Below are 123,901 nucleotides of genomic sequence, written 5' to 3'. Positions count from 1 at the left end.
AGGTGACTATAGGGGTGTTATTTCATCTCTAGAGGGCTCTAATTTTATTAGAAACTGTATTTAGAAGGTGGTAAACAGGGTTTGCTATTTGTTATGTCCTATTTTCTCTTGTTATGTCTACTATATTGGGTAATATGAGTGTAAAGGTGACTATAGGGGTGTTATTCCATCTCTAGAGGGCTCTAATTTTATTAGAAACTGTATTTAGAAGGTAGTAAACAGGGTTTGCTATTTGTTATGTCCTATTTTCTCTTGTTACGTCTACTACTATTGGGTAATATGAGTGTAAAGGTGACTATAGGGGTGTTATTCCATCTCTAGAGGGCTCAAATTTTATTAGAAACTGTATTTAGAAGGTGGTAAACAGGGTTTGCTATTTGTTATGTCCTATTTTCTCTTGTTATGTCTACTATATTGGGTAATATGAGTGTAAAGGTGACTATAGGGGTGTTATTTCATCTCTAGAGGGCTCTAATTTTGTTAGGAACTGCATTTAGAAGGTAGTAAACAGGGTTTGCTATTAGTTATGTCCTATTTTCTCTTATTACGTCTACTACTATTGGGTAATATGAGTGTAAATGTGACTATAGGGGTGTTATTTCATCTCTAGAGTGCTCTAATTTTATTAGAAACTGTATTTAGAAGGTGGTAAACAGGGTTTGCTATTTGTTATGTCCTATTTTCTCTTGTTGTGTCTACTATATTGAGTAATGTGAGTGTAAAGGTGACTATAGGGGTGTTATTCCATCTCTAGAAGGCTCTAATATTGTTAGAAACTGTGTTTAGAAAGTGGTAGACAGGTTTTGCTATGTGTTATGTCCTATTTCCTCTTGTTATGTCTACTATATTGGGTAATAAGAGTGTAAAGGTGACTATAGGGGTGTTATTCCAACTCTAGAGGGCTCAAATTTTATTAGAAACTGCATTTAGAAGGTAGTAAACAGGGTTTGCTATTTGTTATGTCCTATTTTCTCTTATTACGTCTACTACTATTGAGTAATATGAGTGTAAAGGTGACTATAGGGGTGTTATTCCATCTCTAGAGGGCTCAAATTTTATTAGAAACTGTATTTAGAAGGTGGTAAACAGGGTTTGCTATTTGTTATGTCCTATTTTCTCTTATGTCTACTATATTGGGTAATATGAGTGTAAAGGTGACTATAGGGGTGTTATTTCATCTCTAGAGGGCTCTAATTTTGTTAGGAACTGCATTTAGAAGGTAGTAAACAGGGTTTGCTATTAGTTATGTCCTATTTTCTCTTATTACGTCTACTACTATTGGGTAATATGAGTGTAAATGTGACTATAGGGGTGTTATTTCATCTCTAGAGTGCTCTAATTTTATTAGAAACTGTATTTAGAAGGTGGTAAACAGGGTTTGCTATTTGTTATGTCCTATTTTCTCTTATTATGTTTACTATATTAGGTAATATGAGTGTAAAGGTGACTATAGGGGTGTTATTTCATCTCTAGAGGGCTCTAATTTAGTTAGAAACTGCATTTAGAAGGTGGTAAACAGGGTTTGCTATTTGTTATGTCCCATTTTGTCTTATTATGTCTACTATATTGGGTAATATGAAAGTAAAGGTGACTATAGGGGTGTTACTCCATCTCTAGAGGGCTCTAATATTGTTAGAAACTGTATTTAGAAAGTGGTAAACAGGTTTTGTTATTTGTTATGTCCTATTTTGTCTTATTATGGCGACTTTGTTTGATAACAGGAGTGTCAATGTGACTATAGGGGTGTTATTTCATGTCTTGAGGGCTCTAATACAGTTAAAAATGTATTTAGAAGATTGAAAACAGCTTTTCCATGCCATAACTATGATATATTTCATTTATTGAATATAATATTGAATCCTACTTTCCGGAAATTCACTTGTTGTGTTTGCGTCTGGATTAATGAATAAAAAACAATAAATGAGCGAGGACTGTATATATATTTAGCAGTTCTGTGGTTCAGTTGTCGTGTCCATGAAACCCCTGATATGCCCGTTAGTACGCAGGTATTGTAATTAAGCACTGTGCTTTATCATTACATGTCTATCTAAAAAATAAAACAAGTGCAAAACATCACAATATTTACAACAAACAGCAGACAGTATTTTCCAAAGAAGTACTTTCCTTCATGCCTTTGCAGAAGGAGGATGCAAACGTGCAAGCATCTTTGTCTTCAACCTCACGAGGCTGTGTGTGTGACTGTAAACACACACACACACACACACACACTCAAGCAGCCAAGCTAAGTCAAACACACACTCTTCAGCCAGCACAAATACTCAGTGTCTCATGTACATAAACATTGTCACGTAGTTTACTTTTACTCCAGTAGACGGGCGCTCACCATCAATAAAGCAAAAAGTCTACACCCCCCCACCCTCCCGTCCATCCCCAATGTCCTCGTAAAAAGTTGCTCCAAGAAATAACAACCCGATGGAGCTTGAGGGAAACTGGCCAATTAACGTGTTCTTAGGGATGACCCCATCACATCTTCAGAATCGGAATCGGCTTCTGAGCTGCTACATTTTAAACATGGGGTATTATCTCACCCTGGTTGCCCAATAACGTCCGTAACTCTGGGCCAAATGTGGCCCGCAGGACGCTAGTTTAGGCCCCCTAATTTGCGAGTTAGCATGTGTCTCAAGACCCTGCAGTTGCAGGTTAACCCTGCAGTTAAAGGTTAAATAACTGTTAATAGTTATCCTCCCTATTTGTGTGGAAGTGGTAAGTTTTTGGCTATTTAAGTTTAAAGGAAATAACTTGAAGGCTACCGTTTAGGTCGCTAGCTGTCTAGTTTGCGAGTTAGCATGTGTCTCAAGACCCTGCAGTTGCGCAATATGTTGTAAATAAAAAGAGTATAAATGTGACTATAGTCGTGTTTTGTCATGTCTACAGGGCTCTAATAATGCTTTGTTCATTTTAATATGAAAAAAAATCATTTGTCTACCCACCAACTATATGTGCTTTCTTAAGTTTTTATTATTATTATTATATTTATTTATTACTGATTGATTGATTTTCTTTATTCTTGATTTGTTTATTTATTTTTCATCTTATTTTGTGCAGAAAAAAATGAAGATATTTGAGAACAGTGGAATGTTTTATCAGAGCTTTTATTGTAGAAAATTGGAACCAAAGCACTGAAAAAGTTTTTAATAAATGCGTTTTTTTTGGGTTTTTTTTTAAAACCTGATTCGGCCCAGCCTCGCCCAGACCCTAGCTCCAGTGGCCCCCAGGTAAATTGAGTTTGAGACCCCTGGTCTTACACCCGTCCATCCATCCCCGATGTCCTCATAAAAAGTCACTACATTGACACTTGGTACTATGGTACCCATTATGTATTATAACTGTATTATAGAAAGCAGGAAGTGAACAAATGTAACAGTTAGTGATTGTAAAAGTACCAGATGGAGGGGTAGGATTTAATAAGCTTTGCTTCTTCCTACTTCTTTTGGACATGTGGAACTGGGAACTGATTATGGGATGCATTCAATTGGAATCTGATGCATGTTCAAATGAAATAAAACCATTACCATTACCATTACCATTACCATTACCATTACCATTACATGGCCGCAGCGTACGCTGTTGAACTCTATGTTTCTATTTAGGGGCTAACTGTCGGATCTGTCAAAAGTCCAAATCCCGTCTTTAATTTGCCCGTTTATCCTGATCTGCATCACAATCCAATAACCCCTAAAATCTGTGTAAGGTTTTGAGTAATCTTAGTAGGACTAAAGCGTCCAGTAATATTTTTCCTTGGGAGACATGGAAGCTTTCCAGCATCAGCACCTAACTGGAAGGTTCTTCCCTTGACTCAGATCACACCCATAAACTTCCACGGAACGTCTTTTTGTTAGTTATGTGAAGTGATGAGGTTGATGCTGTTTGATAAGGGTCGGCCATTGCAACTATGGAGTTATTTGTCTGAAAGGAAGACTGTTGCATAACAAGCTGATGATGTAAGATGTAAGAAACTGATTACATGTGACGATGAGGGGAACGGGAAGCAACAAAGCATCTGGTGTGGATGAGCTGATGGATGGATGGGGGGCGGGGGTCGGATGCACACGTGAGTGACAAAGCAGGCATTTTAGGATGTGAAGGCATCTTGGTGGAACATAAACTCTCACACAGTCGCTCATTCTGTCAGGCAGGAAACTGAGGTCAGAGGAGCGACCTTGATAAGCCCACTTCCTGTGGAGCCGCTCAGCATGATGCCCCCCCCCCCCTCCTCCGCTTGCCACGCCGCTCCACACGTACAATGGAGTCCTTCTCCTCCTGGAAGATGCACAGAGGATGCAGACTTTGTGTGCCTCAAAGATGTCTCAGTCTCCTGCTTCATTCTCACTTCCTGCTCACACGCCCCCCCGTTTCTACTACGATGAACTATTTGCATCTCAAATGTTGGGAATGCCACCCCCCCACAGATGTATTTGACAGTACGGACGAGCATCATATTGTTTTTTTTGTCTCGCAGGCCACAAGCTGCTTTATGATTATGATTTTGTTCTCACGCTGGCTCATTTGTTAGCATGTTTGACCAGCGCTGGTCCCGATGTAGACCAGCTCCGTGTAAATTATCCAAATTATTGAATGTAATGTATTAATGCAAACAAATTACTATCAGAAAGTCAGTATGAATACAAAGCTAACATTTCTACCTCCATGCCACTGGAGGAAATCACTAACGCTATAGATCACAGGAAGTGTCCAGACGCAGTATTGATACAATCAATCACAACATCCTAATAACTACATTAGAAAGGTACGGAATAAGAGGTCAAAAGTTCTGAACTGGGTCAAAAACTACTTAGCTGACAGGAAGCAACATGTACAGCTAGGCGAATAAGTTCCTATATTACATGCGGAGTTCCCCAGGGGTCAATACTGGGACCAAAACTGTTCAACTTGTACATCAATGATATCTCCAAAGTCACAAAAGAGAGTACAGACCAAATCATTAGAAAGGTCAGAGAAGAAATGGTCACACAAAAAAGATGCTTTGATGATAATAGATTGTCCTTGAACCTAAATAAAACTAAAATCATGCTGTTTGCTCACAGCAGAAAGGACACGCATCAACAAATACAAATAGATGTTGTAGACATTGAAAGGGTGAACGAAAATACATTTCTAGGGATCACAATAGATGAAAATATGAGCTGGAAACCTCATATTACAAATATACAACATAAGGTGGCCAGAAATATTTCAGTATAAAACAAAGGAAAATTTGTTCTCAATCAGAAATCACTCCACACTCTTTATTGCTCTCTGGTTCTACCATATCTTACTTATTGTGTGGAAATATGGGCTAATAACTATAAAAGCAATCTTCACTCATAAATGTACTGCAAAAAAGGCCAGTAAGGATAATTCATAATGGCGCCTACAGAGAACATACTTATTTCTAAAATCACAAATACTTCAACTTGCTGATATAGTTCATCTAAAAACTTGGAAACAACGAGTCTTGAACCAGTCATGATGTGCTATATATATCACTATATTGACACTTACTATGGTACCCATTATGGCATTGGATGCTCATATCACCCAGTACTTTGGTACAAGACAAAAAATTTAAAAAAATTAAAAAAAAATTTTTAAAACTAAAAAAAAATAATAAAAATTAATAAAATAAATTAAAAAATAAAATAAATTTGCTAAATACAAGGATGAAGAGTCTTGAACCAGTCATGATGTGCTATATATATCACTATATTGACACTTACTATGGTACCCATTATGGCATTGGATGCTAATATCACCCAGTACTTTGGTACGGGACAAAAATAAAAAATTGAAAATTAAAAAAAAAACAAAAAAAAACTTAAACTGTATTATGGAAAGCAGGAAGTGAACAAATGTAACAGTTACTGATTGTAAAAGTACCAGATGGAGGGGTAGGATTTAATAAGCTTTGCTTCTTCCTACTCCTTTTGGACATGTGGAACTGGGAACTGATTATGGGATGCACTCAATTGGAATCTGATGCATGTTCAAATGAAATAAAACCATTACCATTACCATTCCCATTCCCTTTTCCATGAAATAGGAACATATTGTGATGCCATAGACGCCCCACAGATTGTTTGTGTTGTCTCTCAAAAAGACAGAAAGTGTTGTGTGATTGTTAAAGATGAACCCCCCACCCCCCGTTTTTTGGATGTGTTTGCGTGGCCCTCAGATATTCAAAGCAGATGTTGACGAGTCTAGATTAGGCTTCTTCTGAAATGGTTCCACTATTGTGTGGCGGCACAATAATCATTTCAAAGCATCGGCTGGTTCTCGGAGGAGGACTCGACATCCGTTGATCCGACACCCGAACCAACAGCAGTGACCAAGCCTCCCACTGCAGCATGGCGGTGAGGTGTGTCCCCCCCCCACCCACACGGCGCCTGTGTCAACATGGCCCGGTGGAGGTGGGCTAGCAGGGACCAGATGGTCGAGTCTGCAGCACCTGGACTACTGTTGACTTTAAACAAAACAAACCTAAATGATGCGTGCACGGCCGAGTGACCCCCGCTGATTGGGTCAAATATTAAACATTCAGTGCCCCCCGCCTGCCCCCACACCACAAACTGACACACATGATGCACGTTTGATGTCGTCATGACCAAAAGAGAATAGCACAAATATTCATTTTCACATCGTCTGCTGCCTCAGTTTTTATGATTTATGCATTTATTCCAGAATGTTATGATGGCAGATAAGATGAAAATGAACTTAATTCCCCCAACACATTTTGTTGCACGATAACTGTCCCACAAATGATTGCCCATCAAGGATATTATTGAAAACATTATTTGTAATGATAATATATGGCATCATAATGTGAGGACACCTTATCGAAGCAATAAAAATACGTTTGGTGCGGAATCATGTATGATCATTTTGATCATTTTAATTTATTTCATTGTGTCCCAAACATTTTAATATTGCAAAAATGGCCGTCTGATGGTGTTTTATACACAACAAGGGGTGACACATGACACACACAGCTAGCAATGCTGCTGTGTTGGGTTTCTGACAAAGAGGCTCAATGACTGACAGGAGGGTTCACTCCCTCCATTCAGAGAGAGTGTAATTCATTCATTTATGAATTATTGTCATAGGCCAAACTGGAAGCTTGACATCTCTGTTTTTCCTCTGTCAACCATGCAGGGAAACATGCTGTCACGTTCCGGCTTAGGAGCTTTACGGTTCGACCCCAGGATGCAGACATGACGACTCAAATGCAGGTAAAAATCTATTTAATTATGCTATGCAGCAGAACAATGCACTAGCATGACCAACAAAAGGAAGACGCAGCGGCTGAACTAAATAAAATCAACAAATTGCTAACAGTTGCATGAAGGATAGAAAGCGACGGAACACAGGAAACAATACAAAATAAGAGCACAAGAACAGGAACTAATACTGACAAGGTGAAAACAAGAACTGTCACACAAGCAACGGTGCGGATTCTAGATCCAGATGTCGTCATTGCTTCAAAAAAAAAAAAAAAAAAAAAAAACGCATTTATTAAAAACTGGAAAAAAATCAATAAAAAAAACTATCTTCAATGCTTTTGCTTTTGCTATACCCTACACTTTTTCAGTACTTTGGTTCTGGTTTTCCACACCAAAATATCTGATAAAACATTCCACGTTTCTCAAATATCTTAATTTTTATTTTTCTATACACAAAATAAGATAAAAAAAACTAAACAAATTAAGAATAAAGACAATAAATCAATCAATCAGGAATAAATAAGTAAAATAATAATAAAACAGCAAATAAGAAAAAGGTAAGAAACTACATACAGTTGGTAGAGATTTTTTTTTTTCAGATTCAAATGTCCAGTATTAACAGTTATTTAACCTTTAACATGAACATTAATTAAATAATTTGACCCAATTAGCTAGTTAGCATGGTAGCATGGTTCCATCTGGTTAGCAGCGTGGTAACTTTAACAACATGTTTGATGAGATGCTTTATCTTGACGTGTATTTTCCCTTTTATTCCAAATCATTTCCTGCATTTATTTATACCCAGCGTCATAAGCCTTTAGCTTCATTGCTAATCCAAAGCATAACTGGGTAGGGTAACAGTATGGGCGGGGCAAAATCATGTTCATTGTGTCTGGTGTGCACACAGCTTTAAGCTGTCATTTCAACATTAAACTTTGGTATCAAGGTGGGGGCCTCAAAGTATTGTCTCGCGGAACGCATTTGGCCCGCGGGCCGCAAGTTTGAGACCCCTGATCTAGACTGTCTCTGAAAGTTGATTTAGCTGTTAGACAGGGGGTACCACCAGTGCGGCGTTTGCCCAGAAAGGAATCAGAGGTATTCTGCAAAAATATACAAGTATTGGACTCAAGACTGGGATAAAAACCCATGTGTGGTTTTTGGGGCATCCACAAAGAAGAAAAGATGAACTCTCCCATCGGTTGTGTCTCGTGCCAACAACAAAGCAGCCTGTCATCATGTGTGGGGTTGCTTCTCAGCCACCATTTAGCCTAAGAACACACCCACGAATGAAGAAATGTTACGGAAACAACGTCCCAAAGAAGCTTCTCCCAAACATCTACCATCCCAGAACACTTTAGTGAAAAACAATGTTGCTTCTAAAGATAACCAAGTGGGAACAAGAGGGAACAACATACCAACATCTGGCCCTCATATGCACAAACACTGAAGCAGCAAACTTTGACACAACCAAAACTTGTGTCATTCCCAAAACATTTAGCCACGACTGAGCGACTCGCAAACAGAGGTCATGCTTTTTATGGGTCACATGCGTGGCTCGCAGGCGCGGCGTTACGAGAAAGAAGCATAAAGCATCTTTTGTGTGCTGATTGGCCTCATATGACTAACAGATTTGATCAGCATGAAAGGCAAGCGTAAACCTTGCCTGACACGACGCGGTATTAGCAAAGGAAATGTTTGGCATAGTATCCACTAGGGGTGTCACAGGATATCACAAGATCTGTTCTTGGTTTTAATACTTTGGTTTATTTGTTCCATAGAACAAGGGTATGAACGGAGTGAGCCCTCTTCTCAGTCTTTGTCTTTGTAATGGTAATGTTAATGGTAACGGTAATAGTAAATGGACAAATCAGATATGTTTTTTGATGATGAACTCAATAAGCAAGTTGGCCCCTTGTGACTTGTCAGTGACCACTTGACGCCCCCCTTAAACACCATGCCAGAGTCGGACCATGGGGGATGACACTGCAGTGCACAAAAGACCCCTTGTAGGCTTAATGACTCCATTTCTTGAGATAATGCTAAATAAGTCACAGGTTCTCATTTGCATAATTCATCTAACCTACTGGGCTTTCATATCTTAGCAATGATCTTCTGTTGTTCCTTCGTGGGGACACTGTACCTAATGTTGTGACTGCTGTCACACATTGACTTCTTATCTATGTGACATACGTACGTGATCTTCTACTGGTACCTGGTACCTGTGCAATACTTTGTTTTTATATTGAGTATAGTTACTTCAGTCTCCATTAATATCTGATCAACCTCCACGTGCAATATTAAGGCTCTAAATGCAATATATTGTGTCTTTTGTACTGCTTAACTAATTCTGTACTCTTGCTGCTGTGCAATGCAAATTTCCCCACTGAGGGACCTGGTACCTGGTACCTGGTACCTGGTACCTGGTACCACCCATGCTGAGGCCGCCGCTGCTGGACTCTTTGTATGGAATGGAATCAGCTTGTTGAATTCACAACTTGTGCAATATGATGACATCATGCATGATTCCCAAACTTTGCGCAACTTTAGGAGTGTTTTTTTTTTTCCTGAAAGTTGTGTTCAAAGTCTAGTATTTCCAGGATGAGTACTTCACGAAGTTCCACGGTATTTCTAATCTGGTGGAGTTGCCAGGTCGGGCTGCATCATCTGGCTGGGATGCGTAATAGTAGTAATAGTAGTAATAGTAGTAATAGTAGTTTTCCATCATTCCCATGTCATGGAACAGCATGGATCTGCAGAGTTCTTATCTTGGAACCAGGAAGGAGTTGCTGAGTCAGTACATGAAACACTGATGTCATCATTCCAATCACACCTCCTCCCTTGATGCCTCACCCAAATCTCTCAAGTCAAATCCAAAATCCAAATCTCTGCAGAAGCAAGAAGCAATGAAGTCTGTAAAATTAAATAATTATTTAAAAAATTCTAAAAATTGTTACATTGCTATAATGATGAAAATGGTAATATTAATGATGATTATAATAATGGTGATAATAATAATAATAATGGTAATAATGATAATGATAATAACAATAATAATATTACAATGATAATATAATATAATATAATAACAGGGGAAAACAAGACTGTGTCATGAACATGATTATATCTTGCAAAAAGGGGTAGGCATTTATTAGCTTTTGCTTCAGCCTACTCCTTTTGGGCTTGTGATCAGATAGTTGAATACAAATGTAAATAACGGAAAGTTATATTTTGATTGATTTAACAAATGCACTGTAATGTTTCATATATTTGCCCAAATAATTAAATTAAAATAATAATAATAATATATAATTAAATATTTAATTATATGTATATTTAAAATTTAATATTTAATTAATTTATAACTAAATATATAATTAAATTAAAATAATAATAATAATATATAATTAAATGTTTAATTATATGTATATTTAAAATTTAATATTTAATTAATTTATAACTAAATATATAATTAAATTTAAATAATAATAATAATATATAATTGAATATTTAATTATATGTATATTTAAAATTTTATATTTAATTAATTTATAACTAAATATATAATTAAATTAAAATAATAATAATATGTAATTAAATGTTTAATTATATGTATATTTAAAATTTAATATTTAATTAATTTATAACAAAATATATAATTAAATTAAAATAATAATAATAATATATAATTAAATATTTAATTATATGTATATTTAAAATGTTATATTTAATTAATTTATAACTAAATATATAATTAAATTAAAATAATAATAATAATATATAATTAAATGTTTAATTATATGTATATTTAAAATTTAATATTGAATTAATTTATAACTAAATATATAATTAAATTTAAATAATAATAATAATAATAATATATAATTAAATATTTAATTATGTGTATATTTGAAATTTTATATTTAATTAATTTATAACTAAATAGATAATTAAATTAAAATAATACTAATAATATATATTTAAATGTTTAATTATATGTATATTTAAAATTTAATATTGAATTAATTTATAACTAAATATATAATTAAATTTAAATAATAATAATAATATATAATTAAATATTTAATTATGTGTATATTTAAAATTTTATATTTAATTAATTTATAATTAAATATATAATTACAAAAAATCTCATTTGGAGCTAAATTCTAGGTGTTCTTCTGTTGTTTCTATGCTTACATTTTGAACTAAAAAGGTCATCTTCATCATGCCTCAACCCCCCCAAAACCTTCAAGCAGGTCCTGATGGAGGAACCGTCTTCTCGGCTCCATCTGGCCACTCTCCCTGCCTTCCCTCTGGGGACCATCCCACCCACAGCAAGCACAAAGCTGCCTGAAAGTAAGAATATCTCCAAATGATCCGTCCCTTCTGAGCGCTGACAGCTAGATTACGTATGAAAAATAGATACTTCATGCTCTCCATTGTCCTTAGATGCCTGCTGGGGGGGGGGGGGATATATTTAGGTCTGAAAAGGATTCTTCATTACTGTTGGTGGACATGAAGACTCTGTGAAGGACGCACACTCTCACGAAAGGACAGTTCCTGGTTCGGTACTCAACATCTCCTTTTTCCTGTGGCGCCATCTTGGAAAAGCCACAATCATCAAAAACACATTTGAAGATCATCTCTGAGGGCATTTGGGATGTTCACCTTGTTCCTTACCCCAGAAGGCTTCATCACTTCAGGCTCAAGATGAGATAGAAGCTCTGGTAGGCTTGTGAGCTGTCCTATCTAGTCCTGTGAGCTGTCCTATCTAGTCCTGAGCATGAACTGATGAAGCTTGGGGCAGCCTGTGAGCTGTCCTATGTAGTCCTGTGAGCTGTCCTATGTAGTCCTGTGAGCTGTCCTATCTAGTCCTGAGCATGAACTGATGAAGCTCTCATAGGCTTGTGAGCTGTCCTATCTAGTCCTGAGCATGAACTGATGAAGCTCTGGTAGGCTTGTGAGCAGTCCTATCTAGTCCTGAGCATGAACTGATGAAGCTCAGGTAGGCTTGTGAGCTGTCCTATCTAGTCCTGAGCATGAGCTGATGATGTTCTGGTCAGCCTGTGAGCTGTCCTATCTAGTCCTGAGCATGAACTGATGAAGCTCGGGTCAGCCTGTGAGCTGTCCTATGTAGTCCTGTGAGCTGTCCTATCTAGTCCTGAGCATTAACTGATGATGTTCTGGTCAGCCTGTGAGCTGTCCTATCTAGTCCTGAGCATGAACTGATGAAGCTCGGGTAGGCTTGTGAGCTGTCCTATCTAGTCCTGAGCATGAACTGATGAAGCTTGGGTAGGCTTGTGAGCTGTCCTATCTAGTCCTGAGCATGAACTGATGAAGCTTGGGTAGGCTTGTGAGCTGTCCTATCTAGTCCTGAGCATGAACTGATGATGTTCTGGTCAGCTTGTGAGCTGTCCTATCTAGTCCTGAGCACGAACTGATGAAGCTCTGGTAGGCTTGTGAGCTGTCCTATCTAGTCCTGAGCATGAACTGATGATGTTCTCGTCAGCCTGTGAGCTGTCCTATCTAGTCCTGAGCATGAACTGATGAAGCTTGGGTAGACTTGTGAGCTGTCCTATCTAGTCCTGAGCTCCCCAAGCATGAACTGATGATGTTCTGGTCAGCCTGTGAGTAATCCTATCTAGTCCTGAGCATGAACTGATGAAGCTCTGGTCGGCTTGTGAGCAGTCCTATCTAGTCCTGAGCATGAACTGATGATTTTCTGGTCAGCCTATGAGCTGTTCTATCGAGTCCTGAGCATGAACTGATGAAGCTGTGGTAGGCTTGTGAGCTGTCCTATCTAGTCCTGAGCATGAATGGATGATGTTCTAGTCAGCCTGTCAGCTGTCCTATCTAGTCCGGAGCGAGAGCCGATGAAGCTTGGGTCAGCCTGGTAGGCTTGTGAGCTGTCCTATCTAGTCCTGAGTAGTAGATAATACCTGAAGATATACTTTGTTTGTGGGCCAACGCATCCAATGTGGATGAAAGATTAGACCTGAGTTTGACACATATGGTCCAAGCCTTGGAGGGACTTTAACCATGCGAAAAGCAGAATGGGGATAGTTTGACATCATAAAGTACAGTATCCTGTCCACATCAAAACAGGAGACGACTATCGGTGCCTTGCTTTATGGCGGAGGGGACCGTCTGGAGCGCAGCAGATCATCAGTCTGTCAAGCACTTTGTTAGGTGAAACATCTGGCTGAGGGTGATGCTCTTTGGTCTTTAATGGTCTCTGCGAGAGGCCACATCACTGGCAGGGATGATAAATGTCAACAACCAGTAAAACAGTCGGCGGGCTTCCGCGGGCTTGGGGACAGGAAGTGTGACTCCTCTTGACCCCTTGGACCCTTAGGCGATGTGTGCCTTCCGATTTGATGTGCGACAGACAACCGGATGCGTGGTACTTGAATGCAACCTCGGGTTAGGACACGTACAGTAGTATCAAGTAAATATGAAGTTAAAGGTTATAAAAATGGGAAGTTGTAAACAAAGAATAATTGGGGTATAAATGTGACTATAGGGGTGTTATTTCACGTCGACAGGGCTCTAATCATGTTAAAAATTGTATTTAGAAAGTCATAAACAGGTTTTCTATGCTCTAACGGTGAATATTCAATATGTTAATATTTCTGCTTTTTTTGCATTATTTATTTTTTTTTGCTTTTAATATTTTTGTTAATTTTTTTACTTTGCAGAAATTCACTTATCACAATGCTTTTTCTCCCATTTGTGCTGTTTTTCTAAAATAATTTTTGTCAAATTTCTTTTCATAATATTGTGACTTTATTCTCATAATATTTCGCTTTATTCCCATCATACGTGCACTTTCCAAAAATGAATTTGTCCAAAATTAATTAATTAATTAATTAATAGGGGTGTTATTTCACGTCGACAGGGCTCTAATCATGTTACAAATTGTATTTAGAAAGTCATAAACAGGTTTTCTATGCTCTAACGGTGAATATTCAATATGTTAATATTTCTGCTTTTTTGCATTATTGATTTTTTTTTGCTTTTAATATTTTTGTTAATTTTTTTACTTTGCAGAAATTCACTTATCACAATGCTTTTTCTCCCATTTGTGCTGTTTTTCTAAAATAATTTTTGTCAAATTTCTTTTCATAATATTGTGACTTTATTCTCATAATATTTCGCTTTATTCCCATCATACGTGCACTTTCCAAAAATGAATTTGTCCAAAATTAATTAATTAATTAATTAATAGGGGTGTTATTTCACGTCGACAGGGCTCTAATCATGTTACAAATTGTATTTAGAAAGTCATAAACAGGTTTTCTATGCTCTAACGGTGAATATTCAATATGTTAATATTTCTGCTTTTTTTGCATTATTGATTTTTTTTTGCTTTTAATATTTTTGTTAATTTTTTTACTTTGCAGAAATTCACTTATCACAATGCTTTTTCTCCCGTTTGTGCTGTTTTTCTAAAATAATTTTTGTCAAATTTCTTTTCATCATATTGTGACTTTATTCTCATAATATTTCGCTTTATTCCCATCATACGTGTACTTTCCAAAAATGAATTTGTCCAAAATTAATTAATTAATTAATTAATAGGGGTGTTATTTCACGTCGACAGGGCTCTAATTATGTTACAAATTGTATTTAGAAAGTCATAAACAGGTTTTCTATGCTCTAACGGTGAATATTCAATATGTTAATATTTCTGCTTTTTTTGCATTATTTTTTTTTTGCTTTTAATATTTTTGTTAATTTTTTTACTTTGCAGAAATTCACTTATCACAATGCTTTTTCTCCCATTTGTGCTGTTTTTCTAAAATAATTTTTGTCAAATTTCTTTTCATAATATTGTGACTTTATTCTCATAATATTTCGCTTTATTCCCATCATACGTGCACTTTCCAAAAATGAATGTGTCCAAAATTAATTAATTAATTAATTAATTAATAGGGGTGTTATTTCACGTCGACAGGGCTCTAATCATGTTAGAAATTGTATTTAGAAAGTCATAAACAGGTTTTCTATGCTCTAACGGTGAATATTCAATATGTTAATATTTCTGATTTTTTTGCATTATTTATTTTTTTTTGCTTTTAATATTTTTGTTAATTTTTTTACTTTGCAGAAATTCACTTATCACAATGCTTTTTCTCCCGTTTGTGCTGTTTTTCTCAAATAATTTTTGTCAAATTTCTTTTCATCATATTGTGACTTTATTCTCATAATATTTTCACTCTATTCACATCATACGTGCACTTTCCACAAATGAATTTGTCCAAAATTAATTAATTAATAATTGTTTGTTTCTTATATTACAACATTAAAAAGTCTCCATTGTTTCATATTTCAACTTCAACTACAAAAATGATGCAATTTTTCCTAACTATTTGGAATTACAGCGCCACTTGTTTCTCTTAATATTATAATAATATTAATTATTAATAACAATTATTATTATTAATTATTAATATGGTTATTAATATATGACTTGTCCATTTTTTTTCTTTTTTCTTGTACTTTTCTTGCTAAATTGTATTTCTGTGCTGCATGGCAGTAAAAAAGGATCCGTGGCTGGCAAATGGCCCCGGGCTGCACTTAAGCATTGAACGTATTTAGATAGCCTTAACGGGCTTTTCTATGCTAACGACCAAAGTATTCCATCTGTACCAATGAATCCCATACCACTGAACCTCACGTATCACTGTCTTTGGGTGAGAGGCGAGGGACACCCTGGACCGCTTGTGTCTAAAACCAGTTAACCGCTACAAAAGGACGACTATGCTGAAAGTCGGTTTTGTTGTGTGTGTATGAAACAGTCAGGTCCTTCACCTCGGTCTATTTAGCGGCGTTATTAGATAAGAGTATTCCAGCTCCTGATCTTATTAGAGGCGGTGCTGGCGTAGCTGACGGACTCGTACATCCGATGTCTGGTTTATGGTAACCAGTTCCAGTAAACAAAGCAGCGTTGTTAACACCAACCAGAGAAGAAGCTGACAACATTAGCGACCAGCAGATGTCACGGTAGCTGTGAGAAGATCAATAAGGGTCATCTGCGACAGGCCGGGCTTTACAACGCCGCCATTAGAGGATTTAGCTGCTAATCACGTCAGAGCCGAGTGTGACAATATTCAATGTACAAGAACAGAGGGCCTCTCATAAAGACAAAGGACTCCATTACCGCTAAAAGGCGCCTGCAGCCACTGACCTCCCTCGCCTGCAGAGAGGTCGTCCACTCTGGGGGGGTTCACTCACTGTCCACCCCTCCGCAGGACACGAGATGCTGCGGCCAAGCAAACGCTGTCAGATTTGAGTCTATATAAGGAGAAAGGCCCAGACTTGAAACAGCGCAGTTAATTTCTACTCGTCCTCCCCGCGGGCAGACGTTTACAGGAACTTGTCCAAACAACAAAAGAAAGGCTCGACTTTCTGAAGCGGAGCCATATATGGAGCACGGTGACTCAGCAACTGATAATGATATTTATGATTAGTGATTAGTGATTAGTGGCCTCCATGTATTGCAGCAGTGGGGCCAATTCCTTTTATTTTTGGTACGAACTGAAAACATTTCAATTTGACATCAAAAGAGTAACATCGCATGTTTTATTTCCACGTATTTACATCAGCGTCGGATGCACAACTTAGAAACTTACTGGGCCTTGGTTCTATTTTTCTTGGCATGCAGCACATTCTAAAAATACAATTAAATCACAAAAAAAAAAAAAAATCAGCTTTATTTTTGCAAGAGTAAAGTCACAATATTAACAGAAAAAAGTTAACAACCAAAACTTGTCATTTTCTTACAATGTTTTACCATTATTAGAGCGCTGAAGACATGAAATAACACCCCTATAGTCACGTTTAAACTCTCATTATTCTTTCTTTACAACATTTTACGCATCACCGTAATGCACAGGCGACGGGATCGCTGCAGGGATGCAAGAGACGGCGGCTGCTAGCATAGCAAGCTAACAAATTAGCATCTCCAATTTTGTCATTCTAAACTTGTGTGTTTCACTCGTGTGAAAGTGTTGAAAGTGGAGTCGGGAGGAAAGACAGCAAAGCCAAAAACGTACCACTTCCACACACACTGAGAGGACCTTTTTGGGCTGGGATCTGCTGGCTCAGTAGTCTCCATCCAGTGTGAGATGTACGGTCTAGGCCTTGCCCTGTGATTGGCTGACAACCAGTCCGGGGTGTACGCCGCCTCTCGCCCAAATCAGCTGGGGTAGGCTCCAGCATATAACCCCGCGACCCTCACAAAGATAAGCGGCATGGAAAATGGATGGATAATATAGGCCATAGTTACCCACAAAACAGCCATCATTTCCGTATTTGGGAATTCTTTTTGGAAAACCCAGATATAGTGAAGGTCACTAAATAGCACTGAATGTCTACGCTCAGTTTCAGATTGCCTGGGGTAGGTTTTGTCCACGTTTGACTGCATTTAGAGATGAAAACAACATGAAAACCAGAGAATGTGAGCATGGAACCAGGGTGGCTTCAAACAAAAGATGGGATCTTCCAAGTCTTACATTAGATCCGGGTGATAAAACCTGGAAATAAAAGCTGAAATGGAGCTCTCCGGGCACTGGACACGGAAACATCCACAAGGAAAAGTAGTTGCTTTCTGGAACACAACCTCTGCTCAGACTTCAGTTCAATCTGGTTTGAACTAAATGACCTTGTCGCCTCCTCTCGACTGATTAGCCTCCCAAGGAACTAAGACAGTCAGCTTATTTGTTTTTTCAGCTCGCTTCCGTCTTAAACCCATTTGGAACGAAACCAGAGTTGTTCTCCAAATGTCACTCCGTCTGGTGGTGAAAGAACCTACATTCTAATTTTGCTGAGTGAATCCCAGCTGGACCGCCAAGCTGTCCCCGCCCCTCCCTTTCTTCCCCGGCGGTGTCCCGTTTCAGCATCATTCCCATGTGTTCTCACACCTGACGGTGCTGGGAGGTAATCACTCTCACACCGCGGGTCCTGTCCAATCCGGATAATTGGCTGCTTCCTGTCACACGGCTTCATTAGAGGAGAGTCCAGGCCGAGACCGTAATGGCATTTAGTAAATCACCGCAAATTACAACCCTCAAGCTTTCATCTCAACAAGAACACTCAGATTTCTGCCAAGACTGGATCGTTTGTCATCAGGTCCTAGCAGCTAAAAAGGGGTCACGTTTCATCCAAGGCAACCAAATGTACTGACATCCGACGTGAACACATACAGAAGACGTTTTTTTGGGGTTGTCCGTGTTGCATTTAGACACATACGATCTGTAGGAAATTCCATTTAACACGAAAGCATCACACTCGTCATCGCATCAGAACTCACCCATAACTCATCAACACAAATGCACCACGACCAAGACTACGATGGAATGACCTGAAGGTTGCATCAACGAATACACAGGATGGTTACTGACGGTATCATCCATAGACCACGCCAACCCACTTTGGTTCTTTGCTTTGGATCTTTGCTTTGGTTCTTTGCTTTGGATCTTTCTTTGGTTCTTTGCTTTGGTTCTTTGCTTTGGTTCTTTGCTTTGGTTCTTTGCTTTGGATCTTTGCTTTGGATCTTTGCTTTGGTTCTTTGCTTTGGTTCTTTGCTTTGGTTCTTTGCTTTGGTTCTTTGCTTTGGATCTTTGCTTTGGATCTTTGCTTTGGTTCTTTGCTTTGGATCTTTGCTTTGTTTTTTTGCTTTGGTTCTTTGCTTTGGTTCTTTGCTTTGGTTCTTTGCTTTGGTTTTTTGCTTTGGTTCTTTGCTTTGGTTTTTTGCTTTGGATCTTTGCTTTGGTTCTTTGCTTTGGATCTTTGCTTTGGTTCTTTGCTTTGGTTCTTTGCTTTGGATCTTTGCTTTGGTTCTTTGCTTTGGATCTTTGCTTTGGATCTTTGCTTTGGATCTTTGCTTTGGATCTTTGCTGTGGTTCTTTGCTGTGGTTTTTTGCTTTGGATCTTTGCTTTGGATCTTTGCTTTGTTTTTTTGCTTTGGTTCTTTGCTTTGGTTCTTTGCTTTGGTTCTTTGCTTTGGTTTTTTGCTTTGGTTTTTTGCTTTGGTTTTTTGCTTTGGATCTTTGCTTTGGTTCTTTGCTTTGGTTCTTTGCTTTGGATCTTTGCTTTGGTTCTTTGCTTTGGTTCTTTGCTTTGGATCTTTGCTTTAGTTCTTTGCTTTGGATCTTTGCTTTGGTTCTTTGCTTTGGATCTTTGCTTTGGTTCTTTGCTTTGGATCTTTGCTTTAGTTCTTTGCTTTGGATCTTTGCTTTGGATCTTTGCTTTGTTCTTTGCTTTGGATCTTTTCCTTGGATCTTTGCTTTGGTTCTTTGCTTTGGATCTTTGCTTTGGTTCTTTGCTTTGGTTCTTTGCTTTGGTTCTTTGCTTTGGTTCTTTGCTTTGGCTCTTTCTTTGGTTCTTTGCTTTGGTTCTTTGCTTTGGATCTTTGCTTTGGATCTTTGCTTTGGTTCTTTGCTTTGGTTCTTTGCTTTGTTTTTTTGCTTTGGTTTTTTGCTTTGGTTCTTTGCTTTGGTTCTTTGCCTTCCTTCATTTTTTATTGGACAAATTTGTCATAGAAAACCAAATTGAATGAACAATAGAACAATAGGGCATATGAAAACCCATACAGCGAGCAAAGACTGGGATGAAACTTTGAAGTTGAAGTAGTTGTTGGAAAACCCAGATGGTGAGTGAAAACTGGGACCAACCTTCATTTCAAATGTCATTGAAAACCAAACAGTATGAATAGTAGGCCGTATGAGAACCACAGTGATTGGCTGTACAGAAACCCAGACGGTGAATGAAAACCCGGACAAAATTGTCTTGAAAATTGTCATCGGAAACCAAATCGTACGAACAGTAGGGCAGTGAACAAAAGCTGGGATGACAATTTTGGTTCAAATTTTGTCATTGAAAACCAAATTGTACAAAGAATAGGGCGCACCAAACAAAAACCCGGATGGTAAAAAAAAAAATATATAACGAAATGTTGACAAATGTTGACTTCTGCATCTGCCTACAGGTATCATGAGCACTCTGCTCCATCTCTCCATCTCCCAGGTTTTGATGGGTGCCGTCTTCAGATTGCAGGTTTCAGCTCTTTCCTCAGATGTTCAATTGGATTGAAATCCGGGCTCATCTGTCTTTAGTCATTCTGGATGTTTTGGCTCATTGTCTGTTTGGAGGACCCAGGACCTGCGACTGAGACCAAGATTTCCGACACATTTGGTTCCAGAATGAAGATTTCGTTGTATCCTGGACCTTTGGAAGACATTGTGTCGGATGCAGCAAATCAGCCTTAGAACAGAACTGAGACTCCTCCATGTTTAACGGTCGGTATGCTGGTCTTTATTCTGTCTTTTCTGTCTGCAAACATTGAGCTGATTTTCATTTTTGCAAATTCTGGTATTTTAATGATTACTTCAGTCAACTTTGAGGAATTTAAGTGACAATTGCGGGTCACAGAATGGCACCAACAATTCGATCCCCATCTGTAAAGTATACGTAGACTTTGCTGGAAAACCAGGCACGGTTTATCGTCTAAAAAATATTGTCTAAATGGCCCCCACACACAAGAAAGTCCAGATATATGATTGGTTTCACCTTTTCCCCTGCTTCCATATACTCACGATGGATGGAATCTGCTAACTGAAGCTTCTTGTCACGGGCAGAAATCCAAGCCCTAATGCGCATCCATAAATCAGCAGAGGCAATAGCTATAACATAACTTCCAGACGTGATCCAGATGCCTGCTGGTGAACAACTCATTACAGGTGTTATAACGCACTGCGCAGCGATCTCACCTCTCCTGGGAGTCCAGGTGCCAAAAGCGTTTCTATGTTTTGAGGGCTGCTTTTACCAGAACCAGCCCCATCGTCATATGGAGCAGATGCAAACATCGGCTCGGATCAGGGGTGATTTGCATGATGGAAAGATGGCTTGGGGAGATAACGATGAGGAACGAAAACAGGAAGTAGAGCTCATTTGTCGTTATGTAGTCTGAATTCAGCAGTTAGAATAACAATTTACCTTAGAAGTATAAGTTACAATCATAAAAAAAACTACTTAGAATTGAAGCAAATATCCATTGACCCTTGGGCGAACAAACACTGGGGCGAAATTAGATTGAAAACCAAGATTGTACAACCAGGAGGGGGTATGAAAACCCAGACGGTGAATGAAATATTGGGATAAATATTCTTGAAAATGTCATGGGAAAGCAAATTGTATCAACAGTAGGGTGGCTGTAAGAAACAAACAAAGTGACTAGTTTGAAAAGCTGTGCTATGTAAAGCTAATTAGCACAAATGCCCGTTGACTGAAGATTGATACCGACTTCCTGTACGTACAACAACACACAAACAGCATTTTGAGGAAATTCTAATCTTGTTACCTCTCCTTCACTTCAGAACTACTACTACTAAATTATTGAAAGAACACTTTACTAAGAACATTAAACTCATCACACAGCAACTTAACATGCAAACGGTACACTTGACAATTTTACAAACATGTACCAATACAAAATGGAAAACCAACTTTCATAATGCATTGCATATAAGCAACACATTCATTGGGGCGCTGCAATGACGTCAGCCTCCCTCTGGAGGAGGTTCAGTGACACTTGACAAAGTTAGTACACACCACATGAACATGATATCCACTTCCCACTGGAAATAGATGAGCTCTGAACTCACCGCATTGCTCACCACAAGCTAGGCGGATAACTCGAGCTAGCTAGCTAGCTAGCTAGCTAGCTTCCGCCAGTAACAGCCGGTGTAAAGACCAACAAGCTGGCATTGATTGGCGTGTGTCAAGCTGTCAAACTGAAGCCATCAAGGTTTTACATGATTCTGGCGGAAGTACCGTACAAAGTGCGTCCCTTGCCGGTTCAGTACGGGGGTCGGCAACCCTACATGACATTTGTCATCGACTTTGAAAGGCATTATCAGGACACATGGAAATCAGTGACCGATTGATCGGAGCATGCCCAGTAAAACCGCCGATGGACTGTTTTGTCTTTGCTGCACCGTGGATGAGAATTGACTCAATTTGGGAATCCAGCGTTTCTCTTTTTAATTGCCGAGCCTCTGCCAAGACAAACCTCACAGTCTGAACCCAGACTCCAGCATCTCAAGCCCGGGGGAGGAGGCTGCGATGCTCATATATAGACTTGGTGGGGAGCATAGTCTCAGCACACACCCTGAAGCTGTCTACAATCTTCTTTCTGCTCTTCCCATGCGAGAGCCCCCTTAACCACACCAGTGGAACTTCCCGTCATGGCCTCGGCACGTTTATTCCGTCCCCTGTGGTTGACTTCCGTGCTTCGGTGGCTTCCAGCACATGTTGTGACATGGCGTATAGTCAGGGTGGTGTTTCATTAAAACATGGCACACACGGCGGGGAGAACAGAGCGTGTTGTTTGGGGTGATTTAAAAGCTAATGAGGGCGGATGTAGCGTGCGCTAGCATAACACCTAACGGTCGCAGGTTGCTAGGATACCTCCGCCTGTGTGGAACACCTGGAAGGTAAGCCGAGGCTTGGCCACCAGCACAGGAGGACAAAAGCAAAGGTAGAGGATTAGGGAGGGTATACTCCTCATGGAAGTTCAAGTTCAAGTTTTTTTTTGGGGGGGGGGGGGGGGCTAAGGTCTGAAGTAGCCAATATTCACAGCAAATAGTCGGGGTGTCACAAGAACAAAGGTACTTAAATGAAAGATAACATGCACATTGCCTATCATCCACAATCCTTATGATCACTTGTACATTCTAAGCATATAAAAACAGCTAAAAAGAGGCAACTAAGAATGCACATAATGGGACCCACCAATTCTGCCTATAAAACCTTCTGGTAAAAACCTCCAAAAACGCCAACAAAGCTCCATTTTATCTCCTCTAGCTACCTTTTTTTAGCTGTTTTTATATCTTTAGAATTCACACAAAAAAGCATGATTTGAAGATTTGATGATGGTGAAAAGAGGGTGGCATGGCGGTCGAGTGGCTAGGGTTCAATTCCACCCTCGGCCATCTCTGTGTGGAGTTTACATGTTCTCCATGTGTGCATGCGTGGGTTTTCTCCGGGTACTCCGGTTTCCTCCCACATTCCAAAAAAAAAAACATGCTAGGTTAATTAGCGACTCCAAATTGTCCATAGGTATGAATGTGAGTGTGAATGGTTGTTTGTCTATATGTGCCCTGTGATTGGCTGGCCACCAGTCCAGGGTGGGAAGACAGCTGGGATAGGCTCCAGCACCCCCGCAACCCTCGTGAGGATAAGCGGTAGAAAATGAATGATGAATCCCAAAAGACAACCCCTTCAGTAGGTCGGTAAGTTTCAGGAAAATATCAGTTCCTGACTAAAAAAGGGAGAAAATGAGCGTTTTGGGAAAAGATAAATTTTAATCATATTGCAGATGCACAAACCACACAAATATTGCTCAACATAACCAACACGGTAATCCCTCGTTTATCACAATCAATTGGTTCCAGACCTGAGCGTGATAAGTGAGTTTCTGCAAAGTAGGAGTTTTTGTAGTTGGAGCATAGACCATCTTTTTAATAGTTTTTTACTGCACATGAAATAACACTCTTATAGTCACATTTACAGTCACGTTATGCAATATATAGCCATAAAAACATCAAATAATACATTTAAATCCCAATACATATCACCTCTGCAAATGTTCCGATGTACCGGTGATAGCCTGATTTCTGTCTCTTCTCTTGCAGACGTTGCTTTGCAGTGTGGGGGGTCTCGGTGCTGGCACACTTCCTTTGACCTGAGGGTTATCGCCATGGTAATCCCTGTTATACAGCCCCCATGAGGGAAGATGGAGGCTACCGGCTGATACCTGCACACTTTTAAGCAGCTGCTCTGCCGTGCAATGGTGGTCGCTGGGACCGAATTGACCTGATTGGCTGTTTTTCCATGGAAAAGTGATCAGAAATGCAAGGAAAAGAGCTTCTTGTTGTGGTAAGTGAAGCCCTCAGGTCTGTGAAGAATGCATCTTTATTCCCGGGCCTGCCCCACATGTCTCGATCTGCACGCCGCGTTGGGCTTCGAGTGTGTTTGGGTTGAGTCCAGGGTCAGCGGGCTTTCTCCTGACATTTTTATACATTCAACAGATGAGCGTCTGCTCGCGTTGTGACACCCAGACCATAACTTCCTCCCTCTTGAGCGTTTAAAAGCCAGCGTGTCGCACGCTGTATTTATGTTTGGGCCCCGGAGAGTCGCTCTCTCCGGGATCTGCTCGGGCCTGCACTGTACAGCTCCTCCACCAAACCAAACAGTGAAACATGAACCCCGAGTGAGCGAGGAAGGGGGTGGGGGCACAGAGAAATGTCACTTGTAAAACTGTAATAATTACAGAAAGGTTTTTTTTTGCACAGAAAAGCATTTTGTGATGCGGTTTTTGAAGGCCTTCCTCTATTTTTATATGAGCAGGCTGCTCTCACCGGTCGGCTTCAATCATGCGATGGAGGAAATCTGTTTCCAATACGTGTCTTTCCTGTCAATGCAGGAAACCACCCCTACGCTCAAAGCTACTGCACCTCCTCTTTTCTCCTACTCTTCTGTGGAAACACCCACAACTGTCATTCCTACGTTGAACCACCAAAGGTGGGCAGATGCTACAACCTCCATCTTTGTTTGTCCAACAACATTGTCATTTGCAGCAATTTCTGCAATTGGCAGCGTGTGCTCTGACATGAAGAAGGCAGCAGAGTTGTCTTTTTTTGTGGAGTCCTCTGTTTGGTGGATTTATTAAGGCTTTATGCTGTGGTACTGTAACAACATACGTACAATACAAATACACAAATAAATGATAAGTAAAGTAACATAACTCATATATCACATTAATATAATGATGAGCCAAAGGTACATTACATACAGAAATGGTAATGGTTTTATTTCATTTGAACATGCATCAGATTCCAATTGAATGCATCCCATAATCAGTTCCCAGTTCCACATGTCCAAAAGGAGTAGGAAGAAGCAAAGCTTATTAAATCCTACCCCTCCATCTGGTACTTTTACAATCACTAACTGTTACATTTGTTCACTTCCTGCTTTCCTAATATAATTTGTTTTTTTGTTTTTGTTTTTTAATTGTTTTTTTAATTATTATAAAAAATATTATTATAAATTATTATAAAATTATTAATTAAAAAAAAAAATATATATATATATTTTTTTTTTGTCCCGTAGCGAAGTAGGAGGTGATATGAGCATCCAATGCCATAATGGCATAAGATGAATGAAGACATTTAAAAACGCTTGCAATGTTGTTTCATGGATTCCCAGTCAAAATGATGCAAAATGTGAATTAAAAATCCGGGCAGCAAATCGAGCAAGGCATCGTTATCCAAATGTGATCCAAACCAACGTCGCACAAACGCATCCTGAACCCCGTGTCTGATCTAAAAGGCAGCAGCGTAACCCAATATTTCCCAGGGGATCGCACCCGCCGCATACCGCCATGTACTCAGCCAAGAGTATGTGAGAGCTGCACTTTAAATCAGCTGCTCCGATACTTTTGGTTTTGGGAGTCTTTAATTTGCTTCACTGGCCAGGAGTTCCTTTTTTACCAAGACTTGTTGCATTCTTTTTACATCATGTGACATTTTTATAGCTTTTATAACCGGAGATGCGTGCTATGCCCGTGGACTCACCACAGGAGGCCCCGTAGGAGAGTAGTACGTAGAAGTACATCCCATCAGGCCTGTCCTGGGGGGGTGTGGTCTCCTTCTGGGCCGGCCATGGTCATAGTTTGAAACAATAGTCGGGTTTTAAATAGATTTTATGGCTTCCAGCACTTTGCATGGCTGTTAACCCCGGAGTCAGGCCCCCAGGGACCCGCATGACTTGGCTTCATCTGGCCCCGCGTTCTCATGCATTCACATACATTCTCCATCATCGCTTGAGTCGTCGCTGTTCTTGTACGTTCGCCATCTGCGAATGGCTTTGCGTTCCTCACTGTTGCTAAAGAATCAACAAAACTGGTCTAAGACCAGTCAGCTGGTCTCAGACCAGTCAGCAGGTCTAAGACCAGTCAGCAGGTCTAATACCATGTTGTGGTAAAAAATGGATTAAAATGCATTATATTGTTTTTCAGCATTTTTTTTTTACACTACACGGTGCTTTAGTGGTTAGCATGCCGACCTCACAGCTAGGATACCAGGGTTCAATTCCACCCTCGGCCATCTCTGTGTGGAGTTTGCATGTTTCCTCCCCCATTCCAAAAACATGCTAGGTTAATTAGCCACTCCAAATTGTCCATAGGTATGAATGTGAGTGTGAATGGTTGTTTGTCTATATGTGCCCTGTGATTGGCTGGCCACCAGTCCAGGGTGTACCCCGCCTCTCGCCCCAAGCCAAGACAGCTAGGATAGGCTCCAGCCTCTCTGCAACCGAATAAAGGACCCAAGGACCACTCAAGTGTCCATTAATCTCCAATTCATGGGAAGAAATAAGAAGGTTTGCAAATTATGATGAAAATACGTCAGAATAGAATCACAATTTTCAGAATTTTCCGGGTTTTCCACCTTTTATTGTTGTCTCCTCAGACCATTGCCGCCAAGATGTCCCATCCTTTGCTGGATAACAGGATAACATCCCATCGTTGGCCTCATCACTCCATTCTGTTGCCCATTCCAGACTGCTGGTTATCTCTATGTCTTTTAAGGTATTCTGGCTTCCAAAGAACCAGTACCAAGTACCTGGAAGTATCTGGAAGTACCTGGAAGTATCTGGAAGTATTCAAATCTCTGGAGGTAAGTGAGCACTAAATGGAGAAGCGGTTCCACAAACACTGATATTGTTTTTTTTGCTTTTATTTTCCCAGTAGCCGGGAGGACGGGAGTTTCAAGGCCGCTCTGTGTCCATCTGTGGTGTTTATACGCTGCGCCGCAAGGTTCAATTTCCCTTTTTTTACTTGTTTGAAACGGGGAGATCAAGGTTCCACTGGTTGATTTTTAAGACATGTTATATTGCCAGGGTGTAAACGTACGCTCTTGTTGGCGTTTAATGGCCCCGCTCGCCTCCTTGGCTCATTAGGTTACATGGAGCCCAGCCAGCCTCGCCTGCCGCGGGGTGCTGTGTGGAATAGCTTGTACACACGGTGGATGTGTGTGGGGGGGGGCTGTGGACATGCTCCATAAGTCACCATATGGGGCCTGATTTACATTGAGCTACTGTTATTGTCATAAAACGTGCTGCCGCTGGTTGGAGACTTCAGGGACGTATGGAAAAACGAGCACCATGATGTAGATATGTGTGTGTGTGTAACAAGAATCCTGATGATTCCTATTCATGCATGTCATGGTTCCATCTGGATGCACGTAAGCTCTGTCAGTGCAGGTCAGTAACAGAATACAGCAACAGATGAGGAGCCATGGCTTTTAATGCCAGGTAGGAGGACAGACGATGCAAAAAAAAAAAAACAGGATATCACATGTATCATGTGACGTCAAGCATTCGGTGAAGAAGCAAGGTCTCGCCTTCCCATGACAACTGCCAGGGTGAGGAACGTGTTGATTGACAGGTAATGAAAACCAGGTGAGTATCAATCAGTCCGGCCCGGTCCCGACGCAAGGTCACCAAGGGTTGGCCAAAGAGGTCACCCCCCCCCGGCCCCCTCCCAGGCTGGAGTTGAAACTCCAAGAGTCGGTTTTCAATTAAGTCCCAGCTCCGAGTGTCGTCAGGATATATGAACGATCCTCACATGGAACTCCTCATCCATCTTCTTCCTTATGAAGGAATCAAAGAAGACTTTTGTCTCTATCAAACACGAGCCGCTGACTCTCTGCACGTCACGTTTGCACATCTATCACACTTTTATCAGGCCGGGACTCACTCCTTTTATCTCTGAAATCACACCCACAATTCTTTGACTTTGATCATGCTAGCGCCGGAAATTGTGCCTCGTAGTGTTACCGATATTTATTTACTTAATTTAGCAACAGAAGCAAAATACTGTATTAGCAATAATTGTCATTATATATGCTAACATAAATATGCTAACATAACGTATTGGCATGTTAAAAATTAAAGTATATATGAGCATCACGTATTGACTTGTTAAAGGTCGTTAAAGGCTTGTTATTATGCTCATTTTTCGACCCCACTCCACTGTGAATGGTCACATGCTCAAAGTGCTTCCCGACTATGAACCATATAAGGAAGTGCGCCCTCTGTGACATCACAAAGGAACAGTTTTACCACGCCTTTTAAAACCGAGCGTTTTGAGACATCCTAAACTTCTTTCAGGGCTCACTTCCACATGTGCAAAGCTCATTATCTGAAACTTTGGTATGGTTAAACATCAGAATACAACATTATAACTACATTTATATTATTTATATTTATTTAAAAGCATCATAAATTTTTAGTTGTTTATAGTGTGAAGCCATACACATACACAAAAATAAACACAGCATTAACATAGTTTTGATACATGCTAAAAGTAGGGATGTCTGATATTGGCTTTTTGCTGAAAACCGATTCCAATTCTCAATTTCTGATACCGATATCAGCCGATACTGATACCGACATGTGCAACATGACATATCTCCCGTAGTGGAATGAACACATATGTGTTGTATACAGAATTTTTTAATATCAGATTTCATCATCTGGAAAAAAAATCTGATACTGATATCAACCGATATCACATACTGCTAATTATTGTTGTTAATATATGTTAACAATTTTCATACAAAATATTTTTTAAAAATCTGCTATCATAATTTTATTCAACAATTTACACGCTAGTTTTTTATTGTTATAGTCTTACTCTGTGTATTAATACACTATAAGTAAAATAAAAATAAATCAACGTTTTGATTGTGGTATACATAATTAAAAACTATATCTGTTTAAATCATTTTATTCCACACACTGACATGCTAAGGTTTTATTGTTATTCTAGCATAAAACTCCAGAAAATCAAACAAATCTGTTCACATAATTTTACTCCACGTGTTGATATTCAATAGGTATTTATTAGGGATGTCCAATAATTATCGGCCTGATATCAGCATATTGATATCGGTATCAGATTTTTTTTTTCCGGATCATGAAAACTGATATGAAAAAATGCTGTGTATATGTGTACATCTGTGTTGATTCCACCACGGGAGATATGTCATGTTGCACATATCCGTATCGGCTGATCATGTCGGAAATTGAGAGTTGGACAATATCAGGATATCAGTATTCATCAAAAAATTATGTTAACATAATTTTACTACTTTTAGCATATTGACATGCTAAAAGTGTCTTATTACTCACAAAAACAAAATACAAGATACAAGATATGTACTGCTGGGTTTAAGGTTTTTACTGTTGTGTGGAGAGTATACAATTTTTGTTTGAGGCACAGTTTCCTGTGTGTATTTCACTTCCTGTGTGTTTAATGTGCAGCTCAGCGCCAGGGGCCTGTTTCCTGTGTGTGATGGGTGCCAGGCCACCCCCCCTCCCCCACACACACCTCAACACAACACACACAGCAATGTCAGAAACAGAGCTGGCAGACGGTACAAACATCAGGACAGTTATATACACACTCTAAGAGCTTTACAATATGTTACACTTGTGAGGCTCCATTATCTCTGCAAGTCTTTCCTCCTTCCTAAAGACCCGCCAAAAGAGCATGGTAAAGGAGATACAACGCTATACTGTTCATATTTGTTTTGGTTTTTATTTTAGTGTTTCATCTAGCATAGTTTGTGTGCCACAACAGAGAATCGATGTGTATTATTTTCAAAAGTCAAAACTTTATTGGAAAGAACAGATCCCCCATGGACATGGAGAAAAAGACAAACTAGCTTGCTAAAACTTTGTGTTATCTAAGCATGCGAAGCTGCAGGACACACTTCCTGTCATAGCTTCCCTCCACGAAGCGAACATAAGCTGGAAATAGGTAATTTCACTTCCATCATTTAAGCATTTCCGCATCCCTTAGCGCATAATTGTAGTGGTATAAAGTGAAACTGTTAGAATCCGATGGTTAGTGGGCTCACCTTTTGAAAAATAAAATGCTAACATCCGGTCCTAGCTAGAGTGGAAAATGAAACACATTTCCTTGTGTACTTGTACTGGAAAGGAAATAAATTTATTTGCGATTCTTGCCCTTGTGTGCACTGCTTGTCCTATCACTATACAGTCATATCAGAAACCCAACCAATGTGCTGCTCTTAATTTGAAATTTCAAGGCAAACATCTGCTCTGAACACGGAAGTACAATACTCTTAATGTAAACAGTTTAGCGAGACCTCAAAAATATATTGCCTTATCTCGCCATTATTATTTGCAAGCTCTCGCAAAAATGTAATTTAAAAAAAGAATTTTTTTTTAAACTATCTTTTTTTTCTCCATGTATCCTCGGGGGTTCCTGCAGATTAAAAAAAAAAACGTACAAACTAAGTGGGCTGTACTTCGCAAAGAAGCAGGGCGCAGTGATGACGTCACCAGAAGTGGACACTTCCTGAGGTGGTCTCAGGTGTAAAGATTGCTGTTTGCCAAGTGGTGAGCCGTTTCATATATTTTCCCCACATAAAGCTTGCGTGACAAAATGAGCAACAGCGTTTCATGTTAATAATGTTAATAATCACTTCAATGACATCAATTAAGCTGAAATGTTTTCTTTATTTCTTTATTGGCAATTGACGCTTGTCGCCATGGCGTCATTAACTGGCCTTTCTTTGACTGACAGAGCTTCCGGTGAGCAGCAACCTTAAATCCACATCTTAATTACGTGCTATAAATCCACGTAGCTGTGGAATTTGCTACATAGCGTGCATACATTCTGTGTAATAGTGGCCCATTTACTGACCTCTTTGCTGTTTTGTGTATCCTAGAAGTGTAAATACACAATACATGTGATACATAATATACTCTACCAAATATGCTTGATTGTTTTCATTAGGTTTATGACCCAACGTACTTTTCATTGGTTCTTGTGTGCATTTTAGGCAACTTGTCTGATACTGTTAAACTCAATTATAACACAAACACTTATTCTGTGTCTGCCACTGTTTTTAAAGTGTTTTAACTACTTTTTTTTACCTGAAGAAGCAGCAGGACAGGTGCAAACACGCCCAGTTATGTCCAAATTACATTTCTTTTTCCGCCCCAAACTGATGAATTACTTTCCTGCTTCTTAAGACTGATGTATGCTTTAATGAAATGTAAATGTAAGTGTAGTTTGTGCAGACCTGAAGGTAAGAACCACTGGGACAAATTAGGATTTGACCAAATGTACCGCTTGATTTGTCCTAATCAGATATCATGACATAACTACGACCAGGAGAACCAGAGTATGGCGAGGGATGAGCCACCCACTGTGATCCAGCCCCAGGCGTGGTAGTCATGTGGCGTTTCAGGTGACTGATGCTAACCCTAACCCTAACTGCTGTTTCTTGTCCCCCATATTGTGGACCATTTGGTACAACTTGCATGTGAAGTGAAATATCTCACTGAATGTTTGTTTACAAGTCATCCCGAGGACAGGCCTTGAACAGACAGGAGAAAAAAAAACACTTGATTAGCCGTTATTTGAGCTATTTTTATTGGCTTTATCGATATGCCATCATAAGTCCCTAATTATACTGATCAAGTCGATATAGAAACTATTGATTACATCATTCAGGTTGTCTGGACAAATGTTGTGTTTGAGTGCATGTGCTTGGAGTGTCTTCCGTGTGTGTTTGTGATGTCCAGGACAGGAGAGTGACAAAGTGACAGAAGGTCACAGGAGTAGAAGAGCATGTTTGCTGTGCAAGCAGAGCAGATTTACGTAGATACACAAGCTAGACAAACAGCGACCGGCAGATGGGACGCCTTGCAGGGGGAATAGGCTGAACATGACCGAGGTTGTTTCGTCACCTTAGACAAGTACCAAATAATGCATGTCGAAAATACGCTTCTGTCATGATTATTAGGACCCGGAGACTAAGACCTGTTTTAGCCCCTTTGTGATCCACCTTTAACTCCAAAATGGGCCACGGTGCAAACGAGTTTGACATTTATTTGTACAAGTACATTCCATATAAGAATAAAATACATAGAATTAATGATTTTGTTTATTTTTATTAGGCGTGATTTGTGAGGATAAGCGGTATAGAAAATGGATGGATTTGTTTTGTGTATTTATTTTCCCCACAAATAAATAACAGTACAGTAAATGATGAGCGAACAAACGTCAGCTTTACAGATGCCATGTGTTCAGGCAGTGCATGTGTGTGGTAAAAATGTTTACGACGAAACATTGTGATTTCAGCTATAAACATCATTAGGTTCCCACCCGCTGATTGGAGCTCACTATACAGACCTGAGCTTTGTATGAAACAGTTTTTCTTTCAAAATTGAGTTAAATATGGGAGATAATCTTAAAGGATTAAAAATGTGATATATATTGTTGTAATTATGTTCTACATTGTTCCATTTTTGAAAGCGAACAGTGAATTGGCTGTAATGTTATTTATAGTTGATGGCACCACTGATGACAAACTTTTTTCATGCCAAAACATTGTGTTGCTGCTGGATGTTCATAATATCCGAGCCATACTGAAAGTTTGTTTTCCTTTGCAAAAGCGGATTTTTTAAGACAATAACGGACAAACAAGAATGAGAGAAAGATGGACGCCCACCTCAAGTTCTGTTCTTCGCAGTGATCATTTCACACCTTTCCAAGAAGCATTTGGCTTGAAAGTACACTATAAACGTTTACACTCATTAACAAGCCGATGTCTTAAGGCTTAAGTCCATGTTCTAAAAGTCCCCAAATGCTTCTTCCTCTTCCAAAACAATGGACACATGGTTAAAATTTTGGCTGAAATGACTGTAAACATCTTTGTGTTTACATGTGTCGTAGACCGCCATGTTTGTTTACCTGAGTGATAGTACTCCGATGGTGGAATCAACTATGTAATAACCGTCCCATTCACGCTTCTTCTATATTTGAAGAGCTTGCAACCAAAAGGCGCTAAATCCATTTTGACTGATTTTGAGAAAATCAATGATTTTTAATTACGCACATATCAATCTATTTGGTCATCAAGTCTATATTGCAAATGAAAGAGCTATCAATATAGGTCATAAAAATGCATGCTATAAAAATCCTGCACACACCATGTATTTTATATATATATATTTTTTTTTTTTTTTTTTTTCGGATTTAGCGCCTTTTGGCTGAAATGATGGATTTAGTGCCTTTTGGCTGAAATAAATTTGAAGTCACCTTTAACTTCTTCAATGGCATTGTTGTAAAAGAATGTAAGGTGCTTTAATGTGCTATGCTAATGAAATAATTACAACACAGAACCCATTCTCAACATACAATACAAAATAATTATTATTAATTAAATTAATAAAAATTTGATTAAAAGCAGTGCTCATATTTGACTGCACCATGAAGGTGAGAGTGACAAAAATCATCTCATTACAAACTCTTTACATTGTATGTTTTTTAGTACAAGTAAAATGAATGGATTTAGCGCCTTTTGGTTGAAAGCATAAATTTCATATCACTTTTTTTCATATTTTTAAAAATGATTTCAAGACCAAAATATGTGATTTGGATACACATGACAGAGGTCTATTAAACTCATGAAAAACATGCAACTTAGTGAAAATTGGATTTAGCGCCTTTTGGTTGCAAGCTCTTCATTTACTCTGCAGTCCAGCAGAAGAATGAGAGCCACACGGACGGAAACGTCCATCATGTCCATACAGTACGTACAATGAAAAGCCTTCTGTGTGATTACGTCGTGAAAAGAGCAGTCTGGAGTCCATTCAGCACACACTTGAAGACAGAATAGAGCCTCTCCAGTTCTTTATGTTCTCCACAAGTATGTCTTGCACTCCTCGTATCGGGGCAATGAAAGATCTCAACGGATGTGTGTGTGAAAACTGAAGAGCTATTCATCCGCTTTCCCGTTTGACTGATAAAAGCGCAGCGGCTCCTCCGCTTGTATGTTAAAGTACTGTAAATATAACGCATAGAGCATTACCATACCCCAGTGTGAGACGATGAGGACAAGCTATTTTGTTTGCAGCGTCACAGACAGACTCTGGAGGTGCTAAACGGACTAAACCATGAAGGGCGAAAAATGCATATGCGTGAAAATATGAATTAATTCATCACATAATTTATATAAATGAACTGGACTCAGTATATTAGCATGGTCATGCTCGCCTGTTTTCCTCGTCTCCTGCCTCTAAACAGTCAGGAAGAGAGTTCACTCTGTGCATTGGTTTCAGCACTTGCTTATTCTATAGAACAACAGCATGAACAGAGTGAGCCCTTTTGTCATATAGTCTGGAGGCGGTGCAAGGTAATCTAGTGAAAATGAAATGAGTAGATTGCAATATACAGTATATTTTCATGTCAGTCTTCATAGTAAGACCCAATCCCGTCTCGTGACACCTCTGCTATTTAATAACAATAACAAAAAAATGCTCATCTATTTCAAACACAGCACTATACTAGCGTATATTACTCCTATTCTCTCAATTTTTGATTTATTTAAGTAAATCCCATCTTAGTATGCTCACCTTTTGATGCTGTTGTGTTTATTAATCTTTCCTGACCACCAAATATGATCAAACTGCTTCATTTTTTCCACTATTGCAACCTCCTGAAACACGGAAGTGACACAGACAAGTATCTTGTCATGTGGCGCCCTCTGCTGGTAGAGCGCCGTATTACACAAGATGACCTCTTTTTGGAATCTTTTGGAATACAGCAGATGATATCAAAGAGATGGCTTGATGAACACTTTGAAGAACACACTTGATGAACTGGATCAGCATCTACTTATTAAAGGGTTAGAATCTAACAAACTACGGCCCGGGGGCCACATCCGGCCCGCCAAGTGTTTGAATACGGCCCGCCCAATCTTTCCAAAGTATTTCATTTAAAGTCAACATACAACCTGGCATCATGGCCTGAGCCAACCTTTCATCTTGGATATACAACAGGACTATTGTAAGTCACTATACGTAATACTTTTTACTTCCTGCTGGTGGCGCCGCAGCAGCAGGAGAAAGTTGAGCCACACATCTCCATGTCTAAGTGCTGTTTTTTGGTGGGCGGGGTTGTGAGTTTGGAGGTTGTATTTATATCATCCCATGCCGCCTTCATAGGAAATTGGAAATTGTGCTTCTACTGTGCAACACTAGAGGGCATGAAACCAGTTTTGTTGATTTTTGTCTCAGAATTCTTAATATGAAAGCAATTAGACAAGATGGATGGAGTTGTGTATGTTATGACTAATGAGAATCATCTGTCTGAGAAAGATGATTAGTCACTCCACTCGCCCCGCTTGGTCTAACTTCATCTTCTCCATGCCTGCCAACTCAGATGAAACTATGGGCATGAAGCCTTGACAATATTTCTGACTTTATTTGCAGAAAAAGCTGAAATGATTGACGTTACCAACACACTATGCTGACAATAGTCTAAAAGCAGGTGACGTATAGCAAGAATGTATATTTTGGGGAGGTTGAGGAGGTTCTCTGACACAAGCGTGACCTTATTTTGTGGTGGGAATAGCAACATGTCGACTCCATCAGGCTTATTAACAGCTGTCTGTCTAACTTCCTTGTTTGAGGTAGATTTGGTCATTTCAAAATAATTGTGGTTTGAAACCCTCACGGGACACGGCCAATCCATCGTTTTCAGCAAGCTTTTAAAAAGGAAGTGCACTTTAAAAAAATAATTCCCAATCCTTATGAGTTAGGAAATGAGTTAATATGAGCTAGCTAGCAATGGGCGTCATGGGAAATAGTACCTATTTTTGATAATATAGCCTTCACAAAAAAAAAAACCAGTGTTCCATTGTATGTACATAACCGACTTATATTAACCAAGTAATAGCAGCTAGCATGAAAAACTATTTTTATCTGGCGGACTAACATGACGCGCCACTAATTGCTAGTCTCAGCATCATTCCCAGACGGAAGAGTGGATAGCTAGCTCTCCATTTGGATACCAAGACTGGGTTTGCCATCAACATTATGACCTGAGGACGGGGGCACACGTCTTGTGCTGGAAGATACAGCCATCCCTAGGAAAGCGGACATCGGAAGTGTTGTCGCTGTATCTATGCTGCTGTTGTTTGGGTCGTTTTTTAAATCATCCAAACAGGCCAAGATACTGCAACTATGACATGTTATCATTAGCGTACGCGTTCATGCATAATCACAGCATGGATATCAAAGGGCTTCATACTGGAAATAGGCGTGTCCCAATGACAGCATTGTAAGCTAGCTCATATTAACTTGTTCTCGTGTTATAATGCACAGAAAAGGTACATAAATATGTTCATGTTTCACATAATGATTGGGAATGATGGGCAACATTCCAAAAAAAAAGTGCACTTCCCCTTTAAAGCCATTTTTTTCCACTGTTGCAACAGGGATCATATATTAGCAATGTGATAGTCGCTTTTCCTTTCATGAGGAACGCAACAGGAACACAGCAGACGGTGCACACATTCCTCATATTGGAGTCAGTGCCAAGTTTCAAAGTGGTGAAAACGATTTTTTTAATGGTGTGAAATCAAAATCCCTCCATATTACCGAGTTACTGCTTTTTCCTTGCCGACTTCTTCCACCGCAGACGTGCTACGACTGAGCCTCCGGGCTTCTGCTCTGCCCCTCCTCCGTCCTACATGCAGGCATGAGGGAGATGCAGCTCAATTCCAGTCTACATCGATATCAAAGGCAAAATAGCTTTCTCTCTTTGAACAAGGTGGGATTGTTGAGCTGCGTTAGCAAGGTCATTGCTGCTGAGCTTGGAGGCAGTTAGACGGTTATTTCACACTTCTGAGGTGAACATCCTGAGGTTCATGGAACTAAAAGGTCAAGCGGTAGACCCCATTGGCCCATAACCATCAGAGAAGAAAGCACATCTCCAAAGGCCTGGTCTCCTTCAAGGTTTGGAATGAGCAGGAGAGCACCAAACATGGGACATTGAAAGGTGGAAGTTTTCTTCTCCCCGGACGGTCCTGATGGCTTCTAACTAGGGTTGGGCGATATGGACCTTAGCATGTATCATTCTAATTTTGGGATGTATCACAGTATGACGATATAAAATGATATCAAATTTTTATTCAGCGGAGTTGTATTTAAGACATGTATTTATTGGAAACAATCTGGCTAACTTTGTGGTAGAAAATGAATGAATGAATCTGGCTAACTTTCTAATGGATGTCAGCCTCTGCACTCATTGCTACCAAGTGTCCAACCAACTGTAACGCTGTAGTAGAAGATGTAGCCACCCATGCCATTCCAAATGTCTTGAAATGTTTAATTAGTCAATAGTTTTTGTTGTCGTAGAACAAAAATAAGAATATCTAAGTGCACAATACTTACAATACATACCTTTGCCAAAGAAATGGCGGGTCTGCCTGTCAATCACCACTCTGTTTGCGAGTCGACGCTGACTTGAAAGCCTTTCCAGCCTGTTGTTATAGAGAGTTATGGCACGGGTGTAAACGTAGCTTGGTATTATCCTAAATAGCCTGAATTCCAGTGAAACCTGGGCCACACCAAACAAGTGTTTGATACTGCATCTGCAAGTCATATGACAAATATTACATAAACACGGTCTCATATTGTTAGCGTATTTGCTATTCATCTTCTCTTTGATCAAATAGCGCACCAGAAGTGCTGTTAGTGAGGAAATGATGGTGCCTCCTCCCAAGTGGTGAATCATCCCAGACAGAGACGTTCAACATCAGTGTGTTCAGACACGCTAGCACGCTAGCGCTGTTTGTAGAAACGCTCTATTAATGTCAGATGCTGCATTGTTTCCACTGCAAGCAAGTACCCTTCCAACACGTTCGAGCGTCGTTAGCGTGAATATTCTGTCTATTTGCTTTGTCAGTCTGGCATGATCAGACCGCAATTAGAGGTGAATGAGAAGGGGATTGACTATAGCTTGTTAACATAGCGTAGTCCTGTTTACATTGGACCGATACCAACCGAGGCACCGTTTAGTCAGAGCCTTTGTATCGTCAACGCGTGGTTGCTACAGCAGTACTTTTATTAGTAGCAAGCAGCACTTTCTGCAATCGGCAAGAAACACTAAATTGCACAGTTTTTACCAATAAATTAATGATATGGGTTAAAGAGGACCTATTATACTCAATTTTCAGTCCTTTGTATTGAGTTGTCGACTCCTACAGAGCAGCTCCACTCCAGAAAGCTTTCTAGATCTTCCACAACCTGCACCTATTCAGCTGTATTTCTTTGTTTTTTTGTGACGGAAACAGATTTGACCAAAACTACCAAAGCCGTGGACCTTTTTCACAGTCATAACGAATGCTAACACACGACCGCAACATCGCGGCTGTCAGTGTTTGCCGTGGAGAATGCAGTAGTTGTAGACATGAAGATGAAAGGGACATTGTCATCACCAAGATGTCAGCATTAAAACAGTAAGCCACATTGAATTACAGTAAATAAAAGGTTGGTCAGTGCAGTACAAGGATATGGAAGGACCCAAATGACTAAAGACTAAAAAAGCAGTGCAAAGCTGCTTTTACTGGGATTCAGTTTTCTGAGAAAATGATTGTGAGAAGTATGCTTTGGTTTTTGTACGGCCAGACAGTACACCTATTAGGTGACTCACTTCCTATGAAGACTGGATTGTACAGTCCTCCCTCATTTATATGGCACTACGCTTCATTCCACACTTGACCGCGATAAATTAATTTCCACCAAGTAGGATTGCGCTTCAGACCCCCCTGGATTAAATGACGCTGTACCCATTGTAAAGGAGTAAAGTTGCTGCATTGGCCAACCTTTCATTTTTCATAACCATATCCAATTGTTGTTATTTTCATTTTCTAAAAAGATCGTCTCCATTTTGCCACCTACTTTCCCCCCAAGCCCCCGCCATGCACCTTTTGAAGACAAGGAGGCGACAGCTCCGGGAGACGAGCTTTGGAGATGAGCTACAACCTATTGAGGATCAAACCGTCCAGCGGAGCAAGACGGAACTCGGTGAGGGCTCCCAAATTCCAGCCTCACGGTGGGAAAATGTCCTCCCTTCTTTGTGCCCCAATGACAGACACGTCCAAGGTCACGATCTGCGGCCCTTAAGGGTAACACTTAGCAAACAAACACCCAGTCGGATGTGTGTCAGACAACATGAATCCTCCAGTCTGGATTGACTCACTCACTGACGGATGCAAATCCACTCACACACATGATTGTGTGGATCAAGTGGAAAAGAGCAACTATGAGTCAAGCCCTTTGTGTGGAGTCCATGTTGGACCACCAGAAGCAATCATGTTCCTTAAAACCAGCAAAGTAGTAGATGGAAAGTCTACCGTGCAGGGGACAAAAATAATAATGACAGTTTTTAATAGTGAATAAGTACGCAGTTACTGTACGCTTAGCGTCATTCAGTCTTACGGGCCTTTTGCCTACGCATTGTACCGCAATTAGCCGTGGCAGTTATTTATGCCTTTATGGCACGCCGGACAAGTTTGAAGATTTTCAGTTGCTACTAATACGAATACTTGAATTCTGAATACTTTGCACTGACAGCAAACACTAAATGCACTTACTGCATTGCACAGTTTTTACCAATAAATTAATAAATATGCTTTGCAATTTGAAACAAGCATTTTTAATGATATAGGTTAAAGGGGACCTATTATGCTCAATTTTCAGTCCTTTGTATAGTTGTGGACTCCTATAGAGCAGCTCCACTCAATAACCAGCACAGAAAGCTTTCTAGATCTTCCACAACCTGCACCTATTCAGCTGTATTTCTTTGGTTTTTGTTTTTTATTCCCACGGTTGGTCACAAGGGAAACACATCCGTTTTGTGCCGCTAACTTTATAGGAGTTGATAAAGGGCAATGTTTTTTTTTTTAAAGTGTGGGCTTTTAACATGCAGCCCTATGTGTTCGATCCCCAATCCCATTCAGAAGTTCTGAGACTGAGACAGAGACTGGACAGTCCCACGTTTCTCAAGAAAAGAGGTTACTTCAAGACGTTTCTCAATGCTAATTAGCTTTAGCATTTTAGCCATAGGTTTTCTACAGCATCTAATATCTAATCTGGTTTGCAGGACTCGGGTCTAGTCACTGATTGTGGTGGGAAATGGCTATTAGCAACCCCCTCCCTGAATGCCTTAGCTTTTTTTACAAGACTCGGCTGAATTGAATTATATCATCGTGTTGTGATACCTCCCAGAAATATCGTGATACTGTACATGCTATGGTCCCTATCGCTCAACCCTAGTATTCATTGAAATCATAGTCTCCACAAAAAACCGGAATGGTCAAAAGTCGGACTATATCTAGAAAGGAAATACAAACAGAAAAGCAGCAGCAAATAAAAGATGGTACGGAACCACAGAACGGACCAGCAGAAGAAGGAATGTTCCTATCTGTGTGCAGGCCCATAAAGAATGTTCTGGAGAACAAAAGAGCTGCAACATGGCTTTTATAAGGGCGCCATCCCGAGCTGTGCAACACATCTGCCTCGCACGGATTCTCATCAGGCCCCTCTCCGTCTGCCTGTGTGGCTGTTTGGATCATAACTCTGACTTTGATTGAAACTGTTTGGGAAAGGTGCTGATTTACGGCGATGAGCATTTTTCCAGGCTGTAATTTTAGGTGCTGTACTTGATTACAGCCTAGAGGAAGGTGGGGGCGCTGGGTGTCTGATTCCTAACAATGCGATGCAATTTACTGAACTAATCGGTGTCAGCAGAGGCGCTACAAGGAGCGGAAAAGTCATGACGACGTTCCAAGGTGATGGTGCGCTATGATCCGCCCTTTTCAAGTCTTAGGCCACCACTAATTAGAATGTTTGAATGATCCCTTTCACAGCAATCAAGTTGGCACAGTAAAATATCTCATAGAAATATACTATATACTATACCCATTCCCACCAAACTGTTTATTTTTATTTTATTTGTACCTTCATGGAAACAAATTGTTCAATAAATAAATTAAGAGTACAAAATTAACAGATTAAAAAAAATGTCCAGAGCTGGCATTGAAACCACATGTGCCTTGGAAGGCAGCAGCTGTACCCTTACACCAGTGCTTCTCAATATCGTCAATGCAGACCTACCAACATGTACACATTTATAGTACTCAACATGCAATAAATATGATCAGTTTCCCACGTCAAATTGGGTGTGATGTGAAAAAATGTCTGTCCCTTATGGGGGGGGGGGCATTGCCTGACACCAACAGGAAGCGACAGGTGAGTACTTGAATTCTGACATTGTATTGTTACTTTGCTATGTTCTGTCAATCATCAAGCGAGATTAACCTTTTTCCTCTCTTTCCTGCCTCAGGCTAGCATGGTGGTTGTTTAAGCAAAACGGGGCCCCAATGGATCGGCCCCAGGAGGGTGCACGGACCAAGAAAAATCTGTTGTATTTCGTGTAGCTTAGATTTTCTTGTTTTTTTTTTCATTCCCAATCCTGATGTGAAACATGAACACATATGTATTTCCCTTTTCTGTGCATTATAACAGGAGAAAAGAGTTAATATGAGCTAGCTTATAATGCACATCATTGGGATACACATATTTCCACAATTAAGCCCTGTAAAAAAATCCATGCTGTGATCATGCATGAACACGTACACTGATGATAACATGGAATAGTTGCAGTATCCTGGCCTATTTGGATGATTTAAAACACTACCAAACTTCTTTCCTATAGGTGCATTGACACACATACTTATGCTAGTTCCATAAATACAGAGACAACACTTCCGATGTCCGCTCTCCTTGGCATGGCTGTATCTTCCAGCACGTGACATGTGCTCCAGTCCTCAGGTCAAAAAATGAGGACAATGAAGAGCTAGGTGTCCACTTTGGAGACACAAAGTGTCTTTTAGAAACGTGAACAAGCTTAATCCGTCTCCTTGAGTGTTCCAGGTGAAACATCTACAGTATAACAACCAACAGCAATTCATCAAGAACTGGACCACAACGGTAGAGGAGGAATTGGCGTGAAGCAGACCTTCCGGGTCCATCTTCGTAAATGGTAAATATTACAATATTGGCGCACGCATCTAACACAGGTTATGTCATTTTTCACAGCGCAAATAACAAGACGAACATGTTCTGGCGTCCCGAGCACTTGTAATGTAACGCCTGTAGATCGAATGCAGGCATTCTGGCAGCGTTTGCACACAGGAGCTGGGAGGGACGAGGGGCTGACATAAAAAAAAAAAAAAAGAGGGAGAAAACTCGGGACTCTCCTTCAGGCATCCGAACAAGTCTGGACTGTTCTGCTGTTGCCGCCACTTCTGTTCGTGCTTGCGCTCGGCGAAAAGACATTTGTAGTCTCCTGCAGGGATGCGGGACGGCAGCTGCTGAGCTCCTCAAGACTGCTTTGCTGCTCTTTTGGCGCACGGGACACCCGAGCAGGTGAGCACTGCAGGACTGAGCGCGGAGAGAAGGTTGGATATGCCACAGGTGCTGAGGCGGGGAGTCGTACTACGTGCAACAGAGAACTTCAGGTAAGACATTTCAACTGTATTTGATGAGAAGATGCTTTGGGGCGATACCTGACCTGCAAGCTGAATACTTCCTAATTATGCAAGAAAATGATCTTTGGGCATTGTGTTGCATGTGAATGAGGCCTTATGGTCATTTAGAACATCAATTTGAAATGTAGCCTTAACATATTGCATATTGCATATGCCTTGCTTTAAGTGTCCCACAATGAGAATCTCGGGCTTTGAGCAACTCTGCAAGGCTTCTTTTGCCAACTTCATTGGAGTTGTGCAGGACAAGGAGGAATGCAAGTGTAACACAGCTGAAGTCATTTAGCGTCGGGGCCCAGTTTGCGACGCAAATGAATATCATCCCTCGTCCTCCTCCTACGCTTTTGTGTTTGCAATTGTGTGTTCCCCATCTGACAGTATTCACATCTTTCTTGTGGCCTGGCTGGAGCAACTGGAAGAAACCCCCCCACCCACCCCCCATCATCACATGTCGAGATTCTTGTCTCGCAAAGCCTTGAACACAACTGAAATATTTAATTACGATCAATTACCCTTTTTCTTTCTGCGTTTATCTTCCGTTTGCTTCTGCTGGTGGCTCCGCATCCACAAACTACAGCGTGGACCCAGGGGTCAAACAGGACGTCCCGTCTTTTCCAATATGCCCCCTTCATATTATTCCAGTAGACCAGTACTTTTCAGTTATTTCTGTCTTGCCCCCCCATGGGACTGGTCTCCGAGTCAGTAGTGTCATTTTTGCTTGATTGCAAAATATGTGGAGTCAGTGGTCCGAGAAGTAAACAAGGACGTTTATGTACTATATTTGCTGTGGATTTGTTGTTTTGGTGTAGTTGCACCGTGAGCAAGGATGTTGTTGTGTTTGATGCCACCTACATTTCGACGGCCCACCCCCTGGTTTAAATGCCAGGTCAGGCCAGGGGCAGAAACCACATTAAAACGTGTAACCCATCGTGATGGTATTGACCGCCGCCCCCTCCCAATTCATGCAGTGGACCGTTCCATGTTACTGTGCATGCACAGAGCGATTCAGGAAAACAAAATTGTTGCTGCAGTTTTGGAAAAACCGACACAGAATTACTCCAGTAGAGCTGCAATAGGGAACTAAAACAGATTTGAGCAAAACTAGCAAAGCCGTCGACATCATAACGAACGCAAGCACACGACCACAGCAGCACGGCTGCATCTCCTGCATGATAGTCTGCTTGTTTTGGAACCTAAGCTCCATTTACAGGCAGCAGTGGGCATTTTATGGAGACATTATCCCAATTATCCCAATGTCCCATTTGAGTGTTCTTGTGTTTTTTGTGGCTTTGTTGTAAACATCAGGAATTTGGACTGGAATTGGTGGATGTGTTTTTTTTTTTTTTTTTTTTGCACGAGAAGGACAAACTAATGTAAGCAGTTGTTGCAGTCCATCTGGCTTTTGTTAATGTTAAACTTGTGCAATGCTGGTCATACGAGGCTGCAACAGATTTGGTGTTTGCACCGGATGTTTCATTTGGATTAGGACTCCATTGATGCTCACTCTGCATCTGAGCCGCACACAAGCCGTTTTTGGAAGGTTGGTGCTTTTGGAGGACAATGTATTTTCTACATGTTATAAAAATAGTCCTCATGTGCAAAAAAAGCATTTAAAAAGAATTTAAAGTGACCTATTATGCTGATTTTTCAGCCCCTTGTATTGAGTTATGGACTCCTATGGATCAGCTACACACCACAACCCGCACAGAAAGCTTTATAGATCTTCCAGAATCTGCACCTATTGATGATATTACACATGCAGCAATATATTGAGGCTGGCAAAATGATCTAATTAATTCATATTGTGTGATTGATGAATTCATTTATTATTGTCCCAGGCCTAGTGGTAGAAAATAGGTATGACCACCTAGCACATATGCTGCATATTTGCTTGTTATCAAAGCAGTGCTATAATATGTTGTGATGTATGTGGTGCGTTTCACCAGACACTCTATATCAGGGGTGGGCAAACTACGGCCCGGGGGCCACATCCGGCCCGCCAAGTGTTTGAATACGGCCCGCCCAATCTTTCCAAAGTATTTAAACTCAACATACAACCTGGCATCATGGCCTGAGCCAACCTTTTGATGGTTTTATCAATTTCCTTTTTTGACATGGTCTGTTGTTTACAAAGTGCTCCTGAAAAAAGGGACACAAGCACATAATAATAATAATAATAATAATTATTATTATTATTATTATTAGATTATTATAATTATTATTAGAACTATTATGATTATTATAATTATTATATTAATGCTAACATATTAATTATATATAATATTGTTATATTTGCATATTTTACATAATAATAATATAATAATTATTATTTTAATTTTATTGTAATTATTATAATATTTTATTATTTTTAAAATATTTAAATATAAATATAAAATAATAAATAATAATAGCAGATTGCATGACAATTTTACAGATACAATAATACCAGGTGGACTGTTACGTGTAAAATATATAGTCCCCCCCCCCCCGTAAATTTTGTCATATCAATGCGGCCCGTGAGTCAAAAAGTTTGCCCACCCCTGCTCTATATCAAATACACTATTATTATTATTATAAGTTATAGATAGATACTATATATATATATATATATATATATATATATATATATATACATACATACCTGCGCTATGTTCTTTGGGATGGGTTCGGTCACCCTGTTAAAATTCCAGGTGGAATGGAAGTAGTTCATAACGAAGCAATGACTGCAGGCTTCATTCTTGAAGCAGATGATTACAAAAAAAAGTAGTAACTTTTAATATACTTGAAGATGTATTGCTTCTACGCCAAAGGCCAATATGGGAGGCGCCTGGAGCCTTACACCAGATGTACAGTAAGGTATATATGCGTCCACAGGCGTAACGCAGCACTGCAACAAGGTGTGAAACCTTTAGCATTCTTCACATCACTAAAGCTGTCAGCTGCTATGAACTATGGCTGTCTGTCTTGGGGGGGGGGGGCATTTTTTGGCTTTCTCGCACGTGCTGAGCAGTGCAAAGGATCAAATCCCTCTGTTTGATTTGTTTAGCATGTTGAGTTAATTAGCCATCAATCATTAATGAATAAATGAATGATGGCTGTTGTTTTTAGTCAAAAATATTGACATCCAAGTTATATGTAGTATTCTGGCCACTAGGTGTCAGTAAAGGATCTAGAAAGTAATGTGTTTAACATGAACAGTTCTCCTCCCATTCCGTGTGGAAATGGTAAAGTTTTGCCTTCTTACTTTCTTTCACATTCCATCTTAAACCTTTTCTTAAGTTCAGATTTAAAAAATTGGAAGCTAACCAGTTAGCTTGCTAGCATGCTGTGCAGATGGGGGTGTCTCCCGTGTCCCTGCAGTGATCCCGTAGCCTGCCATTAGCTATGTGATGTAAACAAAGAATAATAGGAGTGTATAGGTGATAACGGGGGTGTGATTTGATGTCTACAGGGGCAACCTTGCGTCTGGAGTAAATATGTTGTGTGTGCTGGCAGGTTGTAAAGATGAGGGGCTGGACTTTCACCGTGATGGTGCTGCTGTCACTCAAGGCACACGCTGAAGCTCAGGGTGAGCGTATCTTTATTTTAATTCCGTGTTCACGCCTCCCATGCCTTGATGTGTTTGTTTCGTGATTTTCCAGGCAGGTGTAACAACGTCCAAGCGGCAGACATTGTTTTCCTGGTGGATGGATCATCCAGCATCGGGAGACCCAACTTCCTGCAAGTGAAAGGCTTCATAGCCGGGATCATCAAACCGTTTGTAAGCTCCGTGGGAGAGTCAGGAATTCGTTTTGGGCTTGTACAGTACAGCGACACCCCCAGGTGACTGCCGGCCCCACCCTTCTTGGCTGTAAGTGAGAGAAGACGTTGCACTGATGCACCCTGCTTTCATCCAGGGTGGAGTTCACCTTTAAAACCTACCTGAACGGCACGGCGCTGGTCAAGGCCGTGCAGAGTCTCGGCTACAAGGGAGGAAACACGCGCACCGGCGCCGGTCTAAAGTTTGTCGCTGATCACTTCTTCAACCCCACACACAGCCGGGACGTCCCAAAGGTGAGTGATGAGCAGCCATTCATGACCCACACACCATTGATCGACTTTGCGTCAATATTTTATATATTCATTGGAATTATGTTCTACATTCGACAGTTTTTTAAAGCAAGTAATACATTTGCAGAAATGGCAGTCCGTCATCGGGTACTATCACTCGGGTAAACAAACATGGCGGTGTAGCCAAGATTTGAGCCATGTGTCAATCATTTTGGAGGACGGAGAATCATTTGGAGATGAACTGGTGAACTTGCAGAACATTGACTTAAGACATGGAGATGAAGATTGGTGGCATCCAAAACACACAATCACAAGTTTAAATCACTCATCTTTGATTATTGTCTTTAATTGGCTTCTTAATGAGCATACGGGGGTCTCTATAGCCTCTTTTATTTTAGTTTTCATCGCCATTGCAGCCTTGTCGCTATCATGGAATAGTGTTTAGAAGCCATGACTTACTTACTGTGACGCCGTTCTTCTTGTCGTTATTTTCTCGGTTAGCAGTGGAGTGGCATCCCTTTTTCAAATGCGTTTCTAGCGTACTTTCAAGCCAAATGTTTTGTGTAAAGGTGTTTTTTCAAAGCAGTCATCTGTTTCCCTTTCTCAGGACTTGCTTTGTCCTATGTTGTTGACATTGTGAACATCCAGCAGCAACACGACATTTTGGCATGACTACTATGTTGATGAATAATATACTGAAGCATTTGTTTACTCTGCTTTAGCTGAGAGGTGTCACCCCGATGACGTCACTTAGCCAGAGCTAGCTTGTGATGGCTGGCACCATCAACTATAAATGCCATTTTTGTGTTCCCTTTCAACCAATGTAGAACATATTTACTACCAATATATCACAGAGTATCTAAGCAAAGTTGACGAATCACATCAGAGACCCTATAAAATGCCAGCATAGTCTTAGTCTTGGTCTTATAACGCTTCCTTTGAAATGTCAGATGGCCATCTTGATCACGGACGGGAAGTCGCAGGATGAGGTGCAAGAGCCGGCGCAGAAGCTGCGCAACCAGGGGGTGCGCATCTTTGCGGTTGGTATGTGTCTCCGGTGCACTTTGCTCCGCGTGGAAAAAAAATCCGTGTCCGTGATCCTCTTCGCTCTGTGTGTCAGGCATCAGGAACGCAGACAGCAATGAGCTGGCTGAGATTTCCTCCGAGCCCAGCAGGGATTTCACCTCCTTTGTTGGCGACTTCAAGCTGCTCGGCACTCTGCTGCCACTCGTGAGCCCCCGGGTGTGCTCCACAGCGGGCGGAGTCTATGCCAGTGATGGTATGTCATGTACAGCATTTACAAAGTATTGGGACACCTTATGTTCAAATTTTTTCCATAAGAAATTTTTGAAATCAGTCTTAATATGTGGAATATTTCCATGCTACGTAGCATAGAAAACCTGGTTAAAAACATTTTTAACATTATTAGAGCCCTCAGGACATGAATTAACACCCCTATAGTCACCTTTACACTCCTATAACCCAATATAGTAGACATAATAATAGAAAATAAGACATAGAAGACATAGAAAACCTGTCTACAACCTTCTAAAGTCAAAGTATGCTCAGCCATATATTTAGATTGTGTTAAAAGCGACACAGCTGACTAAAGGGGTGCCTTGGTTTATGTCATTCAATCGTTCCAGAAGGTCTGACTCTAACCAAAACAGACTCTAAACAAGGCGAGCGTCCCCATACAAAATAATGTCAAACTGTCCAACCCACTTCCACACTAAATGTGTGAGAAAATGCCTCCTTATATACCTCAGGAAAGAAAACCATCGCTAAACAAAACACATTATTCAACCACCATGTATCTGACTTAATATCATCATAGAATCTATTAACTGTTGACTGTGGGTCCAGTGAACATGCTTATGTCTGAATGCTTATGTTTTATTGTCGGAAGCATACATAAGTGTTGTGGATGTAAGATGAGACAGAAACACCCAGACAGAAAATCATGTCAATCCAATGAATCCGCCCCAGACATCCAAAAACATTCTATGGATGATAATTATAGTTTTACATGCAAATGACAAATTCCACCTACTTTTGTTGGACAAACACAAAAATGTCAGTCGGCAAAGTGAGCATGGAAACTAGGGATCAACATTCTTAAAATGTAACGATCCCAGGAGAATTGCAGTTTGTCTTGAGACTCGAGGTCCGGTTTTCCCACTGCTTTGTGCACTGCTGGAAAATGGTCATCAATGTACGGTGGTACGCACACACATGCAACATCACACTTAGCATTTGATGGGTTAGAGTTTGTTTTGGTTTGAGTCGGACCTTCTGGAATAGATTAATGACATTAACCAAGGCACCACTGTACACCAACCAAGGCACCACTGTACACCACAATGTCTTGCTAAGAATAAGGATTCACGGAGCTGATTGGCTGATCTCGATGCTTTCTGTCCATGCAGTCTACCACATTTCAGGCGCTCCTCTCCTTCTTTTCTTCCGTCTTTTCAGAGCCGTATTCCGGTCCGTCCAACATTCAGTTCACAGCCACAGCATCCGATTGGCTCAGGTTCCGCTGGAATTCTGCAGGCGGGCCTTTGAGAGGCTACGTGGTCCAGCATGTGCCCCTCTCGAGCACGGGTCAGCCTATCACGGCAGAACTGCGGCAGGTGAGTCCAGGTTGTGAAGGACAGAGAGTGCAGCCACTTTTGGAGGACGCAGACAGATGATTTGATTGGACTGAGACTGAAGTTGGTAATTATAGTTTGAAGGTGAAGGCAATTGTGCAAACATTCAGATTGCGTATCAACATGCCCAAACCGTTGCATCTTTTTCATGTGCTTTTCAGTCTGTAATTTGCTGGGTGAAAAAACCCATGCCTCTTCCCGCAGGAGACCGTGTCTGCCAGCCAGCGAAGCTTCACAGCACGAGGGCTGAGGTCTGGTACGCACTACCTAGTGACCGTCATTGCTCAATACCCCAACAGTGTGGGAGAATCCGTTTCTGCAAAGCAGCAAACTAGTAAGCAAACTAACAAGCAGATGATCCGCTTGTGCTTCCATTGCTAACAGATTGTGAAACACATCGCTGTGTGGCGCTAGCTAAGCTAGCATGGGCAACCATGTAACCATCACTCTCTATGGAGCTCTTTTCATGGTAAACTTGTGCCTCATTGATAGCGGTTAATTGCTTCCACACCCGACCAAGATACATGAAATCAGTCTTAATATGTGGAATATTTCCATGCTACGTAGCATAGAAAACCTGTTTAAAAACATTTTTAACATTATTAGAGCCCTCAGGACATGAATTAACACCCCTATAGTCACCTTTACACTCCTATAACCCAATATAGTAGACATAATAATAGAAAATAAGACATAGAAGACATAGAAAACCTGTCTACAACCTTCTAAGTACTGTTTTTAACATTATTAGAGCCCTCTAGACAGGAAATAACAACCCTATAATCACTTCTGTTACCCAATATAGTAGACATAATAATAGAAAATAAGACTGAAAACCTGTTTATCATGTTCTAAGTACAGTTTTTAACATTATTAGAGCCCTCTAGACAGGAAATAACAACCCCATAATCGCTTCTGTTACCCAATATAGTAGACATAATAATAGAAAATAAGACTGAAAACCTGTTTATCATGTTCTAAGTACAGTTTTTAACATTATTAGAGCCCTCTAGACAGGAAATAACAACCCTATAATCACTTCTGTTACCCAATATAGTAGACATAATAATAGAAAATAAGACAGAAAATCTGTTTGCCATGTTCTAAGTACAGTTTTTAACATTATTAGAGCCCTCTAGACAGGAAATAACAACCCCATAATCACTTCTGTTACCCAATATAGTAGACATAATAATAGAACATGGCAAACAGATTTTCTGTCTTATTTTCTAAGTACAGTTTTTAACATTATTAGAGCCCTCTAGACAGGAAATAACAACCCTATAATCACTTCTGTTACCCAATATTGTAGACATAATAGAAAATAAGACAGAAAACCTGTTTGCCATGTTCTAAGTACAGTTTTTAACATTATTAGAGCCTTCTAGACAGGAAATAACAACCCTATAATCACTTCTGTTACCCAATATAGTAGACATAATAATAGAAAATAAGACAGAAAACCTATTTACCATGTTCTAAGTACAGTTTTTAATATTATTAGAGCCCTCTAGACAGGAAATAACAACCCTATAATCACTTCTACACTCCTATAACCCAATATAGTAGACAGAATAATAATAATAGAAAATAAGACATAGAAAACCTGTCTACCACCAAGATTGACGAAACATCATGTGGTATTAGACCCGGAAAACCCCTGAGCTGTTAGAGAAACTAGTAAATCTATTTTTCAAAACACGTGAAAATGTTTGCATATTCCCATCAAATACCTGAAAAGTCATCCAAAACAAAATAGCATGCTAGCTCCTCGGCTCCTTGAATCGAGGCCCACAATGTTAGACTTTGAAAACCCCTGTTCTAACTCAATCTCCCCTGTCCATGTAGAGTCCCTTCCCGGGTTCTCAGGTCTTCGTTTGGTCCAAGCAAGCGTCTTCGGTCTCTCTTTGGGCTGGGATCAGCCTACGTCTCCTGTCCAGGGATACAGACTTAACTACGCAGCACGAGGTCAGCCGGTCTTCCTTCTTTCTTGCTTTGCCCAAAGTTCAACAGCACATTCTGGAAAATAGAATGAACTCAAACACACACGTACAATAGAATTATTTACGTACAGTAACTACCAAAAAAGCAACTAGAGACCTCCGCCAAGCGGCATAACAATAATCCTTTTGGAAGTGCTCTGACCATTTTTGTGGAGTTCTATGCACCAATGCCGTTAAAGAATCCTTTAAAAAAGACAGGTTCCAGACAGTGATCCGGATCATTCCCAAAGTTTAATCAGGTCTTCCATGTCCTGTATCCCACAATTCCTGAAAGTTTTACAAAAGTATAACGTTATGAGTTCAAGTCAAAATATGATAGGATTAAAGTCATAGTATTACGCAAACAGAACTTTTGAAGAGATATTTTTTTTAAAGTTTGGAAAAAACACAACTGCAAAACTGGAAAAATCATTGGTACTTTTATGACAATAAAGTTAAAAAAATGTAGAGAAAAAGGTAGTAATCTTACGAGGAAAAGCTTGAATCGCGTCTTAATATCATGAGTAAAAATAACACAATTTTCATAGCATGAAAGTGACATGCTAAAGACATTAAAGTTGTACTATTATGAGAAATAAACATAAAAAACAATAAAGATGTCATTTCGGTGAAATAAAGTCAGAATTATGAGAATAAGTTGAAAATTATGAAAAAGTTGGAAAATTAAAAAAAGCAACAGCAGAAATGAGAAAAAAAAGGCAGAACTTTTCCAATAAAGTCAAAATATGAAGAGAAAAAAGTTGTATTCTTTTTTTGAGGAAAAAGAAAATATAGAAAAATCGTTTTTCAAAGGCTTTAATATGACAATGAAGCAAAATAAATGTGTCTTTTGGAAAACATACAATATGATAGGAATAAAATCATAGTATTTTGCAAAGAAAATGCATGGAGGTTATTCACAAAGAAAGTTGAAATATTTGGAAAAAACACAACAAAAATGTATAAGAAAGAGCAAATAGTGAAGTTAATATTATTACTATGTGATGAAGCTGACATGCAGTTATCCCTGAAATATATAGAACTTATCATATTCACAAAATATCAAAAAAATGCAAAGTTGCATTTGTGTAGAAGCATCACCCGCCCACGCCAAGCGATACGAGTGAGTTCCGGGCTTATTGCGTTGATGATGTTGTCAAGGAAAGGTTCTGTCAAGGCAGAGTGAAAGACTGCGTAGGAAACGGAGCGGGAAAAGCAGCGACATGACTTAATAACTTGCTGGTGGCAAGTTGCGAATGTGCTGCGGTCAAAGCCGAGCAAGAAGAACATAAGCTCACTTAACAACTCCCCGCCTCCAGGCGTGAGCTGTCAGTCAGGCTTTTACTGCCGATACATTACCTCAAATATCAAACAGATGTTATCACTCTTCAGATTAAATATGCAGTCAAAATAGGGCATCTGTACGCTTTGTATTGTCACTCATGTTGCTTTAAATTCCTCAGACTGGGCGTGACTTGGGTCATAATGGTGTCAATATGCCACGGTTCAAGCTAGCGGGGAGTGGCCCCTGGGGGCTGATAGAAAAACAGATTTCTTTCTGTAGCTGAACATGTGGCAGGAGTGCCAGTCCCACACGGAGCTGAAAATCATCCAGCCGAGTTAAACCCAATTTTACATTTATTGTAATTTTTTTCTCTGCCGCTAATATAATGGCTGTACTGAATGTGTAAATCACGGGAGGCCATGGTATACTGTATAACAATATAGCAGTGTAACAGTGTGACCTGCTGTGTTATATGTCAAATCGTTCTTAACTCATCACACAGCCGCTTAACATTCAAAAGGCATGCCTGAAAAAGATACAAACATGCACCAATACATGTTTAAACATTTGAGCACCGCATTCAATGGGGGGCTGCAATGACGTCAGCCTCCCTCTGGGGTCTCTTGGTTCCTTTTGGTGGACAGAAGCAGCATTGCGGCGTTATCCATCCATTTTATATGCCGCTTGTCCTCCAATGAAATGCTGAATGCAGAAGTGAATGCTGAAAACCTCCAAAAGTGCCATAATGTATATTTTTCTTCAAGGGGCCCAGAATTCTAGCGGCACCCCTACACTAACCTGTCAACTTTTTCTTTGTCTTCGCCGGAAGAGCAGGTCAGACAGGCGATCAGCTGGTGCGGTCCCTGCCTGCAGACGCCACGTCTGTCAAACTGGAGGAACTTCAGCCCGACACGGAGTACGTCATCAGCCTCTACCCTCTGATCCCTGGAAACTCTGCGTCCCCAGCCACCCTCAGCGCTCGCACACGTGAGTCAAGGAGCTCAGATGTTCAGATGATTGATGTATTCACTGGTAGTTGGTACAGTCCAACCTCGGTTTTCATACGCCATCGCTTTTTGACCAAAATTGTAAACAATATTTCCTTCAGTTTTTGTACACTTTTGTCAGTTCGCCCTGTGCTGGATCATTCTGTGGAATAGAGGCCCAAACCAAACACCCTCCGTGTACTAAATAATCCAGCAGAATAATAGAAAGAGGATCTACAGTAGAACCTCATCAATCCACAGCACTGCCAACTATGTTTGATTTACACTACACTTGAATGCATCATCAGCTGAAGGCACACTGCACATATTGGAAGGAAGGAAGGAAGGAAGGAAGGAAGGAAGGAAGGAAGGAAGGAAGGAAGGAAGGAAGGAAGGAAGGAAGGAAGGAAGGAAGGAAGGAAGGAAGGAAGGAAGGAAGGAAGGAAGGAAGGAAGGAAGGAAGGAAGGAAGGAAGGAAGGAAGGAAGGAAGGAAGGAAGGAAGGAAGGAAGGAAGGAAGGAAGGAAGGAAGGAAGGAAGGAAGGAAGGAAGGAAGGAAGGAAGGAAGGAAGGAAGGAAGGAAGGAAGGAAGGAAGGAAGGAAGGAAGGAAGGAAGGAAGGAAGGAAGGAAGGAAGGAAGGAAGGAAGGAAGGAAGGAAGGAAGGAAGGAAGGAAGGAAGGAAGGAAGGAAGGAAGGAAGGAAGGAAGGAAGGAAGGAAGGAAGGAAGGAAGGAAGGAAGGAAGGAAGGAAGGAAGGAAGGAAGGAAGGAAGGAAGGAAGGAAGGAAGGAAGGAAGGAAGGAAGGAAGGAAGGAAGGAAGGAAGGAAGGAAGGAAGGAAGGAAGGAAGGAAGGAAGGAAGGAAGGAAGGAAGGAAGGAAGGAAGGAAGGAAGGAAGGAAGGAAGGAAGGAAGGAAGGAAGGAAGGAAGGAAGGAAGGAAGGAAGGAAGGAAGGAAGGAAGGAAGGAAGGAAGGAAGGAAGGAAGGAAGGAAGGAAGGAAGGAAGGAAGGAAGGAAGGAAGGAAGGAAGGAAGGAAGGAAGGAAGGAAGGAAGGAAGGAAGGAAGGAAGGAAGGAAGGAAGGAAGGAAGGAAGGAAGGAAGGAAGGAAGGAAGGAAGGAAGGAAGGAAGGAAGGAAGGAAGGAAGGAAGGAAGGAAGGAAGGAAGGAAGGAAGGAAGGAAGGAAGGAAGGAAGGAAGGAAGGAAGGAAGGAAGGAAGGAAGGAAGGAAGGAAGGAAGGAAGGAAGGAAGGAAGGAAGGAAGGAAGGAAGGAAGGAAGGAAGGAAGGAAGGAAGGAAGGAAGGAAGGAAGGAAGGAAGGAAGGAAGGAAGGAAGGAAGGAAGGAAGGAAGGAAGGAAGGAAGGAAGGAAGGAAGGAAGGAAGGAAGGAAGGAGACACTCATCATAAAAATGACTAAACCATCCCCAAGTCAGAATCTGTCTATAGTGTCATCTATTGTTCACAGAGTCTTTGTTTGACATTTTTGAGCAATAATTCTTAGTAAAAACCAGATCCTCCAAAAACCAAGGTTCCTCTGCATGTGTTTTGTTGGTTCCATCGCTCATGCCAGTGCGTCTGGAGGCGGTGCAGCAGTTATCAGTGCAGAAGGAGTCGGAGGGCAGCGTTCGTCTGCAGTGGAGAGGCGTCGGGGGCGCGCGCAGCTACCGTCTGGAGTGGGGACCCATCACGGACTCCAACCTGACTCGGCTCCAGCTCCCCACCAAACCCCAAAACGCCCACACGGGAGCAAGCCAGGCGCACACGTTGTCCCAACTGCAGTCCGACACGGAGTACGTGGTCAATGTGATTCCCCTGTATCAGGGCAACGCTGAGGGCCCTGGGGAGACGGCCACTTTCAGGACAGGTACGGCGGACCTCCCAGATGTTTGTTCATCTCTGCATGGAAACTACATGGTGTGCATTGATTCTGTTTAGGAAACATCTCCTTACCTGGAGGTCATTATATACACACACCAGCTGTTGTTTGTGACTCATATCCATGAGTCACAAACATTCATGGATTTCCTCGCTTTGACTGTTAACACGTTTGCATGCAGCCTCTGACTGAAGGCTGACGAGTCTTCTGCTTTGCTGTGACTTGGGTGGGCACAGGCTGCTCTTATTTCCAAGGTGTCTTTAGAGACAAAATGCTTTCTTAAAAAGCAGATTGAACCGACTGAAACTACCCATGTGGAAGTGGAAGTATTTATCAGTCACTCATGTTCTTGCCAGAGCGCCAGGAGCAGCAGGTCCTCAACGCCGCGACCACCAGTCCCTCCTCCATCCGCCTCACCTGGAAAATCATTCCGTCCTCTCAGGGTTACCGGCTGGAGTGGCGGGCGGGCGAAGGTGGGTCATAGATCCTACGCTACCCTTTGCATGTTTCCAAATCACAACAACTGCTGGTATATACTGTACATCAGGGGTCTCAAACACACTAGTTTGAGGCCCCCGCCTTGATATGAAAGTTTAATGTTTGATATGGATACTGTATGGTATCATGTACCCAGAAAAAATTATTACATTTGATTCATGTTCATGTTAAAGGTTAAATAACTGTTAATAGTTATCCTCCCTATCCGTGTGGAAGTGGTAAGTGGAAGTGGTAAGTGGTAAGAAAAGAGCTTTTCTTGTAGAAAATTGGAACCAAAGCGAAGTTTTTTTTTCGTTTTTAATAAATGCGGTTTTTTTTTTTTTTTTGGAAAACCTGATGCGGCCCAGTCTCACCCACACCCTAGCTCCAGTGGCCCCCAAGTAAATTGAGTTTGAGACCCCTGCTGTAGATGGACAATATTTTTTTTTCAGACTGATAACTTTATACCTTTATCAGTTATTGGAGCTTATCTATATAACGTCATAATTCCCTCATATCAGCCAAGAAGTACTTTATTTCCATAATATTATCTGTTTTTCCTTGAGCTTGGTTTCCTTACATGACAACTTTATTTTGACTCCAGGTGGCTACGCCCAGACCCTGTCTTTACCCAGGAGCACCAGCAAATACGAGTTAACCGGCCTTCTGCCCAACACCGAATACCTCATCACCTTGTACACGCTTTTCGAAGGCCGTGAGGAGGCCACACCCGTCTCTTTCACATCCAGAGGTTAGTAACGGACTCTTTCTTCTGTACGCATGACCCCAGACTTCATTGGCGTGACTGCCGTTACAGAAGTGGCGCCAGTGGGAAGGGTATCCAACCTGAGAGTGCTGGAGTCTTTGGGCGGTACAGTCAGGCTTGGCTGGACCGGAGTTGCTCGTGCCACGCAGTACCGCATCGTTATCCGAAGCCCTGAAGGTACACTGTAGGATTCTTTTGTCTGGTGTATGTATGGAACGTGTCATTGCTCGCTCGGTCTCGTATTAGCTGGAGTAGAAAACATTCAGATGGTCCCCGGGAGCCAGACCAGCCTGGACCTCGGAGACCTGCTGGTGGGCGTGGCCTATGACGTGAACGTTACAGCGCTGGTGGCAGGCAATGAAGGAGAGCCGGTCAGCATCGTTGTCAGACCAGGTGGGTTATGCACTTTTTGCACAATATTCTCTGCACGGCAACATATTTTTCCAAAGTTGCACTTGTGTGCAAAAGAGGTTTTGTCTTAATTGGTTCCACACCAGACCACGATAAGATTCAATGTTATTAAATGATATATTTCCATAAGAAACATGATTAGGAATTATTAGAGACCTCTAGCCTTGAAATAACAACCATAGAGTAACCTTTACGCTCCTATTTCTTTTGGTTTTCCTGAAACCTCCATGGCGTTACACCGGGTGCTCAGAGCAGGTGCCCGAATACAGTGCACCTTGCTGGGCCACAGCAGGTGCCTCCTCCCCTCTATACTCTGGTTCTCCTGATAGTAGTCATGTGGTAGTAGTAATGTTGTGATATTTGATTAGGACAAATCAACAGCTACACTTGGTCAACTCCTAATTTGTTCCAGTCCTTCTGTGCACAAACATTTAAATGTGAATTTGAAAAAGTACATATCGGTTATTGGTACTCTGCCTATGACGTTTCTTCAACGGAATGATTGCACCCAAGGACTTTGTGTCTTTTCAGTGCAAGGTGTCGGCAGAGTGTCCAACCTCAGAGTGACGCACGCAAACGGCCGCAGGATTCGTATAGCCTGGACGGGTATTAGTGGAGCGACAGGTTATAGGATTACATGGAGACAAGGAAGTAGTGAGTACTGACCTTGACACTGCACAGTTACTTCTATTGTTGTCGTTCTAAGGTTAAGTGATCTCCACTCGGGATTGTTCATCATTTTTGCGTTTCTTGAGGTCATACTTTGACTTTTTTTGTTGTTCTGTGCTCCAGGTGGGGAGCAGTCTCGTGAGGTGGGGGCAGAAGCCTCGGCCTTTACGATAGACGGCCTGCAGCCAGACGAGGCGCTGGTGTTCGGCGTGGCGGCCATAGTCCATGACGCCGTCGGGGAGGCGGTCACGCTGTCCTCTCGGACCAACTCGCAGAGCGGAACCGTCTCTGGGCTTCGCATCGTCGACGTCACAGCCGAGCGGATACGCATAGCATGGTCGCCTTTTACCAGGGCCACCGGTTATAAGTTAAGATGGCGCAGCGATGACGATGGTGAGGCTCTTTCGACGAAAAACTGAATTGTAACCAAGACGCTAATGTGTGTTTTTGGTGCAGGACTGGAGACAACTCGGAACGTTGCTGCTGACGTGGCTTCCTTCACCATCGACGGACTCCAGGCTGATTCTCCTTACAGCGTGTTTGTGTCTGCTCTCACCGGCTCCCGAGAAGGAAGTCCCGCCACCCTGAGTGTCAGGACAGGTACCAAACGATCGCAGCAACTATTTTTAATTAGGCCTGTCAACGTTGTGTTGTCTTTTAATGTCAGTGTGACATCGTTATTCCTGGTAATTGGGCAATAAAATACACAGGAATGTCATGCATGGAGGCACTGCAGGACTCTCAACATCCTAAAAGGGTGGAGGCGTGCGCGAGCTAGAAGGTGCTTGTCACTGCCGTCCTTCCATAGGAAGGCTAAGGCCAATGTTTTTTCTTTTGCAGCAGCTCCAAGTCAAATGCATTGAATATATTTTTATGCTGCTGAATGAATGGATTTGAATGGAAGTTTCCTTTAACAACACTATTTTTTTAACATGCGCATGCCCTGTTTGACCCTCGGACGACACTGTAGTTCGAGGGAACATTCTGGAGAAGCAAAAGGGTCTTCAAAGTCCTGGCAGGTGGCTCTCACAACACGACCAAAGTTATTTGTATCTACTGTCACTGAGAGTTGAGTTATCACATAGTAATTTTTTTATTGTCATTTATACAGTGGTATGTTGGCATACTGGGGGGGGTGTTTTTTTTAGATGCGAGCTGCTGTGATTAATTAATGACTTATCACAATCAAATATTGTAATTAAATGATAGACCTAATTTTTACACAATATTATGAAATGCAAAACCATGATTAAACCTTTATCATTACCACGTCAACTTTGGATATACTACTACTATAGAGTAGTCAGTGTACAACTTGTTCCGCAGTTTAGATTTGCTGTTATTATTGTTTAAATAGGTGGAAAAGTAAGTGATTAGTAAGATAATCGCATTTCGTACAGTCAAGTTTGATATCGTAGTCTGGGTGCACGAGTGCTGCCGACACTGGGGAGCTGCGGTTCATTGAATTCCAGCATGTACTAGGACACTGAGTCAGAAGGCTGACCGCTATCCGGGTTTAATAGCATACATTTGAATATTTGAGTGTTTGTATGTCTTTGGTACAAAAGGACAAGACCAGTTCTCCGTCGGGACCGTGACGTCACTCCGAGTTCAGGACAGCCCAGGACAGGTTGTCCGAATTACCTGGATTGGTGTACCAGGAGCAACGGCCTATCGTGTGTCGTGGAGGAGATCAGATGGTTTGTCTTTGGATTGAAATAAGTTGTTTGACAGACCAGAAGTTGTGTAACCATCTGACCGTTCGGGCCGTATGGCGCTGAAGGTGGCGAAGAATTGAGTCAGTTGGTGGGCGGCGACGTGACGGCCGTGGATTTAGACCGACTGGACCCCGGAACCCAGTACGAGGTGAAGGTCATGGCTTTAGTCCAGAACCGTGAAGGAACGCCGGTGTCGGTCCGAGTCACTACACGTAAGTCCCGTTTAAACCTCGCCCGCCGCTTTTGGTCCTCATCGGTTTTCACGTCTTGAATCTCTGCATGAAGCCGACGCCTACATCCCGTCGCCTTCCCTCCCTACCACACCTTTAAGAGTGGCGGAGGTCACCCACAATTCTGTGCGGCTTGGCTGGATCCCATTACCGGGTGCTACCGGGTACTTTCTGCGCTGGAGGCCGGAAACGGGTAAAAAGGTGTTCTGGTGATGCTCTCCTGTACAGTCCACTCATCGTTGCTTCACGTCCTTTAGACCGCGGCCCAGGCTCGTCTGTCACACTGCCCGCTTCCGCCAGCTTCTACCAGGTGACCGGGCTTCGTCTGGGCCAGGAGTACCGCTTCACCATACAGCCCACTTTTCAAAGTGGACCGGGAAGCGAGAGCTTCGCCACTGAACGCACCGGTAAGCCCTGGAACACACCGGTTCTTATACTGAGCATGGAATCAAACACAGATGTCATCGCCTGTACGGACTGGTGTCTCTTTGTCTTTAAGTGAATTTCTTTAAAAAACACAAACAAGTCAACCGGATCGGATCTGAAATGACGTCAGCCTCCCTCTGGCCCCACTCAGGAAAACTGCTTATGGGCAGTCAGCGTTTTCCTGTCAAGCACTGAAAGATGGCTAACATCAACGTTGCTTAAATATGTCATACATTGTTTATAATTATGTTGGTACATTTTTGAAAGCAAATTGTACACTTGGAAAAACGACATTTATAGTTGATGCCGTTAGCCATGACAATCATGTTAGTACTATGGAGTACTATCACTTAGGTAAACACACATAGCGGTGTATGAGACAGTGGACGTTACTTACTTACAACATGGACTTAATACTTAAAACATGGAGACTGGTTCCCTTCAAAACACAGAATACTAAGTATTTCTTCCAGTAACCCACAGTATCCACAGTAAACATACGCCTGTGAACAGATGTTTACATAAGATGTATATAATGCTTCGCAGCCTTGTCGCCATCATGGAATAGTGTTTAGAAGACATTATGTAAACAAGACGTGACTGACTCTTTGACATCGTTCATCTTGTACCGGCAGAATAACATCCTTTTTTCGAATGCATTTATAGCGTAACTTCAAACCAAATAATTATAAAGGTGTCCTTCATAGCAGTCATCAGTGAAATGATCACTGGATGAACAGAACCCAAGGTTTGAACCCCATCATTTTCTGCACATGCATACAAAAGAAAACATGTACAGTACGACTGGGATACTGTGAACATCCAGCAGCAACACAACATTTTGGCATGACTACTATTTTGATGAACAATATACTGAAGCAAGTATAGAAATACGAGAGGATGACCTGAGTGTATTCATATTGAGATGTTTCTGTCCACAGTATGCCTGGGTGGACGCCTGGACGTGGTCTTTCTTGTCCCGGCGTCCACTGATCGAGTTAACCTTGTCAGACCTCTGCGGGATCTTCTCACGAGTGCAGTGGGGTCATTCAGCACCATCGGCGCTCGCGACTCCCAGGTTCAAAACAAACCCACTAAATCACTCACAACACAACGAAGGCAGGTGCTGATGCTTTTCTTTTCTGCTTATGTTAGGTGGGGGTGGTTGTGTATGGTTATAGCCCCAGAATCTGGTTCCGGCTTAATCGCCACGGAAGTTCCGACACGCTGCTACAAGAAATTCAGTCCACACCATTTGATGAAAGTCCTGGAAATAACATTGGTTGGTTGTAAAAATCCTTGACATATTGTTGGACGTGTTGGACCTTGTATCTGCTCTACTTCCCTCTGCAGGCCAGGCGCTGACGTTCGCCACACAGTATCTTCTGACCACCTCAGCTGGACGGAGGCCAAGGGTACCCGGGGTTGTTGTGGTCATTACTGACAAAAAATCTGCCGACAACCTCACGCAGGCGGTCAGCAGCCTCCGAGCGGCAGGTGAGAATTTATTTATAAATACAACACCAGGAATTATTTACAATTTTCACACTTGGAGCCCAACTGCTTAGGGTGCATCAAAAAACACAATTATTGAATTTTGATATGGCTGGGTACTAAAAGTGTTCCAATATATGTAGAAACAACACATAGAAAATATTTTTCCAATACATGATTATTTAGAGGTGCCACCATACGTCTGTTTTTGTGGAATAAAGTGGTGAACAGTTCAATGGTCGCCATGGAGACCTGAGGTGATCTTTATGTTTTTGTTGGTATTTATACTCCTATTACATATTACTACCAAATTAGTGGTTTGGTTTTTGTAATTTGAATGATTTGTAGTCATATTTATATTTATATATTTATTTAGTGCTCATTGCCTCTACGGTAGCTAACATTAGCTAGCTACTAATAACAGTTGCAGTCGCAGCTCGGTCTTTGGTCTGGGCCCCCTTTGATAACCCTATAGAAAATGATGCTGTATAGTTCATATAAGTTCATTGTACTCAAGATTTCCATGTCAACTTTTTGGCAAATAGACTAGAAATTGCACATTTTTTGCACCCCTAAATTTCAATGGATTTCCTCAAAACTTTGCAAAAGACATTTTTATGTTCATTAGAAAAAAAATGGAATGCCAGCCAAATTGATATTATGAATTTAAAATTTCCCATTCAAATTTGATGCACCCTAGCGTGCGTCACAAGATCATTTCTGGTTCAGAAAAGATGGTGGGCACTTGGCTTGGGGCCATCATACATTTGTTGAGTTGTTAGAACAACAGCCTGAGCGGAGTGAGCCTTTTGTCAGTCTTACAGTCTCTTTGTCCTGGTGGGTGTAGGCGGGGTCACGAGCGTACGCACAGCGTGCAGAAGATTTTAACATAATAGACATTAAAATGAAAATTGTTTGTAGCAATTCTAAATTAGCGTTTAGCATGATATGCTTTTGAACGGCACCATTCCCGATGCTGCAGAATGGGACAAGAAAACCGAGTGGATGGTTCATAGCACAAAAGGTAATGATATCGTCAGTCATTTCGTCGGCGGAATGACACGCTACTTAAAGGGAACTTAAACAGGAAGTGTGCTGTGTTACATAGGCTCCAGCTCAGCTCTGACCCTAACGGGGACAGGCGGTGTAGAAGATGGATGGGTGCATGGTCTCTAATGAAGACTGAGTCAAATATATTAGCATTCACGGCTGTGGCTGTAGGCAACCTCCTGATAATTCATAATTCATAACCCTTCATGTAAATCATTCCTTTGAGCCATTCCTGAAGTACGTTGGTTGACTTCCAGGCGTGACGGTGTTGGCAGTCGCCATGGATCAGGCCGATACGGAGGAACTCCGGCGAGCGGTGACAGACGGCAGCACCCAAAACATCCTGTACGTGCGCGACGCCTCCCAGTTGGCCGCAATTCACAGCGAGCTGGCGGACTTGCTGTGTGGTATCGCTAGAATACCCGAGGTGAGACGTCTTGATTTATCGTACCTGTGTTTGTTTTACGTCAGCTTTTACGCCTTTCTGTGTTTAGGTACCTCCAGGACCGGAACGCTGTACCCTTCAGTGTCCACAGGTGAGTCATCACTTAGGTTGGGACTTCATGACCTCATTTGTTCTTACAATCACAGGATTATTTAGATTCAATGCTGACTTCTTGACACACCCTGCTGTCTTCACGTGTTTTTATTCTTTTTAGGGAGACAAGGGAGATCGTGGAGAGAAGGTAGAGTGCAGAAAGTTACTCCTTCCTTGCATCATCGTTTTGTCATTTCTTTTGTTTACACTCCATTATTTGTGGTGTTGCTCAGGGTGAGAGAGGCAGGGATGGTGTGGAAGGACGCAAAGGAGAACCTGTGAGTCACTGGCCCGCATTAATACGCTCCAGATCAACATTTTAGTCGTCAAAACGTGGGAAGAATTGACATTTTTGCTGTTGGATTATAATGAGGTTCTAAGTTCTAAGTAAAAGATAAAAAAAGAAGAAACGGGAGTGAAACCAGAAGCATTCAAGTGAAATAGGTTGATCAAAAAAGAACATGAAATCCCAAAAAGTGAAAGAAGTGTATTTGGGCCTGCTTGATGCCAGTGTTCCCAGGACTCTAGTGGGAATGTTTCTCCAGGTGCTGAAGATGGCTTCACTGTCTGGAACTCATGTCCATTTTTATAAATCATTCATTCATTTTTAACGCTTACCCTAACGAGGGTCACTGGGGTGCTGGAGCCTATCCCAGTTGTCTTCGGGCAAGAGGCGGGGTACTGGTCGCCAGCCAATCACAGGGCATTTTTCTAAATCCATTCCCAAATCTTCTCCATTGGATTTAGATGATAGGAAGACGCAGGATGGTCCAAAAGAGTCAAGTGTTGGACCAGGGCCTTCATCCCCCTCCACCGTTTGACGCCCCCGCACCACATGAAGCTCCACTGTTCCATTGAAGGATAATAATATTGGAAAACATCTCAGGTGGGATCTCCTTGGAAGCCATCAGGAGCGTCCAGAAGAAAACTTTCCTCCACCTTTCAATGTCCCATGTTTGGTGCTCTCCTGCTTATTCCAAACCTTGAAGGAGACCAGGACTTTGGAGATGTGCTTTCTTCTCGGGCAGATGGCGTCTGATGGTTTGGGCCCAGGATGGTCCCGTGTCTTGAAGGACAGCCAATGGGTCTACCGCTTTTTTGCTTTTTTGCCAAAATCATCCAATCCACAATTTCAGCAACATTTTACCTTTGAAGGGCTGTGCTCTTCAAAGTTGGATCAGCCGATGACCAACCTAATCCACTTGGATGCTTCTTTGAAAGCTTTTTTGTCCTCCTCCCGTTTCTTCTCTTAGTATGTTGAAGCTCTACCTTCATAAACAAAACAAAACAAAACTAAAACACGCTTTTGTGTGTATGAGATGTAGGGTCGGGACGGTTTCCCAGGGAGGGAAGGTCCACGAGGTCCTGAAGGGCGTCCAGGTCTACCAGGCCCACCAGGCCCACCAGTCCCTGTTGACCCCTCAGTGGGCTCAAAAGGAGATAAAGGCGATAGAGTGAGTAGACGTCTCCACTTCCCCAACTTATCATGTCCGGGTTAATGTAACCACTTCATGTTTCCAGGGTTTTCCCGGTATCGATGGAAATCCAGGATTACCAGGACGACCAGGTTCTGCAGGACCTACGGGACTTCCAGTAAGCTGAGAAAGCCCGTTTATTAAATCTGGGTCAACAAAAACACCCAATAATGATCGTGTGTGTCACGATGTGTCACGTAGGGTTCGCAGGGCCTACCTGGCATCCGAGGAAGCCCAGTAAGTTGGCCTCACCTTCTTCCGTTGCTGCTAAGCATCTTTTTCAACGTATTTTCCATCACTTCAGGGTGTACCTGGTGTTGCGGGCGTGGAGGGGGCAAAGGGAGATAAAGGCGAAAGGGTGAGATGATTCTTGACCTTTCACCTCGGGACTAAAATCTTATGTAATGTTTCTGTTTTCATGGGAGCTTGTGTTGATGTTTCAGGGGGAGCCGGGTTCGGTATCAGGAGGAGGTTTTCCAGGAAGGAAAGGAGAGCCAGGCATCCCTGGAATACCTGTAAGACCCCCCTACTACTCAGTGTTTTAGTGCAGTCCTTTACCCAAACCCAGGCTGTAATAGGGATGCTCCCATCAGGGTTTTATACTGCCCATTCTGATACTGGGATCGGCTGATACCGGTCACATGATTAACTACATTTTTCAATGTAGAGGAAAAACCAGATTTGTACATTTGTAAGCTGCACCGGTGCATAAAATGGCATATTGGGGTGTGTACCAGTCCATGAGGACCAATCAGACCGGTCCGAGGAAACTCAAGGAGCTTGTCTCACGGTTTCATCTCAAAAACAACATTAAACTCATCATACGGCAACTTAACACTCAAATGTTGTACCTCTAAAACAGGGGTCTCAAACTCAATTTACTTGGGGGCCACTGGAGCTAGGGTCTAGGCAAGGCTGGGCCACATCAGGTTTTCCAAAAAAAAAACCAACGCATTTTTTAAAAACAGAAACAAACTTTTTCAGTGCTTTGGTTCCGATTTTCTACAATAAAAGCTCTGATAAAACATTCCACTGTTCTCAAATATCTTACTTTTTATTTTTCTGCACAAAATAAGATGAAAAATAAATAAACAAATCAAGAATAAAGAAAATCAATCAATCAGTAATAAATAAATATAATAATAATAATAAAAACTTAAGAAAGCACATATAGTTGGTGGGTAGACAAATGATTTTTTTTCATATTAAAATGAACAAAGCATTATTAGAGCCCTGTAGACATGACAAAACACGACTATAGTCACATTTATACTCTTTTTATTTACAACATATTGCGCAACTGCAGGGTCTTGAGACACATGCTAACTCGCTAACTAGAGAGCTAGCGACCTAAACGGTAGCCTTCAAGTTATTTCCTTTCAACTTAAATAGCCAAAAACTTACCACTTCCACACGGATAGGGAGGATAACTATTAACAGTTATTTAACCTTTAACATGAACATGAATCAAACGTAATAATTTTTTCTGGGTACATGAAACATTAAACTTTCATATCAAGGCGGGGGCCTCGTGTTTGAGACCCCTGCTCTAAAATATGCAAACATGTAGCAATAGAAGTTTAAAATAATGAAAAAAAAAACATTGAAATTTTTCTCATGATGCATTACATTTGAAGCACGTAGCATGGAGCATAGGAAGCATAGAAATGGTAGATGGCCTGCAATGCTACCTCTGTCCACTAGAGGGAGGCAGACAATCCGGAGCCCAAAACCCAGAGGGAGGCTGACGTCATTTCAGTGCCCCGATGAATGCATTCCTCAGGCCCAATGCCTTATGGGCAAACTTTACCTGAATTTAATTTGATGCTTTGATGTTTTTGGAGAAATCTGAATGCTTGGAGACCCTGTGATAGTAACACCATAGTAAGGCTTGATGTTCATGAAACAAGCACCCACAAATAGTGTTTCATCTTTAGTCACGGCAGGAAAGAGCAACATTGTTCAGTGACACTTGATAAAGTTAGCATGTTCCCCATGAAAGCGAGATCCACTTCACCATGGGACAAAAATGAGCTCCAAACTCACCGCATTGCTGTGGCATTATGGCAAAAGTCTGGAGTCTGGCTACCAGAAGCTAGAGGTATAACTAGGGATGCATGCTAATCACACCAATAATTATCCGTCCGATATGAGAAAATACTGATGAACGTGAAAAATATCTCAGATAACTGATCATTTTAAAAGATTCTCCAAATATCTATTCATATCTAATAATATCTAGGCCAGGGGTGGGCAAACTACGGCCCGGGGGCCACATCCGGCCCGCCAAGTGTTTGAATACGGCCCGCCCAATCTTTCTTTTTTTATCAATTTCCTTTTTTGACATGGTCTGTTGTTTACAAAGTGCTCCTGAAAAAAGGGACACAAGCACATAATAATAATAATAATTATAATAATTATTATTATTATAATTATTAGTAGAACTATTACGATTCTTATAATTATTTTATTATAATTAATAATTATTATTTTAATTTTTATTATTTTATTATAAATATATAGTCTGCCCCCCCCCCCCCCCCCGTAAATTTTGTCATATCAATGCGGCCCGCGAGTCAAAAAGTTTGCCCACCCATGATCTAGGCTATAGGAGGCTATGGTGGAATATCTATTCATATCTAATAATTCATATCTACTTATAGGAGACTATGCTTGAATATCTATTCATATCTAATAATTAATAAAGCAGGAAGCCTTCATGCTCCATCTGAAGCCGTATCTTCACTGCGTATTCAGGGGACGCCTGGTAGGCCAGGCAACGACGGTACCAAAGGTACTCCGGGGAATCCAGGTGCACCGGGGCAAGATGGCCGCCCGGGGATACCGGGAACGCCAGGACTGTCCATCAAGGTTGGGATCTTCATACACAAATATAATATGTAATAAGTGTGTGCGTGCTGGTCAGGAATGAGAAAAAGGGGCGTGGATTGTGGATGATGAATAAAATTCCAAACATGAAGCCATGTGGTTGGAGAATGCCATTCTACAATAGTACACACGGTGGCAGTATTGAGACACTTTTCTCAGCGTCTTTGTTCTCATGTAAAAAAAATGGATATGCTTTTGTTATCCATATATATAAAGTGACTAACAGTTCTTATTTATTCATTTATTCTACAATTTGAAGCAATATTAAGGATTCTGATGTTCTTTTTGTTGGACAGTGAAGTTATTGTCAGTGCTATAAAAAGATGCAGGTCTATTTTTCATGTTAAAGCTCTTTGCAGCAGAAGTTGGGTATAAGTCATGCAAACCAAACACATCCACTTTGTAACCTTTAAGAGAGAAGGTTCTGCCTGACAACAATGCCCCCCCCCTTTCCTTCTTCTAGGGAGACAAGGGCAGCCCCGGAGAGAGGGTGAGTCACGCCGTTGCCAGCTTGCCTTATATTTGTAGGAAACCTCCAGGAACCTGAGAAGCGTAACGACTCGCATCTCTCCGTGCTATGCCAGGGACCTCCGGGAGTCGGCAGCGGGGTGGTCGTGGCTGGTGAGAAGGGCTCCCCAGTAAGTGCAGTCAATCACTGACACCCTCAGTTGGCAAATGAATTCCGTGGGGGCCTCCGCTAATTGCCTTTTTATCTTCAGGGTTCTGCAGGACCACCAGGAGTGCAAGGTCCTAGAGGGCTAACTGGAGCACACGGGGCCAAAGGAGACAAGGCAGGTTGATTTGCTGTCTAAGGAGGTGGACGAAGGGCAGGAGGTCCGCCAAGTGAAACAGGAAATTAAAGACTTGCGTACACGAGAGTAATAATAACACCCCTATAGTCACATCTCCACTCCTGATCAACGTTAAATAGGACAGCTTGAAAAATGGCAACGATGAACATTGAGCACTGTTGGGTCGAAAGGAGGTTCCAAGTGGAATGTCTTTCCAGGACCCTAGTGGGAATGTTGCTCCAGGTGTCTTCTCCATTGGATTTAGATGAGGGGAAGACGCAGGATGGTCCAAAAGAGTCAGCTTATTCCTCTGGAAGAAGTCCTTGGTCAAGTGTTGGACCAGGGCCTTCAGCCCCCTCCACCGTTTGACACCCCCGCACCACATGAAGCTCCACTGTTCCATTGAAGGACGATGATGGTGGAAAACATCTCAGGTGGGATCTCCTTGGAAGCCATGAGGACCGTCCAGGGAGAAGAAAACTTTCCTCCACCTTTCAATGTCCCATGTTTGATGCTCTCCTGCTCATTCCAAACCTTGAAGGAGACCAGGACTTTGGAGATGTGCTTTCTTCTTTGGCAGATGGTGTCTGAAGGTTGATTCAACCTTCATTTGACCTGCTGTTAAAATTGTGATCAAGAGTATTAGTGTAATAGGAGTGTAAAGGTGACTATAGGGGTGTTATTTCACGTCTAGAGGGCTCTAATGAGGTTAAAACCCATATTTAGAAGGTCATTAACAGGTTTTCTATGAAAATAGTAAGGAAACGGACATATTTGGAACCAATAAACGAGAGGTCTCCAGTGTCCATACTGTCAACTGTGTCCACACCCACATTCGATTTTTTTTGTTAATGTGTGGCGCTCTTGTCGTTTTTAGGGTGACACTGCTGTTGGGCTGCCCGGGCCGTCAGGCAGGCAGGGAGATCCCGGTGACAGGGTGGGTCACCCCGACAAACCACTCGACTGTACCAATAATAATCCAGGATTAATTAAGAGTCCTGTTCTGCCCTTCAGGGTCCTCGTGGGCCTCCAGGAGAAATTGGCAGTAAGGTATGATGAAGGTATGAAAAATGACATGCGTGCTAACATTTGATGCCACGGATGACCTCTGTGTGTTCTCATAGGGCGATCGAGGGCAGCCGGGGGAGCCTGGATCCCAGGGAGACCGGGTGAGTGAAGACTCAGTATGTACTGTGTTTGATGGTATTATGTGTGTACTATGTACGTATTACATAGAGCGTCGTCTTAGCACTTTTAGTCGCGTAGCTGACCATAAAAGCGGAATAAAGAAATGGAATAAAAGAAAAGAACATGGGATGGATTATGGCGAGGATGATTTAACTCCCCATGTTGTCAGCCATCTTTGTGAAATGATATTCATAGCAGGAGAGCTTTGTGCGACAGGAAATGTAAGCCTCTTTTTCTTGTAGAAAATAGACATATGAAATGGAAATGGAAGAATTTATATGCAACAAAGCTTTCATGATGTCTGAAGACATGACACCTTGATACAATGTGAAGTAGTCAGCGTACAGCTTGGCAACACTCTGAAGTGAAAGTGTCCAAAGTGGGCCCCATCGACCGTTCTCTCCCCCCGGGGTCATGTGACTCTAGACAGTCTCAGTGTGAGTGGTAAGTGGGGGTGTTAAGTTCTGTATTGTCACTCCCCCGCCCACTGGTCACTGGAAGTTCAACACGGCACCTCATGGCAAAGATAAGATAAGGATTGGAAAAAAAGCTGCATATCGGCTTTGTGACACGGGTGGAAAAAGTCTATCCCGGTATTCCCTTCCTTTGCTCTGCTTTTTATAATTTTCCAGATATTTCACCTGTTTTCTTAAATGATCTTTGTCAATTTTCTATTTGTAATATTATGACTTTATTTTATCGGAATGTTCAGACTTTATTCCCATATGATAATTTTTTTTTGTTTGTTTCTCCTAATATTATGTCTTGGGACCTATTCTCATGTTTATGAGAATAAACATGAGAATGAAACTCATGTTTCCACCCTTTTGTATTGAGTTGTGGTCTCCTATAGAGCAGACCTTCCAGAATCTGGACTTATTCCCGCTGGATTTCCTTGGATTTGTGCTTCCTGCCAAAATGGTCTGTTTTCATTGATTCCACCCACGGCCCACTCCGCTGTGATCGGTCACACGCCCAAAGTGCTTCCTAACTATGAACCATATAAGGAAGTGCGCCCCTCTGTGACATCACAAAGGAACAGTTTTACCACACCTTCTGAAACAGAGCGTTTTGAGCCATCCCAAACGTCTTCCAGGGCTCACTTCCAAATGTGCAAACCTCATTATCTCATGAGCTCGTTATTTAAAAAAAAAAAAAAAAATTGTGTTTCTAATATTTCAACACTGCACTCCCAAAATTATAAATTTTTTTCTCTTAAATAAGACTTTATTTGAATATGAATTTCTTTATAATTTGTATTTTCTATTTTTTTTTCTATTAATATTTTGACCCTTTATTCCTGTAACATTTTTCAAATGTTTTTTTATTTTTAGCCTTTTTGTTGAATGATATTTTTAGAATGTGCTGCGGATTGGTCTAAAATGCCTTGTACTACTCGGCTTTAAGAAGATTGCCAACCCCCTGAAAATGATCTGCAGCAAGGTGGGGTTGCATCACTCAGGAAGCTGAGTGCACATGGTCGATGGAGGAAAGTCAACGTACGAGCGCTGTGTCTACGCCTCACTTATAACCACAATAGAATAACAAAATTAAAATGCATTGCGCACACGGTGTGAGGAAATGACGTGTGACCACATTGTCTTTTTTCTTAGGGGGAAAGAGGACCTGCTGGTGAAACAGGAGAGCGGGTAAGACTGCTGTTTTGTTCTGTTCATCACTTCCTCCCTCTAATATATTTTGTGTTATGCATACGGCACACCAAACTCATGTGATGATACACGGCATTGTCAAAATTATTGAGTTCATTTCTTCTATGTAAGTAATTCACATATTAATTACCGTCCCGGGCCTAGTGCCCACAAGACATTTCTTGTGACAGCCGTCTTATATTATTATTATATTATATTAACTGTTTATTTGGTCTTACAAAATGTACACAAAAATATAAAAAAAGGAAGGAAGGAGGAGGACATATGCACAGGCACAGTATGCTTTAACGAGGACACAAAAACGCTACAGTACAGCGGAAGCGGTACAGTTACTGTAAATACACAAGTCACTTCATAATTCCTTGTGCCAAACGTTGTAGGTTAATCATTTAAATTCAAATGATGCTTTCAACTTTTTTGAGCGTTTCAACAGAAAGAAATGTGATACAGTACAAAGTATAAAGTATAAAAGTATCGAATGTACAGTATGCCGAGGTTGGGTTTACGGCCTTAAAACATATATAATAATTGTCCAAAAATAGAGTTGGCAAATTTTGGGATTTCACTTACTATTTGGGGAACTGTGATGAACGAGGGAACACTGTACTTATAATATTCTGACTTTTATCGAATAAATTATTTTGTTTTTCTAATATTTGAAGACTATGCTAGTAAAATACAAAACACTTTCTGCCATTGATTTTTCTTTTCTTGAATTTTGCAGCTTTCTTCTTGAACATTTTCTTCTTAGTAATTCTGATTTTATTTTATTTTGATTTTTTTTATTTTATTTACATATTATATTATATATATTATTATTATATTTACAATATTTTTTCTGCAACCTAATTTTCCAAAAATGACAACTTTATTATTTTGTTTTTTTTAAGATAAAAAAAAGTCTTTCTTGAAAAATTTGACTTTATGGTTATTACTTAATTATTATATAAAGAAGGTTTATGATACTTTCCCCACATATTATTATGATATTATTTTCATAAAATTATCAGGAGTAAAAATTTTTTGACTTTTATTCTTGTAATCTTACTGCTGAGTTTCCTTTTTTTTGTTGTTTTTTGTCTTGTCTCCTTGATATTTTTAGAATATGCTATAGGCTAATAACAAATCTTTGAGCTATTAGCATGAACATTTTATCTTCTTACACTATGCCACTCTCTTTATTTTTCTCCATTTTATTTCTACGCTGAGCCCCGATCCCCAAATGGCCCTTGCACCACACTTTGGACACCCATGCATGATTTCTCGGCTCTGTTGGTTAGGGGCGGGGTTTTTTCTCCCCTGCCGGGCGTGTTCTGTTGCATAACAGACAATAATGTTTTCTTAGGGGGACCCGGGCAAACCAGGCTCCCCTGGACCACCAGGACTGAGGGTGAGCGAGCGTAGCGTAGCGTAAATCACCATTTGGGTCTTGCCTGTCTTCTGACTAAGCCTTTCCATTTGTCCTCAGGGTCCCCCGGGGCCCAGTGGAGCAGCGGGAGAAAAGGTGAGACTGATTGAATTAGGGGTAATGCTCCGAGATGGGGCAGGTCAGCGGGAGCGTGATTCCACTGCAGAACATTTCATAATGGCCTGTAATGAGTATGCCGCCCAAAGCTTAAAGGACTTATGTGTGCTCAGGGAAGGGACGGCGCACCAGGGGAACCAGGCCGAAGCGTGAGTGAATATCGTTCTTAGATTGATAAATATGCTCCGGCCTTGACCTTCCTGCGTATTAACCCCCCAGGTTCAAGGTCCTGCAGGGAGGAAAGGGGAACAGGTAAGACACGAGGTTGTTTTCATTCAGTCATTCCTTTCACTGTCACACTCGGACATTTTTCTCCCCGCAAGGGAGAGTCTGGTCTCAGCGGCTCCGAGGGCCCCAGGGGAGCAAAGGGAGAGCCTGGCCAGAGAGGAGAGAAAGTGAGTGGCCGTGCTGATGGATCCAGAAGGAAGTTCAAGTTCAGAGATCCGAGCTCGTATCCCAGTGACACCTCCTTTCTTCTCACCTTGAAAAGGGGTCTCCAGGGTCAGGTGCAGCGCTGATTGGACCTAAAGGAGAGCGAGGAGAGCCTGTGAGTGAAAGCCGGCACGTCGTCATAACACCTCCGTGGAGAGTTGTGTTTCATCTCGGAGCGTTGGCTATTCTCCCTGCGTCACCGTTACAGCGCCTGTGAAATATTCCTGACAATATCCTCTATTATTCATCCCGTGTTCCCTGGTGCCACAACTCAGTTGTGCCCCAAACTAAAAATGCATAAAACATGTCCGCTCTCTCTCTCTCTCTCTCCCTCTCGCTCGCTTGCTCGCCATCCTCAGGGATCTCCAGGTATCAGCGGCAGGCCCGGTGCCAAGGTGAGGAGCCTGTTGTGCTTCAGTTGCCCTTTTCTGCTTTGTTTGTATTTATCTGTTCACCAAAATGCTCATGCAACTTCCCCCTCAGGGAGACGGGGGAGATCCGGGGCAGAGAGGAGAGGACGGGCGGCCGGGAATCCCAGGGAAGCCCGGCCTTCTGGGGAAGCAGGTGAGTCTTTCACTTCCCAATTCCCACATATTCCCAATAATATTTCAGCTCAGAAAACCCGTCTGACTTTCTCAATTTTAACATAATTTAGAGCCCTCTAGACAGGAAATAACACCCCTATAGTTGCTTTTACAATGTTTAGATTGTTTGATTTGATCACATTGTGCAGGCGACGGGATGACTGCGGGGACATGACAGATGGCCACCGCTAGCATAGCAAGCTAGCAATCTAACTAGTTAGCCTCTCCACTTGACTTATTCTAAACGTAACCCTTTTAGGCCAAAGTGGCTGAATTTAACGCACCATAGAGACAAATATAATATGTAGTTGTGTAGTTCCAATTCCACACCAGAAGATGGCGGACACCTCCTCTTAAGGAGTGAAGGAAAACTTACCACTTCCACATGGAATGAGAGGAGAACCTTTTTTTCAATTGATCCCATCAATGTCACGTCCGTCACTGCCATGTCACGTTCGTCTCAGCCATGTCACGTCTGTCACTGCCATGTCACGTCCGTCTCTGCCATGTCACGTCAATCTCTGCCATGTCACGTTCGTCTCTGCCATGGCACGTCCGTCTCTGCCATGTCACGTCTGTCTTAGCCATGTCACGTCCGTCTCTGCCATGGCACGTCCGTCTCTGCCATGGCACGTCCGTCTCTGCCATGTCACGTCCGTCTCTGCCATGCCACGTCCGTGTCTGCCATGCCACGTCCGTGTCTGCCATGTCACGTCCGTCTCTGCCATGTCACGTCCGTCTCTGCCATGTCACGTCCGTCTCTGCCATGTCACGTCCGTCTCTGCCATGGCACGTTCGTCTCTGCCATGGCACGTTCGTCTCTGCCATGGCACGTTCGTCTCTGCCATGGCACGTTCGTCTCTTCCATGGCACGTTCGTCTCTTCCATGGCACGTTCGTCACTGCCATGTCACATCCGTCTCTTCCATGGCACGTCCGTCTCTGCCATGGCACGTCCGTCTCTGCCATGTCACGTTCGTCACTGCCATGTCACGTCTGTCTTAGCCATGTCACGTCCGTCTCTTCCATGGCACATCCGTCTCTGCCATGGCACGTCCATCTCTGCCATGTCACGTCCGTCTCAGCCATGTCACGTCCGTCTCTGCCATGGCACGTCCGTCTCTGCCATGGCACGTCCGTCTCTGCCATGGCACGTCCGTCACTGCCATGCCACGTCCGTCTCTGCCATGCCACGTCCGTCTCTGCCATGCCACGTCCGTCTCTGCCATGCCACGTCCGTCTCTGCCATGCCACTTCCGTCTCTTCCATGGCACGTCCGTCTCTGCCATGGCACGTCCGTCTCTGCCGTGTCACGTCTGTCTCAGCCGTGTCACATCCGTGTCACGTCCGTCTCTGCCGTGTCACGTCCGTCTCTGCCGTGTCACGTCCGTCTCTGCCGTGGCACGTCCGTCTCTGCCGTGGCACGTCCGTCTCTGCCGTGGCACGTCCGTCTCTGCCGTGGCACGTTCGTCTCGGCCATGGCACGTCCGTCTCGGCCATGGCATGTCCGTCTCTGCCATGGCACGTTCGTCTCTGCCATGTCACGTCCGTCTCTGCCATGTCACGTCCGCCTCAGCCATGGGATGAAAGGGACTGGCTCAGTTGCTAACATTATGTCTCCTAACATTACTGATGCCTAGTGACCACAATACCACATGTAACTTGTCTTTCTATATTTTTTGCCCAATAACAGGCCATAGTCAACCATAAGACAGGCATCACTTATGAATTCATTCTTCTTTTAGAAGACACAGTATAGCGAGGGACGACTGTACTCTATCAATACGTATCTGTTCATTTGTGTTTTACACATGTCTTGTTTTCCAGGGAGAAAGAGGGGACAAAGGAGACGAAGGCACTCCTGTGAGTTCTTTTATTATTATTATTATTATTATTATATGTAGATTGGGATGAGGGGAACTCGTATTTTAAAATGTACACTCGGGTGGCCTTTGAAATGGAATATTTTAAATTCACACTCCTCAGCCCTGGAATGTGTTCCATTTATGAAGAACTTATTTTTTGGAATGGAAATGGGCTTTTGAAGTTTTCCGTTTTGCATATTTTATAAATGATTTCCAAGTTCCTGGCTGAGGATTTTGTCTCATACAGAAGTAATTAAATCCAAGACTTTCTCTTGAATTCTGCTTGTGATGTTATGACCATCTCATCACATCATTTCCCCCAAAAGGTTTATGGTTTTTGGTCTTCCCAGCTATAATAACCTAGACTCAGCTTCAAGCCCCCCCAACACACACACACATAAACAGCTGTTGTTTCCCGTAAAGTTTTAATGGGAATTTTGTACCATCATCCATAACCCACATGTTTCTCTTTCTTCTGCGTTCCAAAGTAAAAATAGGTAGCTATAGGTAAAATAGGTAAAAATAAATAGGTAAAAATAGGCAGCTAATTGGAACCAGTGGCATCTGTCCAAGCCGCTAGCCGGTAGTAGCTAGCTGCGTGAGGTGTCACTACGCCAGTGATGTAGTTAATAACAATAATAATAACAAGCTTAGTTAATATGCAGCTCACATTATGGACATGGAGCCTTTTTGGAGGCTTTTTCAGAAGCCTTTGTAGGTCCGTCCTGCCTCTTTTTAGCTGTTTTTATATCTTTAGAAAAGAGAAAAATGTGTGTTCACGTGTCTCTGAAGGATTGTGTGCTACCTTTAAGGGTGCAGCACCTCTCTGTCCTTTTTCTGTCATACGTTCGAGAGTCGACATGTGGAGTATTAAACAAGCGGCAGCGGGAATGAATTTGTTTTCATTGCTGAGTCGGGCTTTTGTCAGTGGTTTTAGTGTCTCCTGATGCCTGCTGCCGATGAGACAGACGCAAACAAGGGCAGGGGACAATGCGTACTTGATTGCTTCCTACGTGCCAGAAATGACTGATACTACACGCCCGTCATGCTGGACGGCATTCGGATGCTTGAAGCACCCACACAAAGATAAGAAATGCTTGCTCAGTCGCACTCAAAGCTGTATCTGAAGTCGAGGCGAGAGTATTTTCAAACTGGACAAACCACCAAATTTAACTGACTGGAGACTCCCTTTAAAATGACGCATTCATGACATATGTCAGGGGCGAGAAACTGGAATTTTACAAGTGAAATAAAGCCATTATAACAAAGAGTCACTCTAATGTACACAACATGACGAGTTGTTCAGTCCTTTTGTAACGTGTCTTCCATCAGGGCGAGTCAGGACTTCCCGGCAAGCCTGGAGAACGAGGAGTGAGGGTACGACTGATTCCCCCCCCCCCCCCCCCCGTTGGAGCCATTAGTATCGGCATCTGTTGATTTGTGTGGTTTGGCCCCCAGGGACTCACAGGTCAGCCGGGTCGTCCTGGAGAGAAAGGAGACGCCGGAGAGCCGGGGGAGCTCGGACGAAATGTGAGGCATCTCCAGACAGCTTTCCGATATGTTGCTGTGCATTTGCACGGGCGGGTGGATGAAGGTGGGGGGTGCAAGGTCGTACGCTCGGTGTCTTTATTGATCTGTGTTGGATCACAGGGCAACCCCGGACCCGCTGGGCCCAGAGGAGAGCAGGGACAACAGGTTTGTCCTAAAATCCTCGCTTCATATCCGTCCATGCCCTTGGAGTGAATATAGATTCACATATTTCATTCTGCCTCCTTCAGGGACTTCAAGGACCTCCAGGACCACCAGGGAAAGTGGTATGTTGTCCATTTCCATAAATCTACTCTATTTTTAGTCATATCAACTATCTTTTCCCAAGTGGATAGTGATTGCTATTTTTAAACTAAGTAGTGTTTACTTTGTCCTCAACAGGCGGACATCCAGGGTCAGCTGAAAGGAGAGCGAGGCGAGAAGGTGTGTGGAAACATTCTTCACATTGTCCACCGGCGGTCGCCTTCCACCGGCGGTTAACGCTGCAGGGATTTTCATCAATTAAAAAAAAAAAAAAAAAAATGTCACCGTGTCGTGACCGTCAAAAAAGTTCTGTCAAATAAAAATAGAACTCGGCCAAGGAGTCCAGTAGGGCAGTTGCTATGGCAACACTGCAAAGACTGATGGCGGTTTCCTGCTGTCACATGACCTAACACCGTGTTTATCCGATTAGGAGACAGCTTCAATTTTCAATCAAATCAGGATCTTTAAAATAGATCAATCAATTCCAGCAGTAGATGCTAGCAGGCTAAAGTGCTGTTGAAATGCACAATGAATGTTTACAGCGTTGGAATAGTTTGAATGAAGTTGAATTATGTGTTAATATGCTTTTCCACCAAGAGGGGGCGACAAATGACTGAATTTTAATATGCTGAAATTTAACTGCACGGCGGTTGAGTGGTTAGCGCGCAGACCTCACAGCTAGGAGACCCGAGTTCAATCCCACCCTAGGAGTTTGCATGTTCTCCCCGTACAAGTGTGGGTTTTCTCCGGGTTTCCAAAAACATGCTAGGTTAATTAGCCACTCCAAATTGTCCATAGGTATGAATGTGAGTGTGAATGGTTGTTTGTCTATATGTGCCCTGTGATTGGCTGGCCACCAGTCCAGGGTCTATCCCGCCTCTTGCCCGAGACAGCTGGGATAGGCTCCAGCACCCCCGCAACCCTTGTGAGGATAAGCGGTAGAAAATGAATGATGAATCCCAGAAGACAACCCCTTCAGTAGGTCGGTAAGTTTCAGGAAAATATCAGTTCCTGACTAAAAAAGAAAATGAGCGTTTTGGGAAAAGATAAATTTTAAGCATAACTTTCACTTTAACACAAATATTTTTTGCTTTAGTGTATATTTGTAATATGTAACCAACTATACAAACATAAACAACAAAGGGCTGTTTTACATCAAAATAACATATATTTACAAATATTTATAACACCATCAGCTATTGCTACTTTTCACATTTGGAAGTCAACTATGTGGTTTACTCATACGTAGTATATCATATACAACCTTTAACATAATAATGCTTCAACATAACAACCTTTTTCATGCACACTTTTTTTCCGGTGGGTCTCCGTTAGGGATGGAATATTTTCCTTCTGCTTTGAGCTGGCGAAAGCTTGTTGATGCACGTTCATGGGGCCATCTTGGCGAACGCAAACACTTGTAGCCTTGTTCTCATTGCGGTCTTGCACACACACAATTGATACCGTAGATATTAATCTGGTGGTGCATCCTAACAACAAAAAAAGGGGGGACTACGCCCGTTGTAAAACAGAAGAAGTCATACGAGAAAGCCGAAAATGCACTAAATATTTATTTTTGTTATGAGATGTTGTGTTTGCTTTTCTTTCGTGCTTGTCCTCAATCGAGTAAGCTGGAGCCCATCTCAGCTGAACTCAAAATATTAACTATGAAATAATAGTTTTCTGTATGTCACCCTATTACCGCATCATCGTTATCGTGAGGCACCCTGAGATTCTCAGCCCGACTCCCGATACTTGATGCAGCCCGGCCTCAGCCAGACTCCACCCCCCCAGTGGCCCCTAGTGAAATTGAGTTTCAACCCGTCCACCACAGGGGCTTATCTCCTATGAAAAGCAAGCCCGGCTCTGCAGGGTCAACAGTTAAGCTTAATATTGGGTCACTTTTGTCGGGCCCGAGGACCATTTTCATGCGGCTAAAAGCGCCAACCAACTGTTCACCTTGACCTGCAGCCATCTGCTCGTGCAGATAGGAAGCACGGAGAAAAGGATCAAGGCGCTCTCCCAAATCCGTCTCTTCAATATCACAGCATTCGATCAGGAGCGCCTATTAAACCAGCGCTGACGATGATGTTAATATGTCATTTGTCAGGGTGAAGCCGGCGACCCGGGAGAACACGGCGGCAAAGGGCAGAAAGGTGAATCAGGGACTCCTGGAACCGTAGGCCCAAGAGTGAGTCCTGCCTCCTGCTTGTCGCTTTAAATATGCTTCCATGAGCTCGTGATCAGCGTTGGTGTATGCATCAGTATGCACACTGACCCCTTTCCATTCTCATTTGCTATGCATGGCTGCTAAACCTGTGTGACTTCTTCCCTCCCTTCTGCCTGCAAAGGGTCCTGAGGGGCAACGTGGGCCAGCAGGCTCCAGAGTGAGTTTGCTGCATCAAGAAGTGCAACCATTCTGTTGTTTTGCTCATATTTACCAGCTGTACTTTCAACATTTTTCAGGGGGACACGGGAGACAGGGGAGGCCCTGGAGACAAGGTTTGAAATCAATTTAGTTCCACCATTTTCTTTTGTAATGGTAATGGTTTTATTTCATTTGAACATGCATCAGATTACAATTGAGTGCATCACATAATCAGTTCCCAGTTCCACATGTCCAAAAGGAGTAGGTAGAAGCAAAGCTTATTAAATCCTACCCCTCCATCTGGTACTTTTACAATCACTAACTCTTACATTTGTTCACTTCCTGCTTTCCTAATATAATTTTAATTTTATTTTTTTTGTCCCGTACCAAAGTAGGAGGTGATATGAGTATCCAATGTATATATATATAGCACATCATGACTGGTTCAAGACTCTTCATCCTTGTATTTAGCAAATTTATTTTATTTTTTAATTTATTTTATTAATTTTTATTAATTTTTTTTGTTTTAATTTTTTTTTTTTTTTTTAATTTTTTGTCTTGTACCAAAGTACTGGGTGATATGAGCATCCAATGCCATAATGGGTACCATAGTAAGTGTCAATATAGTGATATATATAGCACATCATGACTGGTTCAAGACTCTTCATCCTTGTATTTAGCAAATTTATTTTATTTTTTAATTTATTTTATTATTTTTTATTAATTTTTTTTTTAGTTTAAATTTTTTTTTTATTTTTTAAAATTTTTTGTCTTGTACCAAAGTGATATGAGTATCCAATGCCATAATGGCATACAAAGCTGCATGTCCCCGCGTGAGAAAGGGATTAGCCTAAAGCTAATAAGTGCTTGGGCCCCCCTTAGCAGCAACAACTGCAATCAAGCGTTTATGATAACTTGCAATGAGTCTCTTTTGGTTCCGTGGAGGAATTGTTGTCATTCAGCCATATTGGAGGCTTTTCCGCCATCTCCATAGGATCCAGCTCAGGACAAAGTCTTCATTTGCTTTGGTGGACTTGCTGCTGTGTTTTGGATCACGGTCCTTCCGCAGAAGCCAAGTTGCTTCCACTTTGAGGTCACCAACAGATGGCCGGACATCCATGCTTTTATTGATCGCAGCATGTTTTCCAGGTCCTGAAGCAGCAAAACAGCCCCAGACCGTCACACTACCACCGCCTTATTTTACTGTTGCTACGATGTTCTTTTTCTGAAATGTGGCGTTACTTTTACATCAGATACTATATGGGCGTCTTGGGGGTCATCGAGATGTTTTGAGTCCAGCCTTAATGGCCTGCACTTCTTTGGATGTTGTTGTGGGGTCTTTTGTGACCTCTCGGATGAATCGTGGCTGCACTCTTGGTTTCATTTTGGTTGGCCACCATTTGTGGATAATGGCTCTCACTGTGGTTGGCTGAAGTGCCACAGGGCCCAAAATGAGCGTATTAGGTCCCCTTTTAATTTTGTGTTCAGTTGTGTTGTCATTAACTCATTTAAATTAGTTAATTTAGATTAAATTACATTTGTTTGATAATGTGAAACATTTAAGTATGACAAATATGCAAAAAATAAGAGATCAGGAAGGGGGCCAAACAACTTTTCCCACGTGTGTGTATATTTAATGAACCAGTAACTCATGTTACCGTGTTTTATGGTTACATTAATAATGTATGGTAGGCGTAATATGTAATATGTAGTCAGGGGCATGAAAGTGAACAGTGCATTGAATAGTAAACATGGTGTGGACATCATCATCGTTCCAAGCCGTTCAAACCCACCGCCACCATCAGGAAGGATGAAGCGCCTCATTTATACAACGTTGTGTCGAATCCATACTAAAAGCTGAAAATGGCTTACAGTAAAAAATATTCAGATTTATAAAAATCGTGCGTGCACATAACTGCACACAATTTTCTCTTTTGATGAATGACACTCCAACAGGAAGAACCTGCAGGTCCGTTCACCTCTCATCCCGCCCACGTTTTACCATGAAGGTCAACGCCAAGTATCTCATCAATGCAGAGGCCATATTTCATTTTGTTTCTAAACGAGGCTTTGACAGTGATAACTAAGCGGTGTAGTGGTCTCCCTCCTTTGCAACGCCCCTTTCAGTGTGAAATTTCATTCTTGTATTTTATATTTTTCTGTGTGTTCCGTGTACAGAACCTTAGACAGGAATATAACTCAGACCATATATATATATAATATTTAAATGTCTTGAACCTTTCTGTGTGATCAGGGTGAAAGGGGACCCTCCGGTTTGGACGGTCGTCCCGGTCTGGATGGCAAACCAGGTGCTGCCGGTCCACCTGGTCAGAGGGTACAGGATCTCCAAAGCCAACAAAGCTACAGCACTGAGAAGGTCATCCAAGGCAGGAGACGTGCTATGCTAATATGTGTTTGTTGTCACGTTGATGTTGCAGGGCGATCCTGGGAAGCAGGGAGATGCTGGACGAGATGTGAGTAGGCCGTACCATGCACGACTTATGCTTCCAGGTTTCTATTGTATTTCAGGAACTTCATCTACTACTGCATATTGTGAACTACTCAATACCCAAATTATGTATCATTACAATTATTGTCATGATTATATAGATGTCTGATTATTATTGGTATCATCATATGTCATGTTACACATATCGGTATCGGCTGGTATCGGAGATTGAGAGAGCCAAGATGAGCTGCACCATTTGTTCCTTTTCACTGCGTGCAACTGGACACGGAACAAAAGGCCATGCCAATCATAATGTCATATCTACCAGGGTTTACCAGGACTTCGAGGTGAGCAGGGTCCCACCGGGCCTGCGGGACCTCCGGGCACATCCGGGACACCTGTGAGTACACGGCGTACTTTAGAGACCAACCCATTGTGGTGCACGGCTACTTGAGGCTCTGTGCCGTTTCAGGGCAAAGCGGGTGAAGACGGCAAACCCGGGCTTCCTGGCAAAGTGGTAACCAATCAGATTCTACCTTGTGTACATGTCGTTTGACGTATGAGAAAATAGGAGGAAATGAGAATAAAATGTGCTGGCGCCCCGGAGAAGGAGACAGCGGGGGCTTTTATTTCAAGCCTGACTGCATAATGGCAGTCTTGAACGACTCCCTAAAGTGGTGCCACTAAATGATCTGAGTGCTGCAGTTCAGTTTTCTCCTGTGGAGTCGCTAATGCGGTTTGTTTTGATTACACAGGGCGAGGATGGTGTGCCAGGGGAGGATGGGCGAAAGGTATGTGAGGCTTTGCTCCTTTCTTTTCTTACAAACATCCTAGGCAGGCCAAGTGACCACAAGGGATGGACAGATAATATTATATAATATAATACTATAGTATAACATTATATTATATTATAACTTTTTTCCCCTACACAATTTCCTACTTTATTGTAAAAAATACTTTTTCTTCAATATTTTGTCAATAGCTGTTTTAGCTATTTTTGCTGAACTATTTAAACTTTTAATTGGTAATTATGACTTTATTCCCGTATTTAGTTTTTATTCTCATCGTGTAACACAGCTTTTTTTCCAATTTGACAAGAATTATAATTTTATTTGTTGTTTTGTTCGTTTCTCGTAATATTGCGTCTTTAAATAAACTCATTTTTTCTTTAATATTTCAACTCTGTGGTACTAAAATGACATTATTTTTTTTCATGTTTTTACATGTTTATTCTCGTAAAAATTTTGTTTTTTTTATGTTGTTTTTTGTAATGTTCCAACAAATTCAACTTTCTTGTCTGAGATTTTCTTCTGGGAATTTTGACTTCATTCACGTCATATTTTTACTTTATTCTTGTAGCAAAATTTTTCCTGCAACCAAATTTTCCAGAATTGGCAATTTTGTTTGTTGTTTTGTTTATTTCTCATAATATTACGACTTAAAAACACAACATATTTGTCTTCAATATTTTAACTCTATGCTATTAGAAATAACATTATTTTTCCTCGTGATGTTAGAAGTTTATTGTCATAAAAATACTACTTTTTTAGTTTTTTTTACAACTATTTTCATATTTTCACTTTATTCTTTTCAAATTACAGCTTTTTTTTCATTTTCATGCAATATTAAGTTGTGATACGAGACATTTTTACATTCATATTTATAGAATATGAAGACACGTAATATTTGGACTTTATTCAGACTTTTTTCTGCAACCAAATTTTCCAGATTTTGCAATTTTGTTTGTTGTTTTTGTTTATTTCTCATAATATTACGACTTCAAAAACACAACATATTTGTCTTCAACATTTCAACTCTATGCTATTAAAAATAACATTATTTTTCCTTGTGATGTTAGACGTTTATTGTCATAAAATTACTACTTTTTTAGTTTTTTTACAACTATTTTCTTTTCATATTTTTTTCACTTTATTCTTTTCAAATTACAGCTTTTTTGTAATTTTCATGCAATATTAAGTCGTGATACTATACATTTTTACATTCATATTTATAGAATATGAAGATACGTAATATTTGGACTTTATTCAGACTTTTTCCTGCAACCAAATTTTCCAGAATTTGCAATTTTGTTTGTTGTTTTTGTTTATTTCTCATAATATTACGACTTCAAAAACACAACATATTTGTCTTCAATATTTCAACTCTATGCTATTAAAAATAACATTATTTTTCCTTGTGATGTTAGACGTTTATTGTCATAAAATTACTACTTTTTTAGTTTTTACAACTATTTTCTTTTCATATTTTTTTCACTTTATTTTTTTCAAATTAGAGCTTTTTTGTAATTTTCATGCAATATTAAGTCGTGATACTATACATTTTTACATTCATATTTATAGAATATGAAGACACGTAATATTTGGACTTTTGGACTTGGAACCCAAATAAAAAGTGTTGTTTGTCATAATATTACGACTTCATAAATTTCTCCTTCAATATTTGAAGCAGTGCTATGAAAATGAGATTATTCGTGACGAGACGTCCTTTCTTGAGCCGCCCCTCCCCCTGGCTGGGACAGGCAAGAAGAAGTTGTGGTAGTGAATGTTGGGAAGGCGTGTCTCTCCTGGATCCTGACGCTGCTCTCTTGAATCCGCAGGGCGACAAAGGAGACGCGGGAGCGGCGGGCCGAGACGTCAGTGTTGCCAAATCTCCTTTCCATCATCATTCCTCTCAAGTGTCTCCGCGGTGGCTTTGTTTTTACATCCTGGCCTCCACGTACTTCCTGTATCGATTTGGCCTTTCTTAACGTTATTGTATCGCACGTCCTCCCCCCTCAGTGGTTTGCTCTTTCATTGAGAGTGCCGTCACACTCTGGCTGGCTGCCGCATCAATTGGTGTCACGGGATCAGCTCCTGTGTAGCTCATCCTATCCTCTAATGATCAAACTTAGCCTCTAAGAGGGAGACACTTCTGAGAGGACTCCAGATCTGTGCCAAATGTCACACTTCTGTTTTCATGTGCAAATTCCTTTAATTATGTGTAGAGCATCAATGGAGGGGGGGGGGCAGCGGCCACCTGCTTTGATGTTATGGTTGCGTCTCCTCCACTATAGCCTGGGAGGAAGTAGGCCTGTGTGCAGAGGCTCAGTTGTGTAATCTTATCGATTTGTTTTTGTAGGGCCGTGACGGACAAAAAGGAGAGCGGGGTTTGGCCGGGACTTCCGGACCCTCTGGACCCCCGGGACCGCCCGGTCTGCCAGGCAGCATTGGCCCCCCTGGACAGGTGGAAGTGGCGTGGAGACATAATGGGATGATTATGTTAGAAACATACAGTCAAACCTCAGTTTGTCTACACCCAGTTGACGTGTGATTTACTTTTTGTGGAAAATTGCACGTAACAATACTGCACGTAACAATATTGCATGTAACAATACTGTATGTAACAATACTGCACGTAACAATATTGCATGTAACAATACTGCACGTAACAATACTGCACGTAACAACATTGCGCGGAACAATAATGCGCGAAACAATACTGCAGTAACAATATTGCACGTAACAATACTGCACGTAACAATACTGCACGTAACATTATTGCACGCAACAATACTGTATGTAACAATATTGCACGTAACAATATTGCACGTAACAATACTGCACGTAACATTATTGCACGTAACATTATTGCACGTAACAACATTGCACGTAACAACATTGCACGTAACAATAATGCGTGAAACAATATTGCACGTAACAATACTGCACGTAACAATACTGCACGTAACAATACTGCACGTAACATTATTGCACGCAACAATACTGTATGTAACAATATTGCACGTAACAATACTGCACGTAACATTATTGCACGTAACAATACTGTATGTAACAGTATTGCACGTAACAATACTGCACGTAAGAATATTGCACGTAACAATACTGCACGTAACAATATTGCACATAACAATAATGCACGGAACAATAATGCGCAAAACAATACTGCAGTAACAATACTGCAGTAACAATATTGCACGTAACAATACCGCACGTAACAATATTGCACGTAACAAACTAGTCCATGAGCCCTGTACTGAATCATTCCGTGGAATGGCGTGTCCAAACAAAGCACCTAATGCTTTGCTGACTCACTGTTATTGCTGAATAACCCGCCATGGGGCCGAGGAAAGGTTGAATATTTTGTTACCAAAGGTGACAAACACAAATTAATTGCTTCTCACCCGGATGTAGGGGAACCGATAAGAAGTAATTATGACATCATACCAATAAATCCGATATTAAAAATACTTCTGACAGCCACTAATTAAAAAAAACACCAGCAAAACAGCAAAAAAAAAAGTCCATTAAGGTTTGCCAGAGACCTCCGTGGAGTCACACTGGCTGCCCGGAGCGTGTGCCCGAATACAGTGCACCTTGCTGGGCCACAGCAGGTGTCTCCATCCCCTCTATACTCTGGTTCTCCTGATAGTAATGATGTGCTGGTAGTATTCATTCATTCATTTTCTACCGCTTATCCTCACGAGGGTTGCAGGGGTGCTGGAGCCTATCCCAGCTGGACTGGTGGCCAGCCAATCACAGGGCACATATAGACAAACACCCACATTCATGCGCTAGTAGTAATGGCATGATATTTGATTAGGACAAATCACCAGGTTCACTTGGTCAAATCCTAATTTCAAATCTCAATTTGTTCAGGTGTGCACAAACTACACTGAAATGTAAATCTTTAAAAAGTACATATAAAGAAAGGTGTCGGTATCACATCGGTCGTGAGAAACACATAGTTCTCAATGTCCCGCATCGCTAATGAAAACTGAGGTTCCACTGTATTAGGATGATGGTGATCTCATTCACCTTTTGCCTCGTTGTGGAAATGCTGAGAGTGAAGTACTGACATTTCTGGTGGATAATTCGATACTTTTTGTCTGACAAGTTCAACCCTGAGGTTTGTACGGTGACATTTCCCAAGTCAAGAGTGCTCTCATCATGTCAAAAATGTGGATTTAGAAGTTGGTAAACAGGTTTTCTATGTCTTGTATTCTCTGATTATGTCTACTATATTGGGTAATAGGAGTGTAAAGGTGACTATAGGGGTGTTATGTCATGTCTAGAGAGCTTTAATAATGTTAGAAAAATATTTGGAAGGTGTTAAGCAGGTTTTCCACGTCTTATATGTATTATTTTCTTGTATTATGTCTACTATGTTGGGTAATGGGGTGTAAAGGTGACTATAGGGCTGTTATTTCATGTCTGCAGGGCTCTAATAATATTTTCTTTAAAGTGTATTTAGAAGGTGTTAAACAGGTTTTCTGTGTCTTATTATGTCGACAATATTGGGTAATGGGGTGTAAAGGTGACTATAGGGGTGTTATGTCATGTCCACAGAGCTTTAATAATGTTAAAAAATTATTTGGAGGGTGTTAAGCAGGTTTTCCATGTCTTATATGTATTATTTTCTTGTATTATGTCTACTATGTTGGGTAATGGGGTGTGTAAAGGTGACTATAGGGCTGTTATTTCATGTCTGCAGGGCTCTAATAATATTTTTTTAAGTGTATTTAGAAGGTGTTAAACAGGTTTTCTGTGTCTTATTATGTCTACTATATTGGGTAATGGGGTGTAAAGGTGACTATAGGGGTGTTATGTCATGTCTAGAGAGCTTTAATAATGTTAAATAATTATTTGGAGGGTGTTAAGCAGGTTTTCCATGTCTTATATGTATTATTTTCTTGTATTATGTCTACTATGTTGGGTAATGGGGTGTAAAGGTGACTATAGGGCTGTTATTTCATGTCTGCAGGGCTCTAATAATATTTTCTTTAAAGTGTATTTAGAAGGTGTTAAACAGGTTTTCTGTGTCTTATTATGTTTACTATATTGGGTAATGGGGTGTAAAGGTGACTATAGGGGTGTTATGTCATGTCTAGAGAGCTTTAATAATGTTAAAAAAATATTTGGAGGGTGTTAAGCAGGTTTTCCATGTCTTATATGTATTATTTTCTTGTATTATGTCTACTATGTTGGGTAATGGGGTGTAAAGGTGACTATAGGGCTGTTATTTTTTTGTCTGCAGGGCTCTAATAATATATTTTTAAGTGTATTTAGAAGGTGTTAAACAGGTTTTCTGTGTCTTATTATGTCAACAATATTTGGTAATGGGGTGTAAAAGTGACTATAGGGGTGTTATGTCATGTCTAGAGAGCTTTAATAATGTTAAATAATTATTTGGAGGATGTTAAGCAGGTTTTTCGTGTCTTATGTGTATTATTTTCTTGTATTATGTCTACTATGTTGGGTAATGGGATGTAAAGGTGACTATAGGGCTGTTATTTCATGTCTACAGGGCTCTAAAAATCATATTCAGAAGGTCAAACGGGTTTCTGTGCGCTAGCTGAAATAATTCTATAATTCGCTTCTCACGGCCGGATTTGTAAAAAGGGAATGATTGGAAGGATGGTTGGACTTTTGGTAACCACTTGAATTGGGTGACACGTTATCGTCCACATTAAAAACCAAGCCGTCTATGCAGGGCAGACTCCCATCCAATCACGCTCCAAAAATCTCTGCTCTCTCAGCATTTCCACCATGAGCATCGCCATGTTGTGATGATGTCATTGCTAACACACCCCGCCCGTCTGGCTTAGGTTGTGTACATCAAAGGAGCGGAAGCAGCAGCAATCCCAGGCCCCCAGGGCCCCCCGGGAACACCCGTGAGTTTGCATGATGCTAACCTTCTCTTAAAATGCATATTCCATATTTGACACGCCTCGCTGCTCCTTCCTGCAGTGTGGTGTGCAAGGAATAAATAATACGGAGTCTAAAAGTCCGCAACAATCTGAGTTGACTTTAACGTGGCCGCTGAAAGAGGCGTTCCAGACACACAGGAGGCGCAGGGCGCAGCTTTGTGTGAGCGTGTTATCCCCGGCAGCATGGCCCTCCCACATGTAGCCGCACTGATGTGTGTTTTATCTAATCTGTCTCCGTATGCGCCGGCCTCCTTCCCACAGTCTTATCTGCTGCTGTTCTTTAGCCTCCGCACCGGAGACCGCCGTGTCGCATTCAGGCCCCTTCTCAGGGAGCACCTTCCAGGAACTTCAGCAGAGATGTTCCCTTTGACTTCCAAGGGCAAACACTTTAGATTTGGTGATGAAAAAGTCACTTTGACCTCACTTGCTATCTTTCTTCCCAGAGGAGATTTGATTCAATCTGGCACCAATATCCACTTCAGCTAATTAGAATTTGGTGGTCAAAGATCAGCGTGACCTCACAAAGCTCCGTTTGGATGTCATTCAAGAATTCATCCTCGGATTACGACAAAAGTCTGCATAAATGTCGAAATGGCTCTAATGATTAAGAGATTTACATCCAAAAAGCAGGTCAAGTCAAGTCGTTTTTTGCGGCCTTCTGGTCATCATTCAATAGAATAACACCCTCGGCCGGGGCACAAGGTGCAAACTCATTAGACTTCTTACCACTTTTACACGGTACACTTTTATACGTCTTGTACTCTTGGATCTTAAGGACGTTCTAAGTAGAGTACTGCTATCAGTGTGTACTATATGACCAGTATACTGTATTGTATTGTACTGTATTGACATGCAGTCAACTCTGCTTGTCCTTCAGGGTGTACCAGGGATTCCTGGAGCTCTGGGTGTTCGGGTAAGTTACCTGCAATGAGCTCTCAAATCAGCGGCCCCTTATGTCTTGCTTTTGACCTTGCAACTTTTTTTGTTCTCCAGGGCGAGAGAGGTCCTCCAGGTCTGAAAGGGGAAACTGTGAGTTCAGCGTCTGATCCTGATATATTTTAAACACTTTTCACCTGTGCTGAGAATCGGGGGCGGGTTTCTTCTATTAGGGAGATCCAGGAGAGGACGGGGCACCTGGCAAGCCTGGATCAGCGGTGGTAAAGACTCAACCTGTTGGGGTGTTCTTCACTGACTCACTGACAATGTTCCCCTGTTTGATTCCGTCTGTCTTTCACTGAGCAGGACGTCCAAAAGGCTCTGTCCAGCCTCGGGATTCAGGTATGTCAACTCTGCTGTGATATTTTTCCCACCAAAAATGAATAAACAGCTTTGAGTCCCGTATATAAGGGCTAGGACTATAATGGCACATCATAGTCCCGGACCCGGATGTACCTGGTTTTGAAGCTCACGGTTTGGTTAGTACAGAAAGGGAACCGAATGCTACATTTCATGGTTTAATTAAACATTTAAAAAGTGCTGGAGCCTATCCCAGCTGTCTTGGGGCGAGAGGCGGGGGCAATCACAGGACACATATAGACAAACAACCATTCACACTCACAGTTATGATTGTAATTATATTAATTAGTAAATCATGAAGCATTTTGAAGCATGAAAATGGCGAAATGATCTAAGATACAAATACAAGGAATTAAGAAGACACATTGAGATTGTGACTGCAGTATTCTACATCGGTCACTAGGTGTCAGTAATTGTTGATCGCTGGAACAACGTGTTTTTATTTTCAGGTTTAAATTGTACATAATAACTAGAGATGTACAACATATATATATTTTTCAAACTGGTGCAGATAACTTTCCTCTTAAGACGGATATGATACAGTAACATTTTCACATCTACTTTTTTCACTTGAATTTAATTGTAGTTTGTGGACATGTCTTTATGTCTACTATATTGGGTAATAGGAGTGTAAAGCTGACTATAGGGATGTTATTTCATGTCCAGAGGGCTCTTTTTGTTAAAAAATATATTTAGAAGGTGGTAAACAGGTTTTCGATGTAATATTTTTTCTTATTATGTCTAGTATACTGGGTAATAGGAGTGTAAAGATGACTATAGAGGTGTTACTTCATGTCCAGAGGGCTCTAATAATGTTAAAAATTGTATTTAGAAGGTGGTAAACAGGTTTTCGATATATCATTTTCTCTTATTATGTCTACTATATTGGGTAATAGGAGTGTAAAGGTGACTATAGGGGTGTTATTTCATGCCCCGAGGGCTCTTTTTGTTAAAAAATATATTTAGAAGGTGGTAAACAGGTTTTCGATGTAGTATTTTTTTCTTATTATGTCTAGTATACTGGGTAATAGGAGTGTAAAGCTGACTATAGGGATGTTACTTCATGTCCAGAGGGCTCTAATAATGTTAAAAATTGTATTTAGAAGGTGGTAAACAGGTTTTTCATATATTATTTTCTCTTATTATGTCTACTGTATTGGGTAATAGGAGTTTAAAGGTGACTATAGGGATGTTATTTCATGTCCAGAGGGCTCTTTTTGTTAAAAAATATTTTTAGAAGGTGGTAAACAGGTTTTCGATGTATTATTTTCTCTTATTATGTGTACTATATTGGGTAATAGGAGTGCAAAGCTGACTATAGGGATGTTACTTCATGTCCAGAGGGCTCTAATAATGTTAAAAATTTTATTTAGAAGGTGGTAAACAGGTTTTTGATATATCATTTTCTCTTAATATGTCTACTATATTGGGTAATAGGAGTGTAAAGGTGACTATAGGGATGTTACTTCATGTCCAGAGGGCTCTAATAAAGTTAAAAAATGTATTTAGAAGGTAATAAATGTATGTCTTATTATTTCTTATTATTTCTTAGGTCTACTACATTGAGTAATAGAAGTGTAAAGGTGACTATAGGGGTGTTATTTCAAGTCTAGAGGGCTCTCATGTTAAAAACTCTATTTAGAAGATTTGAAAGGTTTTCTTTGCCATAACTACAAAAATAATCCATGTACAAAGAAGGGATCCTCCTTTTCAGGGATTCTCTTGTGACGTTCGGGTCTGGAAGCAGTGAACGTGGATAAAGGAGGGATTACTGTTTGGATGTTTACCACTCCTTTTGCTGATTTGTGATTGGGCGCACATGAGTGACATAAGTGCTTTCCACGAGTTCAGCTCATGTCTATCGTGTCAAGGAGATTATGATTATGGTCTTCAGTCCTATAAGATTCCAGCGACGGCGTTGTGATGTTCCATAAGAAAGTGACTATTGGAATGCTTTTAGTTTGGAGCTTCTGGTTCACCTTGATTGGTCTTTACTGGGATCAAACGTGACGCTTGATGGCGTCTTTGAGATCAGGTCTCTTTGACAAAGCCATGCTCCTCCCTTAACATAAAGCATGAAATCAATCTTTGTGAGTGAAATGCTGCCGTTCGGAGGTTCCGGCCCTGCGCTCTTCACAAAATGGCATTTTAGTGCCTTAAATTGTTTCTGAAGTCGACGGCAGGAAAGGAACACAAAGGGGACTGATTACAAGACATTTCCAAGCGGCCCAGATGGAATCTCAACCACTGGTCTAAATGATTTCACACTCCCAAACCCTTAATGGCCGATTGTTCTGCTGTCCTCACACAGGTGTCCGACCTCAAGGTGGTCGTGGACAAGAAGGACGCCCTCGTGGCTCCGGTGCAGAAGGCAGAGAGAGGTGACAAGGGAGACAGGGGTGAGCCGGGCCAGAGGGGACCATCTGGAGCAGACGTAAGCACCGCTTGCCACCCGCTTCTGATGATGACGATGATGACGATCCCAATTTTGTATTTTTTTTCTTCCCATCGGGACACCAGGGCACACGTGGCTTTCCAGGGGACCGAGGGCCAAAGGGAGAACAGGGGCAGCAAGGTCCTGTCGGAACACCTGGGCCTCCTGGAAGAGCCATTGGAGAGCGAGGTCCCGTTGGACCTTCAGGGGCAGCAGGGGAGCCGGGAAAGCCTGGAATACCAGGAGTTCCTGGAAGAGCTGGGGAACTCGGAGAAGCTGGTAGACCTGGGGAGAAGGTAAATCATGGTGGAACTGCTCTGCATCTTGCATTAAAATGTCCCAACGATGCGTAACCTTCTGCACGCTACACTCCTCCACGCTTTCCTCCTGTCATGTTTGATTCTCGACGTGATCCCTGCTGAGCTTTTATCAAATGCTCTTATGCCACCTTGTGGCCGTTTTATGGCTTAAATTGCTCTGAAGTGAAATGCATTAGTGGAGAGTTGCATCATCACCTCCATTGCACTAAAATGCTAATGCTAATGCTAATTATGTACATTTTGTTTCAGGGCGAAAGAGGAGAGAAGGGAGAAAGAGGAGAATCTGTAAGTGGAACAAATAGTTGAAATTAAAGAAATATCTTGTGAATATGATTTAAACATTTTTGTCCGTAACAGGGTAAACTGGGCCTCACAGGGCCGGCTGGTCCACCCGGTCAGAAGGTGATCTCATGATCCGTGCGTTTTAAACTTGAATGAGAGTCAAAATACCAGACGGCCATGTTGTACCACCACAGGGAGCATCTGCTGACTCCGTGCTCCTTGGTGCTCCTGGAACCAGAGGCCCCCCCGGACTCGCAGGACCTAAAGGAGAGCCCGGCGCTCCAGGGTTGCAGGGGTCTAAAGGTGATCGGGTAAGATTTTCCCGTAATACGTAATGAAATATGCCGTGATGGTGTGCCACATTTCATGCGGCCATGACAGGGATTTGAAGGACCCCGCGGTGACAAAGGAGACAGGGGCGAGTCTGGAGAGAAAGGACGCGATGGCTCCCAGGTGAGAAATTCAACACGTCGTCCTCGTGTCAGTCTGGGAATATTGACACATAATCTAAATTTGGGTTTTTATCGTAGGGAATATCAGGGGAACCCGGTAAACCCGGTCATGACGGGAAACCGGTAAGTCGTCCAACGGAAATGACAACAGAGAGAAAACCTCTTCTTCACTGCCTGTCTTTTCCTTCCCAGGGTCCATCTGGGGCTGCTGGTCCTCGAGGCCTACCAGTGAGTAAAACCAGTAACCTCAATGACTTCGTGGACTGGTTCAACACCCCAGCTTTTCTTCTTCCTCCTTGGGCTGAACCTTCCTCCAATCCAAGTCAGTTTCTTCTTGCTGGGGTCTTTGCTCTCACCTGACCCCCATCTTGTCTTTTCTGTGAATCCAGACCCGAACTCTAACCCAAGCTTAAGCCTTAATGCTATTATTAGTCCAGAAATATGGATATTTTTTGGCTTTAATTAAGCATTCTCACGCACAAAAGTGGCTCAATGAACTAAACTAAGCGAGAGAAGCGCAGAGCCCAGAGGGAGGCTGATGTCATTGCAGCGTGATAAACAAATGAACAAATGCTTTGTTCAGATGGAACGCCTTATGGGACAACGGGATTATTCCAATTTGAAATTGTATGGTACCTTTGGAGTGTTAAGCTGCTGTGTGATGAATTCAGTGTTCTCAGTAAGATGTTATGTGACCAGTCAGTCAGTCAGTCAGTCGGCCGGTGCTGGAGCCTATCCCAGCTGTCCTCGGGCGAGAGGCGGGGTCCACCCTGGACTGGTGGCCAGCCAATCACAGGGCACATATAGACAAACAACCATTCACACTCACATTTATAGCTATGGACAATTTGGAGTGGCTAATTAACCTAGCATGTTTTTGGAATGTGGGAGGAAACCGTAGTACCCGGAGAAAACCCATGCAAACTCACAGATACCCGAGGGTGGGATCAAACTTGGGTCTCCTCGCTGTGTGGCCTGCATGCTAACCACTTTACACCGCGCAACCCGGCTTAAAGGAGCAATTAAATTAGAATTTGTGATGGTCGGTTGTCTTTCAGATACATTTGGGAAATGACGGCTCAATTTGAACAATTCGACATGCCAGGCACAGCTTCCACGCTCGTCTTCCACACGGGTGCAGGAGGCACTTCTGCTCAGATGTCCTTCTACCTGGATGAGCCCCCGCTCGTGCTGGGGGGAGGCCATACTGTCATATGTCTCCGTGTGGTTGGAGCCGGTCGATACTGATTCTGGGCAGCAAAAAAAAAGCAAGCGATACATGGAGTAGACAAGTCCGGTATTCCTATCCCACATCTGCCAGGAAAGGCCGGCATGTAGCGGAGCCGCTTGAAGAGCATAACGCCTGATGGCTCACGCTCACAATGTTCCAGCAGCTCTGGAGTTGTTTTACATCTTTCTTGCAGTCAGTGGCACTTCTACCACTTCCATGATGGGGTGCAAATGAGTTGTGAGATTTATCCTTCTGAAATGCGACTTTGTGGCGTCCCTGGGCGATGGAGACACGCTTATTAGCGAGCCGCACATCATGTTCCTCGCAGACAGATTTCATCACTTTAATCTTTTCATTTGTATTGGAAGCGGCTCAGGAAGTGACAGGTTTCTCTTGGAATATTAATGAAGACCACCGGTAGCCCCCCCAGGCTATTTTCAATTTGACTTAGTTTGCGTTGGTGTTGTTTTTTTTTTTTTTTTTAAATAAAAATTTGTAACACCGCAGCTGTCATCAGACGAGATGAAAGGAAGGCCGTTCGTATCCAGACTCGGAAAACTGGCGGCAGGATTCAGTGTGTGGGTTTGTGGGGGGTGGGGTGGACTGGGGGCGGCTGCCCGGATTTGGGTGCAGTCCAAATAGTGCTGTTGTTGCTGGGGTGTGCTGATTGTGCATGCAGCAGCTTGCTCTCGGCTTCTTTCTCCCTGTCGCACCACTGCAGCGTTTATCGCATCCCTCCTGTCTCTGTGTTGACACGCTTCGTCCCGCCTTCACCCTCGCTCTTTGGGGCCGATATTTATTTATTTTAGATGTCTATACATTCAAAATGTATATCAAATCTACACATTCAATCCCAGACAATTCAATTGCAGACGATTCATTTTAGAGGATTTCCACTGATCTTTCAAGGCCCACAGATGATTGTGTTGTATGGTTATTTATATAAGCATGGAACCCAGCAAAAGAAAGACTTCACTCTTGTCTTTAATCAGGAAAAGTTTCTCTCTACCTTTTTGCCTTTTTTAGTAATCAGCAGTACAACATAGGTAAGTTTCAGGAAAATATCAGTTCCCAACTACAAAAGGCAGAAAAACAGCTTTTTGTGAAAAAAAAAAAACACTTTGTTACGTGATTTCTCAGCTGCATCTTTATCTCTTTTTATATCTTTAGAACACACCGACTCATTCATTTCTTACATAAGGATTATGGATAATGGGAAAATGTCCCAAAAAGTAATGGTAATGGTAATGGTTTAATTTCATTTGAACATGCAATTGAGTGCATCCCATAATCAGAGTAGGAAGAAGCAAAGCTTATTAAATTCTACCCCTCCATCTGGTACTTTTACAATCACTAACTGTTACATTTGTTCACTTCCTGCTTTCTATAATACAGTTTAAGGGTTTTTTTTTTTTTTTTTTTAATAATGTACCTCGTACCGAAGTACTCGGTGATATGAGCATCCAATGCCATAATGGGTACCTATATATAGCACATCATGACTCAAATCCAAAAGTCAGCTTTTCCTTTAAGATATGCAAGTTGGTTGAACATAGAAAAGTTCCTTGTAAGAAAAACATACCTTGTCAATCAAAGTATTTGTGACCTGGATTTGAGACATTTTTTCTTGACTTGTTTTTGACTCGCAGGGAAACCCAGGAGAGCCTGGCATCAGGGGACTGACTGTAAGAATGACACACAGCAAGACAAGAAGTCCAACGAGCAGATCCCACCTGCAGCACTTCATGTTGTTTATCTTCCTGTCAGGGCTCCTTGGGTCCAAACGGACTTCCTGGTCCACCAGGTCTGAAGGTTAGATGGCGACACTTTTTATATATGTACAGTACATGCTTTGTTATTACCTGCTGTGTGAAGCCATGAAGTGATGTGGAATGTTCTTCACAGGGGGGTCAAGGAGAGCCAGGAGTCGGTGTTCAGGTACGGCACCGCTGATTATATCGAGTTTTTCATTTTATTTCATTGCTATTCCAGTATCCCGGCTACATAAGAACCCATTCATCTGTTTCCTTGCAGGGTCCTCCCGGTGCCCAAGGCAGCACAGGTCTACCAGGAAACCCGGGTCCTCCAGGAGCTGTCGTAAGTGTTGCCATAAACGACCCTGTCACTCCGAGCAAATTGGTATTGTTGTCTCTTGTCATACTCCTGTATTTATTTCCACCTGCAGGGTCCACAGGGGCCCCCGGGCTTGTCGGGGCAGGTGGTGAGTACGTTGGGCTGGTGGAGCCCAGCTTAGTGGATGCATTTTACCTGTAAATACCAGGAATCGAACTTGTCTACGACATGTTTGGCTTGAATTTGCACAGTGTGAGATTCAACCTCCATTTTTCTATCTGAAACATCAAAAGATCCCTGACATGATTCGTCAACTTTGCTTCAATATGTTGTATCCTGTATTGTTTGGAGTTATGTTCATTGTTCGATTTCCGAAAACAAACGGTACATTTGCAAAAATGACGTTTTCGTTGATGGCTCTTGCCGTTCAGTCACTTTTCCTGAAGGAACGTCATCAGGGTGACACCTGATGGACATGCTTCGCTATATTTTTCAAAAGTTTGTGTTGCTGCTGGATGTTCATAGACAAATGGAAAATGGACGCCCACCAAATGTTCCGTCCTTCTCCAAAACTGTTGACTCGTGGATCAAACCTTGGCTTTAATTATTGTAATTCTAATGATATTTGTAATATAGTATGATTATTCCCTTCTGTCCTCTGTCTCATCCACGGCTATGTTTGTTTTCCTGAGTCATAGTACCGATGATTAAATATAAAAGTTGGATTTCAAAAAACGGAAGAATGTCTAAGGTATTCCAGCAAAGTTGACCAATCATGTCAGGGAACCTTTGGATTCATTTTGTGACCTGACGACGTGCCCCCCCCCCCTCTCAGGGAGAAGCAGGAAAGCCAGGGGTCCCCGGTAGAGATGGAGTGCCTGGAAAAGATGGATTACCCGGACTGCCAGGGAAGCAGGTTTGTGCCAGTTTGTCACGGTGTGTTCATGCGGCACATTTCCGTCGTTCTTCATGTGGTGTAACTGCTTTGTCAGGGCATCGTCGGACCCCCGGGTTCGCCTGGCTTAAAGGGGGAGCAAGGAGACGGCGGTCCTCCCGGGAAGGTGAGAGCACGCTGCGCTTTTTACCAAGCGTCATGATGATAGACCGCCTGAAGCCATAGAATAGCATCTATGTGGCGCTATTATTAGAATCCGGGTCCGAGTGGGATGATGAGTCACCTTTCTGTATTCCGTAAAAGTCCCTCAGGTGGTCCGGGACTGTACCCGACTGTGCTGGGGGGGGTGGTAAAGGTGCTGCCTGCAGTGTTTCAGTCCTGCACACTTTCCAATATGCTTGCAGGCGTTGGATCCCGCCCTCTTCCTGTTTCGACATTGCAAGCTACGCCCCCCGCGTGACACGCACGCACACGCGCTCGTTACTTTTAGTTATAATGTTAGAGATTTGGCAGCGTTTTTATTCAGGTTAAACGTAGAAAGGTGATAAATACAGACATTTACTCGTGCTAATATTTTGCACATTAATGTGCAACATGTAGTAGCTGTATATACTACATGATGTAGTAGATGTATTCATTCATTCATTTTCTACCGCTTATCCACTCTTTACTGCTCTTTTTCAAAATATTTGTAATGTATTTTTATTTTTACAAATTTATAAAAAAATATTTTGGCTTTATTTTATTTTATTGTTTTATTTAAAAACAAAAAAATAGATTAGATTTTTCATTTAATTTCATTTTCTATCACTTTTCCTCACGAGGGTCGTGGGGGTGCTGGAGCCTATCCCAGCTGTCTTCGGGCAAGAGGCGGGGTCCACCCTGGACTGGTGGCCAGCCAATCACAGGGCACATATAGACAAACAACCATTCACACTCACATTCATACCTATGGACAATTTGGAGTGGCTAATTAACCTAGCATGTTTTTGGAAAATGTTTTAAAAATTTATTTATTTATTATTTATTATTTATTATTTATTATTTATTATTTATTATTTATTATTTATTATTTATTATTTATTATTTATTATTTATTATTTATTATTTATTATTTATTATTTATTTATGAAATGTATTTATTATTTTGGCTTTATTTAATTTTTCATTTTATTTTAAAATAAAAAAATAGATTATATTTTAAAATGACATTAAATGTTTTACTTTATTTGATTTTGTTTTATTTTGTTAAATTTTAAATTGGACATTCTTAAATCTAAATATTTAATTGAATTTAAATAAACCATTTAATAATTTTTTTGTGAATCACATTTTCCACATCAGTGAAAAGTGGTCGATTAGCGAACAAATAGCATCATACTTTCTAGCTGCTGAACCGTGAAATTAGCATCATTGGCCCCGCGAGTTTCCGCGTTGTGGCGGCATCCCTGCCGCCATGTGTGTGTGTGAGTGACGGGAAAAAAAGCTCTGACTCACTCCCCCAAGCCCACATTTAGTTTTAGTATACTAGTCAACATGGCCGTTTGACTCCCCTGATCATATACCGTCTTCAGTGGTGCTCATGGAGACCTAAAAGAGCTAGCTTTAGTGACTTGCCGTTGAACTTAATCCAGGCTTCCTTTACGTTTGCCCCGTTAATGGCGTCCCACAGCCCGGTCACATGACGCCAGGATGCGATGACACCTGATGACTGTCTGCACGTTCCCATTCGTGTGATGTGTTAGCGCTGCTGAACACGGGGGTTGAGTCTCCTGCTGTCCGCCAACCAGTCCACTCGTACAGCGTACTGTTATATCTGGTAAGAGGACCGAGGGTGAAGTCGTGGAAATACCAGAATGTCTCAGCCATTGAGGGTCCCGGTTGTTTGCATATGTAAACGAGATCATTCCTTCTGTGCTTCCGAGCTGAAACAATCCTCACAAGCGTTGCCTATTCAGCGGCGGGGTCTTGTTTGTTTTTCATTTTTCACCGCAGCCGAAAACAACGGCTTCATCCTTGCTTGGATAATTGCTGGCAGCAACAAGGATTTTGCCCCCCGCCCCCAGCCCAGAACCCGCACTGTCAGAGGCTGCCTCGCATTGCCATGCCAACTCGCATCCTTGAATTTTGTCTAGTAAAACATCAACGCCGGCGCCGGTTTTGTCCTGCTTGACTTCCCCTGCCAAACGCCTCGCACAGCCAATTTAACTCCTCGCAAAGGAGAGTAAGCCACCTTTTAAAATGGCCGTCTTCTTTTGGGGGTTGGCTCGGGCGGGCCTGTTCTCATTCTGTCACTCAGCCTCCAAATGACAAACATCCATAGCGGCCGTCATGATAATGTGCCGCCATCTTCACTGGAGCCTTTGTCTCATACGCAGCTCGTAGTATGTCATCATTTCTTGGAATTTAGCTCATAATTATGACTCTATTTCACATATTTTATGACATTTGATCTCATTATTTTAGCTTCTTAGCTCTGCATTTTGGCTTTTTTTGAATTTCACAATTTTATTTCTTAATTTTGACTTTATATCCCATCATTTGGACGTTTTATCTAATAATTTGGACTTTTTATTTCACAATTTTGACCTTTTATCTCACAATTTTGACATTTTATCTCGTAATTTCAACATTTTATCTCACAATTTTGACATTTTATTTTGTAATTTCAACATTTTATTTCGCAATTTTTACATTTTATCTCGTAATTTCAACATTTTATTTCGCAATTTTGACATTTTATTTCTTAATTTTGACTTTATATCCCATCATTTGGACGTTTTATCTAATAATTTGGACTTTTTATCTCACAATTTTGACATTTTATCTCGTAATTTCAACATTTTATTTCGCAATTTTGACTTTATATCCCATCATTTGGACGTTTTATCTCACAATTTTGACATTTTATCTCGTAATTTCAACATTTTATTTCGCAATTTTGACATTTTATCTCGTAATTTCAACATTTTATTTCGCAATTTTGACATTTTATTTCGCAATTTTGACTTTATATCCCATCATTTGGACGTTTTATCTAATAATTTGGACTTTTTATCTCACAATTTTGACATTTTATCTCATAATTTAAACATTTTATCTCACAATTTTGACATTTTATCTCGTAATTTCAACATTTTATTTCACAATTTTGACATTTTATCTCGTCATTTCAACATTTTATTTCGCAATTTTGACTTTATATCCCATCATTTGGACGTTTTATCTCACAATTTTGACATTTTATCTCGTAATTTCAACATTTTATTTCACAATTTTGACATTTTATTTCGTAATTTCAACATTTTATTTCACAATTTTGACATTTTATTTCTTAATCTTGACTTTATATCCCATCATTTGGACGTTTTATCTAATAATTTGGACTTTTTATTTCACAATTTTGACATTTTATTTCTTAATCTTGACTTTATATCCCATCATTTGGACGTTTTATCTAATAATTTGGACTTTTTATTTCACAATTTTGACCTTTTATCTCACAATTTTGACATTTTATCTCGTAATTTCAACATTTTATTTCACAATTTTGACATTTTGTCTCATAATCTTGACATTTTATCCCATAATTTTTACTTTTTATTTGACAATTTTGCCATAAATAAAATATCAGTTCCCAACTAGAAAGGGGAGAAAAACGGATGGATGGATGGATGGATGGATAGATAGACTTTCTTTATTGTCATTGCACAATATCATCGCAGTAAAACGAAATGTTGTTGCCTGGCTCCCGTATAATAATAAAAATGAATAATAACGTGGAGAATAAATAGATTACATCAAATATGAACAACAATGTACAGCGTAAACAGCCACTTTGTGACCGTTTTTATGGCTTAAAATTGCTCTGAAATTGAAATCCATTAGTGGAGAGTTGCATCATCCCCCCTTTTTGCGTTTTATAAAATAACTTTAAAAGACGAATAAATATGTTGTTGGGGTCAAAACGCATCTATACGTCTTTGGTATTGTTAATAAATACTTGACCAAGTGTGGAACTCCAGCCCTCACCTTGCATTTTTCGTCCGTGTAGATTTGTCATACATGCAATATTTAACATGGCATCAGTCATTCCGGTTGTTTGTGCCGCCGCTGTGACCCGTGACGAGCAGCACGAACGCGCTGAGCAGCTGGCAGCCTCGGGCTCAGCACCTTGGACCGAGCCACCGTGACGCTGTCAGGCCGTTCAACACTTTGATGGATCACCCATTCCGCCTTTGTGTACCACCAGTCATAAAGTACGGGAATAGGAATTTTGGCGCTCCTGTCTTCAGGTTTCACACGCGCCAAATCAGATGGGAAAATGAACTTTGCAAGGGAAATCTCCCAATCTTTTCACTTTGAGACGTAGTCTTAGACGTCAAAGTAGTAATATTATTAAGACATTACTCAACTGGATATTTTCATATTTCATATTTCAAACTCCTGACAAGAAGGGCCTTGATTTTGACATCTTTCAAGAAAAAAGCAGCACACTGCGTCTCAGGCTGTTATTACCATATCATTTCCACCACTTCCCTTTCTGTTGTGTTCCATTCAGGCTGTAGCGGGACCCCCTGGTGCCAAAGGAGAACGGGTGAGTGTTGCTGGTTTTTCTGCCTCACTGTACAAAAGCTTCAATGGATTTGGTGCATGTTTAAATGGACCTGTGATGCTTTTTCTTACTTGTCTGACCTATAAATGTAGTCGGAATGTTGGATTCTGGTGTAAAACCATTCCAATCGTTCACATCATTTGGAAGTCAGTTCAGGATTGGGAGTATTTTTCCAACAAGGGCATAGCAGTGAGCCAGAATTCCTTATATGGGCATGCTCGGGTACAAGCTGGGTGTGACCAATCAACAAATTAATCAGACCGTTTCGGAATTCCAGCTGGAATAGGTGCAGATTATGGAAGATCTAGAAAAGTTTCTGCGTTCTGTTAGCTCAATAGGCGTCCACAACTCGATACTAAGGGCCCAAAATCAGCATCCATAGGTCCCCTTTAAATAAAGAAAACCTCCAAAATGATATTTTCGAAATCGAAATGCAGGGTCTTCCAGGACAAACGCTGCCAGGAACGCCAGGAGAGCAAGGTCTAGCTGGTGAAAAGGTGAGTCCAGGACATCTGCCAGTAAAAAATAATGCTTTTCTAAATGGTTGGCTGGTGTGGTTCAGGGCGCCCGCGGGGACAGAGGTGCTGCCGGCGCCAAAGGCGAGCGAGTGAGTTGGATCCCGTGCTGTGTGTATAAAAAGTTAGTCGCTGGGATAACTGCCGGATATTTTTGTCCTCATTAGGGCGAGGCTGGAGAAGCAGGAGAGCCTGGAGAAGATGTGAGTAACCCCCTCATTGTCTGCTTCTTCTAGTCCTAGCGCTACCGGAAATGTTCCAATTCATTCTGCTTCTGAGTCTTCTATAGTCTACAACTGCAAAACATTGTCAATGTCAATGTGGCTTGGCTGTAGGCAACCTCCTGATGTCATTATGAGCACCCAGCGTTTATTGCAGCTTTGAATGTTCTCACAACCGGCACAACAGTCCTGAACACGGACTAGTGTTGCGGCCGTAGCCCACGCCGAGCTGAACCCATGATGTCACATCCTGTACACCCCCCCCCACCCCACACCCTCCTCACTCAGCTCCTCTAGCACCGAAACACATGAGTCTTACATATGTCTTATTTACTCTTATTATGGCTACTGTACTGGGTAATGCATGTATAAATATAGGGGTGTTATTTCATTTCTAGAGAGTTCTAAAAACGTTAAAACACCTATTTAGGTCTGAGTTTTAAGTCTAAGGTTTAAGTCTGTACGCAGGTTTTCTATCCTCTAATGAAATTTTTAATTTCTAAATAAAATTCACTTATCATAATTAGAGGAATCAATCAAAGTGTATACATACAAATATACAAACATGTCCCAATATGACTTTACCATTAAAAAATATATACAATTTTCCCATAAAAAAACGCATTCACTGGGGCACTGCAATGACGTCAGCTTCCCTCTTTTGCTTTGGACTTTTTTTTACTCAATTTATGTTTTCTCAATCACAATGCATTATGGGAACCCTTTCAAATGTTGTTTCGTCACCTAAAACTATGATTTATGCATGTTTCTATATTGCTGAGGTGTTAAGTCGCTGTGTGTTGAATTTAGTGTGTTGAATAAAGAGGACACCATGAGTCTGACCTCTTGCAATTTGCAACGGGTTGACAAGCTGGTCATCCAACGCTCGTGATTGGCTCCTGTCAAATAAAGAGCTGACTGGTTGTAGTACACTAATGTCATGGTGACTGGCAATAAGCAAAAGGTTGAATACTGGACCACATGTTTGTTTTGTGTCTCGCTCAGGGAATGCAAGGACCTCCTGGGCCAAAAGGAGATAAGGTCGGTTATTGTTTTTTTAATTAGTATTTATGGAATCCAAACAGGAGTAACAAGGTTTATGTTGCAGGGAGAAAGAGGCGTGGGAATGGCCGGTCCTGCGGGCCGGGTTGGTCCTCCGGGTTTAAAGGTGCGTGAACACCCCCTGGAATTGACTTTAAACCCGAGTTTATTCAGTTGATCAACCATCTGCTTGTCATTTTAAGGGCGATTCAGGCCTCCCTGGTCTATCTGGTCCTCCGGGACCACAGGGAAAGTCCGGTGAAGCTGGTCTATCCGGTCTGAGGGGGGAAAACGGGGAACCGGGACCTCCTGGACCACCTGGCGAAAGGGTGGGTGCAGCAAGACACGACATTAGCGCTGTTTTCAACTAAGGTTTGCATTTTGTGGTCAAGCAGGAGTCAAGGTTTAGAACCACTGTAAATAAATCATATAACATAATAATAAATATATAGTTCCCTCGTTTATTGCGGGGCGCGGGATAGGTTCCCAAAATAGTCTGCAGTAAGTGAAATCTGATATTTATCATGTATGTTTTAAGGCTGTAAACCCCTCAACATAGACAAGAAATTATTAACTCTCTGAACCATATTTCACTACTTTTCAGCCAAGGTGTTTTTGTATCCTTGTTAAAACATATTGTTGCAGTCGTCCTATTTTCGTCCTCCTTGGACCAAGATTCATTTATGACATAATGGCACCCTACAGCTTCAACGTCCTTCCTTGAGCATGTCCACAAGTCTAGCTTTTAGTGCGATGGTTGGATTCCTTTTGGGTGCAGAACGTTTCGTCGGGCGGGAAAATTTTAAACATAAAGCATACAGAGTTAGCTGCCAATCAGGACGCAGAAGGCAATGGGCAGCACAGACAGAAGTGAGCGAGACAGCCACCTCAGAACTACACCACTCAACTTCCCATAATGCATTGCTCTTAAAGGGCCAGGCTCGGCCTCTAGCTGTGATCATGCGCTGATTTCTTTGCAATCACTTTGAACGAGAAAATTCTCATTTTCAGGGTCTCCAAGGATTCCTCGGCCGGGGGGGGAATCCTGGACCTCCAGGTCCTTCTGGACCTCCTGGGCAGGCTGTGAGTTTCGATCCTGTTGTAAATGCTTTGTGATATTTAGTTGAAAAAGATCTTTAAATGTCTTTTCTAGGGTCCTCCCGGCACGGACGGCGTGAAAGGAGACAAGGTACGTATTTTGGTATGACGGTACGTGTCCCTTGGCGTTTTCTCAGCACATGCACCTGATTTATTTGACCAGGGCGAGAATGGACTCGGGGTGACGGGACCAAGAGGAGAAAGGGGAGAACCAGGAGCCAGGGTAAGCCCCGGGCTGTGAACTCGGAGACACCTCACATTGATACACTCACTGATTTGTGGCTCACGTTTTAGGGCGAGGAGGGGCGGCCTGGTTTGGATGGGGAGAGGGGGCTAACGGTGAGTATCAGTTTCCATTTCTATTCATAATCTTTGACGTATTTCATGTCGGTGTCGGGGGACCGGAATACCCAGAGAAAACACAAGGAGAACATGCAAACTCCACACAAAGATGGCCAAGGGTGGAATCGAACCCTGGTCTCCTAGCTGTGAGGTCTGCGCGCTAACCACTCTTCCACTATGCAGCCTATAGCATAATATAACATAATAACGTATAACAATTTGTTTTAATAACGACTTGATTCAGGAGTCATGGTTGCCGACACGATTCCAGGACAATATTGGTTCACTTATCCCACATCCGGAAAATAGCACTGAGTTGGCCCGCCTCACGGTCCTTGTCAATCAAAGTTCTTATAGCGATCTGCGTAAGTAAGCCCTACTCTGTAAAAAAAAAAAAATTAAAAAAATATAGATAATTTTGTATAATAAATAAATAATAATATAAAATAATAAATAATATATAAAATATAAAAAAAAATATTTGATATATTACAAAATTCACAACCATTCTTAATAAGGCTGTCCATTCACATCCAAAGTCTTGTTAGCTGGTTAGCTTGCTACGTAGCTGCTGTCTTGGGTCCCTGTAGCATAAGCGCTGAAATGCATCGTAAACAAAGAATAATCGTAGTATAAAGGTGACTGTAGGGCTGTTATGCCATGTCTATAGGGCTCTAATAATGTTTAAGAGGCTCTGCTTCTTCCCACTCCTTTTTGGGACACGTCGAAAGAAGCTAGATGTTTTCCCATGTTGTGTATAATTGTGTGTTTGTTTCTCCATCCTTCAGGGTCCAGCAGGTCTGCGTGGGGCTCGGGGAGACAAGGTGAATACCAATCACAGTCCTTTCCTCGTTCGCTCATCTCATCCCACTCCTACTGACGTTCGGCGGATGAAATGTTTTGCTCTTTTCTTGTTGTTTTCAGGGAGATACGGGCCTGCAAGGAGACAAAGGAGAGAAGGTGTGTGCATGTTAATATCCAATAAGCTCTACCGCAGCTCGCTCTCCTGCGGTGATTTATACGCATAATGCCAAACAAATAGACACTTAAAAAAAAAAAGAGAGCGCAGATATGAGAAAGGAAGACAGACCTTGACAGCCGAGGCCGCTGGAGGAGATTTACACCGCCGGGGGGAGAGTCTATGAAGCAGGACTAGAACTGCAGCAATGGAGTCCACAATTCAGTCATATCTTGCTTTAGCTTGACACCAACGGCCATATTGTCTCTCGCAGGGCGACACCATGCTGGTGGGGGGGCCTCCTGGGGAAAAGGGCAACACCGGAGAACAAGTCGGTGAACGGTACAATATGTCACATGTTTATTCTTGTCCAAAATAACCCTGCGCCATTCTTTTCTTTTAGGGTGACAGGGGGCCCAAAGGTGGGCAAGGAGAAAAGGGAGCAAAAGGTCAAGAGGGTCCACCAGGAGAGCAGGTACCATCGTTTATCCACAGCGTTCAAACCAACGCCAATATGGTTTCATTTAGTATGTTGAATTCTTTTTCATTAAGATTTATCTGGAGGGAAGAAGGACTTGAACAAATTTGTCCTAATGAAATATCTCGACATTACTGCTACCTCATCACAACTATCAGGAGAACCAGAGTATAGAGGGGAGGGAGACACCGGCTGTGGCCCAGAAAGGTGCACTATATTCGGGCACATGCTCCGAGCAGCCGGGGTGCCGCCGCTACGGAGGTCTCCGAAAAATGTAGCGCTTGATTTGTTCACGCTCACAGTACGGGTAACCTCTCCTCATTTTAAATCGGTTGCTTTTGGTTTGTTGCGACGCACCAGTCGGGAATCACAGCAGTTCATCTCACGTAGCACAAGTACCCGTTCATTTCAATACTTGAACGAATCAGTTGTGATTATGATTCTTTTTATCTGAAACATTATCTAGCAAAAGATTAGACCCTCGTCTTTAGTCAGAAAATTTTATGCCGACTTTTTTCCGTTCTTTAATAATTAGCAGTAGAACATAGGTAAGTTTCAGGAAAATATCAATTCCTAACTAAAAAAAGGGAGACATACATATTTTTTTTTTATTTTATTTTATTACAAGCTTCAATTGTACAAAACAATAACAATATAAGCAGCATTACTGGAACATAAAAGTGCAATTCTACAGAACAATATCAACATAAATAAAAATAAAAAAATAAATAAGAAAGAAAGGAATATTGCTTGAAAATAAGAACAACAAAATAAAAACAGAAAACATGTCACTTAAGGTCAAATACATCAGTGGAGAGTTGCGTCATCACCCTTTTTTTTCGCCCCAACCGTGTTTACATTCTCTGACGGGAGGCTTACTGAGCCCCAAACATCATTAATGTCACCTGACCTGTGTCTAACGCTTTGTATTGGTCATCAGGGTCTGAGGGGAGAACCTGGAGAACGAGGATCTACTGGCTTCCCAGGTGCTCGTGGTCCTGGTGGGCAGAAGGCAAGCAGCGCTGTGCATGGATGATGATCATCTGATGATGTGTATCTGTATTGGAACTGAGTAGTTGGTACAGATACTGCTCTAATGACTGGAATTGGGCCTCCTCTGCAGGGAGAAGAAGGTCTGGCCGGGATGCCTGGTGAAACGGTCCGTTTCCTCACATCCCTCACATTGGCATATATTTCTCATTCTTCACTGTCTGTTTGGCCGAGCAGGACAGTGAGCGATGACTTCTTTGTCTTCGTCTCTTCTCCCAGGGTTTGCCAGGAAAGGACGGGCTGCCTGGTCGCAAGGGGGACAAAGGAGAGACGGGCATTGTCGGAACCAGAGGAATTAAGGTGAAAACATCTTTCAGGCGCCGACGGCATGGTGGCATGACATTGATAGGACTATACATCCAATACAGATTGGCGTTTACATTCGACGCCGATAAGATTTGGTATCACATCAACATTTTAAATCTAGTTTAAATTGTAAAGTGTAGTTTGTGCACACCTGGAAGTATGGGGAAGTGGAACCAATTAGGATTAGACCAAGTGTACCTGTTGGTTTGTCCTAATCAGATATCATGCACATCACTGCCACAGGGAGCCACCTGGCGTGGCCCAGCACGGTGCACTGTATTCGGGCACACGCTCCGAGTAGCCACAGAGGTGATTTATTATCAGAAAATAAGTACTTCACATGTAGAAATGATTTCAAATGTTTAATTATTTACTTAAATAGTATTTTGTCACAAGATGAGATTTTAATCTTAATCCACCAGTCAGCTGGGATAGGCTCCAGATACCCCTTGTGTTCACCCTTGTGGTCCATAGGATGGATGGATGGATGGATGATTTTATACATGAATGGACAACAAAACATACTTCACATTTAATTTGATTTGATGCTTTTTTGGCACAAAAAGCTGTAAATGAAAGATAAATGAATAATAAATCATCAAAATGAAATAATTTCAGATTTTAAATTAAATAATATATGAGTAGTAATAAATAGAAATATTCTATAATAATATATATTTTTGGAAAAATAATATGTACCCACACACACACGTACTTAGCTCACTTGTATTTCTAACTGCCCTCTAACAGCCATCATCATGGACCATTTTCATGTCCATTTGCTGCGCTCGTGTGGCGCACCCTGCGTATGAGTGGAAGTGCATCAGTCTGGGTGGAAGGTCTATGGGTGGAAGGTCCACGGGTGGAAGGTGAAAGCATGGATGGCCTGCGGATGGACTCTTTGTCGCACCTCTGTGGTGCAAATGTTGATCCCTTTTGTTGCTCACGCGCCTCCCCGTGTGCGCCTCTCTCAGTGATGAACTCGTGTGCGTTTCCAGGGCGACCGCGGACCCAAGGGGCTTTGTGGAGGCGATGGACCCAAAGGAGACAAGGTTAGAAGAAGAAAAGACGAGAGTAAAAGTAAGTTTCTGAAACGTATGTTCTTCTAATCAGGGAGATGGCGGCTTTCATGGGCGAGCAGGCCTACCTGGGAGGAAAGGTGAACAGGTGAGGCAAAGAGAAAGGCAGCTGTTATTGTGCGACTTTGTGCGACTGGTTGTCACCCAAAATGTGTTCATGTGTTCAGGGGGACGTCGGCCCCCCAGGAGCCTCTGGCATCCCAGGAAAAGAAGGTCTCATTGGCCCCAAGGTGCGTACTGTGATCTGGTTACATACGGTATGCCCCCAAAATGGATCACCAATTCCATGCAGTGTGTGGTGTATGGCAATATGAGCAATGACAGCCATTTTTTGCTAACATACAAATATTAGCATAGTAGCATTTATACTCATTTCATTTTCATAGATAGACACTATTATGCTAGGTGTCAGCATGCTAACAAGCGCGTACTAGCATTTGTGCAATCTAAAGCAGACACTTAGTGCTATCATGCTAGGTGTTAGCATGCTAACAAGTGCGTACTAGCATTTGTGCAATCTAAAGCAGACACTTTGTGCTATCATGATAGGTGTTAGCATGCTAACAAGCGCGTACTAGCATTTGTGCAATCTAAAGCAGACACTTAATGCTATCATGCTAGGTGTCAGCATGCTAACAAGAGCATACTAGCATTTGTGCAATCTAAAGCAGACACTTGGTGCTATCATGCTAGGTGTCAGCATGCTAACAAGCGCATACTAGCATTTGTGCAATCTCAAGCAGACACTTGGTGCTATCATGCTAGGTGTCAGCATGCTAACAAGCGCATACTAGCATTTGTGCAATCTAAAGCAGACACTTGGTGCTATCATGCTAGGTGTTAGCATGCTAACAAGCGCGTACTAGCATTTGTGCAATCTAAAGCAGACACTTGGTGCTATCATGCTAGGTGTTAGCATGCTAACAAGCGCGTACTAGCATTTGTGCAATCTAAAGCAGACACTTTGTGCTATCATGGTAGGTGTCAGCATGCTAACAAGCGCATACTAGCATTTGTGCAATCTAAAGCAGACACTTGGTGCTATAATGCTAGGTGTTAGCATGCTAACAAGCGCATACTAGCATTTGTGCAATCTAAAGCAGACACTTGGTGCTATCATGCTAGGTGTCGCCATGCTAACAAGCGCATACCAGCATTTATGCAATCTAAAGCAGACACTTTGTGCTATCATGCTAGGTGTTGGCATGCTAATGTTAGCTGTTATGTTAAGATATTTATTAGATGATTCATTTTAGCATTTTCAGAGGTAGGCACATGTACAAACACAAAGCGCTGTTATGCTAGGTCTTGGCATGTTAACTTTAGCATGTTAGCATTGTTTACTTCATTCAAACCCTTCCATTGTATGTTGTATGAAATAAACATAGTACTGATATTTCTGGTGTAACTTACTGCGCTCTCAGAGTTCTTTTCAACTTTGTATACTTTGTTATACAGTACACGGTACACAGTACATGTAAGCTGTACACAGTACAAGCTGTACACTGACTATTTTCCCTGTATCATGGTGTCGTTCCTTCAGTGTGTAATGAAATATTTGCATGAAGTGATAAATATTGAATGTGATGGGTCCTTGTAGGGGGACCGTGGTTTTGATGGTGTTGAGGGCCCCAAAGGAGCTCATGGAGAGAAAGGCGAAAGGGTGAGTCGTGGCTTAATCTACCGACAACATGTACGTAATTAACCTGCCTTGGTGTGCCTGTGAACCATGCAGGGTCCACCTGGTGTCCCCGGCCCTCCTGGTCCCAGAGGAGTGGACGGAGTGACTGGACTCACAGGCCCTCAGGGACCAGGTGGTGCTAAAGGCCCCGAAGGACTCCAAGGACAGAAGGTGATGAGTTGTTTTTTTTTCTTTTGGAGAAAAAAACTAGCGAGTAGATAAATGACAGGAAGTCGGGAGTCGCTGCAGGTATTTTGGGAGTCGTAACACAAAGTTGCGTTCAGTGTTGTTCCTTGACTGAGCTGTGATTGACAGCTTGATGGTCCCTGACTTTGACCCGCTCGTCTCCTCCATCATCACGCTCATAAATAAAAAAAGCTCCTGACAGGAGAGTGATGATTGCACTTTTTAAACGCACACTCTTAAAGGACGACATTGAACTTCATATCGTAATCGGATTTACAAGAAGCTCTCCAGAAATGGTGACACGGACTTTGACTATTTATTCAGGCGTTAGTACGAGGCGCAGGTATGGACTCCCTGATGTATTCTAATTGTCGTCTATGCTTAGCATGCTAACAACATCGCTTGTGGATATTGAGTCATCATCATTCAGGCCTTTTGTTTGTATCAGGGAGAGAGAGGGCCTATTGGTCCCGCCATGGTGGGCCCACGTGGTATTCCCGGGATCCCAGGGGAGCGTGGAGAAACGGTTAGTGTTTTGCTTCTCATTTGAACCCAGAAGAACCCAGAAGAACCATTGTTTGGGTCTACCACCTGTTGTCGGTTCCATTTCGGAGACCAGCAGGCATCTCTGCGGGTTGTAATACCTGTCCGTGTTGCAGGGGGAGATGGGCCCAGATGGAGCCAAGGGAGAGAGAGGGGAGCCGGGCATGACGGTGAGTGCTCGATGCCACAACGTGGACATAAAAGTCACAAGAAGATTCCACGGCCTTGTGGGTCTTATCTCTGATTGTGTTCCGCTCCTTCCTCTTTGGATTTCAGGAGGATGAGGTCAGAGAGTATGTTCGCTCGGAGATGAGTCAGCACTGTGGTGAGTCTTTGGTGCAGCCGGCATTGCTAATTCATAAGCACGCCGTCCTCAAGCTGAACTTTAGATAAGACGGGCGCCCGTGAGTCACCGTCATGAGAAGTTTTAACTCCAGCAATGTCACCGCTCTTTCAACTGACCTTTCTCTTTTGTCCTCTCCTTCCCCGTCCACGCCGTCCGTCTGATGCGCAGCGTGCGGAGGTGAGTGAGCAGCACGGGCGGGAAGGGTGGACAGACGGGCTGTGATTTAGCATGAGTCATATACCGCCGCATATGCTGCCTTCGCAGCAGACGGGCCTGGTGGCGTGTATTTGCATCTCAACCCGTTCCACATGCAGACCCAAACGTCATTCACAAGGACCTTTCCTTGTGAAATCATTGGAGATAACACCGTGCTTTTACATTTTCTCATGCGGTCCGGGAAGATGCTGCATCTGTCTTCCAGCCTCAACGACCCTTTTCCATAAAGCAATGTCCCTCGTGTATGGCGGTTATTTGCTTCTAGACCACACGTAGGCTTTCTTATTCATAAATGATAGATTTCTGTCTGCCATTGGCTGGCCACCAGTCCAGGGTGGACTCCGCCTCTCGACCAAGGACAGCTGGGATAGGCTCCAGCATACTTATAACACTACTGAGGATAAGCGTCATACAAAATGGATTAATGGAAGATTTTTGTAGTTGAAGCATAGATAATCAAATTAAATTTTAATTAAATTATTAAAATTACAAGAAAACTCTGGACATAAAATAACACCCCATCATCACATTGATATTCCTATGACCCAATATAGTAGACATAATATGAGAAAATAGCACATATAAGTCATAGAAAACCTTTTTATCACCTTTGAAAACCGATTTTTTACATTATTAGAGAACTCTGGACAATAAAATAACACCCCTATAGTCACCTTTATCGTCATAAGACCCAATATAGTAGACATAATATGAGAAAATAGCACATATAAGTCACAGGAAATCTTTGGAAAACACTTTTTGGCAACTTTAGAGAGCTATGTACATGAAATAACACCCCTATAGTCACCTTTATATTTCTATGACCCAATATAGTAGACATAATATGAGAATGTAGCACATATAAGTCATAGAAAACCTGTTTATCACCTTTTGAAATACACTTTTTAACATTATTAGAGAACTCTGGACATGAAATAACACCCCTATAGTCACCTTTATAGTCATATGACCCAATATAGTAGACATAATATGAGAAAATAGCACATATAAGTCACAGGAAATCTTTGGAAAACACTTTTTGACAACTTTAGAGAGCTATGTACATGAAATAACACCCCTATAGTCACCTTTATATTTCTATGATCCAATATAGTAGACATAGTATGAGAAAGTAGCACATATAAGTCATAGAAAACCTTTTGAAATACACTTTTTAACATTATTAGAGAACTCTGGACATGAAATAACACCCCTATAGTCACCTTTATATTTCTATGATCCAATATAGTAGACATAATATGAGAAAGTAGCACATATACGTCATAGAAAACCTTTTGAAATACACTTTTTAACATTATTAGAGAACTCTGGACATGAAATAACACCCCTATAGTCAGCTTTATATTTCTATGATCCAATATAGTAGACATAATATGAGAAAGTAGCACATATAAGTCATAGAAAACCTTTTGAAATACACTTTTTAACATTATTAGAGAACTCTGGACATGAAATAACACCCCTATAGTCACCTTTATATTTCTATGATCCAATATAGTAGACATAATATGAGAAAGTAGCACATATACGTCATAGAAAACCTTTTGAAATACACTTTTTAACATTATTAGAGAACTCTGGACATGAAATAACACCCCTATAGTCAGCTTTATATTTCTATGATCCAATATAGTAGACATAATATGAGAAAGTAGCACATATAAGTCATAGAAAACCTTTTGAAATACACTTTTTAACATTATTAGAGAACTCTGGACATGAAATAACACCCCTATAGTCACCTTTATATTTCTATGATCCAATATAGTAGACATAATATGAGAAAGTAGCACATATACGTCATAGAAAACCTTTTGAAATACACTTTTTAACATTATTAGAGAACTCTGGACATGAAATAACACCCCTATAGTCAGCTTTATATTTCTATGATCCAATATAGTAGACATAATATGAGAAAGTAGCACATATAAGTCATAGAAAACCTTTTGAAATACACTTTTTAACATTATTAGAGAACTCTGGACATGAAATAACACCCCTATAGTCACCTTTATATTTCTATGATCCAATATAGTAGACATAATATGAGAAAGTAGCACATATACGTCATAGAAAACCTTTTGAAATACACTTTTTAACATTATTAGAGAACTCTGGACATGAAATAACACCCCTATAGTCAGCTTTATATTTCTATGATCCAATATAGTAGACATAATATGAGAAAGTAGCACATATAAGTCATAGAAAACCTTTTGAAATACACTTTTTAACATTATTAGAGAACTCTGGACATGAAATAACACCCCTATAGTCACCTTTATATTTCTATGATCCAATATAGTAGACATAATATGAGAAAGTAGCACATATACGTCATAGAAAACCTTTTGAAATACACTTTTTAACATTATTAGAGAACTCTGGACATGAAATAACACCCCTATAGTCAGCTTTATATTTCTATGATCCAATATAGTAGACATAATATGAGAAAGTAGCACATATAAGTCATAGAAAACCTTTTGAAATACACTTTTTAACATTATTAGAGAACTCTGGACATGAAATAACACCCCTATAGTCACCTTTATATTTCTATGATCCAATATAGTAGACATAATATGAGAAAGTAGCACATATAAGTCATAGAAAACCTTTTGAAATACACTTTTTAACATTATTAGAGAACTCTGGACATGAAATAACACCCCTATAGTCACCTTTATATTTCTATGATCCAATATAGTAGACATAATATGAGAAAGTAGCACATATACGTCATAGAAAACCTTTTGAAATACACTTTTTAACATTATTAGAGAACTCTGGACATGATAACAAATCAATCAAAGTGGATGTTTGTGTTGTACAATGATGGCTTCCACGTTGTTGATGATCCTTGTGGCAAAGGTGGAGTGATGTTCCTGGTGTCTTTGGGTTTCTAAACTAGCTTCTCTTCTGTTCTTTGCATCCTTCCTTCCTTCCTTCCTTCCTTGCACCCCTCTGTGTATCCTGCGGCTCTCTCAGCTTTGGCTCCCGTCAGTGGCTTCCAGCCTGTGGCCGGGGCTCGACCCGCGCCCGAGCAACGCGCGGCCCGGAAGGCTGAGAAGGGTGAGTGTTTCCGTGTTTCCGTGTGGCGCTCTGCTTGGCGGCCTCCACGTCCGTGTCGGTGCCTGCCCTGCCCTCCGTCCATCAGGCAGGCTTCTGATGGACGGGATCATTGGTGGTTTTCTTGGAAGAAAACAGAAGACTCCCTTTGGGAAGTCTCCTCCCGCCCTAATCAATACCAGCTTTTAGGGAAGACTTGGAGGCCCCTAGCTCCTAGCTCCTAGATCCTAGCTCCTAGTTCCCTAGCTCCAGCAGACCTTTGGATGCATAACACGTCCCCGCTGCTCTCTCAGGTCGTGAGCTGCGCGTGGTGATGAACACCAACGACCCCGACTACGAGCACATCTACTCCATCGAGGCCTACGACGACCCCTCGGATGAGCTGCTGTACTTCCCCCCCCCGAACAACCACACGGACGGTACGTCGTTCTCCTCGTCCTTCTCACACCGCGCCCGTGCTCACTTTCGTGCGTCCGCAGGTGAGCCAGATGGCCGGCATTCAAAGTCGGTAAAAGTGGAAGCCGGCAACTCACCGAAGACAGCCAAAGTCACAGCGATCAAGTCCCACAAACCCAAACCGCTTCGGGCCAAGAGGCGGGCCCACGGGGAGACCCACTTGGAAGGTAGCGAGTATATATATATATATATATATATATATATATATATATATATTATATAATCATGGTGATTGTTCATGATGGATTAGTTAAAAATCTCTGATTAATCTAATATGGTGTCATTTGTTGTGTCATGTTATGGTGTTACATAAGTCATAGAAAACCTGTTTATCACCTTTGAAATACACTGTTTTAAGATTATTAGAGAGCTCTGGACAATAAATTAACACCCCTATAGTCACCTTTATATTCCCATGACCCAATATAGTCGACATAATATGAGAAAATAGCACATATAAGTCACAGGAAATCTTTGGAAAACACTTTTTGACGACATTAGAGAGCTATGTACATGAAATAACACCCCTATAGTCACCTTTATATTTCTATGACCCAATATAGTAGACATAATATGAGAAAGTAGCACATATAAGTCATAGAAAACCTTTTTCTCACCTTCGAAAAATGCTTTTTACCATTTTTGAGAGCTATGTACATGAAATAACACCCCTATAGTCACCTTTATATTTCTATGACCCAATATAGTAGACATAATATGAGAAAGTAGCACATATAGGTCATAGAAAACCTGTTGATCACCTTTTGAAATACACTTTTTAACATGATTAGAGAACTCTGGACATGAAATAACACCCCTATAGTCACCTTTATATTTTTATCACCCAATATAGTAGACATAATATGTGAAAGTAGCACATATAAGTCATAGAAAACATTTTCATCACCTTTGAAAAACACTTTTTACCATTATCAGAGAGCTCTGGACATGAAATAACACCCCTATAGTCACCTTTATATTTCTATGACCCAATATAGTAGACATAATATGAGATAAATAGCACATATAAGTCACATGAAACCTTTGAAAAACACTTTTTGACATTATTAGAGAGCTATGTACATGAAATAACACCCCTATAGTCACCTTTATATTTCTATCACCCAATATAGTAGACATAATATGAGAAAGTAGCACATATAAGTCACATGAAACATTTGAAAAACACTTTTTGACATTATTAGAGAGCTATATACATGAAATAACACCCCTATAGTCACCTTTATATTTCTATGACCCAATATAGTAGACATAATATGAGAAAGTAGCACATATAGGTCATAGAAAACCTGTTGATCACCTTTTGAAATACACTTTTTAACATTATTAGAGAACTCTGGACATGAAATAACACCCCTATAGTCACCTTTATATTTTATCACCCAATATAGTAGACATAATATGTGAAAGTAGCACATATAAGTCATAGAAAACATTTTCATCACTTTCGAAAAACACTTTTTACCATTATCAGAGAGCTCTGGACATGAAATAACACCCCTATAGTCACCTTTATATTTCTATGACCCAATATAGTAGACATAATATGAGATAAATAGCACATATAAGTCACATGAAACCTTTGAAAAACACTTTTTGACATTATTAGAGAGCTACGTACATGAAATAACACCCCTATAGTCACCTTTATATTTCTATGACCCAATATAGTAGACATAATATGAGAAAGTAGCACATATAGTAAGTCATAGAAAACCAGTTTATCACCTTTTGAAATACACATTTTTAAGATTATTAGAGAGCTCTGGACAATAAATGAACACCCCTATAGTCACCTTTATATTCCCATGACCCAATATAGTACGGGAGGCACGCATGTGAACTCTGACCCCTAATCACAAATGGAGGGAAACATCTTAGTGGATGTCCCACTACTTTTGTCCAGAAATGGTAATCATTTCCTCTTGTCTCTAACCGTGCTCCCTTTCCTCCCCCTTTCCTCCCCCTTTCCTCCTCCTCTTGATGGGAACGTGCACGGCAGCTCCAGCCGAGCTGTGCCAGCTGCCCCTGGAGGAGGGCGCCTGTGCACGCTACACCCTACGCTGGTACTTCAACAGCCACGTGGAGGCGTGCAGGCCTTTCATCTACAGCGGCTGTGGAGGAAACGCCAACCGCTTCGTCCACTTGGAGGAGTGTGAAGACGCGTGCCTTGCCAAGGGTGAAGGTAGACAACACACAGCACTCATTTGAAAGTAGACGCTGTGCAGACTGAATGCTTTGCAATGCAAACTGTTCTCCAGGGTCTCCGTCCACCCAGACAGCCCGGTGATGGCGACCAAGCGCTCCACTCCGCAGGAACATCAGCCTTTTTATAGCTTTTCTATCTTTTTTTGTGTTCAATATTTGTTGTTTTTTATTTATTATGACTTGATAACCGTACTTGCTTTAGGATTCTAACTCCTGCACTAAATACTGGAAATGGTGCTCAACAGTGCATGGAAAGAGGGAAGTCTGGGGATGCAAATATCAGGTCAGGACCAATCAAACCATTTGTCATCCATGTTAAAATATGGATGTCAAAAGTCAAAATATTATATGAATAAAGTCATAATCATGAGAAGAACATTTACTTCAAATTGTTGTATTTATCCTTTTAAAAAGCAACAAAAATGTTTTAAATAGCTTCAATTCTACCAGAATAAATTAGAAATATATATTTAGTTCAGTAAAAAGAAAAAATGACAAAAAATAGTATATTTAGACTTTAAATTTGAAAGAAAATCAATGTTTTATGAGAAACAACACAAAGACTTAAAAAAAAAAGTTGAAATGTTTGTAAAATTAGGTTGGAGAAAAAGACTGAATATTAGAAAAATAAAGTCAAAATATTATATGAATAAAGTCATAATCATAAGAAAATTTACTCAAAATAGTTTGATTTTTTTGTTTTAAAAAGCAGCAAAAATGTTTTAAGTAGCTTTAATTCTATCAGAATAAATTTGAAATATATTTTTATTCCAGTAAAAATAAAAATAGTCTATATAGACTTTAAATGTTAAAGAAAATAAATGTTTTATGAGAAACAACACAAAGAATTGAAAAAAAAGTTGAAATGTTTGTAAAATTAGGTTGGAGAAAAAGTCATAATATTAGAAAAATAAAGTCAAAATACAACGAGCTGAGGTTCCCTTTTTTTCTTGAATTATTTCCAACTTCTCAACATGTCTTCAGCAAATATCATAAAATCATAATTTCGCCATTTGGCCCTCACTGGAAAACCTTTGGATCTATGAACAATCCGGTGCAGTAGTCATCTTTATTTTGTATACAGTAGGGAACATTATAAGGAGTATTTTCTTCATAGGTTTGACCCCCTTACAAAGACATGAAGAGTACAACATTGGTATTGTTTATTGTCTCTGATAAAGAGAACCACTAAAACGCCCCAAGGTTACCAGTACTGTGCGGATGAGCGAATCAAGCGCCCCTGAGAAGACATTTCACATGCTAATTCTACTGAATGATCCACGATGAAGGAGAAAAAAAACAACAGACCTCCGTGGCGGCACACCGGCTGCTTTGAGCGTGTGCCCGAATACAGTGCACCTTGCTGGGCCACAGTAGGTGGCTCCCTCCCCTCTATACTCTGGTTCTCCTGGTAGTAATGTCATGATATTTGATGAGGACAAATCAGCAGCTACACATCATAATTTGTTCCAGTCCTTCTTACCATTTAAAAAAGCAGATATAAAAGAATTTAAAGTTTAAGAAAAAAATGTTATCGGTATGATATCGGTCTCGAGAAGTCGTAAGAAATAAATATGGTGCATATTACATATCTTTGTGAAGGGGTCAACTAACAACATGAACTACGTATTTCCCCCACTGTGTATGATATTTATGATACTGCTGCTGTTTGGAGGAGGCGGGGGCTTATGCACGTGGATGCAAGTTTACGCTTCTTAACTGTTTTTGTACTGTACTGTGTACTGTATGTGTTGATGGTGCAGCTTTCCAAATGTATTTTTACTTTCTTAGCATTTCCAATAAAGTGAATGTAGTCACTTGGGAGTGTGGGCAGGTTCACGTCAGTACCAAAAGACAATCCAGGGATAGCATCGAATGAGTCTGATGTGTGTGTGTGTGTGTGTGTGTGTGTGTGTGTGAATCTTCATCTTGCATCTGAGCGCGTGTGTGAGACCAATCAGTCTGTTCCACTTTCATCAGCATATTTGATTAAGGAGAGGATTTTCTGCTTGTTGGCCATGACTGCTCCCCACCTTGCTTCTCCATGCTCTCTGCCCTCGCTTGATTTCCCCTGGCGGGAGACTAGAGTGACTCCACATCCACTTCAGCACACTTTGTCACCTGGCTTCATTTCTCAAGTCTGCACAGCATCAAAGTTTGCGGCGTGTTGGCACGGCGCGTTGAAACGGCAGATGAAACAAATGAAAGTCGCTGTTGCAAACACGACGATTACACAGGCGCTAATAGGTCCTCATTGTTAGCATCCAATGTGGCACACGAGGGTTTTAGATTCTTTACTGAACATGGCAGACAAAGCCTGCTACGCTTCTTCAATTGCAGAGCATCCATGTTTGCTTTTGGTCTGTTGGGGTTTTTAGCTGCACAATCTTGATCAAACCTCATCAACCTTCTCACAGACTTCTTTGTAACCTTACCCTGCCATCCATCACAAATCTTCTCCATTGGATTTAGATGAGGGGAAGACGCAGGATGGTCCAAAAGAGTCAGCTTATTCCTCTGGAAGAAGTCCTTGGTCAAGTGTTGGACCAGGGCCTTCAGCCCCCTCCACCGTTTGACGCCCCCGCACTACCTGAAACTCCTCTGTTCCATTGAAGGATGACGATGCTGGAAAACATCTCAGGTTGGATCTCCTTGAAAGCCTCAGACTAGACATAATAAGAAAAAATAAGACATCGAAAACCTTCTAAATATACGTAACATTATTAGAGCCCTCTAGATATGAAATAACACCCCTATAGTAAAAATTTATAATCCTATTACCCAATATTGTAGACATAATAAGAAACAATAAGACATAGAAAACCTTCTAAATATACGTAACATTATTAGAGCCCTCTAGATATGAAATAACACCCCTATAGTCACCTTTATACTCTATTACCCAATATGGTAGACATAATAAGACATAGAAAATCTTCTATATATATGTACGTAACATTATTAGAGCCCTCTAGATATGAAATAACACCCCTATAGTTACCTTTTAACTCCTATTGCCCAATATGGTAGACATAATAAGAAAAAATAAGACATAGAAAATCTTCTAAATATATGTACGTAACATTATTAGAGCCCTCTAGATATGAAATAACACCCCTATAGTTACCTTTTAACTCCTATTGCCCAATATGGTAGACATAATAAGAAAAAATAAGACATAGAAAATCTTCTAAATATATGTACGTAACATTATTAGAGCCCTCTAGATATGAAATAACACCCCTATAGTCACCTTTATACTCTATTACCCAATATGGTAGACATAATAAGACATAGAGAATCTTCTAAATATATGTACGTAACATTATTAGAGCCCTCTAGATATGAAATAACACCCCTATAGTTACCTTTATACTCCTATTACGCAATATGGTAGACATAATAAGAAAAAATAAGACATAGAAAACCTTCTAAATATACATAACATTATTAGAGCCCTCTAGATATGAAATAACACCCCTATAGTAACTTTTATACTCCTATTACCCAATATGGTAGACATAATAAGGCATAGAAAACCTTCTAAATATATGTAACATTATTAGAGCCCTCTAGATATGAAATAACACCCCTATAGTAACCTTTATACTCCTATTACCCAATATAGTAGACATAATAAGACATAGAAAATCTTCTAAATATATGTAACATTATTAGAGCCCTCTGGATATGAAACAACACCCCTATAGTCACCTTTATACTCCTATTACCCAATATAGTAGACATTATAAGACATAGAAAATCTTCTAAATATACGTACCATTATTAGAGCCCTTTAGGTATGAAATAACACCCCTATAGTCACCTTTATACTCCTATTACCCAATATAGTAGACATTATAAGACATAGAAAATCTTCTAAATATACGTACCATTATTAGAGCCCTCTAGGTATGAAATAACACCCCTATAGTTAACTTTATACTGCCAATACTCCAAATAGTAGACATAAGAGAAAAAATAAAGCTGCAGTAATAAATGAAACTTGAAACAATTGATTTAAAAAAAATAATTTTTAGTGGACATGAATTCATGAGTGACCTTGACTGTTTGTTGTTTGGCGGGGGGGGGGGGGGGGCGGACGGGGGCCGGACGGCTCCCAGCTCAACAAGAGACCGGCCAAAGTCTGTCTTTCTCTGCCGCGCTTCTTCCTCCCACCCACAGGCACCGGAGGCTGTTGCCATGGCGACGAAACATGCACGCAAATGCGCCCAATCTCACTTCCACGAGCGTCCATCTTTGTTTCTTTCTAAGCTGCTGCTGCTCCTGGACACACCCGGACTCCCTAACACACGCTAACACATGCTAACACACGCTAACCCTGGCTAAAACCAACCAAAACGCTAACTGGGTTGAACGCTAACCGAGGTTCCTGTACGCAAATGATGGGTCAGGGGTTCGCCGTGGGCCCTCAGGATGTGTTGCCGTGTCACGTGGGCGGGCCGTCAGCATTTCATCGTCATGATGCCACCGAGGAGCTGTCCGTCAAAGCCTCAGCATTATTCAAACTAAATTAGCATCCGTCACTTCTCATCGCCACCTCCATGCCATTTAGCCTCCTTTTTTTTTAAACGCCGTTTCCCCTCAACTGATGGCCTGCTTTTTTTTCCTTCTTCCTGATTGGCATCTCCTCTCTCTACTCCCCCCCACCCCCCCAACCCCAACCCGAGGCAATCTGCTTCCCTCTCCTGACGATACGGAAATGTGTAATGTGTAATTTAGCAGCTGGCTAGGAAGCAGAGATTGGTGGAAATTGATAGTTCTTGGAGGAGAGTCATGCTTGTTGCAAACAGATGGAAGTTCATCATCTGTGGTGTCAGCAAAACTCGTGAGAAATGCAGGACGCAAGCACCACTTTCATATTTTATACAGTCATCCCTCGTTTAGAGCACTTCATTGGTTCCATACCCGACCGCGACAAATACATTTCCTGTAGGATTCAATCTTTTTCATCGTTGGAGCACACAAGACACCCCATGGTCACATACGTATACACTCCTATTACCACTATAGTAGACATAGTCATGGAAAATAAGATATATGATGCAGAAAACCTGTTTACAATCTTATAAATACACCTTTTAACATCATTAGAGCCTTCTGGACATGGAACAACACCCCTATAGTTATCTTTACACTCACACACTATTACCCAATCAAGTAAACATAATAAGAAAAAACAAGACAACAGAAAACCTGTTTAAACCTTTTAAATACACCTTTTAACATTAGAGCCCTCTAGACATAAAATAGCACCCCTATAGTCACAATGACACCCCTATTACCCAATATAGTAGGCATGCCGATAAAACAAGACAGAAAACCTGTTTACAATCTT

At 41.4% G+C, this 123,901-nt stretch overlaps 1 protein-coding gene across 1 annotated transcript; it reads left to right on the top strand.

Moving 5' to 3' along the window:
* Window positions 1-42,296: 42,296 nt before the first annotated feature.
* On the top strand, window positions 42,297-120,351 carry col7a1 (collagen, type VII, alpha 1). Its single transcript, XM_078798706.1, has 117 exons — window positions 42,297-42,715; window positions 46,238-46,310; window positions 46,384-46,564; window positions 46,639-46,795; window positions 47,743-47,836; window positions 47,913-48,071; window positions 49,271-49,428; window positions 49,651-49,780; window positions 51,295-51,414; window positions 53,548-53,700; window positions 55,266-55,559; window positions 55,928-56,044; window positions 56,653-56,799; window positions 56,866-56,991; window positions 57,061-57,207; window positions 57,757-57,879; window positions 58,018-58,287; window positions 58,351-58,494; window positions 59,463-59,594; window positions 59,678-59,824; window positions 59,898-60,035; window positions 60,100-60,249; window positions 61,210-61,346; window positions 61,424-61,550; window positions 61,622-61,765; window positions 63,070-63,239; window positions 63,307-63,348; window positions 63,472-63,498; window positions 63,584-63,628; window positions 64,676-64,804; window positions 64,872-64,943; window positions 65,027-65,062; window positions 65,130-65,183; window positions 65,269-65,340; window positions 67,583-67,696; window positions 68,178-68,204; window positions 68,299-68,352; window positions 68,434-68,505; window positions 69,383-69,442; window positions 69,520-69,555; window positions 69,630-69,674; window positions 71,307-71,342; window positions 72,709-72,753; window positions 72,832-72,867; window positions 73,002-73,037; window positions 73,108-73,140; window positions 73,212-73,283; window positions 73,379-73,435; window positions 73,680-73,715; window positions 73,804-73,884; window positions 75,731-75,766; window positions 77,101-77,145; window positions 77,227-77,298; window positions 77,419-77,463; window positions 77,547-77,582; window positions 77,698-77,739; window positions 79,670-79,750; window positions 79,911-79,946; window positions 80,026-80,061; window positions 82,182-82,262; window positions 82,366-82,401; window positions 82,705-82,776; window positions 82,849-82,893; window positions 83,132-83,167; window positions 84,994-85,029; window positions 85,515-85,619; window positions 89,002-89,067; window positions 89,981-90,016; window positions 90,097-90,132; window positions 90,213-90,260; window positions 90,346-90,381; window positions 92,711-92,833; window positions 92,920-93,129; window positions 93,403-93,438; window positions 93,511-93,555; window positions 93,630-93,746; window positions 93,817-93,888; window positions 93,966-94,010; window positions 94,080-94,115; window positions 96,768-96,803; window positions 96,886-96,930; window positions 97,024-97,056; window positions 97,153-97,215; window positions 97,304-97,339; window positions 98,027-98,107; window positions 98,184-98,252; window positions 102,648-102,683; window positions 103,139-103,198; window positions 103,264-103,308; window positions 103,384-103,419; window positions 104,443-104,478; window positions 104,546-104,605; window positions 104,682-104,807; window positions 105,490-105,561; window positions 105,632-105,667; window positions 105,740-105,799; window positions 105,871-105,915; window positions 106,707-106,742; window positions 106,843-106,878; window positions 107,151-107,207; window positions 107,280-107,351; window positions 108,295-108,366; window positions 108,478-108,513; window positions 108,624-108,704; window positions 109,709-109,762; window positions 109,824-109,877; window positions 109,957-110,019; window positions 111,390-111,452; window positions 111,525-111,641; window positions 112,105-112,182; window positions 112,316-112,369; window positions 112,476-112,576; window positions 115,660-115,676; window positions 115,777-115,860; window positions 116,151-116,480; window positions 118,337-118,519; window positions 118,596-120,351. The coding sequence occupies exons 2-117, from the start codon at window positions 46,247-46,249 to the stop codon at window positions 118,622-118,624; spliced, it is 9,384 nt and encodes a 3,127-aa protein (XP_078654832.1). The 5' UTR covers window positions 42,297-42,715; window positions 46,238-46,246; the 3' UTR covers window positions 118,625-120,351.
* The last annotated feature ends 3,550 nt before the right edge of the window (window positions 120,352-123,901 follow it).

The sequence above is a fragment of the Doryrhamphus excisus genome, linkage group LG18 (assembly GCF_037039965.1).
Source record: "Doryrhamphus excisus strain RoL-2023G ecotype Guam linkage group LG18, RoL_Dexc_Guam_v1.1, whole genome shotgun sequence".
In the NCBI taxonomy this organism is placed as follows: domain Eukaryota; kingdom Metazoa; phylum Chordata; class Actinopteri; order Syngnathiformes; family Syngnathidae; genus Doryrhamphus; species Doryrhamphus excisus.
Note: the sequence above shows the minus strand (reverse complement) of the source record. Positions and strands in the feature narration are given on the sequence as shown.

Bases quoted from the DNA above. Each gene is read 5' to 3' on its own strand.
- col7a1 (XM_078798706.1), top strand. From the start codon at position 46,247: ATGAGGGGCTGGACTTTCACCGTGATGGTGCTGCTGTCACTCAAGGCA. The intron at 103,199-103,263 runs GTGAGTCCAGGA...GGTGTGGTTCAG, and splicing joins AAGGTCTAGCTGGTGAAAAG to GGCGCCCGCGGGGACAGAGG. The intron at 108,514-108,623 runs GTCCGTTTCCTC...CTCTTCTCCCAG, and splicing joins CCGGGATGCCTGGTGAAACG to GGTTTGCCAGGAAAGGACGG.